This window comes from Pseudophryne corroboree, chromosome 6, assembly GCF_028390025.1.
Source record: "Pseudophryne corroboree isolate aPseCor3 chromosome 6, aPseCor3.hap2, whole genome shotgun sequence".
Lineage (NCBI taxonomy): Eukaryota > Metazoa > Chordata > Amphibia > Anura > Myobatrachidae > Pseudophryne > Pseudophryne corroboree.
In genome coordinates, this window is record NC_086449.1 from 157,707,125 (window position 1) to 157,851,303 (window position 144,179).

Here is a 144,179-nt window from a genome sequence, read left to right on the forward strand (position 1 = left end):
ATGCATAACGCCACCTCCTATATCACCCCGCCTCCCAGCACAGGAGCTCAGTATGTCAGTTGGTGCTGCAGTAAGCAGGCACTTAACAGAGGGGCTGCTCCAAGCAGCCCTGAGAAAAGCTTTTTATGAGGTAAAAAGTGAAGACTTCAAGGGCAGCAGCGGTGGTAAATGTTTTGTGACATTCACTGCTGCAGCTCCAGCTCTCCCCAGCAGCGTTGTACACTCCCGAGTCCTGGTTGCTGGGTACCTACAGCGGAGGCGCCGGTTTTCTTCATGTTAGACACACACGGCTGGGGCTCTCCAGGATCGCGTGGCCACACTTCGGGAGGTGGTAAGTGGATCCCGCTCGTGGGACCCGGTCTTTATCGCGATCCGGCGTGGTCAGTGGGAGGCGGGCCGCACGTGCTGGCGGTGGACACTGTGGATACAGGTGATCCCACTAGATCACCAGGGCATGGGCGCAGGTCAGGTTTTCTCTTAAAACCGATTTTTAATATCGCCCACAGTACCCGGTGGTTTTGCCAGCAAGGGGGATAAGGCTTAGACCTGAAGCCCCTCCCCCAGCCCCAGGGCGCCATTTCCAGCAAGTGTTCCTGCCCTGGAGCTGCATCTCTGTCTTTTCCTCACTCCCTGTCAGTGTCTGCGGCGCCATTACTCCTCAGCTCTCTGTTCCTGGGACTGCTTGGGCAAATCCTCCTATGTAAAGACGCCTGGTTGTCAGCGCTGTGCCTTTACATGACACTTAAGTATTCTACCTGCCTTTTTAGTCAGTGTTAGTAAGAAAGAGTGCATTTAGTCAGGGTTCTATAGTACAATTACCCTGTGATATACATCCAGTCTCTTACTGTGTAGTGTTATATCTAATGTTACTATTTGTGTGTGCATTGATAGCTGAGTGGTGTCCATCTCGTGTCTTTCACTCAACTTGCTATCCCTATATTCTATAACCTGAGGGGGCTTGGTGCGTCAGGTGTTATTTAATATAGGATTTTCACAAAGATATACTGTATTACGTATTTTTCTCTGTGATTTAGTCACCATATCTCTCCTTTATCTCTGCTGGTGCTGACTACACTGCGCAGGGGTTTGGGTTTAGGGATATAGTGCTGCTAATAATTGTACTGTGTTACCTCATACTGCAAGTTATATCATGTCTGCTTCTGAGGGTAATGGTTCTGGGGCGGAACACACTGCTGGTTTTGCTGAAGCCACAGGCACATATGGGGAGAATATAGCAGCTGTGGGCTCTGGTTCTGGGGGCTCCTTGCCCCCCAGTGGGACTGTGGCAATGGAGGCACATACTGACCCTCCGTGGGCCGATTTTTCCACGCTTCTGCATATGCTAGTTTATAAACTAACACCCCCTATGGGACCCCCAATGCTGGTACAACCGTATGTGGTCCCTGCAGCTAACCCGCCGTGGGCGGACGATTTATCTCCTCAATTAAAGAAGTTGAACCAGTCCCTGATTACTAAAAAGTCTGACCAACGCTCGCCTAAGTCCAAGAGGCCCTCTAAGCGAGCGCTCGTCTCCTCACAATCCACTGCTGTCACTGACATCTCGTCTGATGAAGACAGCACATACACTGACCCCACAGGTTCTGACTCAGATACGGCTGATGGGGAGGGTAGTTCACATGTGGATGTTCCTGATCTTTTGGAGGCTATTAAGTTAATTCTGCAGATTACGGATGATCCCGAGCCATCCGTTCCTCCTATGAAACCAGATAGGTTCAAGTGTCAGAAGGTGATTAAACAAGTTTTACCTCACTCTGACCACCTAGTGGATATACGTCAGGAACCCTGGCAAAGCACGGGTACGAAGTTTGTGCCTCAAAAGAGGATGCTGGCTCGCTATCCCCTCGCGCCAGAGCTGTCTAAGAATTGGGAAACGCCTCCTCCAGTAGATTCACATGTGGCTAGGATGGTGGTTTCCTCAGCTCTACCTGTCACTACCGTCACGTCTCAAAAGAGCCTACGGATAAACGTGTCAAGGGTTGTCGAAAAGCGATTTACACCCTCACGGGTGCTGCACAAAGGCCTACTATTGCAGCTACATGGGCGGCAGAGGCTATTGAAGCATGGGCCTTGGAGTTAGAAGCTGAAATCTCCTCTGACCATGCTAGACAATGCTTGTCATATATTGTCACAGCTTCTCACTATATTAAAGAGGCGGCTTCGGATGCAGGTATCCTAGCAGCCAAGGCCTCTACTACGTCAGTCCTGGCTCGCCGGATATTGTGGCTGAGATCCTGGTCTGTGGATCTGGACTCTAGAAAAACCCTGGAGGTACTCCCTTTCAAGGGGGATATTCTGTTTGGGAAGGACATAAATAAGATAGTGGCAGACTTGGCTACTGCCAAAACTGCCTGTCTGCCTAATACAGCTCATTCTGTGTCGAAGGCCAAAGGCACGTCCTTTCGCCCCTTTCATCCTTCAGGTAAAGCAAAAGGTCAGGCATACCATAAGCAGGCCCGCACTTCCAAACCTGGTAAGCCGAAGCCCAAAAGAGCCTGGGCTGCCCGTCAGCCAGCAGCCAAGACCGATAAGCCTGCCGCATGATGGGGCGGGCCTCCCCCTGGGGGATCCCAGGGTGGGGGGCCGGCTTCTAGTGTATACCCAGGAATGGTTGAAGACCACTTCAGATGCCTGGGTACGGGAAGTCGTCACTCGAGGTTACGCCAAAGCCTTCAAAAACCGACCCCCTCACCGATTTTGCCAGACAGACGTCCTGTCGGACCAGACAAAGGCAAACACTCTGCATTCGGTGGTACAGACCCTCCTGGATACAGGAGTCGTAGTACAGGTGCCTCTTGCTCAGAGGGGCGGGGGGTACTATTCTCCGCTGTTTCTAGTCCCGAAACCGAATGGGTCCTCCCGGCCCATTCTCAACCTCAAGGCACTGAACAAGTTTGTGAAGGTTTCCAAGTTCCGTATGGAAACCCTTCGCTCTATAGTTCTGGCCTTGGAACCTGGGGACTACATGTTCTCCCTGGACATACATGATGCTTACTTGCATATTCCTAAAGCAGTGTCACATCAACAATACCTGAGGATCGTTATTGGCAACCTCCATTACCAGTTTCGGGCGTTACCTTTTGGTTTAACAACGCAGCTCCGCGAGTCTTCACCAAAATTATGGCGGTGATGACGGTGGTACTCCGCCATCAAGGGGTCAGGATATTGCGGTATCTGGACGACTTGTTAATCCTGGCAAATTCCAAAGATATTCTCCTGCGTCATCTGGATATGACGGTCCGGTTTCTACAACCTACACGGGTGGCTCATCAACTGGAAGAAATCCTCCCTGGTCCCTGCTCAGAGGTTAGTCTTGTCTCAGGAGAAAGTCCTGAAACTTCAGGATAGGATTAATTTCTTCCTTTCTCGTCCGCAAGTGTTGATACATTCGGCAATGCAGGTGCTGGGCCTCATGGTATCAGCATTCGACATGGTGGAGTATGCTCAATTCCATTCTCGCCCCCTCCAGAAGCTGATTCTAGCCAAGTGGGATGGCCTGCCTCACCGGATCAGGTCTCAAATGATCTTTTTGACTCCAGAGGTCCGTCTGTCGCTGCTCTGGTGGCTCCAGGACCGACAATTGTGCAGAGGCCGTCCCTTCTTGATATCCAACTGGGTCTTGTTGACGACAGATACAAGTCTAAGAGGTTGGGGTGCGGTGCTGGAGCAGCACTCCTTGCAGGGTCGGTGGACCAAGGAGGAATCTCTCCTCTCGATCCACATTCTGGAATTGCGGGCGGCCTTCAATGCGTTGAACCTAGCCCAGCATTTGATTCAGAACCGTCCTGTTCAAGTACAGTCGGAAACCGCCACCACAGTGGCTTACATAAATCATCAAGGCGGCACTCGAAGCCGTTTGGCAATTAAGGAAGCTTCACGGATTCTACGTTGGGCAGAACGCCATCTACCGGCAGTATCAGCAATATTCATTCCGGGAGTCCTGAATTGGGAAGCGGACTTTCTCAGTCGTCAGGACGTGCATGCCGGCGAGTGGGGCCTCCATCCAGAAGTGTTTCAACTCCTCATGGAAAGGTGGGGTCTTCCAGATGTGGATCTGATGGCGTCTCAACACAATCACAAGGTTCCGGTCTTCGGAGCAAGGACAAGGGATCCTCAAGCAGCATTCGTGGATGCGCTGGCAGTGCCGTGGAGGTTTCGGCTGCCGTACGTGTTCCCTCCGGTGTCACTCCTGCCCAGGGTAATTTGGAAGTTCAAGCAAGAATAAGGAAATCTGCTTCTCATAGCTCCGGCGTGGCCCAGACGGCCCTGGTTCTCAGACCTGCAAGGCCTATCGTCAGAGCGTCCACTTCTACTTCCATAATGCCCAGACCTCCTCGTTCAGGGCCCCTGTGTCTACCAGGACCTAGCACGGCTTTCTTTGACGACGTCGCTCTTGAAGCTTCCGTCTTAAGAGCTAAGGGTTTTTCTTAAGAGGTCATTAAAACTATGTTGCGGGCCCGGAAACCGGGCTCTGCTTGGATTTACCATCGGGTCTGGCATTCCTACTTTGTTTGGTGTGCATCTAACCATTATGACGCTTCCAAGTTTAGTACAGCCAAACTTTTGGCTTTTTTACAGCAGGGCCTAGATTTAGGCCTGCGTCTGGCCTCCCTCAAGGTTCATATTTCTGCCTTGTCAGTGCGGTTTCAGAGAAAAATTGCAACTTTACCTGATGTTCATACTTTCACTCAGGGTGTGTTGCGTATCCAACCTCCCTATGTCCCGCCTGTGGCTCCTTGGGACTTGTCGGTGGTTTTGGAGGCGTTACAAGAGTCTCTATTTGAACCTCTTAGTTCAGCTGACCTTAAGTGGATTTCCCTTAAGGTGGTGTTTCTGTTGCCTCTGCTAGAAGAGTGACGGATTTGGGTGCCTTGTCTGGTAGTTCCCCATATCTGATTTTTCACCGTGACTGGGCGGTTCTTAGGACTCGTACCGGATATTTGCCTAAGGTGGTTTCTTCGTTCCACCTTAATCAGGAGATTGTGGTTCCAGCTTTTGTCTCTCCTGATTTGTCTCCCAAAGAGCGGTCTTTGGATGTGGTACGGGCTCTCCTTATCTATTGTGCAAGGCGGCTACATGGTCCTCCGGGAACACGTTCATAAGGTTCTATGCCTTCGATACTGCCGCTTCCCAGGTTGCTTCCTTTGGACGCCGGGTTCTTGTGCCTGCTACAGTGCATCCCCTCCCATAAGGAACTGCTTTAGGACATCCCCATTTTCCACACTTGTGGAGCCCAGTGTACCCTGCAGCAGAAAACAAGTTTTATGGTAACTTACCCTTGTTAAAACTCTTTCTGTGAGGTACACTGGGCTCCACAAGGCGCCCACCCTGACGCACTTAGCTTCTTTGGGTTGATATGGCATTAGCCGCTGACACTTCTCTTGTCGTGAGAGTGTGGTGTATGTGGCTACTAACCATTGTCGTCTCTTTTCCTGCTACTGCATTGGGCTGGTTAACTAAACTGAGCTCCTGTGCTGGGAGGTGGGGTGATATAGGAGGCGGCGCTATGCATCTTGGGAAGAAGGTCAAAGCTTTGAGCCTGTTGGTGCCTCGGATCAAGATCCTACTCTACACCCCATTGTCCAGACTTGTGGAGCCCAGTGTACTTTGCAGAAAGAGTTTTAACAAGGGTAAGTTCTTACCATAAAACTCGTTTTTTACAGCATATAGGACAGGGCCACAGCACCCCTGTATTTTTACAGCATACAGGACAGGGCCACAGTTTACCTTTATTTTTACAGCACACAGAACAGTGTCCCTGTGCAGCACAGGACTGCAGCACCCCTGTACAGCAACCCAAACCGCACATGCACCCCAGAACAGCAACCCTGTACAGGACAGCATCGCCCCTAACAGCACAGTACACCAGCACAGGACACCACCCAAGAACAACACAGGACAGCAGCAATATTAACAGCACAGTACACCAGCACAGGACACCACCCCAGAACAGTACATGACAGCAGCACCCCTAACAGCACTGTACACCAGCACAGGACACCACCCCAGAAGAGCACAGGACAGCAGCACTCCTGTGTGCCACTACCCACAGACAGACAGAGGTCTGTCTCCCTCACTCTCCAAGTCCGGAATGAAAATGTCAGCGACACACTGCTCCTTATAGCTACCACTGGAGGGGATGGACACAGCAGATCAACAGCAACTGCAGCAACAACCACTGGACACAGCATAGCAGCATGGCCTGGAGTCGGCACAGTGTGAAATGGCACCCGAATCACCACTGCATGGACATTTTGCCTCATTTTGAAGTACAGAATTGGCGGGGAGATCCAAGCAGTGGGTCTGTGTCCCTACACTCCAGCGCTGCTGACATATCTATCCAGTGTCCATCCACTCCAGTGCTGCTGATGTACAGTATCTATCCAGTGTCCCTTCACTCCAGTTCTGCTGACCTATCTGTTCAGTGTCCATCTACTCCAGTTCTGCTGATGTATCTATCCAATGTCAATCCACTCAAGTGCTGCTGACATATCTGTCCAGTGTCCATCCTCTCCAGTGCTGCAGACGTATCTGTCCAGTGTCCATCCACCCCAGTGCTGCTAACGTATCTGTATGGTGTCCATCCACTCCAGTGCTGCTGACATATCTGTCCACTTTGGTCCCCTCAGGCTCCTCAGTGTTGTTACTATTGGCCAAGCTAGATTACATTACAGGCAGTTTGCAAGTCATTGTTTATTTTTTGTAATGCAGGAGATCTCCTAGATGGTAATAACATGATGTAATTATACTGATTTTTTCATGTTGTTTCCAGAATGGTTCATGATCCTTTGAATTGGAGTAATTGCCTAAGAAATTGGATAAAGAAACTCAGATAGGATTGACATCATCATTTGAACCTGTGAGTGTGGTATGCATCCTAAAGTATAAGAATATTCTTACAAAGATCAAAGAAACCTTTTGTGGTTTATAATTTCCCTGCTCATAAGTGAGTAGGGTACGCATCCCTTTCGTATATTTTGTGGTGAAGGTCACATGTGGTCTTGAATAAAAGAAACCTTTATATACACTTCTGGTGGGGCTACATTGTGAGTTGGGGTATGCTTTCCCAACTACCATTGTTTCCTATTTGGGTCCAGTGGGTTATACAGAACTGATTGGCTAAAAGACAATTCTGCACATTGTTTGTTCTATTTTTTTCCCACATACCTACTGGAATTGAGAGCTACTGATCAAAACTGCTGGGGATAGAAGACGGAAGAAGATACCTCATATATCATATAATATATAAGGAATGTATATTTTATATTATATTTCATGCTTTTGAGCGCTTATACGAGTATTTTTACCTGTTTAATTTTTTTTTTTTTTTTGCAAAGTTGATGTGGGTGTGGTGACACCTTTTAGGGAGGAAGTTCACTCGTTAAAGCTGCCAATTTGAGCACATTTCTGAGATTACACTTCTTTTTTTTAATCACTTAAATAGATGTCACTCAAACCATTAGAGGGAATCTCGAGACCCTTGAGTAGACTTTACACTCCCATCTTTAATGATGCCAAGCTTTTTATAGCAGCCCATTGGAAGCAAACTGAAGCTCCATCCTTACAAGCAGCAATCAATAAATTTGGTTTGTAGCATCAATGGAGTATATTACTGCCCTACTCCACGATCAGTGATTACATTTTTAGAAAACTGGGGCCCCTGGTACCTACATTTCCATAGACAATTGCCGGGTACCCTGTAGAAACAGTTTCCAATTTACATTCAACATCCTTTTTTTATGCCAATCTGGCTCCTATACCAGCTTCTTTCATATGTCCTTTCTTATGCTACATGGGCTATAGCAGTATGCTGTACACCCATCTCTCCTCCCTTCTTTAGTCTCCCTATCCTTTCCCTCATTCCCTTGTATTGTCTCTTTACTGTAAAAATTAAATGGATTTGACAACATTTATGTTGATTCTGTTGTAATTTATTGTATAACGTTTTCTGTTGCATACCATAGTTCCCTGTTATGTTCAATGTTTTTGTACAAAATGTATGCTTTTGCTCTCCACTTTTACAAATTAAGAGTTTAAAAAGAAGAAGTGCTCTCAGTCTGCAGTGTGAGTTGTCATTTGGAAAAAAAAGTTAAAATAAATTCTATAATTGTTTTTTTTTGTACAACTGGTGTGTGGTGTAGGTGTCGTACCCCACTGCATTCACATAACATATTATACTTTGACTCCTCAGTGAAAAAAGTTCGAGTAAATGAATAAAACTACTTAATTGTAGTTGTTTGAATTTCGATGATCATTCGACAGAAGAGTAGGAGCAGCAACCAAATACTAGCGCTGCAGCTATTGCCACCAGTCCCACAATTTCATCTACTAAAGACGATGCCCAAGGACATAGAGGGTTTAAGTCAGGGCATCTGAAATTATTATTATTTTTTTTTACAGTGGTAAAGAAGAAATTACCTCTAATAATGGTAAAGATTGGTGCAGGAACATACCATTGCCACCATGCCATTCACCACGAACAAGGATAGGTTCATGAGTTGTCATTCTGCAACTGTCAGTGAGTCATCTTCTTTGCCTTTCAAGACAATGCAGAGTCTAGAGGAGGTGTCAAAAAAATTTAACTACTAAGGCAGTAGTAAACTGCTGTGTGCTTGTGCCACTGCTCTGCTGCTTAGTAACGAGCCAGCTCTCTGCAGATTTAGCCTAAACTTAATAGAAACAATATTGTGAGCTACAAAGTCATCAAAATTGACTGAAAATGACTAGAAATGAATGTTATTGAGATAAAGAAAACTATAGGAACAAAAAAGGCCCAAATTATGTGATTTTTAGCAATTTTGGTAAATGTAAGTAAAAAAAATAGATCCAAAACAAAAACAGGTGAGGGTGGTTTTTGCAAAACCAAAACTCAAAGTTAATACAGATCCAAAACAAATACACAGGGATCAGTGTACATCTCTACTTGAAAATTATTTATACAATACAGGAACTTAGGAGAGTCATGTTCAAGCAACACTGAGGGAGTGAGAGACCACAGTGAATATCTGAGAGTATTAGCTGTACAAGAACATAGGGGGTCATTCTGAGTTGATCGCTCACTGACTATTTTCGCAGCGCAGCGTTCAGGTAAAAAAAACGGCAAAACTGCGCATGCGTATGCTCAGCAATGTGCACACATGTCATACGGGTACAAACAGCATAGTTGCTGTGCAATGCTTCTAGCGAAGATTCTATTCACAAGGAGATTGACAGGAAGAGGGCATTTATGGGTGTCAACTGACTGTTTTCTGCGAGTGGTAGGAAAAACACAGGCGTGACCAGGCGATTGCAGGGCGGGTATCTGACGTCAATTCCGGGACTTCCGTCGCTAGGATCATCGCACAGGATAAGTAACTTCAGGGCTGGTCTTGTTTTGCACAAAAATGTTTTTGTACTGCTCGGCTGCACATGCGATCGCATACTTGCAAAGCGAAAATAAATTTCCCCGTGGGCGGCAAATATGCATTTGCACAGCTGCAAAAAGTAGCTAACGAGCGATCAACTCGGAATGAGGGCCATTGTACAGTCACTAAAGGAAATTCTACAGTAGAACTAAAGGACAACGTACAGCACAGTATCTAAAGGAAAGTGTCACAACTGCCCACTGGTTAGAGAGAGGCCAAGAAGTGAGGAAGTCTCATAAGGGTGTGATAAGTTTTTATATACTTGATGCTGAAAAGTTCTTTTTGTACAATATTCCCAGTTGCAGCATTAGGTAAAATGGTTATAAAGTAATGAAATAGGGGTTTCCAGGCAAAGCAAAAGTTTATAGTACTTTTGTTCAACAAGTCAGTGTCACTGAAGGAATTAGCTCCAAGTAATTGGAATAAAAATTACTTATTTCAAGGACTTTGCATGTACGTAGTCAGGTTGATTGGACCTTGTCATTGAATACATGTGTTACTGTACATCACATTGAAGACTACAGTTCAATGTTACATACAGAAAACAAGATTCAGTTCCTCTTATTGATTTAAAATCAATAAGATCTATCTTGTCTGACGCTTCCAGCACTCTAAGGTGTTACAAGATAACATACTAGCTCCTGGCTTTGCAGAGCTCATGATACTCCTATCATTAGCAGCTAATTAGTCATGGCACAGTTGTGGAACTATTTGACTATCACATGCAAGAGAAGATAATGGAAAAATGCACTAGAGACAATATATGAATTATACAGATTTTATTTCAAGAATAAAACAGCACAGAAAATGTGACCATATACAAAAGCCTCTGATATTGTGTTTCATTTTAATTATGTCTAGATCATACTTGCCTGCTCTTTGAGAGCTCCACTCAAGCATATCCTGGAAGGGAAGTGCAAGGGGCAAATTTTAGGTCCCATTAATGTTGTCCCTCAGCGGAGCCCTGTTGATGGAATTGTGGGCATGCAGAGGACAAAGTCTACGTCTGACAGACATTTCCCAGCCTCAGCAAAGGATCTGCAATGGGCAGTGTGCGTAACATCATGGATTACTCAGCTTGCTGGTGATGTCACAGGCAATCTGATGCTGCACAGTACTGTATATCTATATATGTATCTATCTATATATATATTTATACATATATATATATATATATACACAGAGGGAGCGTGACCGCATCGCAGACTGGGGCACGTGGCGTGTCTGCACCTGGCCTGGCAGACAGGGCACGTGTGCATCTACAACGCATGTGCATCCACGACGCACTCGCATCCCATTCATTCCCGGAAGTGCAGACGGAACCACGTGGCTCCATCTGTATATATAAATATAGTTGGATGTTTGGATGGCACTCAAAGTAGTAGAAAAGCAATGATCATACGCTACTGTGGGTTTACGCTCAATTTTTCAGATCATAGCCCTTTTATCAAGTCATATATATTGATAAAAGCGCTATGCCATAACATGTTGACCAGAGACACATCCAACATTGTTAATACATTCAGGAAGGGCATCAGAGGCAGTTATTTCTATTGAATTGAGTGCCAGATAAACTTAAGTGTACATCCTGTATCAATAGCTCAAACAAACATAAAGAGGGGCGCTCCATGGTCCATAAATCTATTTATTCACAGTCACGGAATAGTTATAAAAAGTTAAAAGCCAGTAAGGTGAACTCGCACCAGACAGCAAACTGTTGTAGGCCAGTTACCACATGGTATATTACAATCCAATCCAGGCAAACTCCATCAGACCTCTCCCGCATCTCAGGACAAAAACACATGCCGCTGACCGTCTAAAGAAAGCACGCCGGGACCACCAAAGGACACAAAAGCACCAGGTTGAGCTGGTTTACAAAAGTGCAGCTTCACCAAGCCAGACCCTGATGCATTTCATCATAAGACATTCATCAGAAGGCTGGGTCTGGTGAAGCTGGCAGGTAGTATTATTTTAGTTAACAGGCAGTAATATATATATATATATATATATATATATATATATATATATATATAATAACGTTATTCACCTTGACAAAGGGGCTACGGGCCCCGAAACGTTGGTACACGCATTTTTGTTAATGCCTTAATGCAACCTAATTTTTTACTAATTTTTTTTTATATACCTATCCTACCTGGAGGAGGGCGGTATCCGTTCACATAGTCGACCATGTTATGGTCGACAGTCATTAGGTCGACCACTATTGGTCGACATTGACATGGTCGACATGGGCACATGGTCAACACATGAAAATGGTCGACACGTGAATGGTCGACACATGAAAAGGTCGACATGAGTTTTTTAACTTTTTTTCTTTTGGGGAACTTTTCCGTACTTTACGATCCAAGTGGACTACGATTGGAACGGTAATCTGTGCCAAGCGAAGCGGCAGCGGAGCGAAGGCACCATGCCAGAAGCATGGCGTGCGAAGTAAGCCATGCGAGGGGACGCAGTGCACTAATTGGGGTTCCCAGTCGCTTTACGCAAAAAACTACACCAAAAAAGGTTAAAAAACTCATGTTGACCTTTTCATGTGTCGACCTTTCATGTGTCGACCATTTTCATGTGTCGACCATGTCAATGTCGACCAATAGTGGTCGACCTAATGACTGTCGACCATAACATGGTCAACCATTCATACCGGCACCGAAGAGGGCACCTGGGCAGTAAAACCTAAATCACAGGAGTGCCGGACTACTCTACACTACATATATATATGGGATCCGGACGTTAAGTCGGACGCACCAACATCGGCAATGTCTTAGTCGACAACCGAACATCGACTACACGGACATCGACGGACAACTCTAGTAGACACAGAATACATCGACCAATACTTCTAATCAACAAATGCAACATCGACAAAGACATAAGGTCGACCCGAAAGACGATCGGCAAACAATAGATCGACAATACTTATAATCGAACATACCATGTTCGACATCATATATTATCGACCTATCACGTGTTCGACAGTATATAAGATCGACAACGCAAATGGTCGACAATAAAATTAATCGAATGTATATGTAATCGACAACCGAAAGGTCGACAAAGCAAATGATCTACAATTAGAAAATCGATCGCAAATGGTCGACAATAAAATGAATCGATTGTATATGTAATCGACAACCGAAAGGTCGACAAAGCAAATGATCTACAATTGGAAAATCGATTTTATATGTGATCGACAACCGAAAGATCAACCTAAAATAAAATAGGCAAAATGTATTTACGACAAAATAAAAATCGAATACAGATGATCGACTTTATTATAATCGACAATAAGTATAATCGACAACTAGTGGATCCCCGTCTAAACCTCAACCCCCATCCGCTACTTCAAGCCGTGACACTACAGCTCCCAGCCTGCCCTTCAACCCCTCACAGCGTTCCTTAAAATGCCCGGCCCAACGTCCACCCTGCAGTCACATACCTGAAGGCATGGGCACCCCCAGTCTCAGCTCTGCACCCCTTCTCCTGCCTGCCTGCCCCCCTACCCGCTAATTCCAGACGGCCAGACCCAGGCGCGCCTCGTCATGCCGTCTATACCTACAGGTCTTTTTTAAGACGGTCCCCGTCTAAACCTCAACCCCCATCCGCTACTTCAAGCCGTGGCACTACAGCTCCCAGCCTGCCCTTCAACCCCTCACAGCGTTCCTTAAAATGCCCGGCCCAACGTCCACCCTGCAGTCACATACCTGAAGGCATGGGCACCCCCAGTCTCAGCTCTGCACCCCTTCTCCTGCCTGCCCCCCTACCCGCTAATTCCAGACGGCCAGACCCAGGCGCGCCTCGTCATGCCGTCTATACCTACAGGTCTTTTTTAAGACGGTCCCCGTCTAAACCTCAACCCCCATCCGCTACTTCAAGCCGTGGCACTACAGCTCCCAGCCTGCCCTTCAACCCCTCACAGCGTTCCTTAAAATGCCCGGCCCAACGTCCACCCTGCAGTCACATACCTGAAGGCATGGGCACCCCCAGTCTCTGGCTGGGAGCTGTAGTGCCACGGCTTGAAGTAGCGGATGGGGGTTGAGGTTTAGACGGGGACCGTCTTAAAAAAGACCTGTAGGTATAGACGGCATGACGTGGCGCGCCTGGGTCTGGCCGTCTGGAATTAGCGGGTAGGGGGGCAGGCAGGCAGGAGAAGGGGTGCAGAGCTGAGACTGGGGGTGCCCATGCCTTCAGGTATGTGACTGCAGGGTGGACGTTGGGCCGGGCATTTTAAGGAACGCTGTGAGGGGTTGAAGGGCAGGCTGGGAGCTGTAGTGCCGCGGCTTGAAGTAGCGGATGGGGGTTGAGGTTTAGACGGGGACCGTCTTAAAAAAGACCTGTATGTATAGACGGCATGACGTGGCGCGCCTGGGTCTGGCCGTCTGGAATTAGCGGGTAGGGGGGCAGGCAGGCAGGAGAAGGGGTGCAGAGCTGAGACTGGGGGTGCCCATGCCTTCAGGTATGTGACTGCAGGGTGGACGTTGGGCTGGGCATTTTAAGGAACGCTGTGAGGGGTTGAAGGGCAGGCTGGGAGCTGTAGTGCCACGGCTTGAAGTAGCGGATGGGGGTTGAGGTTTAGACGGGGACCGTCTTAAAAAAGACCTGTATGTATAGACGGCATGACGTGGCGCGCCTGGGTCTGGCCGTCTGGAATTAGCGGGTAGGGGGGCAGGCAGGCAGGAGAAGGGGTGCAGAGCTGAGACTGGGGGTGCCCATGCCTTCAGGTATGTGACTGCAGGGTGGACGTTGGGCCGGGCATTTTAAGGAACGCTGTGAGGGGTTGAAGGGCAGGCTGGGAGCTGTAGTGCCACGGCTTGAAGTAGCGGATGGGGGTTGAGGTTTAGACGGGGACCGTCTTAAAAAAGACCTGTATGTATAGACGGCATGACGAGGCGCGCCTGGGTCTGGCCGTCTGGAATTAGCGGGTAGGGGGGCAGGCAGGCAGGAGAAGGGGTGCAGAGCTGAGACTGGGGGTGCCCATGCCTTCAGGTATGTGACTGCAGGGTGGACGTTGGGCCGGGCATTTTAAGTAACGCTGTGAGGGGTTGAAGGGCAGGCTGGGAGCTGTAGTGCCACGGCTTGAAGTAGCGGATGGGGTTGAGGTTTAGACGGGGACCGTCTTAAAAAAGACCTGTAGGTATAGACGGCATGACGAGGCGCGCCTGGGTCTGGCCGTCTGGAATTAGCGGGTAGGGGGGCAGGCAGGCAGGAGAAGGGGTGCAGAGCTGAGACTGGGGGTGCCCATGCCTTCAGGTATGTGACTGCAGGGTGGACGTTGGGCCGGGCATTTTAAGGAACGCTGTGAGGGGTTGAAGGGCAGGCTGGGAGCTGTAGTGCCAAGGTTTAGACATTTAGACGGGGACTTATGTTCTTATTTTATTATTGTCGACCTATTCTGTTTCGATGAAAGGTGTGCCGGACATGTTGTTAGTCGATGTTCTTATTGTCGACCTATTCTGTTTCGATGAAAGGTGTGCCGGACATGTTGTTAGTCGATGTTCTTATTGTCGACCTATTCTGTTTCGATGAAAGGTGTGCCGGACATGTTGTTAGTCGATGTTCTTATTGTCGACCTATTCTGTTTCGATGAAAGGTGTGCCGGACATGTTGTTAGTCGATGTTCTTATTGTCGACCTATTCTGTTTCGATGAAAGGTGTGCCGGACATGTTGTTAGTCGATCGATTAACATGTAGATGTATTATAACATTCAATGTTTATATTGCCGAATAAAAACCATGTCTTGTTTTATTATGTCGCCATTATAAACCTGTCTATATTAATAATTCGATATAGTTCATGTCTACATAGTGCATTGGTCGACATTCAGAATGTCTACCTTCAGTTACTGACTATGTAAAATGTGCCGATCTTAAAGCTATGCCGAAGTACCGTCGCCGATAAAATGATTGTCGATGATCATGCTTCCGATTTTACATACCACACCCCATATATATATATATACACATAGATATGTAATCATGCTAGAATTACAATAACAGTATAGTTTGCCTGTTTTTAATAACGTTTATCAATGCATTTTATTTTTAAATACTATTGTGCTTTCAGAATTCATTATGCTGGTAGCGTGAAATGGTTAACAAGTATCCTTGGCTTGAGCTGTGAAGAATCTCATATGATGCTATATTGGGGTGACTGGAATATTTTAATATTATTAAATCCCTTTCAGAAAGGCCACAAATTAGAGTCACAGTGCAGGGAAATCCCAATAGGCTCATTGTTCTTTGAGATGAGCAAACTGCTCTTGGATGTCCTTCAGTGATCCGAATCAGATGCTTATGGATTCATGAGCTAGGTATTGCTGCAGAACAGTCTACTAAGCGTTATACAGTCCAGACATAACTTCCCCTCACCTCACAGCTCACTCTCATAACTTCACCTGTGTGCGTTATTTATTCTCCAGGGAATCCTTAGTGGTTTTTTAGACCCAACAAGTCTGCTTTTCCCAAAAGCAGAAGTGGAGATAAGAATAACACTTGATGTTACTAATAATTAGTTTAAAAAAAAAAGTTTTGCCAATCTACACATATAGGGGGTAATTCAGAGTTAATGGCAGCAGCAAATTTGTTAGCAGTTCGGTAAAACCATGGGGGTAATTCCGAGTTGATCGCAGAATCAAATTTGTTAGCAGTTGGGAAAAACCATTTGCCCTGCAGGTGTGGCAGATATAACATTTGCAGAGAGAGTTAAATTTGGGTGGGGTGTGTTCAAACTGAAATCTAAATTGCAGTGTAAAAATAAAGCAGCCAGTATTTACTCTGCACAGAAACAAAATAACCCACTCAAATCTAACTCTCTCTGCAAATGTTATATCTGCCCCTCCTGCAGTGCACATGGTTTTACCCAACTGCTAACAAATTTGATGCTGCGATCAACTCGGAATTACCGCCCATGGGGGTCATTACGAGTTGTTCGCTCGTTATTTTTTTGATGCAACGGAGTGATTAGTCGCTATTGCGCATGCGCAATGTCCGCAGTGCGACTGCGCCAAGTAAATTTGCTATGCAGTTAGGTATTTTACTCACGGCATTACGAGGTTTTTTCTTCGTTCTGGTGATCGTAATGTGATTGACAGGAAGTGGGTGTTTCTGGGCGGAAACTGGCCGTTTTATGGGTGTGTGCGAAAAAACGCTACCGTTTCTGGGAAAAACGCGGGAGTGGCTGGAGAAACGGAGGAGTGTCTGGCCGAACGCTGGGTGTGTTTGTGACGTCAAACCAGGAACGAAACTGACTGAACTGATCGCAGTTGCCGAGTAAGTCTCGAGCTACTCAGAAACTGCTAAGAAGTGTCTATTCGCAATTTTGTTAATCTTTCGTTCGCAATTTTGATAAGCTAAGATTCACTCCCAGTAGGCGGCGGCTTAGCGTGTGCAAAGCCGCTAAAAGCAGCTTGCGAGCGAACAACTCGGAATGAGGGCCCATGTGCACTGCAGGTGTGGCAGATATAACATGTGCAGAGAGAGTTAGATTTGGGTGGGATATTTTGTTTCTGTGCAGAGTAAATACTGTCTGCTTTATTTTTACACTGCAATTTAGATTTCAGTTTTAACACACCCAACCCAAATCTAACTGTCTCTGCACATGTTATATCTGCCCCCCTGCAGTGCACATGGGGGGGTCATTCTGACCCGATCGCACGCTGCAGTTTATCGCAGCGGTGCGATCAGGTCAGAACTGCGCAGAGGTGGTCGCTGGGTGGGTGGGGGGGATGGCGGAACAGCTGCGTTTGGCTGCCGTTTTGTGGGCACTGTCCGGCCAACGCAGGCATGGCCGGCAGGGCCGGCTCCAGGCCTACTAGCACCCTGAGCGAGAAAATGTAAAAGTGCCCCCCCCCCCATGCGCGCGCCGAAGGCGCGCGCGCTCTTGTAAAAGTGGGCGTGGCCTCCTGAAAAAGTGGGCGTGGTCTCGTCCCCCAGCAGTGCCAGCTACACATGACATGCCCTCCAGCAGTGCCAGCTACACGTGCTAGTGTTCACTTTTTAGGGCAGGTTGCTGATCACAGGGAGGGCACATTTTTAAGTTAGGTGGGCAAAATGATGTACATACTGTAATGCTTGTTGTTCCCATTTCCACACGCTAAAGCATGGACAGTGCGCGCCCAAGGCGCGCAGCAAAAATTTAGGGGAGTTACTTCGTGGGGAAGGTGCGTAGCCACATTATAGTGGCAATTCACATTACACCACACAGTAGTGCAGCTAATACACATTGCACCAGGTAGAACCTCCTATAAGAGCACGTTAGACACATTGCGCCAGGTAGAGCACTGAGACACACTGCCCAGCCACAGACGCCTAGCGGGAACACTACATGATATGCCCCCCAGCAGTGCCAGCTACACATGACATGCCCCCCAGCAGTGCCAGCTACACGTGACATGCCCCCCAGCAGTGCCAGCTACATAAATGGCCACACAGTTCCAGATGGATAAATGCCCCCACAGCGCAGATATGCCCCCACAGTGCCACATACATTAATGCCCTCACAGTGCAAGATATGCCCCCACAGTGCAAGAAATGTCCCCACAGTGCAAGAAATGCCCCCACGGTGCCAGATACATAAATGCCCCCACGGTGCCAGATACATAAATGCCCCCACGGTGCCAGATACATAAATGCCCCCACGGTGCCTGATACATAAATGCCCCCACGGTGCCTGATACATAAATGCCCCCACGGTGCATGATACATAAATGCCCCCACGGTGCATGATACATAAATGCCCCCACGGTGCAGGATACATAAATGCCCCCACGATGCCAGATACATAAATGCCCCCACGGTGCCTGATACATAAATGCCCCCACGGTGCCTGATACATAAATGCCCCCACGGTGCCTGATACATAAATGCCCCCACAGTGCCAGATAAATGCCCCCACAGAGCCAGATAAATGCCCCCACAGTGCCAGAAATGCCCCCACAGTGCCAGATATGTCCCCACAGTGCCAGATATGCCCCCACAGTGCCAGATATGCCCCCACAGTGCCAGAAATGCCCCCACAGTGCCAGAAATGCCCCCACAGTGCCAGATAAATGCCCCCACAGAGCCAGATAAATGCCCCCACAGTGCCAGAAATGCCCCCACAGTGCCAGATATGTCCCCACAGTGCCAGAAATGCCATGCCCCCACAGTGCCAGAAATGCCCCCACAGTGCCAGATAAATGCCCCCACAGAGCCAGATAAATGCCCCCACAGTGCCAGAAATGCCCCCACAGTGCCAGATATGCCCCCACAGTGCCAGATATGCCCCCACAGTGCCAGATATGTCCCCACAGTGCCAGAAATGCCCCCAGTGCCAGAAATGCCCCACAGTGCCAGAAATGCCCCCACAGTGCCAGATAAATGCCCCCACAGAGCCAGATAAATGCCCCCACAGTGCCAGAAATGCCCCCACAGTGCCAGAAATGCCCCCACAGTGCCAGATATGTCCCCACAGTGCCAGATATGCCCCCACAGTGCCAGATATGCCCCCACAGTGCCTGATATGCCCCCACAGGGCCAGATATGTCCCCACAGTGCCTGATATGCCCCCACAGTGCCAAATATGCCCCCACAGAGCCAGATATGCAATGCCCCCACAGTGCCAGAAATGCCCCCACAGTGCCAGAAATGCCCCCCACAGAGCCAGAAATGCCCCCACAGTGCCAGAAATGCCCCCACATAACCAAAAATGCCCCCTGTGTGCCAGAAATGCCCCCACAGTGCGGTTCTCCCCCCCCCCCAAAAAAAAAAAATACCTGCGGCGCTGGGGAGGAGTACTGCTGTCCGCCTGTGTGGGAGCGCTGGCGGGCGGGCGGGAGGCCGGGCGAGTGAGCCTGAGCCTGGGTCCGGGCTGGCGGGCGGCCACTTGTGCAGGCGGGCTATGCGCGGCGCCGGCGTCTGACGTTAGATACCGGCGCCGCGCAGCGCGCATACACAGCGCGACCGCCAAATGCTGCAGCAGCACACACACAGGGCCGGCTCCAGCATCGAATATGGCGGCGCCAGCGCGTGGCGCCCATTAAGGGTGGCGCCCTGCGCGGCCGCTCTATTCGAACATGCCTAGAGCCGGCCCTGATGGCCGGACCGTGCGGGGGGTGGGCCATAGCGGCTGCGTGATGTCACACACAGCCGCTGCGGGCCAGGGAGCGATGAGTAGCTCCCTGCCAGCACGTTAAAGCTGCGCTGGCTGGGAGCTACTCCTAAAGTGCAGAAGCATCGCCGCTGTGTGATGCTTTTGCACTTCTGCGGGGGAAGGGGGGGCGGCACTGACATGTGTGGCGGGATAGCTCTGTGCTGGACGTCCCCCCGCATGTTATGATCATAGGCCTGCAAATTTTTACAGGGCTACGATCAACTCAGAATCACCCCCATGGTTTTGCCCAACTGCTAACAAATTTGCTGCTGCAATCAATTCTGAATTACCCCCATAATACTGGGGAACCCCTACGCATTTTTTCCCTAGTATTTTAACAACCAGGACCGGCTCAAAGAGCCCAGGTCTGGTTATGCTTAGGAGGGGGAACCCCACGCATTTTTTTTTTAATTTGAACTACAGTATTTCAGTACTATATACAATGAAACCCTGCACAGATCACACTGATACGGCCGGGCTTCATTGTGTTATGTCTGGCAGTGTTTTACTAATCTCTCCCGTAAAACACTGCACAACAATATGAATGGCATCTGTGAGTGCAAATTGAAAAAACACGATAGTTTAGTAAATTATCATGTTTTTGTTTTGTTTTTTAAAGTTGCAGTCTCACACTGCCGATCTCAGCTGAAATCGGCAGAAATATTAGTAAATATACCCCATTACATCAAACAGTACTTACTGATATTTTAAATTTCCCCTCTGGGAGAAGTTGGACTAGCTGCGTTATTAGTCTCCGACCCCTCATGATAAAATGGCGCAATTCCCACATATTTGAATAGAAATATGTCATTAGGTCCCACCCACTCCCAACTGACCACTGATTCATGGTATTTATCTCCAGGTTCGGGAGAGATGCGGAAGGGATACACACTCTTCCGGTGGTGCTGTAAACTACCTGAAAAATCATGATTCTCCCGCAGGTTCTAGGAAAGTAGGCAAGTATGCATTATACCTATCCTACTTAAATCTTAAAGGATATTCATTTTGCGAGTACAAAATGTGACTCTGAATTGTTGTCATAGCAACAAAACTATTTTATACAAACGAATACAAAAATATAGCAGTCAGAGGTCTAGAAGAAGAAATACAGTATAGCCATTGTGTAATAAAGTCCTAGGGGTATATTCAATTAGCAGTGATAACGAACTTTTCACGTGAAAAGTCCGGTTTTCGGGTGAAAAAACAGACTTTTCACGTGAAACGCAATTACAGCCTATTCAATTTTCCGTGAAAACTTATCGGTGATCATTTTTTCACTAATTTCACTTCACCTTCTCTGAAGCAGGTGAAAAGTAGGGAAAAGTTACTATTTTAAGGTATAAATGTTTGGATATGGTACAGAACTCCTGGGACACCCCCCTTAATGACTACTTAGGCACGTTGAAGTTATTAATTATTTTTAATTGGCCAATAATGACATGTCATTTTTGGGGTGAAAAAGTAAAAAGTCATGGAAATTGGGGTTTAAGGTATGGGACAGGTATATTGGGGTGCTTTATGAGTGGGACAGGTGTTTTTTAGGCTTGCAGATGGGAGTAATCAGTCTGTTTGCACTTTTTTTTAAAGTACCCTAAAATGACCCAAATATATACTTATACCCATTTTCATGTACCCAAAATTTAATGAGAGCATTTATTTTGCTCAAAAAAAATTGCTTTCTATAATTTTTTTGCATTTTTAAAAAAAAGCATATAACAGCCATTTCACACAATTTAAGTCCCCAAAAACGGTCTAATGTGATCTCTAACACACTTCTCTTCTGTTTTCCTATGTTAGTTTAGCATTTTTTGGGGTACAGGCTGAATTCCCCATTTTCACCTGCACTTTTCACTGCAAGAATTTTTACGTGAAACCCGGTCGGAATTGAATAGGTCGAAAAACGGAGCGTTTTCGTGGCAATTTTCGGCAGATTGCCGCGAAAAATTTTCGGGCGCAAAATTGCCGCGAATTTGCGGGTAATTGAATATTCCCCTTAGAGTGCTGTGACTTGTAACTGGGTACATCACTTGCCCTTGTGCCTCAAGCAGATAATAGGGCAATAAGAAACTAGATGTCTGATATAAGCCAGGCTCAGCTTCAGTAGAACAAGAAATTAAGGCTTCAAAGGAAGCAATAAAAGCTGGTTAGTTCAATCAATTAATCATCAAAGACTAATCCCAACTACATACATGGAATCAGGCCCGGATTGGCCATGTGGCCAATGCCAGATGGGCCGGTCTGACAGTACGCAGGCTTGCCAGAGCAGCACTCATCACTGGAGTCATTGAGGAAGCAAGGTAGAGACTCTGTCCAGCAAAACCTGTTGGCCATGCCCTCTCCCCTGGCACCTGGAAGCAGTGCAGACCCAGTGGGGAACGCTGCTCCTATTGATTAGTGGAATAGGACACAGTGCTTCGGATTCCCCAGGAAAGCACTGCAGACCTCACCGGGATAACCCCAGCTGATTACGACTGCACAGCAGGCAATGGAATTATCGCACTGCATATCAGAGATGGAGGCAAGGAGGCCGCAGTCAGCTGGTGTTATCCTGGTGAAGCCACTGGGTTTACAACAGTCTGCAGCACTTTGCGGGGGTGGGAGTGGGACTGTTGTCTTGTTCCTCCACTAAGCAGTTGTCCACTTGAAAGTAGAGATGGCTACTGACTCACTGTCTCAACACAGTGACTCGAATCATCAGGAAGTATGAATGATTCGAGTCACTCACTGTTTCATGAGTCGAGATAGCTGCAGCAGTAGCCTCTCTCAGCCAGAGGGAGGAAACTCAGTGTGTCCTTCAGTCAGTGTCTTATGCTGAGTGTCTTTAGCTGTGATTGGCCAGAGGCTATACCAGGTGACACCCAGTGGCAGGGGGGAGGGAGCAGTCACGACTCACCAGTCAGTGAGTGCTGTGCTGCTGTGCCTGATCCATTTCATGAATCATGATTCATCCTGAGTCTGCCAGTGAGTTGAGACAGTTGTACACTGTGTAGACTCAGTGACTCAGTGGATGAATCTGATTCATGCAGCATAAGCCTGCAGGAGGTGGAGCCCCTGTGGTACAGTGTTCTCAACTCATGTTCCTGCTAAATGTGATTGTGGGTGGCAAACTCCCTGGAGGCTAAATAGTGGATAATATAATAAATCCAAGGCCACCTAAAAAAAAGCCCACCTAAAATCATCCAATTAGCAAAGTAAAAAAAAAAAAAAATTATTTGGTTTACTTACAGACTGAATGATGTGTTTCATGGCTGTTAAGCTTTCTCTCCTCAACCAGAAGTAATGTGCAAATTCTGTAACTAGTATGCAATAAATGGTTATTTATAATATATCAATATAACAGTGAATCTATGTTAATATATTATTAACAATCAGTGCATAAGCAGCTGCCTCCCCCAGATACACTGTACAATCACTGCAGCTGAATTAATCCCTCCATGAGTCCAGCACTGATCCTCCAGCACTGGCAACTCATTGATTCATGTGCAGTCTCTGCAATACATTAAAATACAAATGAGTCATGACTCATGTGCCGAGACACTGACTCGAGACACTTCACTGAACTGAGTCATGTGTCTCAACTCAGTTCAGTGAATCACTTTGCCCATGACTACTTGAAAGAAGGTGCCGCGTTCCTCCTTGTAAGCCACAGAGGTGCTCCTCGAGCAGCTCCACCCAGCAGTTACCATGGCCATTTCAGAGAGTCACTGCACTCCTCAGTTCCTTGGCTGTGAACAGCAGGTGAGGGAGAGCCTGCTATGCCCAGCTGAGCTATATTTGAAAGATACATGTATGATCTTTGCTGGGGATAATAGTCTGGTGATTACTGTGGCACATTTGGTAAAGCAGAGTAGCTTTGTTAGTTTTGGGTAGTCATTTGTTCTGTGTCTATATAAAGAATCAGATGATTCTATTTTCTAAATTGATGCTGTTATAGAAAGTAGAGACGTTTTGTATGCAGAATTTTGTATGTAGTATCTGTTCTCTTAGAATTTAGAAATTGCTATATCTATGTATACAGACACACAGTCGTCACAGAGCTTTACATGTATACATGTGTGTATATATGTATGTATACTTTATATTTTAATGGGATACATCATGAGTAAAATTTTGACATTAATACTGTGGAAAAACTGTGTTTGAGCCTTTGGATTTACTATGTGTTTACCATTTGTGATAATAGGTTACCAAACGCAGATGCAGCACAGACATCCATATATTTATACAACTATCCCGCTAACGAAAAGGAAGGGGGTGGGGTACACTGCATATTCAAATTCTATACTGCCCAAGCATCACCACTTCTCACCACTGCTCAGTGGGTGGAGCTTCAAAAATGTGCAGCTGTGACATGTTGTCATTACACATCCACTTAGTGTATGAACTATGTGTGTGAGGAGACACTGAGGAGACTGATGAGCCAGGACGGATGACTGCTTCAGACACAGGCGCCAGACACCCTGGACAACATCTGTCATCTAGCTTAAAGGATGATGTTGCCTTGACCCAAAATTGAGAGCTGAGTGGCTCGCTGGATGAAGGTTCCCTGCGTACCTGAGTGCCAATTTATTTAGACACAGGGTTTTACTTACATTGTTGCATTGATTTTTACATTTAACCACATAATGTTTTATAAGTTGCACTGCTGCTGTGGCATAATGTGGTGTAAGAGGCACTGCTACTGTGTGGCATATGGTGCACTGTCTGCTATGTGATATAACATGAATAAGGGGCACTGCTGTGTGGTGTGGTGTAATTTAAATTGGATGTACTATTGTGTGGTCATGCTGCTTCCCAGAGTATTAAATGGAGGAGCCTATTCCATGAGGCAGATGCTGATGCCGAGGTGGGCCTATGTGCTTTAAATGCCAGGGCCTATTTTTAGTCTAAGTCCGGCGCTGCATGGAACTGTCATTTTAAGAGCATGGATAAAGGCAGAGGGGCAAAGTATTAAATCCACTGCACAGATCTTCCTCTGTGACAGAGTTAGCAGAAAGTGGCTTTACGTATGTTTTTTTTTAATTATTGCCTCTTATACCACTTTCAGCCCAAGCCTCTGACCCTAGATATTGACAGGGCAACCAGGATCCTGGCTTATGTGAAAGGAATAACCCGGAATGTGTGTCCCAGGATCTCAACCCTGGTCGAGACCAGGGTTATTCTGGGTCAGATTCAGCTTGGCTGTGGTGTGAATGGCATGACCCATGTCATTTTACCCGGGCCATACCTAAAATGAGCTCATCAGTGGCTCAAGAGCAATTGGAGATGACATTGTCTCCAAGCATCCACTTTAGATGATTCACTAGCAGACACAGGTCCAGTGTGAGAGGCAATGACCCTGGAATAACCCGGATCCATCCTGCAGTGTGAAAGGGGTAAGTACATCTGAACAAGGCTTGAAATCCAGCTTCAAATCATGTTCAAAATGGGGCAGACTCAGGATTTTGGCCTGAAAGCAGTATAAATGTAGCAATAACATTTACTCTCCTGGAGTATTAAAAGACCGTTCCCCTGGGCTAATTTCATGTACAACACATTCATGAACTGGCTACATGGTTTTTCATTCCACTACAGAAAACAAATAATAAAAAATAATAGATAACAAAAATTTAAAAACTCAATTACTCAATTAACAAAGTAGTTTTTCCATGATTTTCTACTGTTATTGCCATACTAAGATGGTGATAACAGAACCAGTTTAGCAGTCATGCATGTGCTGCCATTGTGGTTGTTAAATAATTTTCACATGCAAAGCATTGGGAAGCTATAACAGCTGAATCTTATCACAGGTAGCATCCCAATGATGTATAGGGCAACACCCTTTGATAAATACTGCATGCCTCTCAATCACAATAGATCTACTGAACTTCTTACAGTATGTGTTCTGCTCTCACAGTCTTCCTAGGAGTATAATAATAAATATATCAGTGCACTGAGGTTTTGCATCTGCTAGACAAAATTGTGTTCAACTTCTCCATACAGGCTCTGAACAAGTATAAGCGGATATATTTTAATTTGCTGTGATAAGGCTGATTTGCCTTTGACACTTATTGTTGTGAAAAATACCCGTCACTGAGACTGGTGAGTGATAGCTGCATTGGCAATACTGACCCACAGTAGTCAGAGTTACTTACCACTAACAGCAGCTCCAACTTGCAGTTAGGAAACTCCTGTACAATTTATATCAGACCGCTAGAACACCAGTAAGGGTCTCCTGCCTACAACAGCTACCTGATGTTCCCTTACTGTATTATGTACACACTGGTACTTAGGATGCTGCAAGGCCTCAAACCTCAAGCAGTGGAGCTGATATAATTGACAGGAGGTTAGTAGATAGATATAGCTGGAGTAGTAGTATTCAGGCTACAACAATACAGCAGGAAAACAGTTAACTGAAGTACTAATGAAAAGCACTAGGTACTGTATGTTCAGGACACTGAAACTTGTAGTTGTAGGGATAGCAATATGCAGACAGTGGGTATAGATATTAACAATTAGAGTAGTTAAAATCCAGAAAAGCAGCAAAATACTAAGCACTGGTGATATTCAAATGAGGAGTACATATACAGATCTGCATCATAGCTTAGAATGCAGTAGCATTGGTTAAACACAGCGACACCAAAAAAAGTGAAAAATTAGTTTTCAATGGTTGACCAATTCATTTTTTTTCTGTTATTGCCATCCTGAGAAGGTGATATCAGAAGAGTTGCTCTTTAATAACAGACCCCTGAGTGAGTTTTTTGTTCCAGCTCTTTTTTGGCTATATTCCAAATACTCCATCATACTCCACTCCCAAAAAGGTCCTACCACTTGCTCTACCACCCAGGCAATGCGCAGAGTTATTATATTTTAAGAGCATTGCATGCAGCATATAAATAAGACTAACAATGAAAAAACTCCCAGTGCCCTCTTACTATTATGATTTATCAGATTATTAAACTATGAGACCAGAATGAATACTGATCTGAGATGTCTTTCAACATACTGTTACTATTCTTAGTAAAATCAAGTGCAGATAACAATGTCGGGAAACATCACACGACAAGAATATAAAAGAACAATAAAACAATTGAGAAATAGTCAAGTCTAAATCCTTCCAGGCTAAAGGACCCTTAATGTCACATGCACTTGACACGCGACAACAGGGGGAGGAGCAAGGTCTGAGCATAAGAGTCCAAATGTATCCTCAAGGGCTCGCTTAGCTTGCCGCGGTTCGGGCACGGTGGCTAGCTTTGCTCACCACCAGGTTATTAAAAGCAACAGATGGTGACGTGGTTAGTGACAGTGCTATCCCACTGACCTTGCTTCTCTCCCTGCTAGGACGTGTCACATGGTTGAATAGCGAAAGGTCTTTTAGCTCACTAGGATTTATCAACAACCATTGAGAAATACTGTATCAACAAGTGTATCTAGAGCTTTGGAATAAAGAAGGTTAGGCACATATAGTGGGTAATACAGATTTGAAGGTATGCATATTTATGGATAGTACCTTTTGTGAATTTCGCACTGCACATGCTCATGGGCTTACGTAAGTATGGGGAGCACAGAGTTGTACGCATTTCGCAACTACACTTAATGAAGAAACTGGGGTGTTACAGGGCATTCTCAAAAAAGGAAAGGGCATCATTGTATAAGTGCATCCCATGCATCATTGGATGTAAGTGTCTTTTTTAAAGGCAATTCTTTTGCACCTAGTGTAAGACAGGTGCAAGTACGCGCTGTTACTGGTGACTAGTAGCAATGCAGGAGCAAACTCATTCATGTTTATTTAGAGCAATGTACAGTACATCCAGCTTACTTCAAGCTCTGTGCCATGCGAATAATTTTTAATGACAGTGCTGTAAATTATTTAAAATGTGTGGTGATACAAAATACAGTATATACTTTGTGATCTTCACAATATACACAAAAAAGTGTATTTATCATAATATAGGTATCAAGATCTCTTATCCAAATTTCTCTTATCCAGAAAGAAAAAAAAATAGTATCTTCATGTTGTCAAAAACAATGCATTGTATATAACTATATTAGGCATGGCTTCTATATTACAGATATCAGGGTGTAACACTGAATCACCAGTCAAAATTTAGGGTGTACCCGGTAATCCATTATATTTGCTCCAAATCTGCTTCTCAGCCATACTTATATAGGCAAGTCTCATGATTTTGCAGGTACTCCACTGCCTGGCCGCCTACTTAGTGAGTAAAGTGGATGGTCCTTGAAGTCTATGACGCGATTCTCCCTGAATTGTGTCATTTTAGACACACCTCCTGCTGTATAATGCCAGTAAACTCGGCATTGCCGAGTGGCTACAAAGATTCGATCATGGTAATCATGCCCCCCTCTCCACCTCCTTTATAGTGCTCTGCCTCCATCCTGCCCCATTCGATGCATCACACCTCTGCCACGTCCACCTGCTGAGCCGACCTGCCTGGTCTTTCCCGTACAGAGCAACCAGGATGTTGGCAACTATTTTCTGAGCAAGTGTAGTGCCTGGAACATACACAATTCCAGAATCAAAAGTACAGTACCAGTGGCGGATGTCTGGGAGGCAATGGAGTCGGATGCCGCCAGGCTCCAGCAATGGAGGGGGCACCTTCTTCATTGCCTCCGACAGTGTGGTTGTCCGGCTGTGGCTCCCGTCTCCCGAATGACAACCCGGCTCCCGCCCCCTGAGAAGTGCGGCTGCTTGGTCCAGGATGATGATACCGCGTCTCTTCAGCTCCCGCCCCCGATAGCGCAACTACCCAGCTCCGGCTTCAGCCTGATGGCATCACGGCTGGCCGGCTCCCGCCCCACAGTGCTGCTACCCGGCTCCAGCACCACCACAGCACAGCTTCCCGGCTTCAGCTCCTGCCACACAACGCCGCTGCCCAGCTCCTGCATGCTTACACTGAGGCAGGTGAGAAGAGGTATCTTATGGAGGAAAGTGTCAGGGTGAGGGACAGTGTGTGTGTTTGTGTGTGTGTGTGTGTGTGTGTGTGTGTGTGTGTGTGTGTGTATATGTGTATTTGTATAGATGTGTATGTGACTGAGTATGTAGATATGTGGCTATGTGTGTGTATATATGTGGCTATGTGTGTATAAGTGGTATAATGTGTGTGTGTGTGTATATATGTAGTTGGGTGTGTATTTGTATATATGTGAGTGTGTGTATATGTGGCTGTGAGTGTATACCTGGACTGGGCCGCGGGGGGGCAATATAAACTTTTTCGCCTCTGTGCATCTTATAATAATTTACGCCCCTGTACAGTACACATGAGAAGTCCGTACAGAGCTCAGTAAACAAGAGAAGCCCATACAGGGCTCAGATCATGCACATGCTTAGACAGTATTAAGGAGGCCTCTGTGGTGGATGGTCCAGCATTGCCCCTCTAGTCACTGGACTGGAACTGTGCTTTAAGTTTCTCTTCTGTATATTACAGATGTGTCTTCATACATCTTGCCTCAATACGCCACACAGCAGGAGATGCCTGGAATGAGTCAGCTGACAGGTCCTGTGCAACTCTAACAGCAGGCGTATGTTTTTTTTGCCAAAAATGCTTCTTTTTCACTTTGCTATGCAAATAATGTGTAAGCAGACTATGCTGATTAAAATAATATGGGGCATGCATATATTCTCTGTGCGTCTGCGGCTGTATCTGCATACAAAATGGTACATTACAGCGTATCATTTTGTATTCAGATACAGCCATTGTTGCAAACAGAATATAGGCATGCCGCATATCATTTTAATCAGCATAAGCTGCTTGTGCATCCTATTAAGGCCTACCAACTTTCTGGCTGCCCCATGCGGGAGGGGGCAGCCAGGTCCATATTACATGGGGTGTGGCCTTATCAAGGGTTGGCGGTATGGGGGCGTGAACACATGATCACATTATCATGGCCCCACCCCCGCTATTCAGTGCCCTGATCACCAGCATTGAATAGCGGGGGGGTGGAACTACGATGACGTGATTCAACATGAATCACGTCATCAACCTACCTGGACCGCCCACTATGAAGGATGGATGCGGGGTGAGGCCATATCTGGGAGAATTGCCCACCTTTCCAAGGGGAAGGGAGCCTCCTGGCCTATCCGGGAGGGTAGGCAAGTATTGTCCGATTTGCATTGTTTTGTGAATAATATGCATTTTAAGGGGAAAAGTCACAAAAAAAGACTCACAGCTTGACTAGACTAGAAAGGCTGTTCACGTGCCAGGATGCTAGATGTCTGTGGATGAGAGGCCTACCGTAAGATAGAATGCATAGACATTCATTTGGGTGAAGTAGAATTCTTAGGACCAATGACGTGCTGAGTGTAAAGGCTGGTACAACCGATCAAAGAAAATCATACTCATTTGCACTTCACAGTAAATTCATAGATGATCCTCAGGGTAATATTTGCAAAATGCATACGTTAAAGTTATGTAATGGCAAAGTTTTATATGAAATGAAACTTTTATATCAAGCACAATATAAGCTACAGTATTACTCAAATGAGCCATCTGTGGCTGTGGAAAGCTCTCTGCATCATCCTTTCACACAGTACCCGACAAAATAAGATGATGTGCAAAATGCTTTTCCCGTAATCATTTCAATTTGTTTCTAAAGTTTACTATTTCCTAAATTTACTGTTAGCTCTTTTATAAAGTATTCCATGCTTTAGCGTTAGCAATTGTTCAGATTACTTAAATTGTATGTAATCTTATTAGATAGCTGAATAGATAGCTGAATACAAGCAATTACTGTCTGTTCGCCTCCATTAGAGTTTCTTGCAGTGTTTTTATGCCATAAAAGTCAACATATAGAGTACAACATTTACAAAACTGTTACACATATTGGACCCTATTCAACTTCAGTTGTAGTTTTTCTAAATTAGCAAAAGTGCAACTGTTTCCGATCACATGCTGGGAGCTGACCAGCACAGGACAAGGCCGCTCATCATGCAAATGGACACCAGTGATGCAATCGCAATTCAATTGCAATCACATCACTGAATAAGGTAAGCCTCCATGCCTGCACAGTCTGGCAGCGAATGCAGTCAGGCCGCCGCCATTTTCCCCATCGCAGCGGCAGCATGGACGTCACGTGGCTGCCTGAAAATGGACTGGACCTGTCCCTATTTTCACTGCACCATCCCCGCAGCGCTGCATCACCACCCTGACCGCCTCATGAGTGCCTCTGCCTGTCAATCAGGCAGAGGCGTTTTCATCACTGAGATGCAATTGCATCTCACAGGCCACACATGCACAGCATGCAGAGGATTTGATATCAAATATTATAGTAGGGGAGCCCATGGGAAACAGCGACCGCAATATGGTCACATTCAATATCAATTTTCATAAGCAGCCCTATACTGTATAGGCTCAACAAGGACTCTAAACTTTAGCAAAGATAACTTTGACTTGATGCGGGAAGCTCTAAGCTACATTGAATGGGATATTTTGTTTCAAGGAAAAAATACTGTGGAGAAATGGGATGTATCCAAAATGCTGCTTGTCATGCCTTCAGCATTTGCTTTGTGTAGATCTGATTACCTTTACTACAGAAAGTTGTATTATTGCCCCATCTAGTGGTCAGTCCCATCAATTAATTTGACCCTCATAGCCTCTTGTAGCCAGTCTTGCAATGCATTCTGGGATGAAGAAGCTGGGATCAGCCTTTCTACTTCCCTCATGGTCCCAGACAGTCATGCTTTACATGGGTCCAACTCTCATATAGCATTCGATGGTGAGTTTGTATATTAAATGTCTCATCTCAACCTGTTTAGCCAGTGAGTAATGTTAGCTGCACTGTAGTTTATACTTGCACATGTAATCACATGTTTGCACAGCCCATGTTATATGTACTTGTGTATATCCATTTTGCTTTTCACATGCATATCATAATTGCATATTCTTGTTTCATTAACAGTTTTACCTCATTATCACATATCATCATATCGTATTGTACATCAAATCAACGCATCATATCTGTGATCCCTTTACTGAATAATAAAACACCGTTCTACAAACACCTCTTCTGAACAGATTATTGAAAAGTAAAGGTGGTTATACTGTAGGCTTCAAATTTGCCAGAAAGGGCTTAGTGAGAGGCTGAACAGTAAAACATCGAATGCTACAAGCAGATGGACTCTCTTACACTGACTCCGTCAGTAAATCATTGCCTGTCAGCAGTGGGGACATATACTGACTTACAGAGCCGTTACACTGCCAGCCACAGCTATCTGCATATGACAGCCACACAGTTTCTATACAGTCTACCAACTATGGCAGCTCAGCAATAGGAGTACCGCCATTTGACTACACAGAAACCTGTACAAGTCAGTGCAGCCACACTTATAAGGCAACACAACAGTCTCTTCTCAGTCAAGCAGCTTCATAACAGTTCAAAGATACTGACTCCTCAGAGATCTGCGACACAGTCTGAACAGTTACTTGCAGACAGCATTACAGCAGTCTCTACACAATCAAACATCTCTACCAGATCACCATGTCACAGAAAACGATATCCTCATACAAAACAAGGTCCCAAGTCTCTGGTTCCTCCAAATCCTTGTCTGTCAGTAATGCAGCCATCATGGCACGTGCAAAAGCGGAAGCCGCAAAAGTAAGGGCTAACTTTGCCGAGCAGGAGATGCAATTAAAAATCGAGAGCAAACGCTTAGAAGCAATCGGCGAGAAGCTCGCTGCAGAGAAGGAGGCAGCGGCTGCCATAGCTGAAGCAGAAATCTTGGAGACTGCAGAACTCCCTGATATAAGAAGAACCAATGTACTTGACACAGAGAATGGATCTCAGGATTCACTGCAACGCGCATCAGAATACGTACGTCAAGTCTCAAAAAGGAGTAGCAACCCTCCATCTTTACAAGGTACGCATTCAGACTTCATGCAAACAAATCAAGTACACTCTACAGCGCCACCACCAGTGGACAACAGACCACACATTTGCAAGCAAGAGAATCCTAGACACTGTGAACCTATGAGGGACAACTCTTCCCCACCTCAGATGTCTGAATCTGCAAACTCCAAGAAAGACACAGCCTACTTCACACAGAATCGGTGTGATACCAACCGTCGGGAACCAGACAACACTAACAGGTATGACTACACACCATATACCTACCGTGTTAATGTACCGACATCTCCAAGAGCCAATCAGGACACATTAGACTTTGCTAAATTTCTCCACCGCCGTGAATTAGTCACGATTAGTATTTCAAAGTTCAATGATCGCCCTGAGAACTTCAGAGCCTGGCAGTCCTCTTTTCAAAATGCTATCAGAGGAATAGACCTTTCACATAGTGAAGAGATAGACCTCTTAATTAAATGGCTTGGGAATGAATCTGCAGAGCATGCTAGAAGGATAAGAGTGATTAACATTAACCACCCTGAGAATGGACTTAGGATGATCTGGGATAGACTTAATGAGTGCTATGGCTCACCAGAGATAATAGAGAGTGCTCTGTTCAAAAGAATAGACGATTTCCCCAGGTTACCCAACAAAGGCTATCAGAGACTCAGAGAACTAAGTGACTTACTAAAAGAACTTCAAGTAGCTAAATGTGAGGGAGATTTACCAGGACTTGCCTTCCTTGACACAGCCAGAGGCGTTAACCCTATAGTGCAGAAACTACCGTATAATCTGCAGGAACAATGGATCAACCATGGCTCCAAATATAAGCGGCAGAACAAAGTGCAATTTCCACCATTCTCAGTTTTCGTGGACTTTGTACACCAGCAAGCTATGACCAGGAATGATCCTAGTTTTGCCTTTACCTTGACAAATACTGCACCTATGGTACCTAACCCCCGCAAAACATCAGTTGCAGTTCACAAGACTAATGTGCATTATTCAGATTCTTTCCGCAGGTCTACCAGCTTTAATCGCCAAGAGACCACAGACAAAGATCCAGCCAAGCAATGTCCTCTGCATCACAAACCGCATCCTCTCCTGAAATGCAGAACCTTCAGAGAAAAGTCCCTGGAGAACCGCAAAGCCTTCTTAAAGGAGAATAGGATCTGCTACAAGTGCTGTTCCTCCACATCACACCTCGCCAAGGACTGCAAGGTTAGTGCTAACTGCACAGAATGCCACAGCACAGACCACAATACCGCTCTACACCCTGGTCCTCCCCCATGGGCTTTGCAACACAGTTATACCGATACAGAGCATGGCGGGGAGCACAGTGTAGAACAAAAAGACACTGTTGCAGTCACACCAGAAATAACTTCACAATGTACCGAAGTCTGCAAAGATGCCATTAGCGGTAGATCCTGCTCCAAAATATGTTTAGTCAAAGTTTACCCCAGAGGCCATCCAGACAAAGCCGTTAAACTTTATGCAATCCTAGATGACCAAAGTAACAGGTCTCTAGCCAGATCAATCTTCTTTGAGACCTTTAATGTTAAAGGACCCAGCACTCCTTACTCCTTAAGATCCTGCGCAGGGAGTTTTGAGACAACAGGAAGGAGAGCAACTGGCTATCAAATTGAGTCCTTGGATGGGAAGACATGTCTCTCTTTACCAACTATCACAGAGTGTGACGAGATTCCAGACAATAGGAGTGAGATTCCTACACCAGATGTAGCTAAACACCATACACATTTGAAACGCATAGCACATCTGATACCAGAACTGGATCCACATGCCCAAATAAATCTACTCATTGGGAAGGATATCCTACAAGTCCACAAAGCCAGAAGTCAGATTAATGGTCCACATAACGCACCTTACGCTCAAAGACTGGATCTGGGATGGGTAATAATAGGAGAAGTATGTCTTGGAGATGTGCATAAACCAGATTCTGTCAACAGCATGCTTACCTGTACTTTAAAAAATGGACGCCCTTCTCTATTCCAGCCATGTCATAACCATTTCCTCATAAAGGAATTACCACACTGTACCTTCATAGACTCAACTAGTGACAACCATATCTGTGACAACTATCAAGATCATCTGGGACACGCAGTCTTCCAGAGAACAAAGAAGGATGACCAGGTGGCAATGTCCATAGAGGACAAACTATTCTTGGAAATAATGGAGAAAGGACTAGTCAAGGATGATGCCAACAGCTGGGTTGCTCCTCTACCCTTTAGAACACCCAGACAACGCCTTGCTAATGACAGAGAACAAGTACTCAAACGCTTCTCTTCACTTAAACACAACTTTCACAGGAAACCAGAGATGAAAGATCATTTCTTCTCCTTTATGGCTAAAATATTTGAGAATGGTCACGCCGAGATAGCTCCCATTCTTAAAGACACAGAAGAATGCTGGTACCTGCCAATGTTCGGAGTATATCACCCGAAGAAACCAGGTCAGATAAGAGTGGTGTTCGATTCCAGTGCCCAGTTTGAAGGTGTTTCTTTAAATGACGTACTCCTGACAGGACCAGACCTCAACAACAAACTCCTAGGGGTACTCATCCGTTTCCGAAAAGACTCTATTGCCTTCACAGCTGACATTCAACAAATGTTTCATTGCTTTCTTGTGAGAGAAAAAGACAGGAATTTCCTAAGATTCTTCTGGTTCAGAGACAATGACCCCTCAAAAGACATCACGGAGTATCGCATGAAGGTACACATCTTTGGTAACAGCCCTTCACCTGCAGTTGCCATCTATGGACTCAGACGTTCAGCTCAAGAGGGTGAGCTAGAGTATGGTTCTGATGTTAGACAACTTGTAGATAAAGACTTCTACGTAGATGACTGCCTAAAATCTATGCCAACAGCCGAGACAGCAATCAGCCTCCTCAAAAGAGCTCAGGAAATGCTTGCTTGTTCAAACCTGAGGCTTCACAAAATAGCTTCCAACAGCAAAGTAGTGATGGAAGCCTTCCCTTCCCAAGATCATACCAGCGATTTAAGAGACTTGGATTTAGGAACCGATTCCCCACCAGCTCAACGTAGCCTTGGACTCTTGTGGGACTTAAAATCTGACACCTTTACCTTCCAAGTAAACAGCGAAGAAAGACCCTTCACTCGCAGAGGTGTTCTCTCTACTCTAAACAGCTTGTACGACCCCTTAGGATTTGCAGCTCCTGTCACTATCCAAGGTAAAGCTTTGCTCAGAGACCTAACCTGTGAGTCAATTGACTGGGATGCCCCACTGCCTCCCCAGAAAAGAAACTTGTGGCAAGAGTGGAAAGATTCTCTATCTACCTTAACCAACCTCCGCATTACACGTCCATATGCCCCCGTGCCTTCTACAGCAGTACAAAACCAGAGACTATGTGTATTCTCTGATGCCTCAACCCAAGCAATTGCTGCAGTTGCATATCTTAAGACCATGGACATCAAGGGACAATGTCATATTGGATTTGTCATGGGCAAAGCAAAGTTAGCTCCACGTCCAGAACACACAGTGCCCAGACTTGAACTTTGTGCTGCAGTACTAGCTGTAGAATTAGCTGAGCTCATTTCATCTGAGTTACCAATTGGACTCTCTGAAGCAGATTTCTACACAGACAGTAAGGTAGTATTAGGCTACATATGCAACGAGACCAGACGGTTCCATGTTTATGTCAGCAATCGTGTGCTAAGAATCAGAAGATCCACCAATCCAAAACAGTGGCACTATGTATCTACTGCTCACAATCCAGCAGATCACGCTACAAGAGCTGTCCCAGCCAGTATCCTCAAAGACACTACATGGCTCAGAGGACCTGAATTCCTGTACAAGGCAGATTCGAACAATCCTGAAAGTAGCATATTCAAGCTAGTAGACGCAGACTCAGATGTTGAAATTCGTCCACAAATAACTACAATCCATACCGTAACTTCAGATTGTCAACTTCAGCCTCACAGATTCCAAAGATTTTCAACTTGGAAATCACTTGTCAGAGCCATTACCTGCTTAACTCACATAGTCCATTCATTTAAACGCAACGCATCTGTAAGTGTGAATGGATGTAAAGGTTGGCATCACTGTCAAAATGTTTACGCACCAGAAGAAACACAACGATCCAAGAGCCTTATCATCCGTGTTGTGCAGCACCAAATCTTTTCCGGAGAGATCGACTGCATTAACAGTGGAAATCCTATTCCCAAAGACAGCACCTTAAAAAAGCTAGACCCTTTTCTTGATGAAAATCATTTATTGAGAGTAGGAGGCCGTCTTCAAGAAGCAAACTTGGAGACAAATGAGAAAAATCCTTTAATCATTCCTGGGAGTCACCAGATAGCTTCTTTAATTGTGCAACACTATCACAACGAAGTCAAACACCAAGGACGATTGTTTACCGAAGGAGCTCTACGATCAGCTGGGTTCTGGATTATTGGAGCGAAAAGGTGTGTAAGCAGCACAATCTTCAAATGTATCATTTGCCGTAGACTTCGTGGTACTTCCCAAACTCAGAAGATGGCTAATCTTCCAACAGACAGACTTAGTACAGACCCTCCTTTCTCCAATGTTGGTCTTGATGTATTTGGTCCATGGACTGTCATCACACGACATACTAGAAGTGTGAATGCGAACAGCAAGCGCTGGGCGGTTGTATTCACTTGTATGAGCATCAGAGCTGTTCACATCGAAGTTATAGAATCAATGGACACTTCAAGCTTCATCAATGCCTTTAGACGCTTCATTGCTATCCGTGGCCCAGTAAAACACATCCGGTCCGACAGAGGTACCAACTTCATTGGAGCAGCCAAAGAATTACAAATTAATTCGAACATTGACACTAAAAGCATAGAGAGAGATCTCAGTGAGCAAGGTTGTACATGGACCTTCAACCCGCCTCATTCTTCTCATATGGGAGGTGCCTGGGAAAGGATGATCGGCATGATACGCAGAATCCTTGATTCCATATTCTTGCAAGTGGGAACTGCAAGACTTACTCACGAGAGCTTAACAACCTTCATGGCTGAAGTCTCAGCTATCGTCAACGGAAGACCATTGACTTCAGTGTCTAATGACCCAGAAGACCCACTTCTACTTACTCCGGCCACTCTTCTTACACAGAAGACCGGGATTACCTATGCTCCTCCTGGAGAATTCAATACCAAAGACCTGTTCAAACGTCAATGGAGACAAGTTCAAAGCCTTGCAAACACCTTTTGGGACAGATGGAAAAGACAATACCTTTCTACCCTGCAGTCAAGGAGCAAGTGGCAAGTTGCCAAACCCAACTTAAAACCAGGTGACATTGTGCTCGTCAGAGATTGCCAGTCACAACGCAACGAATGGCCTTTAAGTCTTGTCACCAAGACGTTCCCAAGCAAGGATGGGAAAGTTCGTAAGGTTGAGGTCAAGATCTGTAAGCGAGGAGAGACTAAGTTGTTCCTCAGACCAGTGACTGAACTATTCTTATTGTTATCTGTTTAGAGTTTAAAATATGGTACCAGTGATACCAGACGGGGAGTGTCATGCCTTCAGCATTTGCTTTGTGTAGATCTGATTACCTTTACTACAGAAAGTTGTATTATTGCCCCATCTAGTGGTCAGTCCTATCAATTAATTTGACCCTCATAGCCTCTTGTAGCCAGTCTTGCAATGCATTCTGGGATGAAGAAGCTGGGATCAGCCTTTCTACTTCCCTCATGGTCCCAGACAGTCATGCTTTACATGGGTCCAACTCTCATATAGCATTCGATGGTGAGTTTGTATATTAAATGTCTCATCTCAACCTGTTTAGCCAGTGAGTAATGTTAGCTGCACTGTAGTTTATACTTGCACATGTAATCACATGTTTGCACAGCCCATGTTATATGTACTTGTGTATATCCATTTTGCTTTTCACATGCATATCATAATTGCATATTCTTGTTTCATTAACAGTTTTACCTCATTATCACATATCATCATATCGTATTGTACATCAAATCAACGCATCATATCTGTGATCCCTTTACTGAATAATAAAACACCGTTCTACAAACACCTCTTCTGAACAGATTATTGAAAAGTAAAGGTGGTTATACTGTAGGCTTCAAATTTGCCAGAAAGGGCTTAGTGAGAGGCTGAACAATGCTCGATAACTAAACTCATAAATTTATTCCCATGGGCAGCGAACGAAGGAGTAATAATTCCAAACCAATGTGGCTTAACAAAAGATTAAGGAACTAATGTGCAAAAAGAGGAGAGCATTCAGAAAATACAAATCAGATGGGAAGGCGGAGTCATTCCAGTGTTATAAGGATTGTAACAAAATATGCAAAAAAGAAATAAGAGCAGCTAAAGTAGAAAAGTAAAAACAAATAGCAAGGGATAGCAAATCAAACCCCAAAAAGTTTCTTTAAATGCATCAACAGCAGAAGATTAAAGAAGGAGAGTATAGGCCCTTTAAAGGACAAGCTGGGCATCTTAATCAAAAACGATAATGACATAGCAGAAAAATTAAATGAGTTCTTCTTATCTGTACTCACAAGAGAGGACCAGATGCGAGGATTAACACTTAACCTCAGCAGCGATAATGTGCCACTGCTAAGTGCTTATTTAAGCGAGGAAGTAGTCTGTGAATGGTTAAAAAAATTAATATTAATAAGTCACCTGGTCCCGATGGAATTCACCCAAGGGTTCTCAGGGAGCTACACTCCGAATTAGCAAGACCGCTATTTTTGATCTTCAATGACTCGCTTACATCAGGCATGGTACCCAAAGATTGGCGTATAGCCGAAGTTGTGCCAATATTTAAAAAGGGAAGTAAATCTGATCTGGGTAATGAACAGTGAGTCTTACATCTATAGTGGGGAAAGTACTAGAAGATATTTTAAGGAATAATATACATAAGTTCATTGAAACCAATAAGGTTATTAATAGGAACCAACATGGATTTGTGAAGGATAGATCATGTCAAACAAACTAATTAGGCTTCTATGAAACAGAGCGAACCTAGGTCAGCGTAAGGAGGTGGATGTAATCTTTTTAGACTTTGCTAAAGCTTTCGACACAGTACCGCACATGAGACTTATCTATAAGTTACAAGAACTGGGGCTAGGAAGCACAATAGGCACTTGGGTTAGAAATTGGTTAGATAACAGGGAGCAGCGAGTTGTGGTAAATGGAACTTTTCAAATTGGACTGAAATACTAAGTGGTGTGATTATAGGTCCGTTTATCTCTGAATCAAGCTGGTATACTCTCACAGTCTCTGCAGCATTTAGATAGCTGGCTTCTAATCCGCTCAGTCTCTATTGTTAGCACAGTCTCTATAGAGTCAGCAGTGCAGGAGGTACCGTGTGTTATTAATCTACCTTACAATAGTGTCCGTCAGGATGGTAGTTTGCACGTAGGAATTCCTCCTTACTTACTGGTCTCCGTTGGTGGTATAGCGGTGCTTACTGTGGTCTGCCAGCAGACAACCGCTGCTCCGTGTTCCTCCATTTCCCAAACTCTGAGCAGGGATCGATTTTTCCGCAATCCAGGCATTTCGCCTTGTGCTAGGCTTCGTCAGGATGGCTGGATACAGTATCTGGATGATAGGTCGAGAGTACTTATGTCGACAGTCAATAGGTCAACCACTATTGATTGACATGCACTAGGTCAACACAGGAAAAGGTTGACATTAATTTTTTACTATTTCTTTTTTCATTTTCAACTTTTTCATACTTTACCATACATGTGTACTATGAATGGGAATATTAACCTGTCCCTAATGCAGCAGTAGCAGAGCGAGCAAGGAGAGTGCAGCCTGCAGCATGGCAAGCGAAGAGAGCCATGCAAGTGGACGCGGTGCCTAATTTGGGTTCCCAGTTCTTTTATGGAGAAAACTCCCCCAAAAAATCTTTTCCCATGTTGACCTTTTCCATGTCAACTTTTTTCAATGTTGACTTTTTTCAGGTAAACCCATTGATCCATAACTGTCCAGCACACATCAAGGTATCACCCTGACATGCATTAACTAACCATATTATTAGCTGGACTTAGAAGGGAAGTATTGGGAACTTCCAACTTCAATTATATATAGTCGGATGCGGTACTGCGCAGTTGGGTCATTTTAAATGGGTATTTTTCTTTTTTGTTTTTCATTTTTACCTACAGTATGGTGACCATAGCCAGATTAAGGTGCGGACGTAGGGGATACTGTACCCCGGGAACTGCTTTGTCAGTAGGCCACCCGGCCAGAGCACACTAACAGCACTCACTCTTGTGCAGCAGCAGAACCAGGCTGCCAGAATGTGAGCAGGACAGTATGCAATGCAGGCAGAGACACATGAGCATCAGGTTTCATTAGCTACCAATGGAGCTTCTTGACCAGAGGAGAGATAGGAATGGGGAGAGGGTTGTAAGTGACACACGGATCCCAGCTTCTCCTCCTCCCTGTCTAGGTGTCTGGGTCCTGCGTAACCTATTATCTAATAAGAGCATTCATGTCTAGAGACAGAGATACACACACAGAGTCCTCCTGAGTCCTGTCCCAGTGTTTAATACTAAAATAAATCTTTATAAAATAGTTGTTTCTCAAGTAGGTGGAGCTATAAACAGTAATCAGGCATTATTAAACTATAAGTTTATATCCAGTATACGCCCATTCCAGGGAAGGACAAAATGCTCTCTATTTGGACGTCCCTCTTTATTTATGATTGCAATCACCTCTGTTGAAATACCTTTTCATATCAATTTAATAGTTTAACACAGGCGATGCAAATCATATAATAACAGGAAAGTCCAGGTAAAGATAATTTTGTCCCTCCTGGAATGGGTTACTTTTGGAGGTATGCACAATCTAATGTACAACCCCTCTTCCACCAGGCCCCTTGTCTAAAGTCCCCCCCTCCAAGGCTTAGTCCGGCCCTAATGGTGACTATGGGATTAAGAAGAGAAAAATGTTTATTTTTATTTTCTTTAAATAAATGTATTAAAGTGATGAGTGAGGACTTCAGGAGTGCAAAGCCTTAAGTTCATTTAAAGTTTATTTAAAGCAATTTTGTTATTTTAAATTTGTGAGAAATTCCTTTCTGCACTAAAGAGTGTTGATGAGGATAAAACATTACAGGTTGAGTATCCCATATCCAAATATTTCGAAATACGGAATTTTTTGAGTGAGATAGTGAAACCTTTGTTTTCTGATGGCTCAATGTACACAAACTTATTAAAAATATTGTATTAAATGACCTTCAGGCTGTGTGTATAACGCAGGGGTGGGCAAACTACGGCCCGCGGGCCACATGCGGCCCGTGAACTGATCCTGCCCGGCCCGCATCAGTGTGCAATGACAAGCTCCCCGACTGGCTGAGCTGCTTGTCATTGCGCTGCATTACCTCTGAGCCGTGGGCGGCGGCACTGCTGGTCATGTTGGGTACAGCCGGCCAGATTACCTGTGATATCAGGCGCTGTTGGGGGTGGAGCCAAAGGCAGAGCGGCAGCGTGGATGCAGGCGGCGTGCGGCGGGCAGTTTGAATACATGCAGCAGCACAGCCACAGCACTATCTGGACTCAGGGAAGAGCACCTAAGTAAGGTACATGTTTGGATGGCGGGTGGCAGCGGGACCGGCTGACAAGGGGGCAGGGGTGTCAGGGCGGGGGTAGCTGGCAATTCTGTCCAAGGAGGGAAGCTGGTAACTTTGTCTGGGGAGGGGAGCTGATTATTTTGTCCACGGAGGGAGGAGATGAGAGGGAAGATGATAACTGTAAAAAGTTTTTTTTTTTAATTATTATTATTATTATTATTATTATTATTAATAAATGTGATTGTTAGCAAGTGGTGTTTTGACACCTGACTATTCAATGTCGGTGGCAGTAGGGAATGCACTCGAAGCATAATCTGCGATAAGTAGCCTGCTGGAGCCACATTGTTTTGTGTGCGGCCCTCGATATTCATTGGAAAGTGTTAAGTGGCCCCCCAGCTGAAATAATTGCCCACCCCTGGTATAAAGTGTATATGAAGCATAAATGAATTGTGTGTATGTACAGTACACATACTTTGTTTAATGCACAAAGTTATTAAAAATATTGGCTAAAATGACCTTCAGGCTGTGTGTATAAGGTGTATATGAGACATAAATGTATTCTGTGCTTAGACTTAGGTCCCATCTCCATGATATCTCATTATGGTATGCAATTATTCCAAAATATGGTAAAATCCCATATCCAAAATACTTCTGGTCCCAAGCATTTTGGATAAGCGATAATCAACTTGTATAACAATGTACCTTTAACAAAAATTTAAGTTTTCTTTGATCTGTTCTGGGGTATCCATCAACTGTTAATATAATCAAATCAAGCACATAATGAAACATAATTAACATCCATTGTGCATGATAAATTTATTTAAGTTAAAAGGAATTTGATTTATGTAATATAGAAGCATAATTAAAGTTACTTATCATATAAAGAGTGCAAAATCTATTAAAGAATAATGATTAGTCCTGAGATGCTGTATTGATTAGCTGAAGTAATTAGTATGGATGTACATCGCTCCCTGGAGTGTCCCAGAATCAATAAGGGAGTTGGCTCTTGGCTATACGTCTCTAGAGTATAGAGAATACTATAGGGTTTGAAGTATAGATTGAAATGGGTTTTAAGGCTGTCTGGTGTTTCATGCAGCACAATATAAATGTAGTCTTGCAATTTATGTTGCTATATTTGAAAATTATTAGATAATAGCATACTTGTGGATGGTCATATTTTTTTGTCTTTACTTACCACCCTTAGGTTCTATGTACAACTTCCATAGGGTGGTCTTCAGTATGCCGGCGGTCGGGCTCCCGGCGACCAGCATACCGGCGCCGGGAGCCCGACAGCCAGCATACCGACAGTTATTCTCCCCCGTGGGGGTCCACGACCCCCCTGGAGGGAGAATAAAATAGAATGGCGCGCGTAGCGCGCCCCCATGCCCGTAGCGTGGCGAGCGCAGCCAGCCCGCAAGGGGCTCATTTGCGCTCGCCACACTGTCGGTAAGCCGGCGGCCGGCCTCCCGGCGCCGGTATGCTGGTCGCCGGGAGGCCGGCCGCCGGCAGATCGTAGTGAACCCCTTCCATATACCCTTCCCTGGGTTCTTGGTACAAATTGTACCTCTCCGCATATGTTCATTTCTTCATTCACTCCACTGCACTGACAGCATAGCAACATCATGACATCATATGTGTGACACTTCAGTGAGCAGAGAGCCAAGAACTAACATCAGGTGCCATTGGGCCACCCATGTATGACGCAGGGAAAAATCTGGACATCAGCAATGTTCATAAAGGCCTCATTAGGGCTCTGGTAGGCACCCCAGTCTGTTCTCTCTCCTGTGTTGAGCAGATTTATTGCTGGGAACAAAAAACAGCCAAAGTAAACCACACAGGAGTCACAAGAATTAGTGTACAGGCTACCAGCATACACTTTCGCTATTATTTGGTGTCCTAAATTGCTGACACAAACGCCCAACTTTGTACCATTCATACAGCATTTCCCAACTCCAGTCCTCTGAGATGCCTAACAGTGCATGTTTTGTCATTTCACCTCAGAAACACAAATTAAATTATTAGCACCACCTGTGGGTCTTTTAAAACATGTCAGGCAGTGATGAAAACACCTGTGCACCAACTAGGAGAAAAATGAGGGGTCCCTGAGGACTGGAGTTGGGAAACACTGCCTTAACATATCATTGCTGTTTTGTCAGGAACATGTGGGTGTATTTACATAGAATAGTTTGTCCAGTGATAACTAACATTTTGTACTACAGTGATACCAAATGAATGCCCACTGCAAATCACCAAGGAAACCCCAGTTCAAGTTCAGAACATGGGCTTCCCCTGGACTAGCATACAGTAAGTAAACTGCTTCAGAACACTACTACTACTATCCATGTGAACACCTATCAGGAATAGGTGGCGAGCGTAGCCAGCCCATGAGAGAACACGCCGGGTACCCGCCTAACAGGGGCTATTCCCACTCGTGGGTGTCCACAACATTTCTGACAACAGCTGCAGCCCCAGAGGTTTGTATGGGGATAATGATGCCGTCAGTATTACCAAGTTCCAGAATGTGAAGCATTACGGATCTTGGCCCCGATAACATACTGCCAACTCCACATGGTGTTATCCTTCTGTATATTAGTCCATGGGATACTATTTTGCAAAGATTACCAAAAAAGACCACTTGTGTGTTTAGCCAACAGCTCATGAACAGATGAATAGATAGATAGATAGATAGATAGATAGATAGATAGATAGATAGATAGATAAATAGATAGATAGCTGTGGCATTTTAACAGAGGAGGGGCGCCTGTGCAGACTGTCGGTGGGACCCCTCCTCTGTACGGCGCAGTAGTCTCTGGCATCGGGATGATCATCTTGTTCCGGAGACCAAAATCACTACTGCGCATGCGCAGCGGCCATTTTGGCTGCAGTTTTCGCTGCAGCGCCCAACGATGGATTCTGGAGCGATAAGTATTAAAATATGGGTGCAACATGTGCAGTGCTAAGATAGATAGATAGATAGATAGATAGATAGATAGATAGATAGATAGATAGATACAGACCATCCAACATGATCCGCCCCACTGGGTACAAAATGCTCTGTGTCTGGACTTCCCTCTTAATTTATTATTGCCATCACATGTGAAGAAACAGCTTTCTTATCATTTAACTAGTCCAACACAGGTGATGGAAATCATAAATTAAGAGGGAAGTCCAGAAACAGAGCATCTTGAACCTAGTGGGGCGGGTCATGTTGGAGGGTATGGAGATAGATAGATAGATAGATAGATAGATAGATAGATAGATAGATAGATAGATAGATAGATAGATAGATAGATAGATAGCACAATGGGTGCAGTGCAACTCGCTGTACGAGTCCCTCATGAATGCGTATGTTAGTAACTACAATGCTTTTGTTGTTCTCTGTCCCTTACCCCATCTGGATAAAGTGCAGACAGAGCACAGTTCTTTTAGATGAATGGCTGCAATCTGGCGATGCCTGATGTGCTGCCAATATCCAGGATTGTTCCCTAGCGTTTTAAGCGTACAGAGATAAGGCCTAAACATGATCTAGATTCCATATCACTGGCATTTGATTGTACTGTTTCATATACCATTAACCAAGTATATGTTAAAACTAAAGCATGCCAGCAAACCCCCATAATCACTGAATACATACCGAGGCGCGTGCAGGTTCCAACTCCGTTAAAATGCATCAACGGCCACTTAAAATAGTACATTTCCCCTCAGTGTGCTGTGCATTACTCACTTATAGAAGATATGAGGTACTGTCTGTCATGGCATTTATATATTATAACACACTGCCTGAATGGGGGATAAATCCAAGCCCTGAACGCAAGTCCTTGCATAAAATCCAAACAATTGCCATGATAGATCTTCTTTTAAATGTACATAAATCCCAGAATTATCTGCATTGATGTTCAATTATGTCAACCATCGTCTACACAGGGGAGCTCTAATCTCTTCCCTTTGTAATTGTAAGTTATATGCCCACTCTGTCCTTCAGTAAAGGACAGAAGAAATGTCTTCAGCATTTTGAATTACCACCTATGCGATATGCAAAGTGGTTTTTCAGCTAGACAGGAAGGAAATGCTAAAGCATATTGCATTTTGTGTGTTTTCAATTACTATTCATGTCGACAATTAAAATGTTAATTGCATGTACATAATGCAATTAAATAGCTTCATTTGTTTTCCACTTCATGTAAAGAAGCAATCATCAACAAAAGAGAACCAGTGCCAAAAGTGATGTCACTACAGCAATCATGGTTGTACCATTGTCCCCAAGTCCCAGAATGTCACTTGCACTTTGGTTATCACAGCAGAACAGATAGGTGCTCTTTTGATACATTTTATGGGCATATTGTAATAAAAAAAGGATAAAATCTGAAATATACACTAGCAACATGTCTAGAGCTGGACCCACTATACCACTAGTGTTTGGCACTGGCTAAACCCAGGGTGCAGAGTTTAATGAGAAGGCTGAGGAACCTGGCGTGAAGCTAATGGACTTTTATGCAGGGAACCCACACAGGGGTGACTGGTAGAAACAGGTGCTTTAAGCTAGATACAAAATCTAATCAAATACATTGTTAGGAGAAGGCAACATTTGCTAAAAATGATTAACAGAGCAAAGGGCCACAGGCAAACTTATTATCAACAGTTAATGTGAACAGTTCAGATAATGACAGGTATACAGCAGAACTTGTGGCTCAGGCTCCATTCAGAGGAACTTTGTTGCCAAATGATAGCTGGATAAACATACTGAAATTGACTGGTTGTTAAGAGGTAATAATCATAAAACTTTTCTAAGTGATCTTTGTTTAACATTGTCAAGTACACAAAATTCTTTGAACTTTGAAGTGCCCAACCCGATCACATTGCTCATTGCACAGGCTGGTTTATTAGCATACATGTGATGTTGGGTTTAAGACGCATTGGGGCTTATACAGACCTGATCGTAGCAGCAAATTTGTTAGCAGTTGGGCAAAACCTTGGGGGTCATTCTGAGTTGATCGCTCGCTAGCAGTTTTTAGCAGCAGTGCAAACACATTGTCGCCGCCCACCAGGGAGTGTATTTTCCCTTTGCAGAAGTGTGAACGCCTGTGCAGCAGAGCGCCTGCAAAAACATTTTGTGCAAAACAAGACCAGTCCTGTAGTTACTATTCGTGTGCATTGATTCTAACGTTGGTGGGTTGTCTTTTGACGTCACACACCCGCCCAGCGTTCGGCCAGCCACGCTTGCATTTTCCCTGTCACACATGCATTTTTCTAAGCACTCCCTGAAACGGTCAGTTGACACCCAGAAACGCCCTCTATCTGTCAATCATCTTGTGGCCGCCAGTGCGAATGAAAACTTGCTAGAACCTGTGTAAAACCACAAAGGACTTTGTACCCGTACGTCATGTGTGCACATTGCGGTCCATACGCATGCGCAGAAATGCTGATTTTTAGCCTGATCGCTGCGCTGCGAACAACAGCAGCTAGCGATCAACTCGGAATGACCCCCATAGTGCACTGCAGGTGGGGCAGATGTAACATGTGCAGAGAGAGTTAGATTTGGGTGGGTTATTTTGTTTCTGTGCAGGGTAAATACTGGCTGCTTTATTTTTATACTGCAATTTAGATTTCAGTTTTAACACACCCCGCCCAAATCTAACTCTCTCTGCACATGTTATATCTGCCCCCATGCAGTGCACATGGTTTTGCCTAACTGCTAACAAATTTGCTGCTGCGATCAGATCTGAATTAGGCCCTTTGGCCGGGATGTACGGTATTGGGAGCCGTTAATGGCAAAATGTCTGATGTTGCGGCTATTGGCGCAAACATCGGACATTTCGCAAAGTCAGCTAATGTACAGTATTAGCGGCTGCAAACTGGCCTTTTCGGATGCTTTCGGCTCTAAAGTCGGATCCAGATTTTTGGCCCATGTTAAGTATACAACTCAACCAATGTAATGGAGTCCGATATTGCAAGTCGGACACAAAACAGCTCTAAATCTCTCAAAGGATTTTGAGGGTTTTTTTTGTCCGAATTTGTTATGACAATGTTATAAATCAATTATAACTAAGTACACTTTTCAAGCACATCTGCAATAAACAAACACTTTTCAATACATTCTGTCACTTAAAAAAAAAAAAAAACACTTTGATCTGTAAAAATGCTCTACGTACTGTACATGTAATTTTTACATTATTTTCCCCATGAAATGTGTATTAGAGGCATGTCAATGTACTAAGTCGCACAAGCAGTTCCAGCTGAATCCAGTTATTTATGGCATGCCTATATTATGTGCGTAATTTCCAAATATATTGTTTTTATTTTAGATCTAAATGAATGTATGAAGTCACACAAGCAGATCCAGCTGAATCCAGTGATATGTGGCATGCCCATAGTCTGTCTATAATTGCGACATCCTAAATTATGTTTCACTGTTCTGAAAAACACTGTAACATAAAATTTTGTGCAGATATACACCTTGAAATTAGACACATAATATAGGCATGTCAATTATCATTGGATTCAGCTGGAACTGCTGGAACTACTTGTGCGACTTAAGGGGGGTACTCACGGAGCGATATTCTAAGCAATCTGACTAGATTGCTTAGAATATAAGCACGATCGCTCCGTGTGTAGCCCATTCAGCGATAGCGATGCGCAGCCCCGCGCATCGCTATCGCTGCTGCTAGATTGGCCTGCCGTGCAGGCTAATCTAGCGGGTCGCTCACTTCACCCACTGGGTGAAGTGAGCGCCCCCCCCCCCCCCCCTTCTCCCCCCGCACGCTCAGCACAGATCGCGCTGTGCTGAGCGGCGGGAGAGATGTGTGCTGAGCGGTTCGCTCAGCACACATCTCTCCCCGCATCGGCCCGTCTATATGGGCCTTTAGTACCTTTATTTGCATCCGTGACACATTTTTCAGGGGTTAAATGTGCAAAAAAATGACCATTAATTCTGTTTAGCCTGACTGCAGCAAAGATGTATGAGGACATATTTATATATGTATGGTAAAAGGACATCATATTAAGCAATTAGGTCAAATGTACTCACTAAATCATGTTTTTTCATGTGCTGAAAAACACAATTCCCTTAATGTACCCCCTAAATAGTGTATCTACCTTAACATACAATGACAACACATAAGGAATAAATATAAATTTCACTTTCAAATGAACTTTTGTTTTAAAAAACCCAAACACATTTTTTGAAAGGACACTTTAATTAATTTTGAAAAAAATGTGCATAACTGTCAACAGAATATAGTTGTTTGAAAGAAAACAAAGAAGGGGGAATACAAAAAAATCATTGGGAGGAGGAAGCCCCTTGACCCCTCGATGCACCTACCCCCTGCAGACACTATGCCTTGTGGGGGCGACTAGTGAGCTACTCTGTGTGCTGGAGTGGAGGGAGCTGGCCATTGTTGAAGTTGGCCCTTCACAGCCCTCTCCTTGAACTTCCAGCTCCCTCTGCAGGGCCGCAAACATCTGGGTTTGTGTGTACTCACGCGTTGCCTGCAGTTGATCCTGGGCAACTTCCATCCACTCCTGTGTGGTCTGGGCCAACTTCTGCAGGCATTTATTGATCTGCAAGGCCATCCAGGTGCAGCTGCCCTGTGCCACTGCCACAGTTCTATTCATTGGCCACATTTGCTGCCCAATGTAGCCTAGCTGGCTGGTCTGGTGCTCCATAAATGCCATATGGTGTTCACGCAATTGGTGGAGGGAGATGGTGATCTCCTCCACATTGGGAATGTTGAGCTGTGGCCTGGGCAGTGGTGGTTGAGGCTGCTGTGACGATGGCAAATGGAGCATATGCTCTGTCGGAGTGAGGATGATGGTGGTCCTCCTCCTTGTCTTCCCCAGTTGAATAAGCCACCAGCCCTGGAAGTGGCAGGCCCAGAGCAGCTGGTGATAGGGGCACATGGGGCTGCAGGGAGCACATGAGTAGGTCCTGTAAAGGAATCAAAAAGAAGAAATAATACACGTAATGTGGACTAAAAACAACCTACACTAATCTGAAACACCTACCAATGGACGTGCCTAAAAAAACATGCTAGCTGACTGAATTATATTAACTTTACAATGTATACATGGAATGTGAAATCTCTTTTAAGGGGCCCTTTTTTAACAAACAGGCTACTTCACATATCAGTTTAAGGTAGGACGCAGTCTCTTAAACCCTGATGTGATTATGTTCAACTTGATTAATGTTATGGTTGCAGGCCTTAATATCCACTTTCCTTACATACATTATGGTCTTAGAACCATGTAATGAGTGTAATGTGTGTATGTTTTTTTTTAAAACACACTTACAAGCCTCCCCTGTGTCCGTCTCTTGCCACCACCTTTATTTCGGTGGAGCTCTATGCTGGTGCACAGTAGCTGTGGAGTTAAAAAAAAACTTTAATCAAGTGTAAAAGGTATTCCTATGATAAACAACAGTTTCCGTTAACTTACCAGGATGAGGTTGGGATGCTATGCAGCACGTGTCCACTATATGCACTCCTGGGAGGACCTCCAAAGGGATGATTTGTTTGAACTCCTTCTCGAAGGCAGTGTAGTGGATCGGTGGAGCTCGTCCTCCTTCTGTCCTGAGACTCTGGCAGCACTCCTCAGCCATTTTGGACTTCAGGACCCTCTTTGTGTTTCCAAATCTCTTCTTGACATTCTTCAGGTCCCGGCGGCAGGAGCTGACCACATTGACTGCATCCTGGATTGACCTCCGTATGGCCTTCTTCTGTGATGCAGGAGTCCTGTACTCATTGGCGTGGGTACACCTGCACCATGGCATGGACTACAGCACAGTTCTCAAGTAAATACCTAGCACTGCGCACAGCCCTGGTCCTGCCTCTTCATCCTCCTCTTTCTCAGTGTCCTTCACAGCAGTCTCCTGCACCTTTTCCTCCTCTCTTGCTTCTATGTCAGACAGGCTGCTGCTGGGACATAACCTCCTCTACTTGCCTCCTTCTCTTCTCTCTGCCCACTTGCCTGGATGCCATGCCTACTCATAAAATGCCAACCACTGCTACCTCCTCACTCTTAAAGCACCTGCTCTTCTCCAAAACACTAACCACCTTTCAAAGAACAAAATGAAGAGTGTGGGGTTAATATAGAGTGTGAGATGCTTCAATCATGCGACTGTTGGGGGCCATTGGGTGACTTCCTCTTTCACCGTGGACTTCCTACATTAAAAAATGCATTCCAGTTGGTACGTAAATATCTGACATTTTCCATTCTAAATCCCACAACACCTTGGATCTGATACAGTATATTCAGAAGCCAGGAAATAGATGCACTCCATTGCATTGCCCGAGTTCTGTGAAATAGATGCACATTTGTGATATGCAATGTGGTGTGATAATTTCCCGGGCGGCATTATCAGCTACCATTACATTCCACTCATGGTCAACCTCAGTCTATACCAGAGGTTTATAATTTTTTGGGAACAGATTATACTGAGAGTCAGCTTCAAGATGGGTGGTTCATTTTTGAATGTACTCTATAAGATATTTCCTTCAATTGCTTTACTTATAAATTAGGTACATTAACCCAACAAATAGTTATAGAAAAGTAGATTATTTTCTTAAACTGAAACGTAATAAGGCACTTGTGTCAAATATAATTTATTTATTTAAGTATTAGTTCTTATTCCCATCAGTTGAGCATGGAGAACCATTTTTTTTACTTTCAACTCACAGTTCAAGATCCTCTGATTTACAGGGGCAACAGGAGGTTTTTTGGAGGCGGGTATCCAATTTTTTTTTTAAAAGAATACAGATTGCTAGACAGCTGTACATATAAAATAGAAAATGCACAAAGAGGGGGAAGAAAGGAACAGAAATACACAAACAGGAGACAGATGGAGAGAAAATGGCACAAAGGGATTAAATGGGGGAGACACTGACACAGGAAGAGTAGAGGAGCGGCATAGATGGAGTGCAGAGTGGATGGCAAAGATAGAAAGAAAGAGAGGCTGGTGCAGGTAGAGGATGAGCATAGAGGTTGGAACCAAGGAAGGGAAGAAAGGTTGGCACAGAGAGATAACAAGCAGAAGGGCTGGTGCAGAGAAGATGGGAATGGAAGAGAGGCTGGCACAAACAGCGAATGAGCAGAAAATCTGCCACAGAAGGGCTTGCACAGACAAAGGATTAGCAGAGAGGCTGGTGTAGAAGAAGGGAAGAAAGCAGAGGCATCACTGGGTGTGGTGACACCCAGTGCACGCTCTGCACTATTCCCCTGTGCCGGAGGCAGTTTCCCAAAAGGAGTGTGGCCTAATAAGGGTGTGGCCTTGCAAGATCGTCACTCCCCGGAGGTGCTGGCTACCCCTGAGACTGGGCTATGTGTGTTGCGTCTCTTCATCTGTGAAAGGAGCCAAGTGCTGCAGGAGAATATGCCTCTGCAGCACCTGGCTCCTGCCACTGTAGAAGAGCTGGCATTTTGGTGGCACCCCTTCTGATGGTGACACCCGGGTGTGGGCCACACCCCCCGCAAATGACTTCTGATGCCACTGAAGAAAGGCTGGCGCAGACAGAAGAAAGAAATAGAGATGTACGCTCATTATGTCTGGTGCAGACATAATGGGGTATATTTACTAAGCTCCCGATTTTGACCGATTTGGTGTTTTTTGTTCAAAGTGTCATCTCGGGAATTTACTAAACTCAAATCTCGGCAGTGATGAGGGCATTCGTATTTGTTTTACGGCTGTGTTGTAAAAATACGAATGAATACACCATCGGTCAAACGCGGCTGTTTAGGTATAGAACTCGGTCATTTACTATGCATTCATATTTGAAATCTCTACCGTGAAAATGCATTTGCGGCCGTGAAAAAAAACAATTCGTAAAAAAATGCGGAAAAAATATAGACCTGCTTTTGAGAAGCGTGTTTACATGTATTTCCAATTCTACATTAATCACACCTGAATTTTTTGACCTTTAAAAGGGACCAAAGCACATTTTTCTAATCTCTCACTCTGAAATGGCTGCTGCCGTGTGTAGTACTGATTTCTTGTTTGCTGGGGGATACCTGAGACTGCTCCATGAGGCTACAATAAACCAGGGCCAGGAAACTGAACATGGTCAGCAGGTTGTATAGGTGCCGCGGAGGCTGCGCAGGCCTCGTTTTTTTAGGGGGCATTTAAACTTGAACGCATTGGCCGATGACCAGGTCATACAGATGTTCCGGCTAAATAGAAACAACATTTTCCGTCTGTATGACCTTGTCAAACTGGACCTAGACCCTGAGACAGCACGCTCTTGCTCTGTCTCAGGCCTGCACAAACTCCTGGCTGTGTTGCACTTTATGGCTACTGGTAGATACCAGGCTGTGACTGGCGATGTAATTGGTATCTCCCAGCCCACCTTTTCAAAATATTTAATTCAGGTGAGTTAAAACATACATACACGTCTATGTCTAAGTGGTGCTTCTGTTTTGTAATATAACACAGTATTGTATTTATTACAGGTCATGACACTCACCTTATATTTTGTAATGTCCACTCAGGTTTTGGATGTCTTGGATCCCCACATAGATGCCTCTATCTGCTTCCCTACCCAGGAGTTGCAGTGGCATGCAGTCAGGGTATCTTTCTATGAGCTTGCTGGCATGCCCAATGTGCTGGGTGCCATAGATTGCACACACGTTGAGCTGAGACCTCCTAGGCAATATATTTATACCAATAGACATCTGGGCCAATCCACTAATGTCCAGGTGGTTTGTGATGCAAATCCAAAAATTATGAGTGTTGTTGCAGGTTACCCTGGCGACTGCCATGACTCCTTCATCCTCAGTCAGTCATCCCTCTTTGATAAGTTTGATGCCGGACAAATGCCTGATGGCTGGCTGCTGGGTATGTTCCAAGTGTGTTGTGTGTATGTGTGGTAACTTCAACCTCGTCATTATGTTTTTGTTTTTTTCCATAAACCACATGTCCTAATGTTGCCTATATCTGTCTTTCAGGTGATGGTGGTTATGGCTGCTACTCTTGGCTCCTTACTCCATTGTCGCAACCTGATTCTCCTGCTAAACACAATTATAATAATGCACATAAGTCCACGCGGAATGTGATAGAAAGATGTTTTGGGGTGCTGAAATCTAGGTTTCGGTGTCTGGATAAGTCTGCAGGGCTTTTGGTGTATAGTCCCTCAAAGGTGACTAGGATTGTGTTCTGCTGCTGTTTTCTTCATAACATGTGTTTGCGCCAACATCTGCCACATGTTGGTGATGAAGAAAACAGTCAGCAAGTAGGTGAGTTAGAAACATCTGGCGATAGTGTGAGTACAGATGTAGGGAGGCAGGTAAGGCAAGAAGTGATTCTGCGTTATTTTACCGGTAAGTATTATTTATTCATAATTAACCTTGCCTAACACCAATTATAAAATATTTGATAGGTCTGAATTCTGTTTATGTTGCATTATTGTTTGTTATTTCTCATGTTGTTTACAGTTAGGCAATAAAATGTATAACTTACACTGTCACTCATTAACAAATGAAACATTACACATATTGCGTATGATTAATTTATTACCTTAAACTCAGGCATTTTGAGTGAATCAATTAGATAATTTGTAATTTTCTAATAACATACTGTAATTGTTGCTGCAGCCTTGATCATTTCTTTGTTTTTTGTTTGCTGGGTGCAGAGGATTGGGATGGTTCATTGGTCCTGGTTCTGCTGGATCGTCTAACTGGGGAGGTAACTGGGGTCTGGCTTGGTGTGGTTGTTCCTGAGCTTGAGCTTAGTTGGTGGAATGCCAACACATTTAGGCTTTGGCTCAGGTTGTTGAGGCTTGCTGTGAGTTGCGTAGTTGCGGCAGTGTTGTTGGCAATGATTCGGGAGAGGCTTTAGTTTATTAATTGGTTATGTTGTATAATTTATATGAGGGCTTGTTGCTGCCGCTGTTGGTCATCCATGATTCTTTGTAAATGTGCGTGCATTTGGCTGTTGTCTGCCCTCATCTGCTCCATAGAATTTGCTACTCTGCCAACTTGAACTATCAATCTGCCTGAGTTCCGACTGAGTCTAGGCAGATGATGTGGCAGACTGGCAAGGTATTGGCTGTGGGTGTTCAGACAGGCATAGTGTTGCGCCTGTTGTGTGGCCCAACTGGACCAAAACTCTGGGCCCATTTGTGGCTGGGCTCAATTGGGGGCTGTGGGATGTTTGGGTTGGTTGGGTTATGTCCTGCGGCGTGGTTGGCTGGTTTGGATCAATCGCTTGCAGGTGTAGTGTGTACGATTCCTGCAAGCCAGTTTCCTGCTGGGTATCCTCTGGCATGATGGGTGGTTCTGTATGGGCTTGAAGACAGCCACTATTTAGTCAATATTTAGCATTGTTTTTTTTATAGCTTTACGTCAACATGCGTTACTTCATAATATTCATGTTGTAAATGATAAATAGATTGTGGGCTAAACTTAACAATTTAGGTCACCTTTTTGTAGAAATATGTGGCTTCTTACGTTCCCTACTCAGTTCAAAAATGTTTCAGGGAATTGTTGGACTCTGAGCCATAATTAATGTGCTAACATGAAGAACTCTAACAAATACAAATTACTACATTTACATATTGTGGCCCTCATTCCGAGTTGATCGGTCGCAAGGCGATTTTAGCAGAGTTACACACGCTAAGCCGCCGCCTACTGGGAGTGAATCTTAGCTTCTTAAAATTGCGACCGATGTATTCGCAATATTGCGATTACTAACTACTTAGCAGTTTCAGAGTAGCTCCAGACTTACTCTGCCTGTGCGATCATTTCAGTGCTTGTCGTTCCTGGTTGACGTCACAAACACACCCAGCGTTCGCCCAGGCACTCCCACCGTTTCTCCGGCCACTCCTGCGTTTTTTCCGGAAACGGTAGCGTTTTCAGCCACACGCCCCTGAAACGCCGTGTTTCCGCCCAGTAACACCCATTTCCTGTCAATCACATTACGATCGCCGGAGCGAAGAAAAAGCCGTGAGTAAAAATACTTTCATCATAGTAAAGTTACTTGGCGCAGTCGCAGTGCGAACATTGCGCATGCGTACTAAGCGGATTTTCACTGCGATGCGATGAAAAATACCGAGCGAACAACTCGGAATGAGGGCCAGTGTATGAAGCTTATTTTTTGTAAAACACACACAATACATTAAATGTGTTGAGCAATACACTCATACATTGTTCAAGGCAGTCAGTGGTCTGGCCAAAACTTGATTAAATATAGTGCAAATAAATGGGATAAAAAATATGGTAGAAAATGTCTTAAGGTGGGCGATGTTTAGAACTGGTGATGTTGGCCATGCAAAACAATCGGATTAGACTTAACATTTATGTAGCTGTTTCTAGCAAAACAAAAAAATTGGTTGCTATGGCCAACATCACATCTGAAAAAAATAATAATCTTACTAACGTTACCCCCATGTGCTTGCTGTTGGGGATTATTGAGGGAAAAGGGCCCTAATTTGCACACCTTAATTAGGTAGTGAGGTGCTACTCTGCTTGAGATTTAGTAAAGTGTACAAAGAGGAAAAGTAGCAGGTGCACAATCTCACACTAGCTCAACCTGTAGTAACCAGAGGCACTTAGCATATTCCTGGCCAGGGCTATGAGCTTACCCACCGCATCAAGGTAGCCTCTCATTGGGTAAGTCCCTAACACTAACTATAGGGGTTCAGGTCCGGGGGACAGGACACCCCAGAGCCACCCAGCCAGACAACCCCAGGGCATCGCAGGAGTGATAAAATTATAGGGTTAAAGTGGTAGGAGCAGCTGTTGCTGCATGTGTGAATAATGTGAGCAGTAAAAGAAAATTATGTGAAGGTGTTAGACTCCTACATTTTGTTTAATATGGCAGTCCATAATGGAGGGAATTCTCTGGGGTGCGGGGCTCCCTGTGCCTGCCGTAGCTGGGTGTCCCTGGGGCATCGCAATTTAACATTATTTCATCACTCCATGGCACTTAGTTTGTTTTATATATATGTAACACCTTCACATAATTTTAACCCTATAATTTTATCACTCCTGCGATGCCCTGGGGTTGTCTGGCTGGGTGGCTCTGGGGTGTCCGGCCCCCCGGACCTGAACCCCTATAGTTAGTGTTAGGGACTTACCCAATGAGAGGCTACCTTGATGCGGAGGGTAAGCTCATAGCCTTGGCCAGGAATATGCTAAGTGCCTCTGGTTACTACAGGTTGAGCTAGTGTGAGATTGTGCACCTGCTACTTTTCCTCTTTGTTGGGGATTATTACAAGGATGAGTATTTTTTTAAACACATTTTTTTTGGCTGTGCACAAACACTGGGGCAGACGTATTAACCTGGAGAAGGCATAAGGAAGTGATAAACCAGTGATATGTGCAAGGTGATAAAGGCACCAGCCAATCAGCTCCAATATGTAAATTAACAGTTAGGATCTGATTGGCTGCTGCCTTTATCACCTTGCACATATCACTGGTTTATCACTTCCTTATGCCTTCTCCAGGTTAATACATCTACCCCACTGTTTTTTAAAGTTTTTACAATTAAATGTTATGTTTACTCACAAGACAGCTGAGGGGATTGTGGTTCCTCGCTTTGTGGACTGGCCAAAATGGCTTGTGGTGGCTGGGACGACACTGTAGAGATGCGCCGTTGTGGTGGTGAGGATGCGGGTGGATATTCCGCCTCAACACGGCGTCTCTTGGTACCCATCTTATGGAGACTATCCGAGCCCTGTGATGGTCGTCTTAGTGGAGGGGTGTTTGATGAAGAAGGACCTATGTGATAAGATAAACATTAAAATTCTGCATTTCTATGTGTTTTCAGAATATGTGTATACACTAAATTCTTACCTGCATCGCCAGCATCTGCATCTCTTGGCAGTGTGTGTTGTGGCCTGGCTGTGCTGCGTCTCTTTCGTACTGTAGAAATATGAAGATTGTCCATATGAACATTATATTATGTTTATGCAAAAACCTTATTGTGACTTCATTGGGTGTGTATACTTAAATTATGAAACAATTACACCAACCAATCCATACCCAAAGGTGCAGAATTCACAATATTATTCTACTAAAAACCCAACCATGGTAGCTTAACACAACCAGAATATTGCTCTGTATTTAACATTTGTTTGCTGCTAACAACCAAACACTACCACCAAATATATGCGCCAAATTGTAAGCATCAAATTAAAATCTGCATGAAAAATCCCATCAACCACACAAAGGACAACCCAGAACAACACACAATAACCATAAGTCCATTAAAAAAAATTAACACACATTACGCAAAACACATGACTCACACTTCATTTAAAGACACCCACAACAATTTACTTTTTTTTTTTTTAAAACAGAAAAAGGCCAAGGTCACCTGCTACATTGACAATACAAAGGACAAAAACATAACTATTTGTGAATAAAACTACATCACCAACACATTAGAAGGATTAACCAACTAACAATCACAATTAGCTAGAAGACATTTCAAACAACTAAGGACAAAGCACAGATGTTTTAATTATAAATTATAAAAAAAATACAACTCACCATCCTGCCTTGGGCGATCCGAATCCCGGACATGAGTCGCACCAACCACTTCTGGCGGAATAAGAGTACGCACAGGCTCCTCCCAATCCCGATATGACGCTCGGAAGGGGTGTCCACCCCCTGTTTGGCGGGCTGATTTAGCCTCCTTAGACATCTTAGCCTTGACACGCCGCTTGATGTCTTAGAATCGCTTACGACACGTGTCCTCGGTCCTCCTCACCACACCCTCACTATTAACTGCCGCAACTACCTTCCCCCACAGAACACTCTTCCTGCGTGAAGAAACCTTGGCAGCATCATGGCCAAACAGCTGACGATGATGTCTCATCAGCTCCCGCACCAATGCCATATTCTCTGCGTAGCTGAATTTGAAATTGCGGCCCGTCTTTGTAGTGGTGCGTGGCTGCGGAGCCACAGCACCATCACTATCACTATCACTCGAGGCCGCAGCAGCAACCTCCCCCTCCTCCTCACTAACCTCCTCCACCTCACTCACCTCCTCCCTCTCACTCACCTCCTCCCTCACTCACCTCCTCCACCACACTCACCTCTGACTGGGACATATTCAGGACAAACAACAAATAATACTGAGAAAAAAAATCACTAAACACACTCCTCCACTACCACTACACACCAAACACACACACACACACACACGCACACACACGCACACACACACACACACACACACACACACACACACACACACACTCACTCACAAACAATGACCATAGACTTTAAAAAAAAACAAAGACAAAAAACTACACAGACTTTTAAATAACTACACCACAAGTATGACAAGACTACTTACACACACAGTACAGCACTCACCAATCGCAAAGAACCTCCTCAAAACTGCCAAAAACTCCTATCAACTCTCCAACTCCAAACACAACTTCCTCTCACCTCTCCACTAGCTAAACCCACGAGGTTCGGACGGTTTGGGGTGGTTTTATAGTAATGAGCACAGACACTCCTCCATCACGAATCAAACCAATCACGGACGAGTGACAAACACGAGACTTAGAAAAAAAACGCGGCCGGGAACGGGAAAACACTGCTGTAACAAAAAAATGAGGCAGTCGGAAAAAAACCAGACAACACGGCCGCAAATCCACAAAATCGGTCGCATTCTACCTTGGAAAAACACGAATGACATCGACATCGAAAAATGGAAATAATCAAAACACGACAGCATAGTAAATGAGGCGTAATAAATTCAAAAAGTTGCAAATTCACACATTCGATGTCATTCGTGTTTGAACTTTAACCTCATTCAGAAAAATACGAATTTTAGTAAATATACCCCAATGAGCGTACAACCTAGCTCAGAGAAGCTGGGGTAAACAGAGGATGGGTGTAAACGATACTGCAGGCAGAGGAAGGTCAGAAAGACTGGTGCAGTGGAAGGAAAGAGAGTACAGGCAGAAAGGTTGACCCAGACAGTGGAAGGTCTGAAACTCTGGCACAGTGGAAGGGAAGAGAGGTTGGCACAGACAGGATGGGCAGAAAGGCTGGCACTGAAAGAGGAGCAGAGAGACTAATACAGGGAAAGGAAGGGAAGAGTGGCTGGCACAGAGGAGAGGAAAAAAGCAGTAGGCCGGCACAAAGGTGAAAAGTGCAAAGAGAGCCTGACATGGGCAGTTTCCAAATAGAGAGTGATTAAAATAACAATAATAATAATAATAATGGTACAGGAAGAAACGTACATGTTATGATATGAGATCAGTGGCAGGCAGAAAACTGTGGTACTGTATCATGGCATGGTACTGTACCTGAGCCAGCAGGAGAGTCCTTCAAATTCCTACATGGCTCACATAATGAAGGTCATAGGGAGTCTCGGCTAAAATCCATAGTGCACACAGGAGGAAAGGGGAGGGGGTCACGGAGTGTTCCCCGGTAAACATCCTCACACTGTCAGCAAAATATACTATGTACACACCTATACAGCCCGGCCACACTTACTGCACACTCAGCACGGCAGGGCAACTTCTTCAATCTGACTCCTGGCGGTTGTGGGGAATCTAGACGCTACCGCTGTCTCCCAGCTGCCTGCTGTTTTGCGCAGCTCGGGGGAAGGAGGGGACGGGATGGCGGCGTTGGGCACTTCCGGTGTACAGAGGCTTCTGTAATATAACCGGCACTTGCGTTACACGGATGCTCCACATCCATACCTCGTGGTCTCTGTCTGGTTGGTGTGGCACAGGTCGCAATGAATAGGTGCAGGAAGGGGGGGTTACACAGAAACTCTGCGTGTGCTACTGCATTTGACAACATTTTAAATGAATTTGCCAATAACGGCCATTCGTATAAAAATTTAGAGGTGAACACACCCCAATTCCCAGCGCAAATTAGTCAGTGATAATTAAGTTGATTAATTAAACATCAGCTGCACACACTAAAAGGATTAGCTAAATCCTCAAAAGACTGAAACAAAGAAAAAGAAAGAAGTGGTGCGCTTCATATAATGTGTATCTTTATATTTAAATATAATTTGGTGTCTGCTTTTACTCAAAGCTGCAATAAGTATTGATAGAGTCTGCTTTTTAAATAAAATATTTTTACTACAATTGATAAACAATTTATTACACTTAAAAAACTGTAAAAATCAAGGAATTGATTGTTATATTCCACACACTCAAATGGGAAGCATTAGATGCGCTGTAAGATTAATGGCAACAATATAACTTATATGACACTAAACAGACTCTTTCAAATCTGCTCCATCACAAAGTGTCAAACTGTATCAATTACTGACAGGTTCATAGGGAGAGTCTCTCAGGTGTTACGCACACCAGTGCTAACAGGAGTATACCGGTGTATGAACAGAGAGGGAAGCAAAGCAAACAAACTCACAGACAGTATAACATAACATACACAGGAGGTGATGGAATAACTAATAAACACAAAGTGAACGGAGAAGCCCAAAGGCTCAGGAATTGGGTGTCTCCCTAGTGTCAGGAATGCTCAGATGGAATAGAGCGGACAATGAAGCGATGTGTAGTGATTTAACATGTGGAGCACCTGAAATTATGTTGCTAAGAGCAACAGAAAAAACCCCAAAGGGTTACCAACGGGTGTGGGAATAAACTCCTTGGTTAGAGATAGAAATATAGACACAAGGAGAGTATCCACAATCCTAACCCCCACTTGCAGGGCACAGGTTCAGCTTACTGCCACTAAACTGACACCTGGACGCCCTGCACAGTGAGGGAGGATTAAGCAAGCAGGTCTGAGAGTACAGCCGCAAACCTGCTGGGTTCACAGAATAGCAAAAGAACCCCAGCAGGTCAAACAACTGACTCCAGTCTTACTGCTAGGTCCGGATTGGCAGAATGAAGTACCGAATCCCAAGGCCTATTCGCAGTAAGCAACAAGTAAATACAAAGTCACACAGTACTAGCTAACTCTCTGGAACTGACTAACAAACAAAGATTCAGCAGCATTTGCCTAGCCTGAGAGGATGGTTTATATAGCAGGTGCTGTCCACGCCCCACTCAGACCTCACAGACTGTGAGCACAAAACCAGCGCCGGATTACCTGCCGTGCACAGAGCCTGTAACCACTACACAGTAAAAGCCCGGACCGGAGTATCAGCTGCGCTCAGGTTACTTCGCTAACACTTGCCTCCCGGTTGCCATGGCGACGTGGCAGCACAGAGCAGGAGATCCTAACAGTACCCCCCCTCTGACGAGGGGTCAAAGAACCCCTACCACCGGGTTTATCGGGGAACTGCGAGAAGAAAGAGCGTATCAGTCTGGGGGCATGAAGATCACAACTGCGCACCCACGACCGCTCCTCCGGGCCATACCCCTTCCAGTGCACCAAAAATGACAGCCGACCCCGAACCATCTTGGAGTCAAGAACCCTTTCAACCACAAACTCCCTCTGACCCCGTATCAGAAGAGGAGAAGGTCTTCCACTGGAAGAAGGATTACTAACCGCCAGTTTTAAAAGGGAACAATGAAATGTTTTACTGATACCCAATGAACGGGGCAGATCTAACTGAAATGCCACCGGATTGATAACCCTGGTGATCTTATAAGGGCCGATGAACCGGGGGCCTAACTTATGAGATGGCTGTCTCAACTTCAAATTCTTGGTGGACAACCAGATGAAGTCTCCTAATTTGAAGCTGCAGGGTCTTCTCCGCTTATCAAAAACCCTTTTGGTCACTAATGACACAGACACAAGGGCTTTCTTCACTTTCCTCCAAATACCCCTAAGGACCGAAACAACAGAGGAACCACCAGGTGTGGAATCCAGGGGGTCAAAAGAATTGGCCTTAGGATGATGCCCATACACACAAAGGAAGGGAGAGATCCCTGTAGCAGAGTGAGCCGCGTTGTTATAGGCAAACTCCGCCATGGACAGATGAGCAACCCAGTCAGTCACTTGGAGACATAACACCTGAGGAACTGCTCCAAGGACTGGTTCACCCTCTCAGTCTGCCCATTAGACTGTGGATGGTAGCCTGACGACAAACTCACAGAAATCTGGAGATCAGAACAAAATGCCCTCCAGAATTTGGCCACAAACTGGGATCCACGGTCAGAGACCACATCAAGTGGCAACCCGTGGAGGCGCACAACATGCTGCATAAATAACTCAGACAGGCGTCTGGCCGATGGCAACCCAACCAGTGGAACGAAATGCGCCATCTTCGAAAACCTGTCAACGACAACCCATATGGCTGTCATCCCCGAGGATTTGGGCAAGTCCACCACAAAATTCATGGAAATGTGGGTCCATGGCTTAGACGGAATAGAGAGTGGATGTAATGGGCCGACAGGAACCCCTCTAGGAGTTTTATTTCGGGCACAAATGTCACATGCCCGAACCCACTGATCCACATCCCTAGCCACCGAGGGCCACCACACGGCCCTAGACAGCAACTCCTGAGTTCTGGCAATACCCGGATGCCCTGCCGACCTCTTGGCATGGAATTCCAGGAACACTCGCTGTCTTAACCTAGGAGGCACAAACAAGAGACCTACCGGAAGGTCTGAAGGAGCCTGCTCCTGTGCTCTAAGGACTAATGACAAGAGGTCCTGGGTAATGCCCACTTTAATACATGATGGGGACACAATGGGCAATGGCTCCTCGGTGGTCTCTTGAACTGGAGCAAAACTCCGCGAGAGCGCATCAGCCTTGATGTTTTTGACCCAGGGCGATATGTTATCAAAAAATTAAAGCGAGCAAAAAACAAAGCCCATCGTGCCTGCCTGGCATTGAGCCGCTTCGCTGACTCGTGAGAATTGAGACCGCAAACTTAGCCCCCTCAAGCCAGTGTCTCCACTCCCCGAGTGCATCCTTTATAGCCAACAATTCCCGGTTACCCACATCATAATTCATCTCGGCAGACGAAAATTTACGGGAAAAGTAAGCACAGGGATGAAGGCGATTATCAGACACCCCCATCTGAGAGAGCACTGCCCCAATACCTATCTCAGAGGCATCCACTTCTACCACAAAAGGACGCTCTGGATCTGGGTGTCGCAGCACCTTGGCTGAGACAAATGCCCTTTTGAGACGGGCAAAGGCCGCTTTGGCCTCACAAGACCAGTGAGCAACATCCGCCCCTTTCTTAGTGAGTGCCACCAAGGGGGCCACTATAGACAAAAATCCAGCGATAAACCGTCTATAAAAATTTGCAATGCACCAGAAAACGCTGAAGCGCCTTCAAACTAGTGGGCTGCACCCAATCCAGGACTGCCTGTACCTTAGAACCCTCCATTTGGAAACCTTCTGAGGAGATAATATACCCTAGAAATGCGATTTGCTGGACTTCAAACTCGCACTTCTCCAGCTTCGCCCCAAGCTGGTGGTCTCTGAGTTTCTGGAGGATTAAGCGTACATGCTTCCGATGTTCCTCCAGGGAATGAGAGAAGATTAGGATGTCATCTAGATAAACAACTAAGAATCTATCCAAATATTCCCTGAGCACATCGTTCATGAATTCCTGGAAGACTGCCGGGGCATTAGAGAGCCCAAAAGGCATCACCAAATATTCATAATGCCCTGAGTGGGTATTAAAGGCAGTCTTCCATTCATCCCCCTCTCTTATTCGGATTAGATTGTAAGCACCGCGTAGGTCAATCTTAGAAAAAATGGTGGCAGTACGAAGCTGGTCAAACAAAACCGAAATGAGAGGCAGTGGGTACGAGTTTTTAATCGTGATACGGTTCAATTCCCTGAAGTCGATGCAGGGTCGCAACGAACCGTCCTTTTTACCCACGAAAAAGAACCCCGACCCAACTGGGGACTGTGAGGGTCTGATAAATCCCTTAGCCAAGTTCTCCTGAATGTACTCTGCCATAGCCTGAGTCTCAGGACGTGACAGGGAGTACAACCTGCTCTTGGGAAGCTTAGCATCCGGCAACAAATCAATGGCACAGTCATAGGGGCGATGGGGAGGTAGTACCTCCGCAACTTTTTTGGAGAACACATCCGCAAAATCTGCATAACATCCTGGCAATCCTGGCAAACTTAGCTGCGAGAGCCTGACTGGAAGGCTCAAGCAACTCCTGAAACAATCACTACCCCAACTAAGAATCTCCCCAGAGACCCAGTCAAATTGAGGGTTATGGGCCCTTAACCAGGGTAACCCCAAAACCAATGGGGCAAAAGAACAGACAGTCACATAAAAAGACAGTTTTTCAGAGTGTGTGGCTCCAATAAACAAAGGAATTTGGTTGGTGCAGGAGGTAATTTTACCCTGGGACAATGGTTCCCCGTTTAACCCACAGATCTCAATCTCTGATGCCAAAGGTACTGAGGGAACAGAGTGTTCCAGGGCGAATTGACGGTCCATGAAAACCCCATCGGCCCCACTGTCAACAAAGGCCTCAGTCTTGACAGTTTGACCGAGGATCTCCAAAGTCACCGGAATGAGAAAAGTCTTTTTGGGAAATTCTGACTTCTGGCCTGACAGGATATTTCCCATCACCCTCAGGCCCTGAAGTTTTCCGGTTTTTCTGGGCATGATACAACAACATGACCTTTATTCCCACAGTACAAACACAAACCCTGCTGTCTCCTCCGCGTCTTCTCACGCGAGGAGAGGCGGGTAGCCCCAATCTGCATAGGCTCCTCGGAATATTCCTCAGAGTCTGAGGTTCCCTTGGGAATAAAGGAAACTGCGGTCTCCCTTTCAAGCCTACACTCTCTCAGCCGTCTATCCACCCGGATGGATAACTGCATGAGCTGATCTAAGCTATCAGGCGAGGGATATTGTACCAGTTGGTCCTTTATCTGGTCAGAAAGGCCCCTTCGGTACTGGTTTCTCAGGGCTGGGTCATTCCACTGGGTATCATGAGCCAACCTCCGAAACTCAGTACTATAAACCTCAGCTGGCCGTCGCCCTTGCTTAAGAACCGTAATCTGAGCCTCGGCTGAAGCCATCTTGTCAGGGTCATCATACAAAATGCCCAGTGCCGTAAAAAAAGCATCAACACTTTTAAGCGACGGACAGTCAGGCTGTAACCCATATGCCCAGACCTGTGGGTCTCCTTGTAGCAAGGAAATCACCATGCCCACCCGCTTAATCTCCGACCCAGAAGACTGGAGCCTAAGCCTGAAATATAGCTTACAGCTCTCCTTGAAACAAAAGAACCGAGCGATCTCCAGAAAAACGATCCGGGAGATTTACTTTCGGCTCCTTAACCCCTGAACTTGCCGCTGCTGCTGCGGGAGCTCCGCTAGCGGCCTGCGGGGTGTTCATTTTAATGGACATCTCATTAAATTGTCGAGTCAGGACCTGCACCTGATCGACCACCTGTTGCAAAGTATTTTGAGGGGTATGCACCATATTCCCACAAAATTTCAACAGGAGTAAGGCTGCTGAATATGTTACGCACACCAGTGCTAACAGGAGTATACCGGTGTATGAACAGAGAGGGAAGCAAAGCAAACGAACTCACAGACAGTATAACATAACATACACAGGAGGTGATGGAATAACTAATAAACACAAAGTGAACGGAGAAGCCCAAAGGCTCAGGAATTGGGTGTCTCCCTAGTGTCAGGAATGCTCAGATGGAATAGAGCGGACAATGAAGCGATGTGTAGTGATTTAACATGTGGAGCACCTGAAATTATGTTACTAAGAGCAACAGAAAAACCCCCAAAGGGTTACCAACGGGTGTGGGAATAAACTCCTTGGTCAGAGATAGAAATATAGACACAAGGAGAGTATCCACAATCCTAACCCCCACTTGCAGGGCACAGATTCAGCTTACTGCCACTTAACTGACACCTGGATGCCCTGCACAGTGAGGGAGGATTAAGCAAGCAGGTCTGAGAGTACAGCCGCAAACCTGCTGGGTTCACAGAATAGCAAAAGAACCCCAGCAGGTCAAACAACTGACTCCAGTCTTACTGCTAGGTCCGGATTGGCAGAATGAAGTACCGAATCCCAAGGCCTATTCGCAGTCAGCAACAAGTAAATACAAAGTCGCACAGTACTAGCTAACTCTCTGGAACTGACTAACAAACAAAGATTCAGCAGCATTTGCCTAGCCTGAGAGGATGGTTTATATAGCAGGTGCTGTCCACGCTCCACTCAGACCTCACAGACTGTGAGCACAAAACCAGCGCCGGATTCCCTGCCGTGCACAGAGCCTGTAACCACTACACAGTAAAAACCCGGACCGAAGTATCAGCTGTGCTCAGGTTACTTCGCTAACACTTGCCTCCCGGTTGCCATGGCGACGTGGCAGCACAGAGCAGGAGATCCTAACATCAGGTCCTCCTGCTACTGGCGTCCCAGTGCAGGGGATTGCTATTGTGTAATAATTACCCGAACCTGCGGGAATATCCAATGGTGCAGATGTCCAGAGAGATGTACGTCCTTGTAGCTTTCAGTCAGTACGCCCACCACCGGCACTATTAACGGTGCAGATCTCTGTCCTGGCGGGCGGGTATGTGATGCTCCGAGTTACCGCTATTGCAGTATAGCCACTGGAGATGATGCAGTCTCTGTCCTGGCTAGCGGATAGAAGGAGCTCCGGTTAGCGCTTCCAGTGAAGCCGCTAGAAACAGCGCTTGTAAAGATGCTTCCGTCAGTGTGTGGATACAAACAGGGAGATGACGTCAACGCGTTTCGTCCCGTCACAACTCGGGACTTCCTCAAGACTATAGGCCATTCGTAACAACAAATTTGTTTTATCATCTAGTTGTTACGTTCACTGTACTTGGTACTCCTGAAACTGGGCGGATGAGCCCCAAGTACAGGATCGTAATGCTGCGGCTAGGAACAGAGTTCAGCAGCAACCCCTACAGAACCCCTGACTCTGTTGTTTCACCCGCGTGGTCAGTCTACGCCTGCGAGACTATGTTTGCTTGGGCCCACGGGAGCCGTGGTTGAAGGGCGGATTATGTCTGCCCAACTCCGATGCCCCCTGGTCTTAGTTGGAGACAAGTCGTAAACTGAGACGGGGCGAGAACAAGGGGAACCTCTAACTAAACAGAAACCCGAGTTAGAGGCAACTACAGAACTCAAACAAAAGTATGTGCGGCTCAGCCGCCAAGACGAACTACAACAAAGGAAATGCTGGCCACACGCCGACACAATACTGTTGTGTACCGGCGATGACAGCCTACGCAGAACCCTCTGCAGAAAATACCAAAGGAAAATAACGGACAGATACGGCCTAGGCCATAAGATGCGGCATAGCCGCTACTCACAACACCGGAGCTAATATAGACAGGAGAACGGGAACCCCGAGGCCGCAGACACAGGCTCACAGGAATGGAAAGCTGGAAGGATTCCCATAACAGGCTTCCAGACACCAGGACTCAGGACCACAGGATCAAAGGTTGACAGAATCACTGGGTTACAGGACAGGAGCGCTCCAGGGCAGGAAGCAGCTCACAAGAAGCTCCAGACTCTGACAGAACCGATTACACAGGATTCCAGTATCAGACAGGGCCAGGACACAGATGCAATACTGGACCAGACACTAATCAGGAACATCCGGGTATAGCTACAAACGTCTATCACTAGCTCAGAACTGCAGAGGTAGCTAGGTAATAAGGGAACACGCCCCAATCAGGATGGCTGGAAGCCAGGCACAAGGTTATTGCACAAACACCTGCAGGTGAGTCTAACACAGACAAGAGCCAGATTGCAGTACAGAGACTCACCACATAATGGGGGTAATTCTGAGTTGATCGCAGCAGCAAGTTTGTTAGCAATTGAGCAAAACCATGTGCACTGCAGGGGGGGCAGATATAACATTTGCAGAGAGAGTTAGATTTGGGTGGGTTATTTTGTTTCTGTGCAGGGTAAATACTGTCTGCTTTATTTTTACACTGCAACATAGATTTCAGTTTGAATACACCCCACCCAAATCTAACTCTTTCTTCACATGTTATATCTGCCCCTCCTGCAGTGCACTTGGTTTTGCCCAACTGCTAACAAAGTTCCTGCTGCGATCAACTCGGAATTACCCCCAATGATCAACTATCAGACAAGTGATGCTAAACACATAGAAACAGGCTGCAATTACACCGACTCACCACCGGCGGCCAACAAGAGTCTACTAAACAGGTACAGCGGAAATCCTGGCATGTAAACAGAACTATAATACAAAATACATGAACAGAAAGTACTTGTGGTTCATAACACCAGTGTGTACGCATTACAGTATATTGCTAGTGATGCACTCTCCCATGGGGATGTCCTCTGTTGTCTGTACATGCAACTAAATTTTGCCAATGTCGTTGAAGACTAAAGACCATATCTTGCAGTATGTACCCTACCAACAACGACGACTAATTTAAATTAGGCTGAAACTCAACAATTTGTAAGTGTCAAACGAGTCGCGTATATCATTTGGTCGTTTGTAAAATTGTTCAGTGTGTATGTACAGTATCATTTGTCTGGGAGGTCCAGGAAATTCAAAGGAAATCATGAGGGACACAATATTGTTTGCATGTTATCTAGTGTGTACCGAGCTTTAGACCTTCAGAGATAGCTCCATGTTTTTAGTCTACAAAGTGGGGTCATTTAATTAGATATTGTGTAAATATGTGACAGACGACAAATAATACCAGTAAAGTAATTTGACGAATACCCAAATTTCTAAGATCTAATGCACTAATAAACTGAGATTTTTTGTGTCAAAAGGGATTCATTAGCCGAAGAAGGTGACTAATGCACTGCATTACATCATAGCTGCTATGAGACAGGGAGCCGAGTTTCATACATGTGCTGATATGCTTGTAATGTATTGCAATATCTCTTAACATTACCTTGGCGGAAATAGTGGCTAATCAAATATGTTCAATGCTTGAAGTATGTCCTGTAAAAATCTAATTAAGCAATATTTGCATTCCTTGGGGAATATTTACTAAAGGCTGATTTTCATAGATTTTAAATCAATGGAAATCGGTCTCAATCGATGTTGTGCTTCCAGGGCTAAAACACACATTTATAAATGTATATTCAAAATCATCTGTTATCTTAAAATGTTAACTATTTTAATATCTACCAATTAAATGGGAGTAAAATGCTCATTTATAAAAATAAACATTTCTGAATATTCTCCCATTGTGCTCTTTTCTTACACTTCCCACAGAGTCAAGAATGTTCCAACTTCAATAATTTTATTAATATACAGCACACATTTCTGGTGGTAAGTGGTGAAAGCTAGGATTATTTGAAAAAATATTTATAAACCAATATATGTGATACCTCAGTGGCCTGTTTGGTGGAGTTAATGCATTGTGTACAGAGTGAAGTTACAGAGGAGGCACTCAATTTCCCAGCTGTCGGGATCCCAGTGCTCTGCATACCAGCGCTGGGATCCCAAGCACAGGGATACCGACAACTATTCTCCCTCTTGGAGTCCATGACACCCCTGGTGGGTGAATAAATAGTGTAACGTGCCACTATGCCTACAGCGTGGTGAGCACAGTGTGTTTTTTACACACAACGCTAAAATGTCTAGTTACGGCACTGCTTTCTACTGTTACTTGTTTGCACCCCAAAAATATTGTGGGGGCTGTAGTATCATGTAGCAGTGCAGATCCCAGGCAAAATATAGTAATACTTTGTGACAGATAAGACAGGGGGGGAGGGGGTTTGGGGGATGTGGACTTGGAACCCGTGCTGGGCCCGGGAAATTAGTACCCTCTCCATCCACCTCTCGGCACAACTGCTCGTGACTGTGGCATATCTACCACATATATTGAAACAAGCTGCTCCCAATCATTGCATCTTATCTCCTCCCAAATAGTTGGCAGAGCCTAATTGAGGGTGTAGCTTGTTTTTATTGTCCTTATTTGCCACCAACAATGACGAGAATACTGTTAGCCACCTTCCCCAATTTAGCTTTGTATCAGACTATTCTTGATCACTTGTTCCTTGATTGTATTACTGGTATTTTCCTTGCTCATGAATCTAGAGGTTTATTTGCTAATATTGACCCTCTAAAAATTCAGAGTGAAACACTCCGGGAAGCATCATCTTGTAAAAACTGCTGCTTAGTAAATATTATAATAGAGCACACAAGACTTGAGGGCAACTTAGTACCAGTCCGTATTTAGTGCTCTATGGGAAATAGAGGATGCTATAGAGAGGAAAGGACCCATGTGCTTGCTTCATGAGTGCCCCCTCCTCTCTTGCAGTGGCTGCAGCACTGTAGACAGAGTCTTCTGCACATATACAGGTCTCTGGGAACATGGCACCCATAACTTATTGTGGGGGAAATCTCTACTGTGCATGTGCAAATGACCAGGAAAATGGGCGTTGTACAATTTCATGATGATGTATGCCAATAGCTATGGCTGTCGTGGGACTCCGGAGGGGTAAGTATAATTATATGCATGCAGGATGTGCGCTGTGGGCCCCCCTGGACCCAGAAGCCCATGTGTCCCGCACACCCTGCACCCAATATAGATACACCAATAACTACAGGTGAAAATGTAACACTTCTATAGATTTATGTAGGAAGCTGTTGGTGTATATTACTGTTTCCTATTGACATGTCTACCATTCTGTTAGCCTAGTTGGCAGAGCTGACCCTAACCAATTGATGCCCTAGGCAAGATTTTAGCAACGGCGCTAGTTCCGCCTTGTTATGAGCCACGGCAGTGGCTCAATCCTGTTTTGCATTTTGGTTATATATTTTATGTTATACTTCTGTTTCTGTTCCCCGTGGGTGTCATGGGGTGTCCGGAGTCAACCGCTAAGGAGAGGGTACTGTTATGAACCACAAGCAGTGGTTCATTCCTGTTCATGTATTTTATGTTATAGTTCTTTTGCAGGCCAGGATTTCCTTTGCTCTGGTTTAGAAAGACTCTTGTTGGCCGCCGGTGGTGAGTCTGTGTAATTGCAGCCTGTTTCCATGTGTTTAGGCTAACCTGTCTGTTAATTGCACTTATCAGTTTGGAGTCGTGCAGCAGGGCAGCTGCACGACATAATTAATTAGGGTCCCGGCTGTGATTGGAAGAAATCCTTGTTATATTCTGTCTCAGTGCATTACACAGACGCAGGTAATAGTTTCTGTCTAGCTGCTTCCAGCCTTGAAGCATTCTGATCCAGTGTCTGATCCAGTGTCTGATCCAGTATCCTGCCTTGAAGCATTCCTGTCCAGAAGTCCTGTGGCTTTGTCTTTGCCTGATCCAGTATCCGGCTTCTTGGTGTCCACCGGTCTGTCATTTGGGATTCTGCCTGTCCTTCGGTCCTGAGAGCCTGTGTCAGCTACTTTGGGGATTCCTGTCCTTTTGCCAGTATTCGTACCGGTTTCGTGAGTAGCGGCTCTGCCGCATCCCTCGGCCTAGGCCGCAGCATCTTGTTATATTTGTTTTGGAGTTTCTGCAGAGGTTCTGCGTTGGCTGTCCTCGTTGGTATACGACAGTGTCGTGTAGGCGTGTGGACAGCATTGCCTTTGTTGTTAGTCTTGGCGGCTGAGCCACACATACTTTCATTTAGTTCTGTAGCGCCCCTAACTCTGTATTTCTGTCTTTAGTTAGAGGTTCCCCTTGTCATCATCCCGTCTCAGTTTACGCCTTGTCTCCAACTAAGACCGGGGGGCATCAGAGATGGGCAGACATAATCCGCCCTTCAAACGTGGCTGCCGTGGGCCTAAGAAACCATAGTCTCGCAGGCGTAAGCGAACAACGAGGGTGAGACAATGGAGTCAGGTTCCGTAGTGGTTGCTGCTGAGCTCTGTATCTATTGCAGCATTACGTTCCTGTACTTGGGGCTCATCCGCCCAGTTCCAGGAGTACCAAGTACAGTGAACGTAACACGCCTATGAACCAGTACCCCTCTACCGGCAGAGAACCCAGCAGCCCAGATCACAGTAGCAGCCAGAAACACCCATTATCAGTCACCCATATTAATCCTCATCCACAGAGCCGTAACTAGACATTTTGGTGCCCTGTCCAAGCAAGAGGACTGGCACCCACATATTTGAACTATATGGGAGCACCAAAAAAGAAGATTAGACTTGCTGGAAAGGAGCACGGCCACACAATAGTTCCCCAATTCAAATTACACCGCACAGTACTGTACCTTATTCATGTTACATTAATTTGCACTGAGGGGTTTAAAAAGCAGAAATTCCTGCATGCATTTTTTTTATTGGATACCAGGGGTTTCTGGAGAGACCATACCAGCAAAAGCTTACTCCCAATTGGATACCCCCTACTGTCACAGATACATTACATATTGGCAGTAAAAGGGTCCACTTTATTTAGTTATCTATTAAAAGGAGGGGAAAAGACTCATGGCAAAGTAATAATGGCCCAAAAAACAGTATTACCATCTTATCCAATAAAAGATGAAGATGGGACCAACTGCCAGCCTGTCACCAACAACTCAGTGCTTTTTTGGGGGTCACCTGCCAGCCACACACCAACTCAAGGCTTAGATGGGAGCCAACTGCTAGTCTATCACCAACAATTGAACTCTTAGATGTGGGCTAACTGCCAACCCATTACAAACAACTCAAGGCTTAGATGGGTGCTAACTGACCCATCTTAAGCCTTGAACCACCAACAATTCAAGGCTTAAATTGCAGATGACTGCCAGCCCATCTCCAAAAATTATATGCCTAGATGGGGGGGGGGGGGGGGGGCAACTGCCAGACCATTATCAACAACTCAAGGGTTAGATGTGGGCCAACTGCCAGCCCAGTGCCAACAACTCAAAATATACAAACTTCCCTGCCAATGATACACAAAAAGGCCCACTAGAATGGGTGATGCTGCTGAACTCAGTATGGTAGAATCAGCCTAAACCCATGTATAGGTGGGGAGAGCAACTCAAAACCTAAAGCAAGGCAGCCACTGTTACTGCTGTTTCTGATAACACAAAAAAGCTGATACAATAAGTGGGTTGGAGGTTGGGGAATTTCTAAAGAGACAAAAGAACTTTCAACCATGAAATAATTACTATAATAGGGATGTGCTGTTCGGTTCTCCAGAAATCTTAATCCACACGATTTATGTGGATCTGAACTGAACCAAAAGCCAGTCCGGATCCCCTGAGGAGATTTGAACCAAGTCTCAGTTTGAATCTCCCGTGGTTCAAAATTCAAATGTAAAATTTTTATTTCAGGGTTTGAATTGCAAAAATTACATGATTTTAGCTGTTTTTATTGAGGATTATTGATTTATTATCAAATAAATAAATTTTAAACTGATCCAAAAACAAAATCCAAACCAAAACAATTGAGGGTGGTTTTGTCAAAACACTATGATGAATTAGAAACAAAACCAAAATACGGGGGATCCACGTACATCTCTAATTATAAACCAGAAACTTAGCCCCAAAACCCAACACTTGACTGTAATACATATCAGAATTTAAAAGGAAACACTCCATACGTTTTTAACCCTTGCTACTAAATGTATCTTGACACAGTCTAGTAGTTAAAATTCTAACAGACATATAAAATGACTTCTCTCTTTCTCATGGAACATCAAAATAACACTGTATCCATGTATATGAATAGAAAATCAAATTTGGCTGTGTACTTCTTTTAACGACAATTGACAGCACCAAGATTTAACATGAGATTATCTGCCAAACCTGTTTTCTGTTCATATAAAATAAAGACCACAGGGTCTAAGTCTATATTATGAATAAAGTAGATCTGGCTGTTTTCACCTGGCAAATCCCACCGCTGTCAATTGCAGTTAGCAGCAAAACATTATGTCTGTATTATGTCCTCATATAAGCCTATAATGAACATGGTTAGAAACAGAAAAATCTCTGTACAAAGAGTTGAATATACAGTATATCAAATTTCAGCAAGCACTGACTATAATAAATATGTTAGCTATATGTAATTCATGGATAATAACTTCCACAACAAGAACTAGCATTAATACAAATGGGAGAGGATCCGTTATTATGTTACTGAATCAATCTGCATCTTAACGGAACAACATCAGTGACATCCCCAGAGGTGCAACTTCACCTGTAATACAATGGTAATAGACACAAAAGTAGTAATTGAATTACGGCACTGATTCATATAAACCAACGCTCAAATATAAAAGCAAATACAGAAAGAAATACTTAGAACTGTAGATCACAAATAAAGTCTATGTTGTAGCTCACATTCATTTAAATGCAAATAACCCAGAAAATAAGAGACTCAGTTGATTATTTGAATAATTCTTCCTGTGACTTTTACAGAACATTTATACCGTATAACAAAATAAAATAGACCTTACAGTAGTTATAGTTTAACTTGGAGAAGAGGACAGGGTTCATGTTTACAGTATTATTTCTAAAGGGTTATTTCCCAACAGGATAATGGATATGATGTAGACCTCAACTGGGATAGCTTGCAAAGTACTAAATACTTTCTATTTTCTTCTTTCAGTACATTTCTATAAGAAATGTGTCTTCTTTTTACATGCCTTTCACATGATGTTGTCTAAAGAGAATACAATGCAGTTTTCAACCACTGTATAGAGCACACGTGTGCAATGAACCTAATTTGATGGCCATGAAACTGTTCAGGCAAGTAACACTTTAACTGCATTCTTCTCTTTGACAACCAGTGCTTTACGTATCAATCATAAGGCAAGGTAAGGATCCACCAATGGATTGTTATTGTGGGCTGAGGATCAGGTTTGTATGATGTTCTCCTTAAAAGGACCAGTGTACCCAAAAAACAAGAATCTTAATAGAAAAGAGCTACGAATAACATTAACAAGTATTTTTTTTGAATGTTTCAGTAGCAGAGGAAGGTTTTTTTTTCATCCATATTCACCAGGGAGGATCAGAAGGTAATAGTAGTGCATAATGACAGTGAAGGTAATGACTCTTGGCTAGATGCTTTTTTTAAGTGAGGAAGTAGTCCTGGAGAGGCTAAGCAACATAAAAGATTAATAAATCACTGGGCCCAGATGGTTTTCACCTGAGAGTTATTATGGAGCTTAGAGCACAGCTAGCAAAACCCTTATACTTGATTTTCTATAGTTCAATTAAATCAGGTATGGTACCGAGGGATTGGTATATAGCGGAAGTAGTGCCCTTATTTAAAAAGGGATCTAAAAGTCATCCTGGTAACTGTAGACCAGTTAGTATAACCTCTATAGTGGGTAAAATATTGGAAGGAATTTTGAGGGATAGCATACAGGATTATCTGCAGGTTAATAAGATTATTAGCAAGAGTGAGCACGGGTTTGTAAGGGATAGATCATGTCAAACTAACTTAATTAGCTTCTATGAGGATGTGAGCGATAATCTCGACCAAGGCAATGCAGTGGATGTTGTCTTTTTAGATTTTGCAAAAGCCTTCGATTCAGTGCCTCACAGGAGACTGATCAGCAAATTAAGGGAACTTGGCATAGAATATACTATTTCTACATGGATAGGTAATTGGCTGGATAACAGAGTACAAAGAGTAGTGGTCAATGGGACGTTCTCCAGCTGGGCACCAGTAGACAGTGGAATACCACATGGGTCCGTACTTGGCCTGCTACTGTTCAATATATTTATTAATGATCTAGTAATAGGTCTGGGTAGCACAGTGTCAATCTTTGCAGATGATACCAAACTGTGTAAGGTAACTAATTCAGAAAGTGATGTGGAGTCTGTACAAAATGACTTACATAAACTTGAATCCTGGGCGTCTAAATGGGGAATGAGGTTCAATATTGAAAAATTCAAACTTATGCACTTTGGAATTAAAAACAAACTTGCATCCTACATACTTAATGGGGAAAATATAGGGGTAGCAGTAGTGGAAAAAGATTTGGGGGTGCTCATAGATAATAGGCTTAATAACAGTCAACAATGTCAAAATGCAGCAAAGAAGGCAAGTAAAGTGCTCGCATGCATAAAACGGGGTATTGAAACAAGGGACGAGGAAGTAATCCTGCCGTTGTACAAATCATTGGTTCGTCCGCACCTGGAATATTGTGTTCAGTTTTGGGCACGATATTATAAAAAAAGATATCGGGGAACTCAAAAGAGTGCCAAGGCGAGCTACTAAGCTGATAAAAGGGTTAGAGACATTGGAGTATGAGGAAAGACTTACTTGGTTAAATATGTATTCCCTTGAAAAGAGGAGACTAAGGAGACATTATTAATATCTTTAAATATGTAAAGGGTCAATACAAAGAGTTAGCAGGGTATTTGTTTATTAATAGAAGTCTGTATAGGACACGTGGGTACTCGCTGAAGCTGGAGGAGTGAAAATTCCGTACAAATCGTAGGAAGGAGTTCTTCACCGTAAGGGCAATAAGGATTTGGAACTCCCTGCCAGAGAAGATAATAATGGCAGAAACTGTAAATGCATTTAAAAATGGATTGGACAGTTTTCTAGCTGAGAAAAGTATCCAAGGCTATAGCATTTAATATACTGACATTAAGTATATGGGTGTGATATGACATATAGTTGTCAATAGGTACGAAACCATTATTTCGGTTGGTGCATTATAATGTGCACTGCTTAATACAGAATACAGGTTGAATCAGATGGGCTTTTTGCCTCTTTTCAACCTCATTAACTATGTTACTATGTTACTATGTATTTGAGATAAGGGGGGCTTTTATCAAAGGCACACTGGCCTAATACAAAGAAAGTCGTTTTTTTTCTGTATGTAGGACTTCTAATGCCTTTTTTTTACAGGGCTCCTGATGGTGAAGACTACATGGGGACACCAGCAATGCTTGACCACACAAAATAAGTTTATTTATCACGAGAGTAACAACACAAGTTCAGGACTGCTGCTGTCATCCAATAGCTAAACAAACAGCAATAAAGCATTTTTCGTCTTACTTTTTTAGGTTATGGAACTTCAATTCTGAGTCAGTCTTACAGTTGTAGTGTTTATGCTGCGGCCGGCTCATACATTCCGGCCAATGTCGCTGAACAGGGTTCTGATACAGAAAATAGACATTAAAAATATAGACAGTGATTAGGTCGACAGTCAAAAGGTCAACAGGGTCAAAAGATTGACAGTCAAAAAGGTTGACAGGGTCAAAAGGTCACCACAAAATAAAATGGCTGTTGTTTTGTGTATTTAAACATTGTTTACCCCAATTTTTTGAAATGCATCGCTCCGCTTCGCTCACCACAAGGTTACTAGTGGCGATAGTTTCAAAACATGTATAGTCAATTTTATAAAATGCGTCCGCATCACTCGCCACAAGGTTACTAAAGGTAATAGTTTGTGACATGGATAGTAAATGCAGCAAAAGTTGTAAAAATAAAAAAAACTCTAAAAACCATGTGTTGACCTTTTGACCCTGTCAACATTGTGACTGTCAACCTTTTGATCCTTTCAACCTTTTGACCCTGTCAACTTTTTTATTGTTGACCTTTTGACTCTGTTGACCTAATGCACGTCGACCATTAGTGGTCAACCTATTGACTATAGACATTTTTAGTGTAGATTTGACCAGATACCGCTGAGCAGTTGATCCACAACCAGTTGACACAGTGACTTTTTATTTCTTAAATTGCCAATACTGTAAGTAGAAATAGGAAATCATAATTTCAAAGGGGTCTTATAAATAGTACCTAAAGGACCAATTATGTAGAAAATATTTTTTCTCTACACACAAGAATTTCTGATGGTAACCCCATTGGAAGACACCGAAACCATCCCCTGTTTGCAGAAAATGCTGATAGCACAGATATATGAGCAACATGTATGGGAAATGATACAGATAACTGTATTTTTGTGAATATTCTGTTGTAGCTGTGAGACCAGGCTTGGACTGGCCCACAGGGATACAGGGGAAAACACCAGTGGGCCCCACTGCCTGGGGGCCCACCTCCTACTCTAAGGATTAGGTTCTAGACTGTGCACTTGAATTATACATTATACATATGTTACCTTATACTGGACTGTGGTGTATTTTCTATAGTGCATTGCTGTTATTAATCTGTTATTAATCTGTTATTAATCTGGTACATTATCATGCATGCACCAGCTGAATTTACTGTATATATTTATGAAGGGGCCCAGGCGTTGCACTCTCTAATGGTTATTCAAACCAATGAGGTTGCAGGCCACACGCCCTCAGCAGACTAGCCACACCCCTAACATGGCCCCCTACCACTGCATTTCCCCAGTGGGCCCTACATGCCCCAGTCCGACACTGTGTGAGACTGATGCATGTGTACTATGCTTACAGCTTCATTTAGGCCCGCTCACCATTCCACAGCACCACATAGTACCAGCTTTTATTTGGGGCTGTGTGATATACAACGGAACTCTGAGAAAGGGCTTCATGTGGCAGCCCCCAATTCTCCAATAAGGGGAGCCGTAGGTTACAGGATTTTCAGCTTTCAGCAATATCAGATTCTGTAAATCAGTAAGCAGTTTAGAAACTGACAACAATTATTCATTAATGTTAATTAAGCCCTATTTTGGGGGAAAGGAGAGTTGTTGTTCCCCTTTAATGAGATGTGTACATGATAACACACATAGCCACAGTATGTACACCACAAGAGATCAGTCACTAAAATATGATTGCTGTCTGAAGCTGCACTGTGCATTCATCAGCATAGCTACAAATATGTGGAGCTGTTTATTTCAAAAGCAGTAGATTGTACCTTTCAAAATCCCATTTGGAAAGGACAGAAAAACAGTGCTCGAAAAGTCAGGAAAATTTAATTTATCACGCTATTAAGTTAAGGGATTGAAAAATCACCTTGCCTCCAAGTTGCCAACTTTGATCTTTTAAAATTGGTTTGAAACACGCTGCCCTCGGTAGAAAATGAAGTATGTCTCTATGTACATGCAGGCGGGGGCTGGACTCTAACCTCCAGCTATTCCCTGCCATCTCAGCTTTGCTGAATAGAGTAAACTGCAGATATTGTGAGGTTTTAAGCAGCGCCAACAAGCCAATCTCCAACGAAATTAGATCTGAGGCACAGTTGGTTTCCTTTTTCGTCACAGAATCCATGAATAGACTCAAAAACAATGTGCAGTATTAACCCCTTTTTCTATTAAATAGCTGAAAGGTTCTTCAAGTTATACATCACTTTTTTTTCCCCACAGAATTGGAGAGTGTTTTCTTGAAATTAATGGGATGCAACATTTGAGTGTGTGGGGATGATGCACTGTGACACACTGTATTGTAGCTCTGATTGTACACGTGCAGTTTGTATGTGAGTGTAGCATGCCTAAGGGAATTTGATGTGGCAGATTAGACTTGCAACAAGCGCTATGCTCTGCTGTTTGTCTACACACAAGCAGTCTATATTATTCCATTCTACTGGATCTGACTGCAGGGTAGGTTACTTTGAAGCAAGTGCAGTTCTTGCATGGGATGCTCAATTGTGACTGTTGGTTTAAACCAATGAGCTGTTGTTGTTTTTTTTGTCATATGCAGACTTTAATTTGGTGCTGATCTGACCCTATTCTCCCCTGTCCAATTCGTAGTTCCAGTTGTTTACCAGTGCGGATACTGGTGCAGAGGGCTCTTGGTGTGCTTCTGTCTGACCATTGGCTAAGTCGCCTTGGGCCTTACCAGTAATCCCTTGCTTTTGGAACTCTTCCCCATAATCGTTGCTTTGGAGGGATCATCAGCAAGATAAGAGTATTGTGTTTTGATGCTATAAATGGGGGTTGCAAGCAATCCTCCTCTTTGCTGGTACTCCATTTGCACCTTGACCTGGTTTTGCATTGTTTAGCCTACAATATCTCTTTTGTGGTGTGCCATATCCTAGACGTTGAGAACTCCATTGCTAATTTGCTTTTCTGTTTTCAGTGGAATAGGTTTCAGACTTTGACGTTGGGGCTTCTGTAGTGGCCTGTCCCTCTCATTGCTGGCAGGAGATTAGTCCATATTGGAGGAGCTAGCATCTCGTTACTTGGCTCTGTGGACTTTCAGGGCCTATTAGACCCAGTGTGTCACAACTGAGGGCCTGAGTTGACGGGAGGCAGCCTCAGTTGTAGGGGCTGAGATGTACCGGAACCTGGGAGGTTGTATCAGACCCCTGGACATGTAAGTAACATGAATAATAACTGCCCGAAGGCGTGACCACGACAACTTGGATAAAAGTCAATGATGTTTATTATGACAACTCCGCAACACAGCAGCAGTAAAAGAAAACGTAAAAGTCAGCAAATAATAAATACAGTTCCTGGGTACTACAGGATGGCAGGAGCCACAGGGCACTGGTAGTGTGAGATAGTTCTTATGATCTTCTAGATGGAAAGTCCTTACCAGGCCCGACTGTAGCAATGGAGATAACCCAGGATTGTGCCAGCTGGTGTTCCAGGAAAAGCTGGGTTGCTGAAGGTAAAACAGCTGCTGTGGATACTGGCTGGAACCAGACTGTTGTTAGCACGGAGTGGATACTGGCTGGAACCAGTTAAATAATAAATGAACTTGGGAGCGATGAAATATGAACTGAAATGTAGAACTTGAGAGCGGAGAAATAATAATACCGGTGGAGAGTGGTAAAGTGTAGAAAGGACACCGGCCCTTTAAGGGAAGCTGTACTCTGCTGGAAGCTGAGCTGGAAGCAGGTAATGTTGTAGCTGGAAACAGATGAATCCACAATGGATTGGAGAGTCAGGCTACACCGCAGGTGGAATGCTGGTGCGGGTCTCTATGGTGGAAGTCTTGAGACAGGAGCTGGAACCTGGAAGACAATCACAGGAGAGAGATAAACAGGAACTAGGTTTGACAACCAAAGCACTGACGCCTTCCTTGCTCAGGCACAGTGTATTTATACCTGCAGCAAGGAAGGGATTGGCTAGGCAATTATGCAGATTAACAATACTGACAACAGATTGGAGGAAATGATCAGCTGACAGAATCCAAGATGGCTGCGCCCATGCAGACACTTGGAGGGAAGTTTGGTTTGTAATCCATGTGGTAATGAAAACAGTAATGGCGGCGCCGGCCACTGGAGACAGGAGACGCCAGGCTGACAAGTGCACATCCAACCACGCGGACACAGCGGAGGCCGCGGCTGACGTAATCGCCACTCTGACACTCTGCATGCAGAAGCTCAGGGACGGCGGCGGAGGCCGCGGGAGACGCCATGCCAGATGTAATAAGGCGTTACTGTGACAGCGTCTCAGAGAGACAGGAGAGGATGCAGGAATGTGAACATTAGGATAACAGATGGGATCCGGTCCTGGAGCGCTGAGCCAGCCTTAGGAGGCATCTGATGGGTAAGAAATGGCGTCCAGATACCCGGATCGTGACACAGTGGAAGGCATTTCTTGTGTGCAAGCATGCTGCCGGTAAGACCAGTAATGTATTCAAACTTTTATCAATTTATTGCTTACCGTTATCCTGTGATGGAGAGACTTCTTTTTTCCTGCCTGGCAATGCAAACTGTAGATTAAGTTCTACAAGTGCCAGTATACCTTGCTTGAGCCAGGAAGCTGGTCTGGTGCCATCTTCCCAGTGATATTCTGGAAAATGGTGGATGTGCACTAAAGACTCTTTGCTTTTACTCACTGTGCGCAACCATCTTCCCAAGGTTGTCACTCAAATGATGGCAATGTGGAGGAGAAGTGACCTGCATCCAGGATCAGGGTAAGTATACTTGGGGGCAGGGGTGGATTTAGGGGTCCGAGCGCCCCTGGCAATGTAAAGGACTGGTGCCCCCCCAATTTGAAATAGGGAAGGCACGTGTGCCAAAAAAAGGGGCGTGGCCACTCAATAGTACCCCAATTCAAATAACACCACAGTGTGTGCCTTACTCACATTACACAGCACAGTAATGTACATTATTCAAGTCATGCTACACAGTAGTGCCCCTTAAACACATTATGCCACACAGTAGTGCCTATATATATATATATATATATATATATTTATGGGAATGCGTGCACGCTCCTGGGAAAGTGGGCATGGCCTCACAATTTTATATAATGACATCAAACTATAAATATATAATCACACCCCCTACACATGCGCACACACACAATTAGCAGCCTTACACACAATACCCGCAGTAGTTCTCCTTACACATAATGTCCCCAGTATAGTGTCAGATGCACATAATGTCCCCCCAGTATAGTGCCAGTTACACATAATGACCCCAGTAGTGCAGTGCCAGATACACATATGCCCCCACCGAGCCAGACACTCGTATGCCTCCACAGTACTGCGCACTTGTATGCACCCACAGTGCTGGACACTCAAATGCCCCCACAGTGCCAGATACACGTATGCCCCCACAGTGCCAGATACACGTATGCCCCCACAGTGTCAGATACACAAATGCCCCCACAGTGCCAGACACACATATGCCCCCATGTTGATTTTACTATTAAAGGCTGCACTTTTAGGTAGATTCACTTTTAGAGGCGACAGCTATCCTCCCACCCCCGTGTAATTCCTCAACAGCAGGGATTCCCATTAGTGATCAAAGAATGCAGCAGCAGCAGCCACTGTAATTGGCGCCGGGGTCCAGCACCGCACCACAATACAGGCAAGAAACTCTACATAAACTACACCTCCCAGCAGCCGCTGCTGCATACTGTGAACATTACTGGGCATCCCTGCTGGTGAGGAACTACACGGGGGTGGGGGTATAGCTGCTGCCTCTAAAAGTGAATCTACCTACCGCCCGCGGGTGGCACCTCTGGACGGCGCCCCCCTCCCCCCCCCCCCTTGGCTGGCGCCCCTGGTGAGTGCCACTTTGGCCAATAGGAAGATACACCCCTGCTTGGGGGGGGGGGGGGGGGAGGGTGGCAGTCTTGGGTCCCCACTGGGCCTCTCCAGTAAGCCCAGTCCTGGGAAATTAGTACCCCCCCTCACTCTGTGCCAGTGGTGGTTTGTCAATGCTGCCAGCTTTGTCCTATGGACTTCAACCAGCAACAGGAATCAGTGCTAAACAAGCCTGATTTAGCATTGATTCATGTTGCTGCTTTAAAATTATTGGTCAAAGCTGCAGATCATAGGTGGGAATTCCTCAGTTGTAACAGGGGTGTGGCTAGCCAGATGTGGGCGTGTCACAGTCAGTGACAGCATCTAAAGACAGAATTGCACTGATATTAGCGGCCATGTTCAGATGGAGAATCTGCTCTTCCATAAAACTGGTGCATTAGCTGGTGGGCGACTCAGTAGGAATAACCTTGGATGTGGCATTCGCACAAACATGCAGTAGCAGCTGCAGCAAACCTCTAAATCCAGACCAAACAGTCCCAAACTGTGGGTTAGTATTATAGCCCTTAGTATTTTCCACACAGGTAGGTCTTTCTTAGGTGGTGGCGGAGCACATTTTTTTTTCTTTTCTCTAGTGAATTTATCCCCGTGGCTGAACAGGGTAGGGTTGGTTTCCCTTCAACCTGCCTGTCATTGTCTAGTCCTGAGACTGGCATTTTCTAGGGGGCACAATATTTTTAATCAGATACCAGCCAGGGCTAGGAGTACTTTATGGTGAGTAAGCGCATATTTTTTGGAAGCAAATTATGTCTGGGGGGGTTTTGCTCTATGTGAATTGCGTCCGTCCAACTCAGCACCAGACCCACAGTACACAGGCCAGCAACCAACTGCATAAGAATCAGGGTTAAATCTTCAAATCCCAATAAAATGTTTAAACTGTTCAGGAAAGGGTGTCGCGGAACCTAGATATATTCTTGTTTCAATTATTTTGTTTGGAAACGTTGAATGACATTTTAAAATATCAATACGCTGCTGCCTGCTGGCAAAATTAATTTTGAACTACATGTCAATACTTGAAAATTTTTAAACACTAATCCATGTCTTTTATTTTCATAAAAAATCAATGCAGGAAAATAGCCATCAGCTAAAGCATGGTTTGTTCAAAGAGACATCCATGGCTTCACACCCTACTTCATTCTCTAGCTGTCCATTCCTGTTCCTTGGCTCTTTTATATTGTTTCATTTTGTGTTCAATAAAAACAGTATTAATGGTGAGAAAGGAGCCTGCACTTTGTTCGATGTTTGCAAAATGGATACAAATTATATGATACATTGTGTTCATTTCTGTGCTACCCAGGGCTAGAAACCATGAACTTTTGGGTTGCAGAAATGTAGCTATGTGTAAATGTCACGCAGTTTGCAAAGATTAATATTAATAGTATACAATTCTAACTGCAATATACAGTTATTAACAGTCGTACCATTCTTGAACTTCCCCTCTCTCACTTAAGTCCTGCTGTTATAGCTTAGGTATTATTTAAAGTACTGTAGCATTGAAAATATTTTTTTATTTTATTTGAAGTATCAAGTTAAGTTCATTTTAGTTATGCATCTGATTTTTCTTAGATGTCCTGCTACAATCAAAATTCTTCTAGAGGGTCATTTAGTATGGCTGCAAGTCATGCACACACTCATAATCATGGAGGTACAAACACACATAGGGCCTAATTCAGAGCTGATTGCTGCAACGGCAGCGTGAGCGATCACACACTGAAGCCCTATGTGTTGTGTGCACGCACAGCTGCCTCACTGCATGCGCACACACATAAGGAGATGTATTAACCTGGAGAAGGGATAAAGAAGTGATAAGTGCAGGGCCGGTGCAAGGTCTCTCTGCACCCTAGGCAAAGCTTTAGCCTAGTGCCCCCTAACCTGTAAACCGGCCCTACCACCACCACCACCATCACCAGCTCTCGAAAGGGAGCTGCAGGTGGCCACTAGGTGGGCTGGAGTAAATTTCATCATTGTACTCATATGGAAGGGACAACACTCAAGGACTTTTAAAGTGAAAAAGCATATTGTAAACAAAGTCACAAAATTCTGTTGGCACTGAGGAAGCTCTGAGGCACTGGTGCAGCCTGAAAGCGGCAGCTGCACCTGATTAGACCCACAGCAGCAGCCAGCGCAGTGTAAAATGAGGAGGCCATATACAGAGACATCCTTATGTGTTTTGATAGATGAATTCAGAGGGCGCGCTCAAGGAGCTGGCGCCCCTAGGCAGCCACCTAAACCTGCCTAATGGTAGAGCCGGCCCTGGATAAGTGCAAGGTGATAACGCACCAGCCAATCATTACAGATTTGAAAAATTACATAGGAGCTGACTGGCTGGTGCGTTATCACCTTGCACTTATCACTGCTTTATCACTTCTTTATCTCTTCTCCAGGCTTAATACATCTGCCCCACAGTGAGATGCGAATACAAGCACTCAGCATATCATGTAATGGCAGCGGTGGGGTATGAGCGATGTGTCATGTGTTTCCCTCTCACTAATAATCTCCTTCTACTGTCACCTTCCACTGTGTTGTTGGAGGGTAACACTGCCACCACCATACACTGACACCTGGAACTGATTGTTCCACCTGAATACTGAAATGTCTCCTGGAACTACCTACTTCTGCAAATGTTTGGTCACGTTGTTGCAATACCTCCTAATTTGTGCTGGCTAATTAACCACTGCATACTTACTGTGGACCAGTGCTGCACTTGGTAGCAAGCAGACAGCTTGATCTTGGGAACACTGGGCAAAATCGCAGGACAGACTGATAATGGATAGTGGCGTGTCATTCAACTGATAGTCACATGACAGAATAGGGTGTGAGTTCTTAAAAAGTGCAAGTTTAGCGCTAAACATAGGGAGTAATTCAGAGTTGATCGCAGCAGCAAATTTGTTAGCAGTTGGGCAAAACCATGTGCACTGCAGGTGTGGCAGATATAACATTTGCAGAGAGAGTAAAGGGCCCTACACATTGAGCGATCCGCCGCCAAGCTGCCCGACGGCGGATAGGGCCGACGAGCTACCCGGCGGCAGGGGGGCTCCATAGAAGTACAGGCAAATATGGACGAGATCGTACATATTGGCCTGCATCAGGGACGGATTGGGAATCAAAAGTGGCCCTGGAAAAGTTTCTAGAAGTGGCCTCATGTGGGCGGCACCAAACCAACTGTAGGCGGAGCCAATACCAAAGTAGGCGGGCTTACTTAAAAATGTAATGTAGGCGGAGTTACACCAACAAAAGGCAGAGCATGTCAAGTTAGCTGGACCTAACACATTAAAAGTTTAGAAAGTATTGTGTTGTAGCAGGAGTAGTTAAGAAATTAATACTGGGGTGACATTTAATCCTCTGCACACTCATATCTCAGTCCATCTTCTTCATTAGTCCCTGCTTCTAAGGGGTCAGTTCAGTTCAACACGGATCGAATAGCGCTGGGAGGGAGCTCCTGGTGCTATTCAATTCAGAGCAATGCTGTCACTGACTAGAGGATTTCTTCTTGCACCCTTCTAAGGGTGCGAGCCGAAATTCAACAAAACTAGGTCCACAATGCTGCTTTGTGACCTAACGCTGTGCAAACAGCACCACGGCGAGGCAGTTTAGCCAGAGAATGCCCGTTCTCACGACTTAACACCTTATTTAGTCCGGGAATACGGGTATTCTCAGACTTAGCATCGTGCTGCATTGAATAGCTCCAGAAGCTCCCTCCCGGTGCTATCCAATCCGCGTTGAATTGAATGAACCCATTAGTCTATCTCCCCCACTAAGTCCATCTTCTGCATATGTTCGCTCTCTTAGTCCATCTTCTGCGTGCGTCTCCTCCTCCCTCTCAGTCCATCTCCTGCATGTTTCTCCCAGCCTCTCTTTTCTCATTTTCACACCTATATCATTCTCCCTTATGCATGTTTCCTTCTGTCTATTCACTGACCATCTTCTGCCTTTCTCCTTCTGCACAGTTTCTTCCTCTCTCCCCTTATACCTGCCAAGCTTCGGCCAGTCACTTGATGCAGGGCTTCTGCGCCAATGGGACAGCCACAATTGGAAGCATGCAGCCACCCTGTTTAAATAGGGGGCAAAGCTTACTGCTGTACCACCTGATCCTACCTTTACTGCATCTCCACTGGGTGAACAATTCTGAGCAATTCGCTTCCCCATGCTTTGACAATTGTTCCACTTTCTGCTGTCTGTTCCCCATGTGTGTATGCCTTCATCTATCAATCACCTGCCTGTCTTTCACCTTCTGTTAGCCTTCTTGTCTCCAGTTTCGTATATACAGTTTCTTCCCCATTACCCTCCTCTTTGTGTGTTGTCTGTCCCTACCAGGGCTTAAAGTGGTTCTGGAGAGGTGGTGGAACTCATTTCCCCCGCCACCGACTCCCCTCCCATTAAGCAGAGGCAGAGGCGATGGTAGGGTGTTAGCCCCCCCCCCCCCCCCCCGTAAACTAAAAATTTGCGCCCTAACCCCCATACTGTCTAAAGGAACAGGGCGCACAGAAGGCGCGCGTCACAAAAAAGGTGTGCGGAATCACATGGAAAGGGCGTGGCAACACAATAGTACCCCCAATACAAATTATGCAACACAATAGCACACTCTTAGGGGGATATTCAATTGTAAAAGTCAGTTGGGTGTCTGTTTTTTCCTATCTTAAGGTGGGTACACACTGGTAGATATATCTGCCGATCAATTGATCTGCAGATATATCCATGGACGGATCGGGCAGTGTGTCGAGCATACACACTGCCCGATCCGTCGGGGACTGACGTCATGAACTGGGCGGGCGTGTACACACGCCCGCCCAGTTCAGCTGTCAATCACCGCCGGCCGCCGCGGCATGTGTACGGGAGGTTGGCCGACCGCCGTACACACACAGCGACGCACCAATATATCGGTAGATATATAGGCCGTTGGCTGTGCTGCAGGGCCGACGCAATACGTCTGTGAACGACAGAGTTCACAGACGTATCGGCCGTACACACTGGCCGACGGACCCGCGATATATCGGCCAGTGTGTACGGGCCTTAAGAGACAGGAAAAAAACAGACACCCAACCGACTTTTCAAACATTTGAATTTCCCCCTTATTGTCATTACACTGTACATAGTGCCTCTATTTCATATTACACCAGAGTAGTACCCCATATTCACACCATGCTACACAGTAGCGCCCCTTATACACATGCCCACAGTATCAGTGCCGCTTATATACATAATAATACCCAAGGTAACAGTGCCGCTTATACACATAATAATTGGCACGGTATCAGTGCGGTATCAGTGCTGTTTGTACACATAATAATGCCAATGGTAGCAGTGCCACTTATACACATAATGGGCACAATATCAGTGCCGCTTATATACATAATAATGACCACAGTATCAGTGCCGCTTATAAACACATAAAACCCAGGGTAGCAGTGCCGCTTAAACACATAATAATGCCCACAGTAATAGTGCCTGCGCCCATGGTAGCAGTGCCGCTTAAACACATAATAATGCCCACAGTAACAGAGCCTGCGCCCACGGTAGCAGTGCCGCTTAAACACATAATAATGCCCACAGTAACAGTGCCACTTGTACACATAATGGGCACAGTATCAGTGGCGCTTATACACATAATTGGCACGGTATCAGTACCGCTTGTATACATAATGCCCATGGTAGCAGTACTGCTTATACACATAATAATGGCCATTGTAGCAGTGCTGCTTATACACATGTCCACGGAAGCAGTGCCCCTTTTACACATAATAAATGTCACCCCCACCCCACTTGCCTCATCTCTCAGTGGTGTCTGCTCTCCAGCCACCAGCTCCTTATTCCCTCCGCAGTCCAGCACCATTGGAGGGGGACTGGGGGAGGTGGGCTAAGGGTATAAGTCTAGCGCCGCCTGCCCACCGTCCCTTCTATTTGTGTAGGAGCTGCAGCTACACTACAGCGCTGCACTAAAGAATTCTCATTGCCGGGCAGAGTGGGGTGGAGGAAATTGAACTAAGAGTATTCCTCTTCTGCTTACTGTTAAACCCCCCCCCCCCCCCCCCCCCCCATCCAGATCTCCATGTTACACTGGCACTGCAGCTCTCAATCTGTAAAAAATGTCCTGCAAACTGCAGTACCTGATAGTGGTACATGGAGATCTGTCTGACTGCTGCAATCAGGGCAGGCTCCATGTCACCGTTTCTTCCAGCTTTTTCCCCCCTCCCTGCAGACAGGCTGGCATTACAGTCTGGTGGTGGCCGGGAGCGCAGTGCAGGCAGAGGTCAGAGCAGACTTATACCAGTAGCGGATCTAGACTTTACTTATAGGGGCAGGGCTTCTGCATGGTGCCTGTGAGGCAGGTTGACCCTCGTGGCGTGGAGGGGTGAGGCTCCTGTACCAGTGCCGTTAATAGACATTTTAGCGCTGTATGCAAAAAAACAGCATCGGTGCCCCCTCCCCCCAAATATAAAACTGGGCCAATGCGCGCAGTAGGCGTGCTCCAAAATATAGGAGTGTGGCTTTATGGGGAAGGGCCGTGTCCACATAGCTACCTTTTACACAGTACGGCAGGTAGAGTCCCCTTTTACACATTAGGCAGGTATTTTACACAGTACGGCACGTAGAGTACCATCTTACACATTACAGCAGCAAAGTCACCCTTTGTTACATATTACAGCAACAGAGAGTGAGAGTGAGCGAGTGTGTGTGTGTGTGCGTATGTGTGTCTCAAGTTACCTGTTAGGGCGATGCGGCATCCAGGACTACCAGGCGCAGACACTCATTTACTGGCGCTCACAGTCCCCTCTCCAGTGCTCAGGCTGCGGTGGGTGTCACAGTAGAGGCAGCGGAGGCTCCTATACGGTACCAGGCGGCTGAAGGAGCGCTCCCTCTCCACTTCAGAGTTGGCGGCGGAGCTCACAGCCAGATTACCACACGACGGGTAACACCAAATGGTGTGCTCCCCGTCGCTAACAGAGGCAGACGCCAGCGGACAGCAGAAATTTCACTACTCCATCACTGAATAAAACAGCCGTAGGTAGGGGTGTGCTGCCAGAGGGTGCGCCTTCACTGCACTTGCGCTGTGGGCAAGGCACCATCGGCACACACCTAGTTACGGCCCTGACCTGTACAGACACAGAACACAGACGGGGGGGGGGGGGGGGGGGGGTGACACATTGACTGCGACAGAACACACAGATTTGGGTATGACACAGTGAGAGAACACAGAGGGGGGTGACAAAATGACAGAACACTGGGGGGTGGGGTGGCACAATGACAGAACACTTCGGGGGTGACACACTTGACAGAACACTGGGGGGATGAAACACTTCTTCACAGAACACTGAGGGGGTGACACTTCACAGAACACTGGGGGGGGTGACACTTCACAGAACACTGGGGGTGGTGACACTTCACAGAACACTGGGGGGGTGACACTTCACAGAACACTGGGGGGTGACACTTCACAGAACACTGGGGGGGTGACACTTCACAGAAGACTGGGGGGTGACACTTCACAGAACACTGGGGGGTGACACTTCACAGAACACTGGGGGGGTGACACTTCTCAGAACACTGGGGGGGGTGACACTTCACAGAACACTGGGGGGGTGACACTTCACAGAACACTGGGGGGGTGACACTTCACAGAACACTGGGGGGGTGACACTTCACAGAACACTGTGGGGGGGGGTGACACTTCACAGAATACTGGGGGGGGTGACACCTCACAGAACACTGGGGGGGTGACACTTCACAGAACACTGGGGGGGGGTGACACTTCACAGAACACTTCACTGAACACTAGGGGGGGGTGACACTTCACAGAACACTAGGGGGGTGACACTTTACAGAACACTGGGAGGGTGACACTTCAAAGAACACTGGGGGGGTGACACTTCACAGAACACTGGGGGGGTGACACTTCACAGAACACTGGGGGGGGGTGACACTTCACAGAACACTGGGGGGGGGGGACACTTCACAGAACACTGGGGGGGTGACACTTCACAGAACACTGGGGGGGTGACACTTCACAGAACACTGGGGGGGTGACACTTCACAGAACACTGGGGGGGGGTGACACTTCACAGAACACTATAAATGACATGCGGGGTGGAACGGGCCCATGTCTGTGTGCATCCGCCCCCCTGGATCTGACAGTGCCTCCTGTCACCTCACACACAGCCTGCTCCCGCCATCCACCCCCCCCAAACACACACGCATAGCCTTTTACCCCATCCCCGTCACCACACACACAACCTATTACATCCCAGTCACCTCACATACACAGCATGCTACATCCCAGTCACCTCACATACACAGCCTGTTAGCCCCCAAATCACCACACACACAGCCTGTTACCCACCAAGTTACCACACACACTCATCCTGTTACATCCCATTCACCACACACACCCACCCACCCCATTCCCTGGAGTCACCACCCTCCACACAAGCCCATATATGTATGTATGAATGCATGCATACATACATATAAGTCAAATGTTACCTCCAGGTCCCCACAGCACAGAGGGAGGGAGGCAGGCAGCTACCAGGCAGGGTACGGGACACACAGATGATCACCTGACCCCAGGCAAATTTGGGGGCGTGGTCTAATCACGGAACCCCCGTGGCCACGCCCCCTTTAAAAAACCCCATCACAAGCTGCAGACTGTAGCCCGGGAGAGGAGATGGTGGCGCTGGAGTAATGATATGCCCCACTGTGCCCAGCACCAGCAGAAGCCAAAGTCGGCCCCAGTTATGGCTGGGGCTGGCTCTGCTGCAGGACTCGGGGCTACACAGTCTCTCCTGCTGGCCTCCGCCTCCACAGTTACGGCCTGTGCTCCCTACAGCTGCTGGTGGCCGCGGCGCAGCCTGACACATGGGGGGCGGAGCCACATATGAGAGGCGGCCCGCATGCCACTCGGCCCACCGGGGACCTCCCCGGTAAGAGCGCTGGCCAATCCGGCCCTGGCCTGCATGCACAGGCGACGGGGCACCAGCGATGAACGAGCGCAAGGCCGCGCATCGTTCATTACAAAGAAACCATTCGCACAGCCGATCGCAAGGCAATTGACAGGAAGAGGGCGTTTGTGGGTGGCAACTGACCATTTTCTGGGAGTGGTTGGAAAAACGCAGGCATGTCCAAGCGTTTGCAGGACGGGTGTCTGACGTCAATTCTGGTCCCGGACAGGTTAAAGTGATCGCAGTGGCTGAGTAAGTCCTGGGCTACTCAGAAACTGCAAAAGATCTTTTTGTACCGCTTGGCTGCACATACCGACACTTATTCTCCCTCGTGAGGGTCCACGACCCCCCTGGAGGGAGAATAAAATAGCGTGGCGCGCGTAGCGTGGCGAGCGCAGCGAGCCCGCAAGGGGCTCATTTGCGCTCGCCACACTGTCGGTAAGCCGGCAACCGGCCTCCCGGCGCCGGTATGCTGGTCGCCGGGAGGCCGGCCGCCGGCAGATCGTAGTGAACCCGCAAAAAACTGCTAGAGAGCGATCAGGTCTGAATGACCCCCATGGTTTTGCCCAACTGCTAACAAATTTGCTGCTGCGATCAACTCTGAATTAGGCCCAGAGTTGACCTTTATTAACCTGCAGTTAGCCACATTGTAGTGCTTCCCATCATAAGCTACAATGCAGATTTTTCTCCATTACAGCCTATGGAGAGAACTTTGAGTGACAAGCCAGCCCCACACAGCCTATCAGTGCAGAGCTCCTCAGGAGCTGCAAGCTGATTGGCTCACAGGTTTCCTAGTGACAGAAGTCACCTGGTGCCCAGCCATTCACGACGTAGAAGTGTATGTGATCACACGTACACTTCTATATGTTTGGTGGGTCAGGTTTGCATTTTAAGATTTTTTTAACCCCTGGGATGCCTACTTTGGAATGAAGAGGACCAATCTACACTGGAATAGGTGAGTATGGATTTTTTTTTTACAGCTACTGTGGAATTCTAGAGAATAGGACCGAAGGGCAATGGGGTATTGTAAGTAAGTAAGTATGTGTGAGTGTGAGTATGTATGTGAGAGTGAATGTGCATGTATGCTTTAATAAACTTTGAATTTCTTCAGTGTGTGTCTTGTCTTTATATATTTATTTTACAGGTGGGACTACAAGTAGCAGCAGGCCCTTTTAATGCCCCACATGCTGGTACTTGTGGTTTTCCAAGTACAAGCATGCGGGGAGGCTTGCTGGGACCTGTAGTTCCACCTGTAAAAGACAATATTATTTCTATTTTTAGCATTTAAAAGCTATCAACTCGGCATCCACCACCACGGATGCCGGAGATGGCCCTGAGCTTCAGCCCTGGCTTTGGGTACCTTGAGGGGGAGGGGGGGGGGGCTTTATTGGAGAGTTCCCACTCCCCCAGGAATCCCCAGCCAGGGCTGACATTTTGGGGGATAAAGCTATGGCCTTTGGGACCAATATAAATGTGTCCTCCAGCTGTGGCATTACCTCCCTGGCTAGTGGAAACAGCCCTTTTTATCAATTTTCAACACAGATGTTGGCAGCTGATAAACCAGACCCAATGCATTTTTAACCAAATGGAACTAGTCCACACTTATCTTCTTGAATCTGGAAACTTTACTTTTAAAAATTGGACCCAAACTCAATTGAGTTCATCCTCAATATTTACTTCACAGAATCCAATTATGTATTTGAATTTACGCAGCAGTTTGATTTCATTAGAATAATTTCATCAATGGGATATTTTCACACTCACTACGCTGGATACCCTCTGGTGTATATACAAGTTAAAGACATGTGTTTCGCTAATTAACACTAAAAGCCTTTTGCTGAGTGCAGGATAATTAACATTTGACTTCCTATGTCAGAATGTCCCGAAACAATCTAATCATCAAATTGGCAATGCCTTATAATTCAAATACCTTCAAAATACATATCTATAAGTGTCGTACAGCCCTTAAACTTCTGCTGCTGCAGCAGTGGACAGTAACTATTACAGTGCAGTAGTACTACCTATTAAATATAGCATGTTTTTAAACTTGCACATACATAAACATACGTTGCATAACATTAACCGCATATTCAGTTTATGGCCCTCATTCCGAGTCGTTCGCTCGGTATTTTTCATCGCATCGCAGTGAAATTCCGCTTAGTGCGCATGCGCAATATTCGCATTGCGACTGCGCCAAGTATCTTTGCTATGAAGATAGTATTTTTACTCACGGCTTTTTCCTCGCTCCGGCGATCGTAATGTGATTGACAGGAAATGGGTGTTACTGGGCGGAAACACGGCATTTTATGGGCGTGTGGCTGAAAACGCTACCGTTTCCGGAAAAAACGCAGGAGTGGCCGGAGAAATGGGGGAGTGGTTGGGCGAACGCTGGGTGTGTTTGTGACGTCAAACCAGGAACGACAAGCACTGAACTGATCGCACAGGCAGAGTAAGTGTGGAGCTACTCTAAAACTGCTAAGTAGTTTGTAATCGCAATATTGCGATTACATCGTTCGCAATTTTAAGATGCTAAGATACACTCCCAGTAGGCGGCGGCTTAGCGTGTGTAACTCTGCTAAATTCGCCTTGCGACCGATCAACTCGGAATGAGGGCCTATGTACAGTAATTTGCACAGTGCCAACATTTTCTCCTGATGGCATCACAGTGCCAAGTGTATGCAGTGGTCACCATCTTATTTGTGTGGCTCCAGTTTTTTGCCACAGCATCTAAATGCAAAATATATGTAATGATATGCATATTCAATATATGCATTAAATACATTTGTTTGTTGCCATTTTTACTTTTGTGTTAAAACATGACAAGAAATGCAGTGCAAACACTAGTTAGTCAACAGCATGTTGAAAAACACAGCTGATAGATTGGAGAAGGTTGGCATGTAATCCTGGTGGTCGGAATGTCCACAGTAGCATTATGGTAAGAGTAATATCTAACATTGCGGCTAGCATTATAGGCCCTACACACTGGCCGACATCACTCAAAGATATGAACGATCTCGTTCATTAATGAACGAGATACCGTTCATATCTTTGAGTGTGGAGACACCAGCGATGAACGATGCGCGATTTCTATAATGTATGCAAGGTGTGTGGGTTCACGGGGCCCACACCGCACACGCTGCACTCATATGTTATACTTACCCCTTTGAAGTCCCATGGCAGCAACACAAATTATCTGATAAATGGCCACCACGGCTATTTCCAAGTGATATGCGCATGCATACTGGAGATGTCCCAGGGTACTTGGCATGAGTGCCATGTTCCCAGAGACCTGCACATGCGCAGTATTCTTTGGCATAATGCCAGATTCTTCTCGCTGCCAGAAAGGAGGGTTCCCACAACAGAGTCTGCACGCGGGCTCTCTCCTCTCTTAAAACGCCTCTGTCTCAATCCTCAAGCTTACCAATGTTTTGATAAAAATGATAGTGCCCTCTGTTGGATCCCAGAGAAAGCCGTCCAGATGGGAGATGTCCCCCTACACTCTCCTACTGGACCTTCTTCTCAGGATGCCATGGAGGGTGCTGTGAATCTCATCATTATTCAACCTCTGCTCTAAAATCCTTGATTCACACCATTATTCACTGGGGACCATGTCATAAATCTACTGGAAGAATACGGGAGGCTAAAACCTCTCTCCTGAAATTTGTGAGTCTCCTGGAAATTCTAGGAAAGTAGTCAAGTATGGTTCTTATGGGATCCCTCTGGAAGAATAAAAGGAAAGACTATGAGAAAGGGCTTAGTTTGATAGATCAGTATAGGAGACAAGCATCAGAAAAATAAAAGAGAATAGGTTAAGAAATATTGACTCCTAGGAGTACTGTTAGTCTAAGGCAGAGGTTCCAAAACGCGGTCCTCAAGGCACCCCAACGGTCCTGGTTTTTAATGTATCCATGCTTGGCCACAGGTGACTTAATTAGCACCTTAGTCAATTTGATTTAACCATCTGTGCAGAGCCATGGATATACCTAAAACCTGGATCTTTGGGGTGCCTTGAGGACCGCGTTTGGGAACCTCTGGTCTAAAGTGATAGTCAGATATGTGATTATGACAAAGCAAAGATCTACTTGAAAGTCAAAAAAATAAACCTTTCAGGGAGTAGCCATTCAGATTTGGAAATATTTGGAAAAGCTCAGGAAGAGAGCTTCTCGGGTGCAAGCTGCTAATGGGGGGCTAACTATTCCCTATCAGTGACACATCAATTTAGGTGCTATTCCTTACACATTGTTTCTTAAATTGTCAGGTACAAAGCACAGCTGGATTAACATTAGCTCTAATGGAAAGAATAAAGAACCAGACTTGTGTGTGTGAAATAATTCTGTTGGCTTTGTTTGGAAAATTGATTAATTCCATTTAGAAGGCTAAAATGCAGCTCGGTGAATGATCAGGCACAATTAATCTCTGCTGTGAACAATGTTGAAAAGGCTGTCTTGTAAAGCTGACAATATAAAGCTTAATCGCCTAGGCAACCGGCATCCTTAGCTGTTCTCGTCTGATATTTCATAAGCAAAACTCCGACCAGCCAACATGAACAATTTTGTGGAGAAAAGTGAGCATCATCTGGAGCTCTGTGTGTGGGGCAGTGTATGCAAATACACATAGAATTTCTGTTCACAAGGACCTTCTTATCCAAAACCTTTCCATGTAGTGGTCAACCTATTCCCTGCTTGCAAAATATTCTAGCACTTGAATAAAATAATGGGTCAGTTTGTGTTTAGATCGGGATAGTTTCCTAAAACTGTGTAGTGGAAGGCACTGTCAAGCTTGGTATATCAATTTCCAAATGGATCCTTGCACCCCCCCCCTCCCCCATTCATCCTTTCACTAGTGATATTGGCATTATATGCAAAATATAGATAGTAAAAAGCCTCAACAGACATAATAAAAGAAGGGTATGCAGTGAGACCACAAGGGGCCTTGATGCGCTGACCCCTCTACCGGCATTCTGGAGAACGCAATGCCGCTATTGGTATAGTGACAGCCGGCATCCCGTACACTGGGATTTCATACCGATCCCAGTAGAAGACCTAGTAGTATAAAAAAATATGGACCCTATTAGATTTGTTTGTACGCCACATATACGACAATTTAAGTTGTATGTCAGCTTACCTACAGTATAATAACAACTAATAACCACAATTGCCAGGTGTGTTGAGAGGGGTGGGGGTTACACATTACACAGACCCGTGCCTATGTAGGAGCACAGACCTGTGCCTATGTAGGATTCAGTATGATATACCGGCGGCCGTCAGTATACCGACAGCGGCATCCCGGCCACCAGTATGCCGTCAGTAGGGCGAGCACTCCCCCTGTGTAGGAACCCAGAATTACAGGAAAGGCACACCCACATTCCCCTCTGTGATTATAGCACTTTCACGTCCCCAGTGTACAACGGGTGGGTGTAGTTGATCCCCCTCCATTGGACACACCCACTAATACCCAGGCCCACCCAGTGTCTCGGTAGTCCTTACTATTGCTACTTTCCGTGTGGTTTACTAATCAGGGTGAATAAGTGTTCACCATTCAGGGTGCAGTTAAACCTGTGCCCTGTTTACTATGTGTAAGTGATCAGCAATATGGTCTATTAATGAAACACTGTAGTTTTTATCAGTCTTGTAGTTTTTTATGAGAGTTGTTTTCACAGTAATAAGGAGACCATTAAGCTCAGCAGTTGATAGAGTTACTAAAATGTATAAAAAGAAAATGTGCAGGTATTCCCCATAGCAACGAATCAGATTCTAGGGGGTAATTTTACTATGATGGTAGTATTTTTAAAACTGGCGATTTTGCAACCAATCAGATTTTACTTAACATTTATCTAGCTGCTTCTAGAAACTAATAGATAGAATCTGATTGGTTGCTATGGGCAATATCACCAGTTCTAAAAAAAAAAACTCCCATCTTAGTAAATTTACCCCTACCTATCATATAGTAGTCTAGAAAATGATAGCTAGAATCTAGTAGCTTATTATGGGCATAACCTCCAATCTTCCTTTTTAAAAGTCCTAGTTAATCTTTTCTGCAGCTCATTTTGGGCAAATTTATTCAAAATTACAGTGATCTCCAGAAATTACCATTCCTTATTACCTCATATTGCAATAATAAGGAAAACATTTTTCAGGGCCACATATTCAGCTTTACTTGTGAGGACACAGCTTCTGATAAATCCCGTATGTGATCACTTTACTTCCGGGGTTAGACTCAGTCACCCAACTCTGTGAATGCACCCATAAAGTTTGAGAAGTGTGAGTTCCAGTCCATATTATAGTGCAAATGGTGCATGCCATGCAAAATGAATGAGAAAACAGTGTTGGCAGAACCAGCAACTGTGGGCCTAATTCAGAGTTGATCGCAGCAGTAAATTTGTTAGCAGTTGGGCAAAACCATGGGGGTCATTCTGAGTTGATCGCTCGCTAGCAGTTTTTAGCAGCCATGCAAACGATATGCCGCCGCCCACTGGGAGTGTATTTAGCTTAGCAGAAGTGCAAACGGTTGTATTGCAGATTGTCTGCAAACATTTTTCGTGTAGTTTCAGAGTAGCTCAAAACCTACTCAGCGCTTGCGCTCAGTTCAGACTATTCAGTTCCGGATTTGATGTCACAAACCCGCCCAGCGTTCGGCCAGCCCCGCCTGCGTTTTTCCTGGCACGCCTGCAGTTTTTCCACACACTCCCTGAAAACGGTCAGTTGCCACCCAGAAACGCCCACTTCATGTCAATCACTCTGCGGCATGCAGTGCGACTGAAATGCATCGCTAGACCCTGTGCAAAACTACATCGTTCGTTGTGCCCGTACGTCGTGCGTGCACATTGCGCCACATACGCATACGTAGAACTGCCATTTTTTAGTCTGATCGATGCGCTGCGAACAAATGCAGCTAGCAATCAACTCGGAATGACCCCCATGTGCACTGCAGGGGGGGCAGATGTAACATGTGCAGAGAGAGTTAGATTTGGGTGGGGTGTGTTGAAACTGAAATCTAAATTGCAGTGTAAAAATAAAGCAGCCAGTATTTACCCTGCACAGAAACAAAATAACCCACCCAAATCTAACTCTCTCTGCAAATGTTATCTCTGCCACACCTGCAGTGCACATGGAGGGTCCTTCTGACCCATTCACTCGCTGCGTTTTAACGCAGCAGAGCGAACTGGTCCCTGCTGCGCATGCGCCGGCGCTGTAGTGCACCGGTGCATGCCAGATGGCCGAAGGCCGTAGCAGGGATGCGATTGCCTCTGCCTGATTGACAGGCAGAGGCGATCGCTGGGCGGGAGGGGGCAGAACCACGGCATTTGCCCACCGTTTTGTGGGTTTGGTCCGGGCAACACAGTCATGGCCAGACCAAACAGGGGCGGCCCGCAGCGGCTGCGTGACGGCACAAGCAGCCGCTGCTTGCCAGGGAACGATGAGTAGCTCCCGGCCAGCATGCTAAAGCTGCACTGGCCGGGAGCGTCTCTTGAAGTGCAAAGGCATCGCCGCTGTGCGATGCCTTTGCACTTCTGTGAGGGCGGGCCGGACTGACATGCGGGGCGGACTAGCCCTGTGCTGGGCGTCCCCCTGCATGTCAGGGAAGAAGATCGTAGCTGTGCTAAATTAAGCACAGCTACGATCAACTCGGAATAACCCCCATGGTTTTGCCCAACTGCTAACAAATTTGCTGCTGCAATCAACTCTGAATTACCCCGTCAATCTCTTCAAGAAAAACTTTTTATCTTTAGTATTGTTTTGTAATTTTTTTATGCTTTTAGTTGTGTTAACATGTATAATCAGAAATGCAATCAGACAGGTGCAAAAACACATGCAGCATGAGCGAATTAACCTATAATACTGTACCTGTCTTTATAACCATGGAAAGAAACGGAGAATGTCTTGGGAGAAAATAGGTCCTGATTCATAGTTTTACACTAATGCCACTGCAGTTGCAGGGCCGTCTTTTCGTATGGGCTCAATGGGCTCTTGCCCAAGGGCCCCAGGAGTATAAGGGCCTTAGGGTGATAGCTGAGGGTCCCCTCTTTCCAGGGGTACCAGATTTTTGAAAATCGGCCCTGGGGAACCAGAGATATCCGACTTGAAAGCAGTGGTCCCCTCCAAGCCTGTTAATTGCTCTTCCCAGCCAGCTATCTGGGGTTCTGTCTGACTTAGAGTTTTTATGAGGGTATAATCCAAAAGCTAGGACTCTCCACTTTTGGTGGACACTGGCAGCTTGTCTCTACTATGCCCAGAACCAGAGATATGAGCCTTCAAGCAGCTGGTCCCTGCTCCAGCTCCACATGCCTAATATGCAGTTTTAGATTTTCGTTGGTGAATAGCTCTGGCTCCTGAGCTCTGATCCCCAGGTCCCCAGAACCTCTTGAAAGGTGAGACTCTCTAGGTTTTTATCCCATTCCAAGCTAAGAAATATATTTTCAGAAACTTGAGATATCTGCAGTCAAGCAAGCTGCCCTCCCACCAGTACATGATAAATATTAAGCCCACTCCACTATCCACCCCTCCCCTACGTATTAAACACCCCCTACCACCCTGGAAGTCATGTACCTGGGCTTCAACATTCAGCCCAATGCCCCTTTCTACAGTTTAGCCCCATCTGTGCAGTAAAGGAGTAATTAACAGAAATTACTGCTCCAGGTCCTACATGCTGAGTGGAAGATAGAACACCCCCTACTGCCCACGGGACATCAAAGCAGCCACTGATAGCATCCCCCACTCCTACCGCTGGAGGATGGGTAGGGGGCCCAGTGCATTGCTGTGCCCAGGGGCCTACACTGCTGTTAAGACGGCCCTGTGCAGTTGCTGATATGCTATTGTAACAGCTGCAGGGATTTATACAGTGACACCCACTGGAGCCTTCCCAACTGCTTTAAACTTTGACTCCCTCACTAATTCTATGTTCTCTCAGAATATCCAACACACCTGAGACACCGGAGACATGTTTCCTGCATGCTGGATCTCATTCAGAGGCAGATTCACACCCTGAAAACAATCCCAACACACCTGCGTCTTTGTTGCCACTACCCATAACCTCCCACAAAATGTCAGTTCCCTGACAATCACTTGTAAATAATTCATCACTGCGACTGTAATCACGATTTAACCACATGTGTGTGCGCATTCAGGCAGTGATGCATGCGCAGACCAGTGATGATCGCTCAACTGCGTGTACACTGAAATAGTGTACAACTATGAAGCACCCCCAGTGCTGAAAGACAGGAATGATGACAACTGTGTAACACAATAAAGCAAATTGGGAAACATTTTTGAGGTCACTAATACACCCTCCTCAACAATTTCCCTGTTTTTAAAGTTTTGTATGGGTCTAATGTAAAGTATTGATACTGAATCTGCCACTAGTAGACCTTTATGCTATACAGCAAGCCGCACACAGTGCAGCTTTTGGCTCTCCATTTTGCCCCCCACCCAAAGTGCCTGTTTCAAAGAAATATAGGGGTGTGCTGCAAATCCATGCCACCATGATTTGCGGCACGCATCTGTGAGGAGTGTCTGCATTCTCTTTCATGTGCGCATGTCCCTTTTCACGTGCATAGAAATGCCAGGTCTAAAAAAGTGCCCCCTGCCTGTCTTTGCTCAATTGCCAGTTCCTGAATAGCTGGTTCAATCCCAGTGTCTGCTCAATTGCCCATTCCTGAATAGCTGGTTCAATCCCAGCAACTGCACTTCACCGTATCTACTTTTAATATTTGTTAGTTGCACATGTTCCGAGTATCCTGACCAGTTGGGTGTATCATTAGTTTGCTCTTCCTGAATTCATAGGCATCGAACTGTTCCATTTGTGTATTGCCTACTAGAGTCCTAAGACCTCACTACACAGCTGGCTTCATCTACTCTCTCTATTGCATGAAAAAGGGTATATAGAGTGCATCCGGAAAGTATAAGGCGCCCATAACTTTATTGTGATTACATAAACCTTTCTTAAGCTAGCTTATCACTAAAATAACACGACACACACACACTGGAATAAAGACACGGACACGGTAGCTGGAGTTAAAGGTCAGACGATATTTATTGATCGCTGACCAACTCTTTAAACTATAATTGTAATCGAATTGGAATTAATTTAGATTGTAAAGTTAAATTTAGATTGGAGGATGGCAAAGGAAAAGTCGCTACCAGACACCAGCTCCAGTCACTCAGATGAAAACCAACAAACCAAGGAGGGGAGTACCCAAACCCCGCCTCCTTCCTGCATAACCCGCATTGTGCTGGCCTCACCACTCTTTTCTCTGGCAAACGTTCGGTTCCCGCAGGGGAACGTCTAAATGTCCAACCGCAAGAGAAGGACACACCTGCCGTCCTTCTAAAGAGGGTGCCCCACAATGACCACTTATGCCTGTTTGACCGCTGGTTGGTAGCGACTTCCCGCCACCAAAGGGTTAAAAAACCGCCACCGCCATCCGAACAAACAAATAAGAACAAACTAAGAACAACTAAATAGCCCTGACGAAAAGGACCAAAAAATTCCTCCAGGAAAACCTGCACTCCGTCCGGAGAAAGATGAACCCCATCCTCCTTGTAGAACTGCCGATTACGCAGCACAAGTAAAGGATGCCTGACAGCTCCTCCACCTATGGTCCTAACAAACAGAGACACCGCCGAATTCACCTTCTTGCGAGCCTTCTCCAGAGCCGAGAAACGCACCGCACCACGCCAATGAAAACGCGGAACTATCTCCAACCACACAATACGGACTCCCGGCCAGTGACAACGAATCGCCACCTAATCCGCCTTAATGGACAAAATTAAATCTATGCCCTTAACTCAGCCCAAATCATTGCCACCTAAATGCAGGACAATACAACTGGGGCGACCTCAGCGGCGTTCACGGTGAAAAAGGAGCCGCAACAAATCACCCCAAAGCATGCCCCTGACACCTAACCAATGCAACTCCCTAGACCCAAAAACATCAGCCGCCCTAAGTGCCATGGGATGCCTCACCGCCCAAAAAATATAAGAATGGCCAACCAGCCACACATGCTCCCCAAAATCAATGACAGCTGAAAAAGAAAAACACCCTAACATCAGAAATTTGAACACAAAACATAGATAATGCAATAAACAGAAATAACCCAAGTGAAGGAGAAAACTCAAAAAAAATCCCGTGGACCTTAAGAGAACAGCCAATTGAAATTAGGCCCCCTCGGAGGAAAATTAAGAAATTCACTTCACACCCTCGATTCCTGAACGGTAAGCGTTCAAAAACCGACGAGTAAACAAGTTTTTGGGTTAGCGCAACAAGCGCACCTACATCTTATCAAAACGGACATAAGACTTATAGGAGGCTGACTTCCAAAGGCCCAGCTCCCGAATAGCCGATGGGGATGAGCCCGTAGCTGCTGTATAAGTAGCCGCCCCAATCCAAAAGGAATGGGTACCGAAGTCCGCCCCGCACAAGCCTAGCGCCTCCAAACATTTCCTAAACACTGCAGCAAATTGAAACTTCGTCAGCGGGCCAGCGTGCGCGTGCACCAGCAACTGGTCGCCCCCCGAAGGCCTCAACCGGAGATACTCCTGCGCCAACCACAGCGGGCAAACACTCGCTGCCTTCTGGGCCTCCAAGGACACCCAGCGACCCCGACCTGTTTGATCTGTCTTGGATTGCACAATCCTACAGAGCAACAGACCATCCTGCAGGCGCACATTCTCGTAACGCATCCCGAACTCACGAGATGACTTACTGCACGCCACTAACTCACTCACTCGGAAAGCCCCAAAGAAAGCTAGGGCAAAAGCACATCTAAATAGGGCCACCTCAAACTCAGAGGCCGCAATTTGAGGCAGCACATGCAGCAACACCGCAAGAAGCTGCAACGTCACGGGTCTACGGGAGTCCGCGGGCACTGGTCGCATCCTAGCCCATCCTTTAAGCGCTCTGGAAAGGACAAAAGACCCGGTGGGGTCCGGCAGCCCGTGGAGCCGAGAGTGAAAGTAAATGCCCACAAGGGCAGAAGACATGGCCGCTTTTGACCTACCCCTTTGAAAATGTTCCCAAACAAAGGCCATCAAAACGTCAGCCGGGGACTCACCTGCCACACCGTACCTACTTTGAATGGCCGACCAATCACGCCAGGCCGCATCATACGCCCTGAGCGTGGAAGGAGCCAACGCACACCTGGCCAGAGCAGCTAACCCGACTCGACAAACTGCCAGACAGAAGGCGGGCACGGTAAACCCTCTGCCGCCGCTCCCGGAACCAACGCCCGGAACTTATCAAACTGGAACCGAGACAATGTATCCGCAATTCCGTTGTCGATTCCGGGAACGTGACGGGCCCTGAAATTAATATTGCGCCGCAAGCAAACTAACATCAGATGTCGCAAAATCCGCAAAGCCTGCGGAGAAGAAGAACGCTGATTATTGATAGCGTGCACCACTCCCAAGTTGTCGCAATGGAACGAGATGTCCCGATTCGAGAATTGGCAGGCCCATAGCTCCAGGGCAACTATGATCGGGAACAACTCCAGCAAAAGGAGGTTCTTGGTGAAACCTTGCGCCACCCAAGAGGACGGCCAAGCAGCAGCGCACCATGACCCGGCAAAAAATGCCCCAAAACCCTGACTGCCCGAGGCATCAGTGAACAACTGGAGCCAGCTGTTGGAACAACAAGGGAGAGGCCACAAAACCTCCCTGTTGAAGGACACCAGGAAAGAAACCCAAATCTGCTAATCATCCCTTAACTCGCGGGAAAGGTACACGGTGTGATGCTGCCGGACCGTCCCCGCCGTGGCCCGTTCAAGTTTGCGACAGAAAACTCTACCCATGGGGATAATCCGGCTGGCAAAGTTGAAGGAACCCAGCAAAGACTGTACCTGCTTAAGCCGAACCCTGCGCTTGCCCAAACAATCATGAATTAAACCCAACAGCTTACGCACTTTATCCTCGGGGAGGCGACAGCAACCCGCCACCATGTCTATTTCAATTCCCAAATAGCTAAGACAACTGCAGGGGCCCTCGCACTTGTCCTGTGCGACGGGAACCCCCAAACTTTTGAACAAGGACCTCGCAACCGACAGAATGTCGCCACAGACCGAACTGTCCCCTGGGCCCACAAAGAGAAAATCGTCCAGGTAGTGGGCCACCCCCGGTTGCCCGGAGGCGGCCTGGACGCACCAGTGCAAAAAAGTGCTAAATCTCTCAAAATAGGCGCAGGAGACCGAACAGCCCATGGGGAGACACCGATCCACGTAAAATTCGGCCCCCAATTTAAAACCCAGGAACCGCAGGGAATCCGGGTGCAGGGGAAGGAGCCGAAAAGCCGATTCAACGTCTAATTTTGCCAACAGGCCCCCCGGACCACAGTCCCGCACCAAGCGCAGAGCGTCATCAAAAGACTGATAACGGACCCTGCACACAGCTTCGGGAATGGAGTCACTAACTGAACCGCCAGGAGGATGCGACAAGTGCTGTATCAGGCGGAACTTACCCGGGGCCTTCTTGGGCACCATCCCCACGGGTGAGATGCACAAGGAGGGCAGAGGGGGAAAGGCGTAGGGCCCACACATGCACCCCAGGTCGATCTCCGCGTCCACTTTCCGCCGGACCTCATGCGGGAATTCGCGAGCCGACTTCAAATTCTGGCACGCCACCACGTGCACCGAATCCGAAATGGGCAGGCGAAAACCATGCCGAAAACCCTCCAAAAGGAACAACGCTGCCGACTTGTCACGGTATAAACTAAGCCAGCGTTGCAATTCGGGAATTCGGATAGGGGAGGGGGCCTTACTAACCAGCTCCCCCGGCCTCGGCTGGAGCAGATGGCTTACCGCTCGCCGCCGAGGCGCAGTCTTTTGCCGGGTGACCGGCCCCGCACAACTTACACGAGTGGCGAAAACAACAATTTGCGCCCCTGGGGCATTTTCCCTCGTTGGAGGCAAAACACTTGCCTTTCCCTGATGAGCGGGATGCCGAAACCCCGGCCGCCGCGGTCTTGACCTGTTGTGTGACCTCCAACCACACCTCGACATCCTTAAAACCCGCGGGCAGAATCGGGTTACCATCCTGATTACAACGGAATTTCTCGTCGTAATCTCGCCACGCGGAACCCTTGGATTTTAAGTACATGTCATGCACTAGAAAGAGGTATTTAACCAAATTGGGATACTCTGCGGGCCGCGATTCGGTGTAGCAAGCCTTGAAAACCAAGAAACCCCGCAACCACTGGTGAAAATTACGGAAGGCACTCTCCCCAATGCCCCCCGGTTTCTTAGCTGCGTCAAAAGCCTGCCGCATCTCATCCGTAAGGGTGAATACGTCCACGTACATCCCCTTTCTAATTTTTCCCCACATCCGCTTGCGAACCCCCCGTGTTACGGCCGTATTGGCGCAATGAACCATCTCCGTATAATGGGGGGGTCAGGGGGAACCGCCGATGCTGGCGCTGACGCTTTTCGCGATTCCTTAGACACGCGCCGCGCAATAAGTCTAGCTAGTTTACGCGGGCGCTGCGGAGAACCTGAAGAAGCGCTGCTAGAAGAGGTGGAAGAAGTGCTAGAGGAACAATGCGAAGTAATAGCGTGCTCACCCGTGCCTGAAGGACCTGGAACAGCGTCTTCCGTTTCACCCGACTCCGGTGGCGGTGGAACATCTTCCGTCGGTGCCGCTGCCGCAGCTCTCTCCGACCTCCGGCCCCTCCGTGACGAAGACCCGGAACTTGCCAGCACCTGAGAGGATGAAACAGAGGGGACAACAGGCGCAGGAGAAAACAGCGCATCAACAGAAATGGGGGGAACAGGCGGGAGGGGGGCAAAGCACATTCGCTCGGCGGAGGGGGGCCAGCGGGTAGCGGCGGGAGAGGAAGCCCCACGGAGGGGGACGGCAGACCCGATCCCCGTCGCGCCACCCATGGTGTAGGCAGGAAGCCACGCGGGAGGTGGAAGGTGCCCGGCCGACACGTGAAATGCCGACGAGACCGGTTGGAACGGAGTAGGAGCGAGGGGTGGCTGCCAAAACTGGGCCAAAGGGTTCGCCCCAGCCAAGGAGGACCCTGCATACGAGCCCGCAAAGGCAGGGGGGGGGGGATCACAAACCAGGGGCCACCGGCCGACCACGTGGGTCGGACGCCAGCGGCCGAACTGGACACAATACGGGTAAAAGTGCGGTGAGGACGAAAGGCGCTCCGGAGGACGCGGGCAACGCCTGCGCGACAGGCCAGGGAAGGCCACTGGGAAAAAACTGTCCCCCGGCAAAACCGTGAGGCGTGGCAAACGACGGAGGAGGGCCAGGCAGGTGGAATGCAGCCGCCATGTATGACTGCATTGCCACCAGCTGCACCGCCCCCACCGGGCAAGGGGGAAGAGCCTGGAGCCCGACGCCCAGGGATGCCGACGTGGGAACATAACCAGCGAGTGACCGGGAGCCAAAAGAAATTGCCCCCACTGCGAGATCCTCTGCCGGGGAACCCAGCACCGAAACTGCATGGGGGGCCCCCGACGCGGCAACCCGTGCAAACCCCGCCCTCCCCACTCCATCCCCAACCATATATACGGGGGAAAATGGCCCCCCCGCAGGGGAGAGCCCATCCACAGCCGCCCGAGTAATAGAGGGCACAGGATCTCCCTGTAACCCCACAACATATTGACCCCCCAGCAGTGTGTGCCCCCCCCTCGCCCCCTGCAGCCCGCCTGTGGACGCCAGGCACCACGTGGGCGCCCGCGCCGCTGGCCGGAGACGCTGTTGGGAGGGGAAGCACCGGGCGAGGGAGCCGCCCGGCGCACGGAGGACTCCGGGGACGCCCGCGGCCCGGCCGAGACGTCCTCCGCCGCAGCACGGCCCGAGCGGCCGCTGGCCGCGCGATCACCGCTGGCAGGGGCGCGGGCCGCAGCGGCCCGACCCGAACCTGCCGCGATATTGCGGCCGCCGGGAGCAACCTCTGTGGGGCCGCACTCCGGGATCGCGGGCGTGGGGTGACCGCGGCTTCCACGAGGCGGCGGGAGGGGGGGGCGGATCGGCGGGGAAGCGGCATCTTAAGGCAGCAGAAAAGGGGCACAGCAGCAGGGGAATGCACTCAAGGGAAAACTGAAAACAAAACAATGGAAACAGCAACTAAAACATCTACTTATAAAACAAAGGGGAACAAAACAGCACAATGAAAGACAAAGGTAATATACTCAGCCTTCCTGGGCCATACAATAAATGGCAAGAGGAAGTCTGAGGCACATGACCCTACTCTATATACTATCCTGAGACCAACCCCTTAAAGCTTGACGGATAACCCTCTGATCCTATAGGAAAAAAACCACCGGAAACATGATCTGCCTAGCAACTGCTTAGTCATAAAACAACCAATCACCAAAAGTTGGGCTCTTATATGGCCTCAGGCTTATGCAGCCTTCAGCTAATCTTCACAGCGCTTCACTTTTTCCACATTTTGTTATGTTATAGCCTTATTCCAAAATGGAATACATTCATTTTTCCCCCCTCCAAATTTCTACACACAATACCCCATAATGACAACATGAAAAAAGTGTTTTTGAGATTTTTCAAATGTATTCAAAATAAAAACTAAAAAAAAATCACACGTACATAGGTATTCACAGCCCTCAAAAACCCCATTTCAGCTACAACACCTAGCCCGGATCCACAGTTAAATACATCTGTGAAAGTTTGCACGTAAATAGAACTAATCACTGTGAGGTGAAAGTCATAGCTCAGCATCTCTGGTACACGTTGAGTAGTGTTTGCTGCATCTGAGATGTGACTAAGATGCACATTTAATGAAAAAGTTACTATGCTACACAGATTTGTATATGAGGAGTGGGCACATCTGTATTCCACCTTGCCACATTACCTGCCTTACACTGCAGAGTACTCTTACCAGCTTTAAAATCTACCCCTCCAGGATTGTTCCCAGATCCCTGTTGGGTTTGGGAGCCCTCCAATTATTCCTGGAGAGTATGACAAGTACAGTATAGCAATACTCTACCTCCCAACATTTTCAGTTATATGCTGCATAGAGACACTCCAATTCCCCACATTACCAGCCGCGCTGCACAGAATTCCTGTAATCTTGCCGTGTCCACTACTCCTGGCCTTTGGACAACAGGTATGGGGTCTATTTATGAAGCAGGAAAAAGAGTGGAGAGGTGAGCCAGTGGAAAAGTTGCCAATGACAACCAATAAGTGTTGAAGTAACATTTTTAAAGTGCATTCTACAAAATTAAACATAGCAGCTGATTGGTTGCCATGAGCAACTTCTCCTCTTGCTCACTTCTCCACACTTTTCACTGCTTCATGAATAGACCTGAACATTGGTAATGCTGCTGTTTGAGTTGGGGAGTCATTCTCTTGAAACATTGCTTGTGATCCTTGACATACATTTAGAAAATGATAAAGAAGGCACACTATGGGCTGCATTCAATAACTGTTGGAAGCTGCCATCTTGTCGGAAAGACGACAGCTTCCGACAGAAATAGGTCGGAAGGGGTTCCGACCTATTCAATAGAGGCTGATTTTTTCCGACAAGTTTGGAATTCCCGACTTGTCGGAAAACATGTGGATCGGTGAAATAGCCGCCGATCCACGTGCTTCTGACGGAAACAGAGCCAAATCCGACAGGTTTTGTCCCCTTTTCCGACAACCTCAATCCGACTTGAAAACAAGTCGGATTGAGGTGTTACGAGTACGACAAGTGGGTGCTGCGAGCAGCGGGGAGAGCACAGATCGGTGGCCGGTGGGAGGAGCTGGCTGCGGGGGGACATGTCTGCGGCGGTGGGGGGAGGCGCTGCAGGGAGAGAGGTACCAAGTGAGCATACCCAAGTTCAGAGGGTAAGTTTTGTCAAAGACCTTTCTTAAAATTTGGTTAGAAAATTCCATTAATTGCGTATATGCACATTGAGTTCATGTGTTATGGACATTGGGCCTAATTCAGACCTGATCAAAGCAGCAAAAAATTTCTCTAATGGGCAAACATTTTTCTCTAGTGGGGCAGATAGAGAGAATTAGATTATAGAGTGTAATACAACATACAAGCTACGTAGACATTTATTTTGTTACAAATTGAGCAAGTCTGTAGGAGTTTGTGAAATACATTAATATGGTCTGTAGGAATATTAATATCTAATATTTTTAAATTTGTGATTATTGATATTATTGTACTTTTATGTTTTTTGATGAAACTTTTAAACTCACTAACTGCGTACTGGTATGTTGCCCTTGATATGTTACAGATGTGCCCATTGTCAGCTTGTGGGTAGTCACCTGCTACATGCATACTAGCCGCGGAAGAAATTACCTGCAGCCTGCCGCATGTAGACGCAGCCGAAATACACTCCATGCTTCCTTATGGAAGCGGATGCATCCGCACGTGCCCGCACACTTCGCAGCAAATGAGTTACAGCTATCCCAACTCCTTTGATGAAAAAAGACACATCGGTACCTGTGATCAACCACCTATTCAACTACTTAAAACACTAAGGGGTCTATTTACTAAGCCTTGGATGGAGATAAAGTCGCTGGAGATAAAATACCAGCCAATCAGGTCCTAACTGCCGTGTCACAGGCTGTGTTTGAAAAATGACAATTAGGAGCCAATTGGCTGGTACTTTATCTCCAGCGACTTTATCTCCACCCAAGGCTTAGTAAATAGACCCCATAAAGTAAAGACATGGACAACAGTGCTGGTGTTTAAATCTTTTGACTAATGTATTATTGACAAGTAATATTTTACATTTAAATTTTAAATGGGGATGGCACTAAAGAACAGACAGGAAAAACACACACACACACACACACACACACACACACACACACACACACACAACTAAACATTGGTGTTCAACTCTACATTCCACAACCCACCTGTTCAGGTTATGTAACCAATTCCCGTCCAGGACAATTGGTTTATGACATACCCCAATGCAAGGAGAGCACACCCACTAAGCCTAAAAACAAGTTACAATTCTTTACTGTCACCCACAAACTCACACACCGCATACACCAATGGTAGGAGGGTGGGATAACTGAAACAAGGAAACAGTTATTCTGCCTCACACCAGTATTATCTCTAAATGCTCCTCCCCACTAAACAACCATTGCCTAATTACTAGTGACATAACCAAAAGCAAACTAGCACCACAATCCGATTCTAGAGTGGTATCTTATATTAAAGAGGAGACTGCAATAACAAATCACCATAAGATGCAATAACATCTGAGTTAACTCATGCAATTCCTATAGAAGAGTGGTTATACAGTATGTGCATTCTCTCACAGAGTACATTTCAATATCACAATTTTTCCTACTTTTTCACCTTTTTCCATTTTTTCAGTGTTTTGCAGTTTTTAAACAATTGTAATAAATCAAAATATTTAATTCTTATTTATGTGTGCACAAGACAAATGCTTTTCTTCTTCTTTATTATATGCTTATTGTGGTAGCATCCCCCGTGTTAAAATAAATGTACCAGTTTACATTAGAATACAATAGGGGGTCCTCTTCTTCTGAAATTCTGATATAGACAGTATCCTGTGCGATTGGCATTTTCTATATTTCCGAGTCACCAAGAAGGTAACTCTAGATTTAAATTGTTCCACACTAGCCACACATCATCATATTTAGGGTATTACATGTGCATAGTGTGTCAACCACAAGAACATTCCTGTTTGGGATCGGTATGGTATCCCGCCGCACGGGATGCCAAAAGACAGTATACCGACATCGGCATTCTGAGCAGTGGAATGCCGGCAGGGGGGCAAGCGCAACGAAGCCCCTTGCGGCTCACTGCGTTTGTAGTGCTGCGGGTTATTCCCCCTTTATGGACACCCATAAAGAGGGAATAACCTACCTCACCAGTAAACTCGCAGCTGTATGGTGCCCCAGTGGGGATCCCGGCGTCGGTATTGTGACAGTCGGAATCCCGCCGAGTGGTAGGCTGACCGCATACCTCCCGTTTGGTCCCCTTCAGCCATAAACTCCAACAGTCCCAAGCTAAAGTAAGTACTGTAGTCGTAAGAGATAATCCTCAGCTAAAAATGAAGAACACTAGCTGGCCTGTGGTTCATCCAATTCTCCTGCTCTGTTTTTGGCTTATGCTTTTAGTGTCAGTACTTGGCATTTTAGAAAGAGAGTTAAAGAAAAAGTCTGTAAGCACAGGTTTTGTGTACGCATTTGATATTCAACCTTAGAAACATTAAATGTAAGAAAAGCAAGCTGAAAATCATATATAATTCTTTCACTAATTGCCACATTTATTTGGGCTAAAACTCTGCATATGTGAACAGGAAGGGAGCAGAACATTACTGGTAATTCTGAAATATAATACTTGGCCTCAGTTTTCACTTAATGACACTAATTAGGATGTTTTGTGTGTTAGGGATTTGAAGCACATCCTGTTCTATTTTCATCACCCTGTGAACATTTCTTTGCCAGAGAAACAACAGATTATCGAGCAGTGTTGTCTAGGTCTCTTATTGGGGAATGCTTAAATAGGATTTGGCCAAGAAATAGTGCCAACTGCGACTTAATTGTGCTCCCCTGTAGCAATGTGTTCTTATAAAAAGAAAAGTTTTGTGCAGCTTTATTAAAACAAGTCATATTTTCTTCTAGCAGCAATACTAGGCCTCAAAGGTGAATCTCTTCTTTTATGTTTATCAACTCTCTTTCATTGTTCAGGGTAATCCAAGACAGAGCAGAATAAAGACCCTATGAGGCATTTAGCAACATATTGGTTTGTGACCCACACTACTTTAATTCATCCATAATACCTACTTGCTACACTATTCTACAGAAGCCACATGCCATGCCCCCTCCTGCAGTGATTGGCAGGCATTCCCTGATTGACAGACATGTAACTTCTCTCAGACCTCTGCCAGTAATGGCACAGAACAGACAAACCATTAAGTCTTATAATCTTCCATACAGCACCAATTTAGTGGTTCATTTTGGAGCCTCTCAACATCTCTTACTCAGACTGGTCATCGCAGGGGGCCTTACTAGGCCAAGAAATCTGCACATGAGATGCAGACCTTGGACTCGCCACTCCCAGAAGCCGGCGCAACATGCCCCTTATTCCAGAAACACCCTCTGTCTCCGCCCCCTCGCTGCCCCTTGAACACCTCTGCCTGTCAATCAGGCAGAGGCTGTTGGAAAAATGCGATCCACATGCAGGATCCGCTCTGCACATGCACACAACAGGTCCTGCACCTGCGTAGTCTCCCAATAATCAGGAAACTGTGCAGGGGCTCACACAAGCTATCTATGCTGAATACGGCCCTTACAGTGGTGAACATCATTGTTTGTCTTTCTTCAATGATTGTAAGCTATCATTACTGCATAGTTGCCTACCCTCCCACATTCTGCAGGAGACTCCCTGAAATAGTAGCAATCTCCCTGACTCCCTGAATAGTCCATCAATCTCCCCGATTACACTTATCCCCATTATGAAGCTGTTACATTCTTGGGGGGAAAAATAGAAATCAGAAATATATACATTCAAATGGGCTCATCAGTGCAATTTCCCTGCATTGGCTATAAGGCACAATGATCCCTATCACTACATGAATTTCAAATAGGGTTTATTGTGGCCACTTACAGTATATTGAAGCTCTTGTAAAACACTATACACACACAAATCCTGCAAAATATCAGTGTCTTTTCTTCAACAAGTAGATCTTACTGACTTTGGTGCTCATTTACAGTACATTTGGATGTAAGTCATTTTCATGACATGACTCTCAGATGTAGCTGTACACATCTGCGCTGAAAGGTGTTACTTTCACATCTCCCTGAAATGCTTTTTTTAAAGTAGGCAAGTATGCATTACTGTATGTTTATGTTTCTAATCTTATTTTACATTACTATTAAATATTTGGAACACTACCCAATGGTGCTATTTTAATGACCCAACTATCCAGTGGGTCTAATTTCAAAGTGATCACAGATTTACTAAGTAGCAGTTTCCCCCAGCCCTTTCCCTCTCTTCTCATTCTCTTTGGCATAGACCAGGCATTCCCAACCACGGTCCTCAAGGCACACCAACAGTGCAGGTTTTAGTGATATCCAGGCTCCAGCACAGATGGTTAAATCAAAATAACTAAGGTACTAATTAAGTCACCTGTGTTCAAGCCTGGATATCACTAAAACCTGCACTGTTGGTGTGCCTTGAGGACCGCGGTTGGGAATGCCTGCCATAGACAGTTTAAAGTAACACTTGCCGGTTTTCCTTCAGGGCTGATACCAAATACAGATCTAGTTATAGAACTTTATTAAGGATCTTGATGATCATTTAAACCAGGATAACTATTGGATCAAGACAGAACAAAACACACCAATATATTTTAACCATAAGAACCGAAAGCTTCTAAAAAAGTAGTGTTTGTTTTTTGTTTTTTTTTACCAAGAAACAGCTTGTAAAGCTGTTGCTTCTTGGAGTGTTTAATCCCCAAACTTAAAATGGTAATGATTGTACAGTAATAACAAAACACAGTATGCAGACTAATGCGAACTATAAGAAATCAAAAGTATAATGGGCAAAGAGGGGATATTCAGAGTTGTTAGCAAACCAAAAAAGCACACTTATGGGCAAAACCATGTCGCACTGCACGTGGGGCAGATGTAACATGTGCAGAGAGAGTTAGATTTAGGTGGGGTATGTTCATACTGAAAACTAAATTGCAGTGTAAAAACAGTCAATATTACCATGCTCATAAACAATTTAACCCACCCAAATCTATCTATCTCTGCACATGTAATATCTGCCACACCTGCAGTACAACATGGTTTTGCCCAATTGCTAACTTTTTTGGTTTGCAAACAACTCCGAATAACCCTTAACAAGCGATAGCCCAGAATGTACCTTAGTTATCTAAGAAGGTAATCAGTATCATACAAATTATGTGAATAACTAGTGAGCAGGCTACTGAGGAGAGCAAAGTCAAATGAGAACAATGTAATTCACAAATAATAATGCATAGTATCTGAAGTGTATCCCACTCATTTGGATATAAAACAAAATTATTCCGAGATAAAGATCCTGTTAGTTCACTAACAGAAAATTTACAGCCCATCAGGGTTTTTTGGTTGTCTATGCAAAGATTGTTTTGTTTTGGCACCAAGCAGCAAAAGTTGCTGACTGCTACACTATATAGACAGCATTAGCAGTTTTATGACCGCCATACAGTACAGATTGTATTTTTGTTCCTGCAATATAACACACAAGGTCATTTGTAACTGCCATACAATACAAATATAATTTTTGTGACCACCAAAAAGTACAGAGAGAATACTAATTACTGTCATATAATTAACATTTTTGTGACCACCATAATATTAAGAGAGCAATTTTGTGACTGCCATTTAATATAAACAGGATTTAAGAGATGAAAATACAACAATGAACATAGTTATAATCACCATACAGCAACTGTAAATCAATACAGCGCATTCTTCAGACCATCATACAATACTGAAAGTATTATAGTGACTACCATATAATTAATTCCCGCATTAAATAGCCCTTCCTAAAAACAATTACCCCTTCAGTATCATTGTAGCAACCCCATTAAACATAATTAACCCCTTATAATCATTAACTCACTCATCCCTATAAACAAGTAGCCCCAACATCATAAAATACATTTACATACATCAGCCATAACATTAAAACCACCTGCATAATATAGTGTATTTCCCCCTAGTGCCTTGAAAACAGTTCTGACCTATTGAGGCATGGACCCCTCAAGGCTTCTGAAGGTGTCCTGTGATATCTGGCACCAAGATGCTAGCAGTAGATCCTTTAATTCGTGTAAGTTGTAAGATGGGGGCTCCATTGCTCAATTTTGTTTTTCCAACACATCCCACAGATATTCAATTGGATTGAGATCTGGGGAATTTGGAGGCCAAGTCAACACTTTGAACTCTTTGTCATGTTCCTCAAGCCATTTTTGAACAATTTTTGCAGTGTGGCAAGGCGCATTATCCTACTGAAAGAGGCCTTTGCCATCAGGGAATATAATTGCTATGAGGGGGTGTACTTTGCAATAATGTTTAAGTAGGATTAACATGTCATAGTAACATCCACATGAATACCATGACCCATGATTTTTAGCAGAAAATTGCCCAGAGCATCATACTGCCTCCACTGGCTTGCCTTCTTCCCATAGTGAATCCTGGTGCCATCTACAGGCATTCCCCAGATAAATGATGCATACACACCAAGATGCCCTTATAATGCACAGTAAGAGAAAATGTCAGTCATCAGACCAAGCCAACTTCTTCCAGTGCTCTATTGTTCTGATGCTCAAGTGTCCATTGTAGGCACTTTCGGACAAGGGTTAGCATGGGCATTCTGATCGGTCCGTGGCAACACAGTCCATATGCAGCAAGTGGCCAGTATGGGGGTGGAGCAATGCAAATAGGATCACTGTGGCCCCACCCCATGTGACACAATGGCAGGAATTGAGGCATTGTGCAGGGGGGACAGAGTCATGATGATGCTATTCCCTGAAAATTATGTAATCACGCCGATTCCCACCCTATCTATTCCACTATAAAGGGATGTTAAATATTGATCAGCTCTCGTGGAGGTCTGGTCTTACGCCACACATTTTTGGAGTCTCCTGGACTTTCTAGGAGAATAGGCAAATATGATGTACCCCCAACACTTAGCTCTTCAACGTGACCCATTATGTCTAAGGACTTCCATCAGGTCTACATACAGTATTCCATAATGACCACCATCTTGATACATACATCTGTGTGCATTCCCAGATACTGCAACTCTATGCAATGCTGTTTTATGACATCAGAATGCATTAGCCCAAGGGGTCTATTTACTAAGCCTTGAACAGAGATAAAGTGGACGGAGATAATGTACTAGCCAATCAGCTCCTAACTGCCATGTTACATGCTGTGTTTGAAAAATGACAGTTAGGAGCTGATTGGTTGGTACTTTATCTCCGTCGACTTTATCTCCATACAGGGTTTAGTTAATAAACCCCCAAGTCACTGTCTGTCATCTTTGTAAATAATTCTTATTGCAGCATTCTGTGACCAACAACTAAGATAAAGGGGGATGTATCAGACCTTGGAGAGAGATGAAGTGGAAAGAGAGAGAGAGAGAGAGAGAGTACCAACCAATCAGAGTCCATTACATTTTACAGGCTGTGTTTAGTTTGGTTGGTACTTTATCTCTCTCTACTTTATCACTTTCCAAGGTTTGATACACCTCACCCAAGGAAACAATAAGTGTCTGCTGCATCTATAGGGGCAGAACGTAGGACAAAAATGCACCACAGTGTATACATGTACATATTGTGATAAACATGTTGTGATATATGAGAAAAGTATTCAAGAACAGTATAATGAGAGTGCTATAAATAAAAGAGGTATTGTGTATATACAGTTTGATGCCCAGTGAGTACTAGCTCCCAGTCCCTAATTAACACTGTGTAGTCAGACACAAGATAATTAACACATTACATAAAATCCTATGTTTCAATGCAGCCACAGCTCCCATGTGGCACTACATATGTATTCACACCGCAGAGGACTGGATGACTATCCAATTACATGAAAGATGTATTCTTATTTCCACTAGGAGAAATATCTAACTTGATACAGACAGTAAATAACCTGTAAATATTTGCTAATACCTGGCCTATATAATGCTTCTCTCTCAATTTCTTGTCACTTGCATATTTGTTCATTTCTTCCTCATAGTACTTTATCAGCTGCTTGACAGTATTGTAGTTTTCTCACACTCCTTGTTTGGCTGATTTATTTGAATAAGTTCTCAGCTCGGTCTCTCTCCTTGTATCTTACTGTAGGTGTCATCCACTCAATCTTTATCTTACATCCTTCCTCACACTTATTATCTGTCTTTTTTACATCCACTATTCCTCTATATAAAACATGACAGCACAACACAGTTGGGAGATACAAAGATTCACTGCCTCATTTGTTTATAATAGATAGTTGCGATTTTTCTTTCTTTTTTTCTGTCGTCTTTGTATTGGAGTCTGTTATACTGGAGCTCCGGCTGCATGAATCACAATACCTGCTTAGAATCAGTTCTTCATCTGCTTCTAACAAAGAAAGTCCAAACTCTGCGCTAGGGTAAATGACATTTTCTTTAATCTCATGTACAATTAGATTAAAGGGTCTGGTGGCCCTTTTTATTAAAAACAAAAAATAGAGCCTTATTCAGAGATGTACGTAAGCAAATACACTTGTAGCTGAAATTTGTATGCAGCAGCTGTGTGAATATATGCAAATGCTGTAGCCGACTGGATTTGTATTGAGACTCCCACTGACTGCTTTACAAACGCCAGTGGCTGCGTACATTGATATGGCACTCAACGCAGATCTATCGTATGGGATCGCAGACACAGGCTGAGACACACCCTAAAACGGGTGTGACATGCCTGCATTTTTTGCTGCCATTCCCTGCTACGTCTCCCAAATGTTCCATGACTGTCACTTTGTTTTTAAATATCCTCTGTGACCGCCATCGCAAGACCATTACAGCAATGTGCAGTGCAACTTATGCTGGGTACACACTGAACGATGTGTCCGACTCCGATGTTGTTAGGGACGGGACCCGGCGGCAGGGCAGGCATTAGCAAGAGCATACACACTTGCCAATGCTGACAGGGAACAGGGGGGGGGGGGGGGATCTTCACGGGAGCCATGCTGCGTCCAGATGTCATCTGTCAGACCTGCATGCACGGCCGATGGACTATGTCGCCGGCAGCAAGCGGGAGCACACATCATCAGTGACATAGGGCCTAATTCAGAGTTGATAGCAGCAGCAAATATGTTAGCAGTTGGGCAAAACCATGTGCACTGCAGGGGGGGCAGATATAGCATGTGCAGAGAGAGTTAGATTTAGGTGGGGTGTGTTCAAACTGAGATCTAAATTGCAGTGTAGAAATAAAGCAGCCAGTATTTACTCTGCACAGAAACAAAATAACCACCCAAATCTAACTCTCTCTGCACATGTTATATCTGCCTCCCCTGCAGTGCACATGGTTTTGCCCAACTGCTAACAAATTTGCTGCTGCGATCAATTCTGAATTAGGCCCCTAGTGCATATGCACTAGATGATATTGTGACGTGAACGATGTGTCGTAATCGGGCACATTGTCCATGATATTGTCTAGTGTGTACCCAGTTTTAGTCACATGAGCAGAGTGGTTTACATACATTTTTTATATCTAGTGGCCTCAGCGAAACATATTACTTCACTATGATATGTTATAATTACATTATTGCCAGGAAGCTGATCAATACGCCACAGAAAATACTATATAGAGTGATAATAGTTGCTACTGAGCATGTGTAGGGCATTAAAGAGATCCTGGTATTCTAAAAAAAATATTTAAAAGAAAAAAGCTTTCATGTATAAAAATCTATCTGTATATTTAATATACGTTATATTTAATTTTCCTCAGAAAATACTGTTTATTACATTATTCATTTTATCTAATTGGAGCAGAGAAAAGTACTTTATTTTATCAATAAATTATTAATTGTTTTAGAGGCCCTATCAATGCTGTTTCGACCAATAATGGCGTTTCCTCCATTTGATCCCTCAAAATACACCCATTATTTCAAGACAGTTTTGTTAGGGATGAAGTACTGTAATATTAAATTACCATATTTGCTTACAGGTAGTATGGGCTAAATGAAATCCCTAATACTTAAATAACATTTAATAATTCAATTCTGAACACTTAGTATATTTACTAAAGTGCAGGTTTTTAGAAGTGGAGATGTTGCCCATAGCAACCAATCAGATTACAGCTATTATCTTCTAAAAGGTGCTAGATAAATGCTAAATACAGTAGAAGGTTGCTATGTAGCTGTCTAGTACGTACATTGCAGCCCAGAGCTCCTAATATAGAGGCAGAATGAACCCTTTATTGGTGCACAGTGCCAGGGGCGTATCTACCATTTGGCCAGGATGGCACTCGCCAGGGGCGCCCGTAGAAGGGGGGCGCCGCCCGGAGGTGCCACCCGAGGACAAGTGATAGAGCAGTCCGGATGGGCAGGGAGTGAAGCAAAGGTTGCACAACTTACACAAAGTTTAATCAGCGGCAAGGGGAGGAGACAGAAGCTGTGTGCTGCCGAGTCCTGACTTAAAGACCTGGCTACAGCAGTTTCTGCTACAGCTGAGCATATCGCTCCCCTCAGCTCCTGCACCTCCGAGTCACTCCCTTCCTCCTTTGTTCCTTTGAAAGCAGTTAGCTCCGCCCCCTGGAGGCGGAGATCCGGCCCAGGCCCATGATTACCAGGGCAGTGTGAGGAGGATTACTGGGGATGCCTGCAAGGAATCACACCGCGGGAGGAGGAGAGACTATGGCTGGAGACTGATGGACAGACCCCTTGAAGTGCTGAGACACCATGGTGAGTCCATGTCCCAAGAAATCCGTGACAGCTGTCTGTCTGGAGGAGGGGATTTGTGTGGGTGGGAAGTAGGTGGGGAGTGAGAAAGATGTCAGTATGGGGGTGGGTGATGGATGTGTGTGAGCCTGTGAGGGAGCTGTTGGTGGGCAAGGGAGGAAGGGGAGATCTGTGTGTGTTACATACACAGTACATCAATACCTTCAAATATCCCACATTTTAGACCCCCCCCCCCAATCATTACAGTAATACCATCCACATAAAAATAATAGTTTCTTCTGCACAGTATGTGTGCTGTCAGTGTGTGTGTGTGTGTGTGTGTGTGTGTGTGTGTGGGGGGGGGACTGGGGCATGTGTATATGGGAGCTGTCAGTGTGGAGGGGGGAAGGGGGGATTGGTGTGATGGAGGTGTCAGCATGGATGGGAGGAAGGGGGGATTGGTGTGATGGAGCTGTCAGTGTGGAGGGGTGGAAGGGGGGATTGGTGTGATGGAGGTGTCAGTGTGGAGGGGAAGAAGGGGGGATTGGTGTGATGAAGCTGTCAGTGTGGAGAAGGGGAAGAGGGGATTGGTGTGATGGAGGTGTCAGTGTGGATGGGAGGAAGGGGGTATTGGTGTGATGGAGGTGTCAGCCCCCACAGTGCCAGGTATATGCCCCCCAGTGCCAGATCTGCCCCCCACAGTGCCAGGTATATGCCCCCCAGTGCCAGATCTGCCCCCCACAGTGCCAGGTATATGCCCCCAGTGCCAGATCTGCCCCCCACAGTGCCAGGTATATGCCCCCAGTGCCAGATCTGCCCCCCACAGTGCCAGGTATATGCCCCCAGTGCAAGATCTTCCCCCCCACAGTGCCAGGTATATGCCCCCCAGTGCCAGATCTGCCCCCCACAGTGCCAGGTATATGCCCCCAGTGCCAGATCTTCCACCCCACAGTGCCAGGTATATGCCCCCAGTGCCAGATCTGCCCCCCACAGTGCCAGGTATATGCCCCCAGTGCCAGATCTGCCCCCCACAGTGCCAGGTATATGCCCCAAGTGCCAGATCTGCCCCCCACAGTGCCAGGTATATGCCCCCAGTGCCAGATCTTCCCCCCCCCCACAGTGCCAGGTATGAGGTATATGCCCCCCACAGTGCCAGGTATATGCCCCCAGTGCCAGATCTCCCCCCCCGCAGTGCCAGGTATATGCACCCCAGTGCCAGATCTGCCCCCCACAGTGCCAGGTATATGCCCCCAGTGCCAGATCTCCCCCCCCCACAGTGCCAGGTATATGCCCCCAGTGCCAGATCTGCCCCCCACAGTGCCAGGTATATGCCCCCAGTGCCAGATCTGCCCCCCACAGTGCCAGGTATATGCCCCCAGTGCCAGATCTTCCCCCCCCACAGTGCCAGGTATATGCCCCCCAGTGCCAGATCTGCCCCCCACAGTGCCAGGTATATGCCCCCAGTGCCAGATCTTCCCCCCCACAGTGCCAGGTATATGCCCCCAGTGCCAGTTCTGCCCCCCACAGTGCCAGGTATATGCCCCCAGTGCCAGATCTGCCCCCCCCCCAGGGCCAGGTATATGCCCCAAGTGCCAAATCTGCCCCCACAGTGCCAGGTATATGCCCCCAGTGCCAGATCTCCCCCCCCCCCACAGTGCCAGGTATGAGGTATATGCCCCCCAGTGCCAGATCTGCCCCCCACAGTGCCAGGTATATGCCCCCAGTGCCAGATCTTCCCCCCCACAGTGCCAGGTATATGCCCCCCAGTGCCAGATCTGCCCCCCACAGTGCCAGGTATATGCCCCCAGTGCCAGATCTCCCCCCCCCACAGTGCCAGGTATATGCCCCCAGTGCCAGATCTGCCCCCCACAGTGCCAGGTATATGCACCCAGTGCCAGATCTGCCCCCCACAGTGCCAGGTATATGCCCCAAGTGCCTGCTCCCCCCCCCATGTGTTGGAGGGACACGGACCGCATCGCGCGTCTCTCCTGTGTCCCTCCCTGGCTCTCCCCCGCTGGTCTAATACAGGAAGTGCCGGTTCGTGAGCCAATCAGAGCTCACGAACGGCACTTCCTTAGACCGGCCGGGGGAGAGCCAGGGAGGGACACAGGAGAGACGCGCGATGCGCTCCGTGTCCCTCCAACACAGCAGGGAGGGAGAGGAGACCGCAGATTGACATGCGGACGCTCGTCCGCATGTCAATCTGTTCTAAGGGAGCCGGGGAGCGGAGCACAGCACCGCAGATCGGATCGGAAGAGAAATCCGATCTGCGGTGTAGCAGGGGGCCCTTTTGGAAAGGGGGGCCCGGGGTACGTATCCCCCGGGCCCCCCCCCTTAATCCGGCTCTGGATGGGAGGAAGGGGGTATTGGTGTGATGGAGGTGTCAGCATGGATGGGAGGAAGGGGGGATTGGTGTGATGGAGCTGTCAGTGTGGAGGGGGGGACGGGGGTATTGGTGTGATGGAGGTGTCATCATGGATGGGAGGAAGGGGGGATTGGTGTGATGGAGGTGTCAGCATGGATGGGAGGAAGGGGGGATTGGTGTGATGGAGGTGTCAGTGTGGAGGGGGGAAAAGGGGGATTGGTGTGATGGAGCTGTCAGTGTGGAGGGGGGGAAGGGGGGATTGGTGTGATGGAGGTGTCATCATGGATGGGAGGAAGGGGGGATTGGTGTGATGGAGGCGTCAGTGTGGAGGCGGGGAAGGGGGGATTGGCGTGATGCAGGGACGTGCAGTCAGGGGAGGCAGTGCCTCCCCTGTGATTAATTATTAAAATAATACAAAGAAGATACTTATGACACAGATTTTGTGTCATAAGTATTTTATTTATATTATGTTAATAATTTTTCAGTTTAAATGGCTGATGAAATGTATTTTGCGGCACCGAGAACGGTGCCTCCCGCTCTCCATTGTGATCGGCCGGAAGCAGGGGGCGGGCAGGGGGCGGGGAAAAGCAGAGGGCTGTAAAAGCCCATTGAAAAAACTAATGGAAGCGGCACCTGTCCAAGTGCCGCTGAACAGCAGGGGCGTGCTTTCAGCGTATCTGAAAGCACGCCCATCACTGTGACAGCGGTAATTTTGGTCCCGTCACCATCTACTAGCTCGTAGCTCCTCCCTTCTCCCATGTCCCATCCCCGCTCCACGCCTCACCTGCCCCCGGCTCCCACGGCTCACAACCGCCCGGCTCCCGTATGAAAAGCCGCAGCTCACAGCGGCCCAGCCGCCCGCCGCCGCCAGCCCGGCTCCCGTCCCCCACCCCACTGACAGCTCACCACCGCCCGGCTCCCCCATAAAAAAGCCGCAGCTCACAGCGGCCCAGCCGCCCGCCGCCGCCAGCCCGGCTCCCGTCCCCCGCCCCACTGACAGCTCACCACCGCCCGACTCCCAAATGAAAGGCCGCGGCTCACAGCCGCCCGCCAGCCCGGCTCCTGCCCCACTGACAGCTCAGTCTGGAACAAACGGAGGAGAGTGTCAGTGTGGGGACATGTGTGTGTGTGTGTGTGTGTAAATGTGGCTGCGTGTGTGTGACTGTGAGTATGTAGATATGTGGCTATATATGTGTGGCTATTTGTGTATAAGTGGTATAATGTGTGTGTGTGTGTGTGTGTGTGTGTGTGTGTGTGTGTGTGTGTGTGTGTGTGTGTGTGTGTCTGTTTGTAAATGTGGCTGGGTGTGTATTTTTATATATGTAAGTGTGTGTATGCGTGTATATGTGTCTTTGTGTGTATACCTGAACTGGGCTGAGTGGGGGCAATATGATCTTTTTCGCCTCCGGGCATCTGGTATTAACTTACGCCCCTGGCCAGCCGCTCACTGCCGCCAGCCGCCCGCTGCTCACTGCCGTCAGCCACCAGCCGCTCAGCCGCAACAAATGGCGGTCAGAAGGACCTCATCGCACCAAAGGACTCCTTATCACCGCCGCTGCCCATGGGTGCCTCCGCCGACCACATTCAGGTAATGTTCCCCTGCCGTCACCCTCTCTCCCTGTCGTTACTGTCCCTACTGTCACTCTCTCTCCCTGCTGTCACTGTCGTCACACTCTCTCTCCCCCTGTCGTCACTCTCTCCCTGCCGTCACTCTCTCTCTCCCTGCCGTCACTCTCTCTGCCGTCACTCTCTCTCTCCCTGTCTCTGCTGTCACTCTGGCTGTCCCTGCTGTCACAATTTTAGCTCATTCAGTGTGCTATAATGTGAATTTCGGCTCATTCAGTGTGCTACAATGTGAATTTCGGCTCATTCAGTGTGCTATAATGTGAATTTCGGCTCATTCAGTGTGCTATAATGTGAATTTCGGCTCATTCAGTGTGGTATAATGTGACTGTTGGCTCATTCAGTGTGCTACAATTTGAATTTCGGCTCATTCAGTGTGCTACAATGTGAGTTTTGGCTCATTCAGTGTGCTACAATGTGAATTTCAGCTCATTCAGTGTGCTACAATGTGAATTTTGGCTCATTCAATGTGCTACAATGTGAATTTCGGCTAATTCAGTGTGCTACAATGTGAATTTCGGCTCATTCAGTGTGCTACAATGTGAATTTCGGCTCATTCAGTGTGCTACAATGTGAATTTCGGCTCGTATCGTGTGCTACAATGTGAATTTCGGCTCATTCAGTGTGCTACAATGTGAATTTCGACTCGTACCATGTGCTATAAGGTGAAAGGGGCACCAGTACTAGATAGTATAAGGGGTTCTACTACACTGGACACGCCCCTTCTTGGGTAACCACGCCCCCTTTTCTGGAGTGCGAGCGCCGAAATAATTGCATCCTTGACTTTTGCATTCCCCCACTTCAAAATTTCCAGTTCGACCACTATATATATATATATATATATATATATCTCAGTGCCTCCCCAGCCAATGACCTCACCGCACGTCACTGGTGTGATGGACGTGTCAGTGTGGGTGTGGTAAGAGTTGTCAGTGGGGGAGGTATGTTTGTGTTTAGATTTGTGCGTATGAGGGTAATGTGTGTTAGAGAGTTTTCAGGAGGCAGGCACATTGTTCATAATTATTTTGACAAGAAGAACTACATCCCCCAGCATCTGCAGCGTGCTGGAGATGCTAATAAGCTTTATCAAAAAGTTTAAAACACTTATTGCTTTTAAGACTAGGTGGTTAATAAGGGAGAGCTGTACAGTACAGCATTTTTCCAGTGCATATGTTTGCCGGTTGGGCTGCCACATATCACTGAACCACCCCCAAATGTAATTGCACCCACCTCCGTCTTCCTAGAGGGAGATAGTTACAGCTGTTATACTAAATTTCCCCATCAGCCAATCAGCAGCTCTGTATCATTTTATAGTATGCAAATTATAGATGTTACTTCAGTGCTGATTGGTTACCATGGGCACTTCTCCACTGGCTCACTTCTCCGCTCTTATCACTGCTTAGTAAATGTACCCCTTAGACTCTCTCCTCTGTCTAGACTGCAGTGGTTCCCAAACTCGGTACTCGACAGTTCCAGGTCACCTGTGGATTTTTAAAATGTGGCAGTTGGTGATACACAGTACACATGCCATGTGACTTGGAAAACGTGACTTGTTAGGGATCCTTCAGGACCGAGTTTGGGAACCACTGGTCTAGCGTGTCAGTGTCTGTTGTCCACTGTACCCTTTGTCTTATTTTTCGCAGTATTTCTCTGTCTCTGATGTAGTGCAGAGAGGTAGTACAGTGATGTTTTACAGTGTAGTGTAACCTATAGAAGGGTCAGCAATGTAGTGTAGGGTGTAGAGGCATCAGTGATGTAGTGTAGGGAGGTCAGTTATGTAGTGTAGGGTGTAGAGGCGTCAGTGATGAAGTGTAGGGTGTAGAGGCATCAGTGATGTAGTATAGGGTGTAGAGAGGTCAGTGATGTAGTGTAGGATATAGAGGGGTCAGTAAATATACTAATCCCAAGTACTTACTACACTTAATAAATTAAAACACAAACTGCAGGAAAAAGTATGCAATCTGGGTCAAAGAAAAAAAGCAAAAGGCAGAGGTTAATAAGAGTGACCAACGCCATGCCTTGCGCCACATAGCATTATGTTAAACCGAGATGTTCCATAGTCTGGGGTGGGTGGGACACCATGACACATAGTCTGGGGCAGGCAGGTTAGCTAGCCTATAGAAGTCTGTTGATAGAGGTTGAGGGGGGGGGGGGGGTGGACTGATCCAGTGAGGGTAGGCAGGGGAGGCAGAGCCTCACCTGTTATACTCGAGTATTCTCCAGGTTTTTTTTTTACTACAAATAACATATATAGGGTAACAAAATATGTACAGCCATGTTTAATGCCCACATGAACCCTACGGTTCATATGGGATGTGAGTCTTAGCATCCACCCCCTGCGATAAGCCATAGCTGCCCCCCCCCCCCGAGTTTTAGACCTAGCCACCTACCCAGGGTGGTTAGGGTAGGGGGCAGAGGAGGGGTAAATTAATTACCTTGTCCCCTATCAGCATTCTAAAAATCATGATGTCGCAGTTTGTCATCTGACCGCCAGCATCCCGAATATCATCATTTCCTAACACACCCATTCATATATGTGTATGTAACTCTGACTCTGATACTAGCCAGTGCCTCCTCAGACACTGACCTCACCGCACCTCACTGGGCAGTTCATGATCCAATGCTGCTTGGTTTCCTGTCTGCTGTTGCTACCAGCCAGTACCCGTTGACAGTGAGTCCCAAACAGCAGTGTTTGGCAGCATTTGTGGGACGCAGTTGGTGTGGCCCCCCTATTTTAAATTGGGGGGGGGGGGGCGCCAGGCCCTTACTTTGCCAGGGGTGCTCGGACCCCTAGATACACCCCTGCACAGTGCACACTGGTGCCCACAAACGTTTATAGTGAAGTTGCTGTCATTTGTAAAAAAAAAAAAGGGGTAAAAAGACTTGTTTATCTTGTACAATTTGTGTGTTCAATAAAGCTCAGTAGGTGTCATGCAACTGTGTTAAAAAATACATTCACTGTGAGTCCACAGTTGTCATTTGTTGTCTTTTGTGAAAAAACTGAAAAAAGTTTAGTTTTTTTGTACAACTTGTGTGTGTTCAGTAAAGCTCAGTAGGTGCCATATCACTGCTTTAATAAAATAAGATTTTAAACCTACCGGTAAATCTATTTCTCCTAGTCCGTAGAGGATGCTGGGGACTCCGTAAGGACAATGGGGTATAGACGGGCTCCGCAGGAGATAGGGCACCTAAAAAGAACTTTTACTATGGGTGTGCGCTGGCTCCTCCCTCTATGCCCCTTCTCCAGACCTCAGTTAGAGAACTGTGCCCAGAGGAGATGGACAATACAAGGCAGGATTTAGAAATCCAAGGGCAAGATTCATACCAGCCCACACCAATCATACCATGTAACCTGGATCATACATAACCAGTTAACCGTATGAACAATAACAGTAATGGTCCAAGACCGATTCCAACTGTAACAGAACCCTTATGTAAGCAACAACTATATACAAATCTTGCAGAGTTTCCGCACTGGGACGGGCGCCCAGCATCCTCTACGGACTAGGAGAAATAGATTTACCAGTAGGTTTAAAATCTTATTTTCTCTTACGTCCTAGAGGATGCTGGGGACTCCATAAGGACCATGGGGTTTACACCAAAGCATCCAATCGGGCGGGAGAGTGCGTATGACTCTGCAGCACCGACTGAGCAAACGCTAGGTCCTCATCAGCCAGGGTATCAAACTTGTAGAATTTAGCAAAAGTGTTTGACCCCGACCAAGTCGCCGCTCGGCAAAGCTATAATGCCGAGACGCCTCGGGCAGCCGCCCAAGAAGAACCCACCTTCCTAGTGGAATGGGCCTTAACCGAATATGGTACCGGCAATCCAGCCGTAGAATGAGCCTGCTGAATCGTATTACAGATCCAGCGAGCGATAGTCTGCTTCGAAGCAGGTGCGCCAATCTTATTAGCAGCATACAGGACAAACAGAGCCTCTGTTTTCCTAATTCTAGCCGTCCTGGCTACATAAATCTTTAAGGCCCTGACTACGTCCAGGGATCTGGAATCCTCCAGGTCACTTGTAGCCACAGGCATCACAATAGGTTGATTCATATGGAATGAAGAAACCACTTTAGGCAAAAATTGCGGACGTGTCCTCAATTCAGCTCGATCCACATGAAAACTCAAGTAGGGGCTCTTGTGTGACAAAGCCACCAATTCTGACACTTGCCTTGCTGATGCTAAGGCCAACAACATGACCACCTTCCAGGTAAGAAATTTCAACTCAACCTTGTTAAGCGGTTCAAACCAGTGTGATTTTAGGAACTGCAACACCACGTTCAGGTCCCATGGTGCCACTGGAGGCACAAAAGGGGGCTGGATGTGCAGCACTCCCTTTACAAACATCTGGACTTCTGGAAGAGAAGCCAATTCCTTCTGAAAGAAAATCGAGAGGGCCGAAATCTGTACGTTAACAGAGCCTAATTTCAGGCCCATATCCACTCCTGTCTGTAGGAAGTGGAGAAAACGACCCAGATGAAAATCTTCCATAGGTGCATTCTTGGTCTCACACCAAGACACATACTTTCGCCAGATACGGTGATAGTGCTTTACCGTCACCTCCTTCCAAGCCTTTATTAAAGTAGGGATGACCTCTTCCGGAATCCCCTTTTTCGCTAGGATTCGGCGTTCAACCGCCATGCCGTCAAACGTAACCGCGGTAAGTCTTGAAATACACAGGGCCCCTGTTGCAACAGGTCTTCCCTCAGAGGAAGAGGCCAGGGATCTCCTGTGAGCATTTCTTGCAGATCCGAGTACCAGGCCCTTCGAGGCCAGTCTGGGACAACGAGTATCGTCTGTACTCTTCTTCGTCTTATGATCCTCAACACTTTTGTGATGAGAGGAAGAGGAGGAAACACGTAGACCGATTTGAACACCCACGGTATTACCAGAGCGTCTACTGCTACTGCCTGAGGGTCCCGAGACCTGGCACAATACCTCCGAAGCTTTTTGTTGAGGCGTGACGCCATCATGTCTATTTGAGGAGTTCCCCAAAGACGCGTTACATCTGCAAAGACTTCTTGATGAAGTCCCCACTCTCCTGGATGGAGATCGTGTCTGCTGAGGAAGTCTGCCTCCCAGTTGTCCACTCCCGGAATGAAGACAGCCAACAGAGCGCTTACGTGATTTTCTGTCCAGGGAAGAATCCTGGTGGCTTCCGCCATCGCGACTCTGCTTCTTGTCCCGCCTTGGCGGTTCACATGAGCCACTGCTGTGACATTGTCTGATTGAATCAGAACCGGTAGGTTTAGAAGAAGACTCTCCGCTTGTCGAAGGCCGTTGTAAATGGCCCTGAGTTCCAACACATTGATGTGTAGACAGGACTCCTGGTCTGACCACAGTCCCTGAAAATTTCTTCCTTGTGTGACTGCTCCCCATCCTCGGAGGCTCGCGTCCATCGTAACCAGGATCCAATCCTAAATTCCGAACCTGCGACCCTCCAGCAGGTGAGTACTTTGCAACCACCACAGGAGAGACACCCTGGCCCCTGGGGACAGAGTTATTTTCCGATGTAAGTGCAGATTGGACCCGGACCACTTGTCCAGAAGGTCCCATTGGAAAGTCCTTGCATGGAACCTTCCGAAGGGAAAGGCCTCGTAGGCCGCCACCATTTTTCCCAGAACTCGAGTTCATTGGTGAACTGACACCCTTTTCGTTTTTTAGCAGGTCTCTGACCATGTTCTGTATGTCCTGGGCTTTCTCCAGTGGGAGAAAGACCTTAATTTGTTCCGTATCCAGTATCATACCTAGGAACGTTAGTCGAGTTGTCGGAATCAACTGTGACTTCGGTAGATTTAGAATCCAACCGTGTTGCTGGAGCACTCTCAGAGAGAGCGCCACACTGCTCAGCAATTTCTCTCTGGATCTCGCTTTTATTAGGAGATCGTCCAAGTATGGGATAATTTTGACTCCATGCTTGCGCAGGACCACCATCATTTCCGCCATTATCTTGGTGAAAATCCTCGGGGCCGTGGAAAGCCGAAACGGCAACGTTGGAAATTGGTAATGACAATCCTGTACAGCGAATCTCAAGTATTCCTGATGGGGGGAATATATGGGGACATGAAGGTACGCATCCTTTTTAAGTCCAGAGACACCATAAATTCCCCTCCTCCATATTAGCTATTATAGCTCTGAGTGATTCCATTTTGAATTTGAATCTTTTTATGTACAGGTTTAGGGATTTCAGATTCAAAATAGGTCTGACCGAACCGTCCGGTTTCAGGACCACAAATAGGGTTGAGTAGTAACCTCTTCCCTGCTGGTTCAGGGGAACCCTGATTATTACTTGCTGTAGACATAGCATTTGAATTGCAGCTAAGACTACATCCCGTTCCGATGTGGAAGCTGGTAGGGCCGATTTGAAAAATCGGCGTGGGGGCACCTCCTCGAATTCCAGTTTGTAACCCTGGGAAACTATTTCCAACACCCAAGGATTCAGGCCTGAGCTGACCCAGGCCTGGCTGAAAAGTCGAAGACGTGCCCCCACCGGTGCGGACTCCCTCAGGGGAGCCCCAGCGTCATGCTGTGGGCTTTGGAGTAGCCGGGGAGGACTTTTGTTCCTGGGCACCTGCCAAAGCAGGTGCTCTTTTGCCTCTGCCCTTACCTCTGGCAAGGAAGGAGGATCCCCGACCTCTTCTGGACTTGTGCGACCGAAAGGACTGCATCTGATAGGGTGGTACTTTCTTTTGCTGTTGGGGAATAAATGGTAAAAAGTTTGATTTACCTTCTGTAGCTGTGGAAACCAGGTCCGTCAGCCCATCCCCAAACAATACATCTCCCTTATAGGGTAGAACTTCCATATGTTTTTTGGAATCTGCATCACCCGTCCATTGGCGAGTCCATAAGGATCTTCTCGCAGAGATAGACATGGCATTGGCCCTAGAAGCCAGCAAACCAATGTCCCTTTGAGCATTCCTCATAAATAAGACTGCGTCTTTAATATGGGCTAGAGTTAAGAATATAGTATCCTTATCCATCTTATCCAAATCAGCTGTCAGCTCATCTGTCCAAGCTGAAATCGCGCTACACACCCATGCCGACGCAATTGTCGGTCTAAGGACTGCTCCAGTATGAGAATAAATACCCTTTAAGGTAGTCTCTTGCCTGCGATCTGCAGGGTCCCTAAGGGCAGCTGTGTCAGGAGACGGTAGCTCCACCTTCTTTGACAAGCGCGTCAGGGCCTTGTCCACAGTGGGAGGTGATTTCCAATGCTCCCTGTCCTGTTTAGGGAAGGGGTATGCCATATAAATTCTTTTGGGTATCTGCGGTCTGTTTTCCGGAGTCTCCCAAGCTTTTTCAAAGAAATCATTTAGTTCATGAGATGTGGGAAAATTTATAATCTGTTTCTTTCCCTTAAACATGTGCACCCTTGTGTCGGGGACCGAGGGTTCATCCGCAATATGCAACACATCCCTTATTGCCACAATCATACACTGAATGCTTTTTGTCACCCTAGGGTGCAATTTCACTTCGTAATAGTCGACACTGGAATCAGAGTCCGTGTTGGTAGTAGTGTCTTGTGTTAAAGGACGCTTTTGAGACTCCGACGGGCCCTGTGAGTCGGTCCAATCCGAGGATTGACCCCCTGATGTCCCCCCTATTTCAGCCTTATCAAGCCTCTTATGTAAGGATGCCACACTTGCTTTCAACATATGCCACATGTCCATCCATTCCTGAGTCTGCACAACCGACGGGGACACACCACTCATTTGCTCCACCTCCTCCTTGGAAAAGCCTTCCGCTTCAGACATGTCGACACCACGTACCGACACCCCCCACACACAGGGATTAACCTATAAGGGGACAAAACCCAAACCAGGCCCTTAGGAAAGACAGAGAGAGAGAGTATGCCCGCACACACCCAGCGCTTAATAACACTGGAAAAATATGACCAGATAGCGCTTTTATATATAAAATGACCAGATTCCCACTCACTGCGCTCAAAATGCCCCCCTCCTCTTTTTTCCAGCCTGAATGTTCAGCAGGGGAGAGACCAGGGAGCCAGCGTTTTCCTCATGCAGCTTCTGTGGAGAAAATGGCGCTGGTTAGTGCTGGGGATCAAGCTCCGCCCACCCGACGGTGGGCTTCGGTCCCGGTGATTTTTTTTTAGAAAATGGCGGGGGATCGTAGAATTACTGCCCAGCAGTCTAATCTACCTTGTCAGTGCCCAAATGTGAGGTTTATTGCTGCCCAGGGCGCGCCACCCTGCGCCCTGCACCCTTCAGTGCTGCTCTGTGTGTGTGAGTGGGAGCAATGGCGCGCAGCTTACCGCTGCGCGCCTTACCTCATGAAGATCTGATGTCTTCTGCCGCCTATGATGTCTTCTGCCTTCTCATACTCACCCGGCTTCTATCTTCGGCATCTGTGAGGAGGACGGCGGCGCGGCTCCGGGACGAACCCCAGGTGAGACCTGTGTTTTCCGACTCCCTCTGGAGCTAATGGTGTCCAGTAGCCTTAGAAACAGAGCCCAACCGTTAAGCCAGCCCTGCTTCTCTCCCCTCAGTCCCCCGATGCAGGGAGCCTGTTGCCAACAGGACTCCCTGAAAATAAAAAACCTAACAAAATTCTTTTTCAACAGAAAACTCTGGAGAGCTCTCTGCAGTGCACCCATTCTCCTCTGGGCACAAGATCTAACTGAGGTCTGGAGGAGGGGCATAGAGGGAGGAGCCAGTGCACACCCATAGTAAAAGTTCTTTTTAGGTGCCCTATCTCCTGCGGAGCCCGTCTATACCCCATGGTCCTTACAGAGTCCCCAGCATCCTCTATGACGTAAGAGAAATATAAGCACTGTGAGTCTACAGTGTGAAGTTGTCATTTAAGCACTGAGTCAATATGGATCATGGTCAGTAGACAGAAGAGCAGGAGCAGTAACCAAGTACTTGTACTGTGGCTGCTGCCAGTCATGATAGTACTACAACATCTACTAAGGTGGTCCAGGGAGCAGAAAGTTTAGGAAAGGGCACCTGATATTAAAATCTTTCACAATGTTAAAAAAACAGGTACTGGTGTCACCTTAAAAATTTACAAATCATTAGTGTCTAAATGAAATAATACCACACTGTGTGTTCACAAATCCCTAAGGAGAGTTTAAGGGTGTTCACATTAGGGTTTGAGTTTGACAGTGTTGATACTGTACTTGTAGAGAAGCCTCCTTCCACCGTTTCTACACCCTTTGCAAATATGGGGATGAACAGTACAATTAAAGATGGAGATGACATAATAGAAATTAAGGGATGCTTGTGTGAAAGTGCAACAGGATGAGGGGGATATTTGTGTACTATCTGACGCTAATGAGGATATTGATGATGATGATGATGATGATGATGATGATGATGATGATGTTTGTGTACAGTAAGTCAGCCACCGGTGGCAGCAGTTCTTGACCGTGATAAAAAAAAGCCATTGTAATGCCTGGGCATAAGACCAAAAAAGCCACCTCTTGGGTGTGGGATTATTTTTACCCAAATCCTGACAATGTCTGTGAAGGCATCTGCTCCATTTGTGAGGCCAAAGTTAGTAGACATAGGGACATTAACCATAAAGGCATTTCCTCCATGTTTTGTAATTTGCAGTGAGTTCATGAAATTAATTTTGTACAAAACTGTAATAATTTGTAATTAATACTCTCATCATCAACCAGGTAGTCCTTCAAACAATTTGATTCATGGGGGCCTAAACAAACCATGCACTTCAGCCACAAAAGTGGCAGTCCCTGTCACTGAAGTGCTTGCTTTGTTAAACTGTGCATGTCCTTTTTAATATCAACATAAAAATGGATGGAAGGGCACAAAAACAATTCCATCTTGCACCACTTTTCTTTTTATAATGGGCTGTATTTGTGGGGGCATAGTGACCAGACATTTTTGCATAGACATTTTTATTGGTTGTAGCTCTAAAACATTACTAATTTGCAACACATTTTGAACAGATATAAATGCCATGTGTTTTTGCCGCTTTGTTGCTTACAGTAGTTTAACCAGTCTACCTTTGCACAAAATAGGTGAAAAATATTGTGAGCTGTGAGGTGGTCAAAATTGACTGAAATTGACTGAAAATTAATGTTATTGAGATTTTTTAATACTGTAGGAACAAAACTAGTCCCAAATTACATGATTTTAGCAGCTTTTAGCATTATTTAAAAAATACAGATCCAAAACCAAAGCACGTGAGGGTGGTTTTGTCAGGTTAGAACTCAAACCAAAACACAAAATTTATACAGATCCAAAACCAAAACATGGGTATTGGCACACATCTTTACATTAAAAGGGCCAATGCACATATTTCGAGATGCCTCAACATTGGAAGTATATATTCCTGGCAGGGGCATAGTTACAGTAGAAGTTTTCAGGTCCCATAGCAATGTTTTTAAGGAGCCCTTACCTCCATGTAGAGAGACACCTCTCTCCACAGCAGTTGACTATTTTATGCCCCATAATAGTGCCCTGTTATGAATTAAAGTGGATCATTAGTTCATGTATGCCCCATAGTAGTATCCTAGTTCACATTGTATAATACATTAAATCCATTTCATAGTACCCTCAAATCATGTTATGCCACAGGTTGCTTAGCAGAAAATTCCAGGAATCTAGTATGCAACTTTATAACCTGGGTGCAGTTAAGTCAGGCTCTAGAAATGGGCCCCCAAAGCCTCTGGACACCATAACAATGGTATACCCTGCATCCACTATAGCTATGCCCATGGAAATCATCAACAGTGTATGCCCTGTAGTAAATGCAACAGATACACCTCCTAACATGTGCATATACTATTACATACTAGTAAAACTTTGAAAGCCCAATCACAACCCCATTTTGCCTATGTTATAAGTAGAGATGAGTGGTTCAGATTAACTGAAATCTGAGCCCATCCGATATTCTTGGATCTAAGTCATTCCAAGCCTCGGTTCAGGGTTTCTTGCCAGGCTCCGATTACACATCAAGGCAAAACGCCATCCCCCCGGCTTCAGATTCTCACATGTTTGGATTCTATATAAGGGCGTCGGGATCAGGACTTGGTGACATTTGACTCCAGACATGCTGCTGGATGCTGCGCTGTACTCTGCTGGTTAAATGTGCTGTCCAGAATCATAGTGGTTGTGCTGTGTCCAGACTCATTGTGTCTGTGCTGTGTATACAAGTGGCCTTGCTGTGGTCTCCAGGCTCACAGTGGCTGTGCTGTGTATACAACTGCCTGTGCTGTGGAACCCAAATTCCATATAAGTGGCTATCCTGTGTCAGTCTCAGTTACAAAAAAAGTTTTTAAAAAATTGAAAAGGTAAAAATAAATTGATTCTTTTAAGTTTTTACAACCTGTGTGCACTGTACCCCCTGTGCATTTATTATTCACATACATATAAAAGGAAGCCCTTTGAATTGCTGCAGTTTGAGTTGAGCTGTAAAGTGAAAAATAAATATGTTGTTCTATCGTTTGTATTGTTATGGCGCGCTGTACTCTGTGTTTAGTATTTACATACATATAATAAAAGACATTTAAATTGCAACAGTTTGAGCTGCAAAGTGAAAAAAAAATATATAGTTGTTCTATTTTTTGTACTGTTCTGGCGTACTGTACTCCATCTAATAAGGTCACCATCCAAAGAAAATGGTAGAGGGTTATTTTAATGACAGTGTACAAACAGGCATGTCACAGCGTCTCTTTAACTACTTGAAGGAAAAAAGGCAATTTGGAGGCCCTTGTATAAACTGGATTTGCATTGCTTAAGCTTCCCATCCTCCATTGTATACTCACTAAGAGTTTTCAGCACAGCAAGAACCTTGCCAGTGATCGGCATAGGCGGCAGCTTCCTCAAAATGTGGAAAAGATGATGTTTATTAAAATGAATTACAAATTCCACAAGGAAGACCTTTACTGGCAATTACATCAAAGTACAGAGACTTCTGTAATATTGGATTGCAGCGGGATTAAATTATATTGTGTGAGGATGAAGTACACATTGATAATGGTGAGGATGAGGATGGTGGTGATGATGACGACATCTTGCCACTGCAAAGGTGTTAGCTTAAGCTCTAAAGCCCATTGGTAGATTAATTTGTGGGGGCCAAATAAACCAAGCACTTAAGCCAAAAATCAGTCAGTCCCTGTTGCTGAAGTGTGTGGTTTGTTAAACTGTGCATGTGTTTTATAATATCCAACATAAGGGTGAGTGGGAGGGTCTAAGGACAAGTCCATCTTACACCACTTTTTATTTCTGTCACTGTTGTGTGACAAGGTTTCATAGATGTGCTATAAATTGCCTCTGTTTGTGCTGCTGCTCTGTCGCTTAGTAATCAGCCAGCTCACTACAGCCTTTGGCATAAACTGGATGAGAACAATACTGTAAGTTGTGAGGTGGAAATGAATGTAATTGAGGTTAATTATACCGTAAGAACAAAACAGGCCCAAAATGAGTGATTTTAGCTTTTTTTACCAATTTTTTAAAAAACATACAAAACCAAAAACAGTCACAGCATTTCTGCAAAACCAAAAGCAGACAACAAATTAGCACCAAAACCAGCATAAATGTTCTGGTGCACATCTCTAGTGGTAAGTGTAGATACTGTATATTAGGAATACATTCAGCTCTACATACATTTGCATGTTCTCATTTTCTGAGCATATGCAGTATGAAAATGCATACAATACACTAGGAAATCTGGTATACAGTACATTATATACTGCATCAGCCCTTAAATGCTCAATTTGAGTAAATAAAAAGGATAAAATCCAGAAACTACTACTAGATAGTAAAAAATCATCTTGGCTTTCAAACTTGTTTTAGCTGCATATGATTCCAGGTAATGTTACTTTGTTTTTGTTACAACAGATTCAATTTACTGTTCTTCCTTTGATAAATACATTGATGCTTATCACAATAATTATCCCACACTTAAATATGATGCTCTGGCTGACATACCTGAGACCTGCAGGAGGCATCATTAAAGAACGAAGAGAGAAATCACCTGCAAGACACAAGAAAATCCTATTTTCAATTTTCAGAATGAGACTGAATAATGAACGAGGCATTTGCACTAATGAGGATGGTTTTACATCTAATCAATGCTTTCCTGTGACTTATTGTTCGCAGACAAGTTTGTCCTCAGCACTGATAATTAAGACAGAGTTGAGTGCAATTTGTTAATGAGTTATAAGAAAGAAAAAGACAAACAGAATTTACAATATCAAGCGCTACATTTTGCTCCTTATCATAGAATTACATCAAACATCATTTTTTGATTAGAGCTACAGTAAGTAAAATTTGCAATTTTTCCTGTGAAATATTTTCCTACTTCGTTTGTAAAATTAGGCAACTTTTTCTGCCAGAATATGTCCTGAATTTATCCACATAGAATTCCTGCTTCATTTTTATTCTACTAGAACCTCACTCTATAAATTGTGTTGCACGTCATCTACATCAGCTTCATCCACGAATTGGACAGGTATTCCAGTTGACTCTAGCACTGTCTCTAGTGTTGCAGAGGAATACTGTATCATGTGTTTGCCGTATCTCTGACTCCATAATATTAACAATGTGTTTAATTTACCGTCTGGTTTCTGAATTTTAGAATGTCAGTCTATGGCTTTCAGTTACACTTGCATAACTTCCAACCTCCTGATTTCATTGGAACAGTCCAGCTTTTCAATCACTGTCCAGCTGACTCACCCACAGGTTGCTGTGTCCTGCAGGTGTTGGTGTGGTTTTTCTAGCATTGCTCTGCTGCATAATGGAGTGGCATCCGGTGAATGAATGAGCCTGGAAATTCTGAGGGCTACCCAGCAGCTTCCAGAGTGCTGGGCAAGCCCACAGCCTGACGTCAAATGGGAGCGTGATATGCAGTCATACCCCCAAAATGTCATGTGCCAGGAGTCTCAATAGGGCTTTTCACATGTTGGGAGGCACTATATGCACTTGGGTAAAAAAGAAAATATTGACCATTGTAAAAAAATATAGGTTGGTTTTGCCTTGTAAATGATTGCTGCTTTAAAAATAAGGCATTCTCACACAACTCCTGCACCTCCGGCCTCTCGCGTCCTATTGCATTTACCCTCAAAAGTTAGTTTGGGAGATAGCCCAAAGTATAAAATGGCTATAATCTGTTGTCTCTTAAATTGGTACTCCTTTGTGTTAGACTCATAGGGGATTATGCAATAGATGCTAATATTGCAGAACCATGCAGGATTTTAGAGTTGGTCACTAAATGTAAAGCTGCATTCAGTTCTAAGGCTGGTTTCACCTTAGAATTGATTGCCACTTTAATTGTAGCGGAGAACTCTTGTTCCATTTTTTTGGAACCTATTACAAAACTCACATCTTCTGCAACTGTGAGAAGCCAACCACAGTAGCGAGTTACTCATTATGTGAAGAACAATACCAACTCTGTTGTCAATTTTTAAGATACAGTATGGTGATAGTAAGGAGTGTCAGTAGGCTACTTCCTCCATACTGAAATATTAAAAGTTCTATTCCATCTGGTGAGGACAGCTATTTTCAACTTTCTACCAAACACAATTCATATGTATATAGCATTTTCCAAATAGGCTGTGTAGGATCAATTCATGCAGAACATCTTTTGTGAGAGACAAAAAATATTTTCACATCTTACAGTGAATTCTACATATTGGGAAAAGATGAGAAGATTCTTGTTGATGATAGGGATAATGATGGGAGACAAAATTGAAAACTATCCAGGTCCATTATCAACATCACCACCCCAACATTGCAACTGAGAAAAAGTTTTCAGAATTGTCTTTTAATCAACATTACAGAATTTTGTCTTGTTAAACTGTAAGCATTTCTGAAAATTTTAATTTTTATTATATGGCTTGTCAATGTAAAATGTAAAACTATTCCAAGGGGATACAAATATACACTGCTCAAAAAAATAAAGGGAACACTAAAATAACACATCCTAGATCTGAATGAATGAAATATTCTTATTAAATACTTTGTTCTTTACATAGTTGAATGTGCGGACAACAAAATCACACAAAAATTATCAATGGAAATCAAATGTATTAACCCATGGAGGTCTGGATTTGGAGTCACACTCAAAATTAAAGTGGAAAAACACACTACAGGGGGATCCAACTTTGATGTAATGTCCTTAAAACAAGTCAAAATGAGGCTCAGTAGTGTGTGTGGCCTCCACGTGCCTGTATGACCTCCCTACAATGCCAGGCATGCTCCTGATGAGGTGGCGGATGGTCTCTTGAGGGATCTCCTCCCAGACCTGGACTAAAGCATCCGCCAACTCCTGGACAGTCTGTGGTGCAACGTTGGTGGATGGAGCGAGACATGATGTCCCAGATGTGCTCAATTGGATTCAGGTCTGGGTAACGGGCGGGCCAGTCCATAGCATCAATGCCTTTGTCTTGCAGTAACTGCTGACACACTCCAGCCACATGAGGTCTAGCATTGTCTTGCATTAGGAGGAACCCAGGGCCAACCGCACCAGCATATGGTGTCACGAGGGGTCTGAGGATCTCATCTCGGTACCTAATGGCACTCAGGCTACCTCTGGAGAGCACATGGAGGGCTGTGCGGCCCCCCAAAGAAATGCCACCCCACACCATTACTGACCCACTGCCAAACCGGTCATGCTGGAGGATGTTGCAGGCAGCAGAACATTATTCTTGGCGTCTCCAGATTCTGTCACGTCTGTCACATGTGCTCAGTGAGAACCTGCTTTCTTCTGTGAAGAACACAGGGCGCCAGTGGCGAATTTGCCAACCTTGGTGTTCTCTGGCAAATGCCAAACGTCCTGCACGGTGTTGGGCTGTAAGCACAACCCCCACCTGTGGACGTCGGACCCTCATACCACCCTCATGGAGTCTGTTTCTGATCATTTGAGTAGACACATGCACATTTGTGGCTTGCTGAAGGTCATTTTGCAGGGCTCTGGCAGTGCTCCTCCTGATCCTCCTTGCACAAAGGCGGAGGTAGCGGTCCTGTTGCTGGGTTGTTTCCCTCCTACGGCCTCCTCCATGTCTCCTGATGTACTGGCCTGTCTCCTGGTAGCGCCTCCATGCTCTGGACACTACGCTGACAGACACAGCAAACCCTCTTGCCACAGCTCGCATTGATGTGCCATCCTGTATGAGCTGCACTACCTGAGCCACTTGTGTGGGTTGTAGACTCCGTCTCATGCTAACACTAGAGTGAAAGTACTGCCAGCTTTCAAAAGTGACCAAAACATCAGCCAGAAAGCATAGAAGCTGAGAAGTGGTCTGTGGTCACCTGCAGAACACCTGCTTTATTGGGAGTGTCTTGCTAATTGCCTATAATTTCCACCTGTTGTCTATTCCATTTGCACAACAGCATGTGAAATTGATTGTCAATCAGTGTTGCTTCCTAAGTGGACAGTTTGATTTCACAGAAGTGTGATTGACTTGGAGTTACATTGTGTTGTTTAAGTGTTCCCTTTATTTTTTTGAGCAGTGTGTATATATATATATATATATATATATAATAAAGTGAAGAAATATATTTGCCATAAATAGGTATATTGAATAACCTTACTATCCAGTAAAGGAGTTACCACTAGGCACGTGGGGCACATGCTTAGAGGTGCCATTTGCTTGTGGCACAGCAAGCTCTCCTACATGATAGCCCGAAGTCACTTGCTTGATGAGGCAAAGTGATTATTTTTGTCATTAACACTTATATTTTTTATTTTGCCAAAGGCAGGTAGGAGGCTGTGGGTTAGAAATTGTGGTGCTGCAGGTGGTGTGGTGAGGTTGAGGCTGCTTCGTGGTGCAGAGGCATTGAGACTGTCCTTGACATGCGGTGGCACTGACATGAAGGGAGGCATCCAGTAATGTTCTGCCTAAAGACAGACTGGCTCCTAAATCTGCCCCATTTCTATCGGCAACTATTTGCTCTGCCTCACTCTCAAAATCAGAACCTTACATTAGGTATTCAGAAGTTGGAAATTCCATGCTTTAATTTGCTAATACTGTTTATTGTTTCAATCATTAAAAGTGTGACTTGTCTACAATAGCAATAGTAGCAAATAGATGTCTTGCTTTTTGACCAAATGCTGCTGTTGGTGCCTCTTAGTGTCAACAACTCAAAAGTATTCACGCTACATGAGAAGTTTGTGTCCCTTATATTTAAGTGTACTGATTCTGTTAAGCAAGGTCTTGTGTTGCGCTTTAATCATTTAACTGACCAATGCACAAGTTATCTTTTTCCAAATATCTTGTGTGTCTCATTTCAGCATGTCTATTCGCCTCTTCATGAATCCCATCAAGGCTATAAAGAATTCTGCACTGACTGCTCAAAGCACCAGCTCTGCAGCTGCATGAATTTGAAAATTATTTCTTGCATTTCAGTATATGACTTCTCTTCACTGATATGTATTAGGTCGGTGTGCATTTGTAACACACATTTTCCTGTTTTGGCATATTTGACTGATATTATGGTTATTAATAAAGCAAACAAAAATATATATCAGAGAAGAGTGTACAAACAATGAATAATGATTATCCATTATATGACAATCACTAATTACAATACAGTACTAATAATAACATTTTGCAAATTAGGGAAGAACAATTTTCACAGTAATCAATATATGATCAAGTCTTACAGTATCAATATATGAGCTAGATATTAGCCAATGGGTAAAAAAAACATAATGTCCAGTACTAGTACTACTAATTTAAGCAAATTAAATCAGGATTAGTTTATGAATCTCAGCTTCTGTATGTATTATACTTGCTGTGCTATTCCAATCCTATTTCTGCCATCTTTGAAACAGAACTACAGTAATCATAGGCTATTTATACTGTACAATGATATTTTAGATTTATAAACAATTTAGAGTTGAACGTTAATGTGTACTGTTTGTATATAAGCTCAAATAAACCTGTACAAATGCATTTGAGTTACATATATCTTAAAATACGTGCAACTCTTCTATACATGTGCTAAGAGCAAAGTCATGTGTCATCATTATCAACTTGCAGCTAGTTTTTGAACATGCAAAATATACACCTCATAAGTTAAAATAGTATACTGTATACATTAATAATTTTAATGGAATATTATAAAAAAAAAAACATAAAAACAAAAAGACAATTAGCCATCTGAATATATTAATGCTTTTACATAAAGAAATAATGTGATATAATAATTATTAAATAAAGTTTGTAAATAACACATGGGTAATAAATATAAAAAACACACAACATTTCTAAATAAGTAATTCAATAAAATAGTAATCAAAATTATTGCTATAATAGTAAATTTATAATATATCACATACAGTAACAATTGCCATAAATTAATTGCTTTATATTATTACATTTTAAATACACTTTAAAAAGTGCATGCATCTACGTAGTAAAGTTAGCATTGGTTGAAGTCATGCATAGTCGTACTCCACACTCTCACAAACTTCAATAGCTAATTTCTTAAATGTGAGCAGCAAAGGGTAAAATCACTTATTTTAAAACTCCATTTGTGACATACTGTACTGTGTATATTTATGCATCTGAAAGTGAGATAGATAGATAGATAGATAGATAGATAGATAGATAGATAGATAGATAGATAGATAGAAAGATAGATAGATAGATAGATAGATAGATAGATAGATAGATAGATAGATAGATAGATAGATAGATAGATATTTTACAGTGGACATTCTCAACCATCCTGGGTGATATTTTTATGCTCTTGAAAACTGCAATGACTTTTTGCAGCATTCATCTGAGCTTCTTTACTCTAATGAACTCATATAGAAAAAAAATTGTATTAAATTAATCAACTGAGTCCAGGATACACATCAAAACAAGAAAATCCTTACAAATTATGGGGGTATCATCAGTGCTAGCACAGCTGTGGGGACCCCTACCAGAGACACGTTTTAGCAGGATTTGCTGAAGATATTGCATACCTCATTCACAATTTACACAATTACATGAACACACTTACTGTACTTGGTCCATGCTTTCCTGCCTCTTCTCTATCCTATACCGACCCTTCACATGTAAGGAGTCAAAGTTACGCAGAAAACTTTATACAAATATACAGTACTGAATGTGTATATATTATGTGTGTACATGCACAATAGCAATAAACATATCTTACATCAAAGAAAGCAGATATACATCAAACTCTAAATAATCCCCCAATTTATATTTTTATTTTTGCTCATATTAGAATTGAACTATGCATAATGTATCTACAGTATACTTCTGGTATGATATCGAGATTGATGCAAGAGCACAAAAAAATCTTCCAATACTGGGCGCAGTGGCTGATCCAGGAGAGCGGCGATCAGTAATCAGATTGTACTCCCCATCATAACACTATTTACCTGTCCACTACCTCCAGAGCTAAAAGTGGTCCTGGAGAGGTGGTGGAACT